At 51.0% G+C, this 140,014-nt stretch overlaps 4 protein-coding genes, 2 non-coding genes and 1 pseudogene across 11 annotated transcripts in view; 4 read left to right on the top strand and 3 right to left on the bottom strand.

Annotated features, from left to right (window-relative positions):
- The window catches only part of SERHL2 (serine hydrolase like 2), a 37,465-nt gene extending 902 nt beyond the window's left edge, over positions 1-36,563 (top strand). For both annotated transcript variants that reach the window (XM_041755564.1, XM_041755565.1), the window contains exons 2-12: positions 61-210; positions 320-433; positions 793-834; positions 1,234-1,253; positions 1,696-1,770; positions 3,401-3,510; positions 4,875-4,954; positions 28,053-28,087; positions 34,129-34,211; positions 35,389-35,482; positions 36,207-36,563. In XM_041755564.1, coding sequence (XP_041611498.1) covers positions 61-210; positions 320-433; positions 793-834; positions 1,234-1,253; positions 1,696-1,770; positions 3,401-3,510; positions 4,875-4,954; positions 28,053-28,087; positions 34,129-34,211; positions 35,389-35,482; positions 36,207-36,320 — 917 coding nt within the window. In that variant the 3' untranslated portion in view covers positions 36,321-36,563. The remainder of the gene's footprint in view (positions 1-60; positions 211-319; positions 434-792; positions 835-1,233; positions 1,254-1,695; positions 1,771-3,400; positions 3,511-4,874; positions 4,955-28,052; positions 28,088-34,128; positions 34,212-35,388; positions 35,483-36,206) is intronic.
- Positions 30,945-31,017, top strand: TRNAQ-CUG. Its single transcript has one exon. It is a non-coding gene; the product is annotated as a tRNA-Gln (tRNA).
- RRP7A (ribosomal RNA processing 7 homolog A) lies at positions 34,892-44,867 on the bottom strand. Of its 4 annotated transcripts, XM_041755561.1 has the most exons (8): positions 44,703-44,867; positions 43,157-43,299; positions 42,667-42,699; positions 39,721-39,846; positions 38,960-39,077; positions 38,597-38,694; positions 38,030-38,228; positions 34,892-36,937 (listed from the first exon to the last, which is right to left on the bottom strand). In XM_041755561.1, exons 1-8 carry the CDS (start codon positions 44,773-44,775, stop codon positions 36,852-36,854), a joined length of 876 nt encoding a protein of 291 aa, XP_041611495.1. In that variant the 5' UTR covers positions 44,776-44,867; the 3' UTR covers positions 34,892-36,851. The 4 variants fall into 4 exon arrangements, with proteins under 4 accessions (XP_041611495.1, XP_041611497.1, XP_041611494.1 ...); XM_041755563.1 differs by lacking the exon at positions 42,667-42,699 and having other exon boundaries at positions 44,703-44,850; XM_041755560.1 differs by lacking the exon at positions 44,703-44,867 and having other exon boundaries at positions 43,157-43,747.
- A 5,038-nt stretch (positions 44,868-49,905) lies between these two features.
- Positions 49,906-72,866, bottom strand: POLDIP3 (DNA polymerase delta interacting protein 3). 2 transcript variants are annotated; one of them, XM_041756536.1, is made up of 9 exons: positions 72,472-72,857; positions 63,271-63,661; positions 62,496-62,582; positions 60,804-60,899; positions 58,828-59,007; positions 58,234-58,311; positions 55,999-56,128; positions 53,157-53,223; positions 49,906-52,219 (listed from the first exon to the last, which is right to left on the bottom strand). In XM_041756536.1, exons 1-9 carry the CDS (start codon positions 72,528-72,530, stop codon positions 52,042-52,044), a joined length of 1,266 nt encoding a protein of 421 aa, XP_041612470.1. In that variant the 5' UTR covers positions 72,531-72,857; the 3' UTR covers positions 49,906-52,041. The 2 variants fall into 2 exon arrangements, with proteins under 2 accessions (XP_041612470.1, XP_041612471.1); XM_041756537.1 differs by lacking the exon at positions 60,804-60,899 and having other exon boundaries at positions 72,472-72,866.
- A 57-nt stretch (positions 72,867-72,923) lies between these two features.
- Positions 72,924-73,073, top strand: LOC121492312. Its single transcript, XR_005988203.1, has one exon. It is a non-coding gene; the product is annotated as a U12 minor spliceosomal RNA (small nuclear RNA).
- Positions 73,074-76,991: 3,918 nt separating this feature from the next.
- On the bottom strand, positions 76,992-106,237 carry LOC121491538 (NADH-cytochrome b5 reductase 3). The gene is made up of 9 exons (XM_041756565.1): positions 106,081-106,237; positions 96,609-96,740; positions 93,642-93,714; positions 93,145-93,251; positions 90,486-90,615; positions 89,914-89,997; positions 89,613-89,698; positions 84,611-84,710; positions 76,992-78,188 (listed from the first exon to the last, which is right to left on the bottom strand). Exons 1-9 carry the CDS (start codon positions 106,099-106,101, stop codon positions 78,016-78,018), a joined length of 906 nt encoding a protein of 301 aa, XP_041612499.1. The 5' UTR covers positions 106,102-106,237; the 3' UTR covers positions 76,992-78,015.
- A 5,650-nt stretch (positions 106,238-111,887) lies between these two features.
- Positions 111,888-112,748, top strand: LOC121490777 (annotated as a pseudogene).
- The last annotated feature ends 27,266 nt before the right edge of the window (positions 112,749-140,014 follow it).

Genomic DNA, 140,014 nt, shown 5'->3' with positions numbered 1-140,014 from the left:
GCACTGATGGGGGCCTCAGAAAGCACCTGCTTGGCGATCGAGGGGGTGGCTGTCTTCCAGGTCTGCTCTCAGAACTGAAGCTGGCTGTGCCCTGGGGTCACATCGCTGCCAAAGCCTGGGGCTCCCAGCAGGGCTCCCCAGTTCTTTGCCTGCACGGCTGGCTGGACAATGCCAACTCCTTTGACAGACTCATCCCTCTTCTTCCAAAAGGTGGGAGTGCAGGGAAGCCAAGGGGCAATGTGACATAGACTGCAGGGGCATGAGGGGTGGGGAGATGGCTCACCTAGACGCCTTCCCTGACCCGCATCTCTTGCCTCAGACTTCCATTATGTTGCCATGGATTTCGGGGGACATGGGCTCTCGTCCCATTACTACCTTGGTGTCCCGTATTGCCAGGAAAACTTTGTGAATGAGATCAGGAGAGTTGTAGCAGGTAAGTCGGAGGCAGTGTGTGTGTGTGTGTGTGCGCGCGCGCACACACACACACTGGGACACCCCCTCTTCTCGTTGGAGTGGGGTGTGGTGGCCAGGAAACAGTGCTGCCTGAGAGTGACCTGGCTCTGGCCCCAGTTTTCCCAGGGATTGAGGTGACTTGGGGAAGGTTGGGAGAAGGCTGCCAAGAGCTCTCATCCTTCTGGGGGCTCCACCCCTTGCAGGGAAGCTAGAACCCCTCCAAGCTAGTTCCCTGAGTGGGGCACCCCAGCTGCTGGGGAGGGATGTCCCGAGCACAGGGACTGTAGGGCAGGGTGGGGGGCAGCCCGGGCCCATCCTGACCTGGCTCTGTGTTTTCAGCCTTGAAGTGGAAGCGTTTTTCCCTCCTGAGTCATAGTTTTGGTGAGTAGAGTTTACACTTTGGCTGGGAGGGGGCCGAGTGGGCTGAGGGGCTGCGAGGGAGGGAGAGGAGGTGGTACACAGTACCCTGCACTTCTGGGCGCTGCCAGAAGACATGAGGGGGTTTGTGGGTGTCCTGGACACTATGCCCTTTGGCCTGAACCACCCCCCTCCAGGGGACATACGGACTCAGAGGTGGTACGACAAGGGAATATGTGACCTTTTGGGTGGCGAGGTCTGATGAAGGGGCCATGTGGCCTTCGGGATGGAATGAAGAGCCCTGCCTTCCCTTGGTGGGAGAGAGCCAGGCCCCTAGCCCGGGGAGGGGCAGCCCCTGTGAGAGAGTCTTGGTAGGATTCGGAGAGCTGGGGAGTACCAGGTCACTACTCTTTTGTCCCCCAGGTGGCATTATCGGCGGAATGGTGAGTAGATGGCTTTGCAGTGTCCACCTCTGGCCATGTCAGGCATTCCTGCAGGTGGGGCCTGAGGTGGGCAGGGGAGAAGGAGGAGTTACCGGGAAGGGAAGTGGCTCCTCCTGTCACAAATTGGAAGTGAGCACTTTATGGCCTAGGGCCAGTTTGCTTTATAGATGGCAGTGATATAATCATTATTGCGGGGACATCAGTGAAACTGGATTCCCGATGGAGTTCAGAGTTTCCACACTCCCCAGAGAATCCTGGAATCCAGCCATCACCAGGGCGTGGACCTTGGTCTGGATGTGGACCTTGGGCAGGGGGGTACCCTGAAGGGACTGAAGATTCTTTTTCTGGCTGCTTGGAAACACCCGTGTCCCCAGGGAAAACCTTGAGTCCTTTTGCCTTCTTCCCCTCCTACTCATTCTTTCCTTTTTGGGTCACATCATAGTTTTCCTGTATCTTCCCCGAGATGGTGGATAAACTGATCTTGCTGGACACATTGCCATTTACCATGGACCCTAAAGTAAGAGTGAGGGCTTTCATGGATGCTGTCGTGGGGGAGACCCATGCGCCTGGCAGTGGGCGGGTACCAGGGAGGTGGGAGGAGGCTGCAGAGGGCAGATATGGGGGCTCAGGGGGCCCCCACAGGGGACAGGGCTGTGCAGCCTGTACCCCTAAGGAGTGGACAGAGGTGGGCAGCCCCGGGGGCCCAACGGTTTGGCACCACCTTTGGCCTAGGGTGTGATCCTGGAGACCCAGAATTGAGTCCCACATCGGGCTCCCTGCTCAGAGCCTGCTTCTCCCTCTGCCTGTCTGTCTGTCTCTCTCTGTCATGAATAAACAAATAAAACCTTTAAAAAAGAAAAAAAGGAGTGGGCAGGGTGAAGGGAAAGCCTTTGTCATCCTTGGAAACCCTATATGTGGCCTGGGACATATAGAATGCCAGGTCTATCACCAAGCAGTAGGGCCTGGGAGAGGGCAGGAACAGTGGATTGAGGGGCTCTGGGGGCACACAGCCCAATGAGGCCGTCCACACTCATGTTCAGTTGTGTGCATTTGTGCTGTGTGCACATTGCACAACAGCACACAGCAGCCCTGGGTGTGGACGGAAGGGAAAGTACTGATCCCTCCCACCACTGCCGATGACAACAAACGAGGCTGTCCCTGCATCTGAGTCCTGGTTCTGCCACTCATCTGCTGAGTGACCCTGGGCAAGTTACTGGGCCTAGCTGAGTCTCCGTTTCCTCACCTGTAAAATGAGGAGGTTAGCCTAAATGACCTTGGAGTTGCCTGCCTGTTGTCACATTCTGTCACTCCATCCCCAGAAGCTCAGCCTCTCGGTTGTGACACAGCTTTGTCACCAGCTTCGGTTGCTTATCTGTAAAATGGCCACAGATGCCAAAAGGGCCTGAGCCGTGCTGTCTTTTTTATCACCACCTGCCCAATCCCAGCACATAGCGCTCAATTCGTGTTGGGTTCATGGGTGGATAGCTTGTGGGTGAATGTGAGGATCCGGTGAGGACCCTGGGACTATTTTCTGTTTCACTCGCGGAGTTAACAAACATGGTGCCCCAGGATCCTCTCCGGGGCCCCTGGGTATTTGGTCCTCCCTGTCCTGCATTCTCAGGGACTTGGCTGGGAGTGTCACTTCCCACTGGTGCTCTGGGTGGCAGACTGTGGACCGGATTGGGCTGTTGTCCGAGTGAGCTGAGTTGGAAATGGGTGCACTCGGAGGGGGTCCAGAAGCCCCCTCTGCAGTCTCCTGTCTGCCACCTGGAGGGATGGCAGGAATTAAAGCAGATAAAGTTGCCAACCCGGGATGCTCTGTGACTTACAGATCTAATACTGAACCTTTGCAAAGCACTTGCAGTTGCCAGAGATTTCCTTTCCCCTCCATCGCCCTCATCCCTCCCAGCTGTCCCGACCACTGGCAGGGCTGGCCCGGAAGTCAGTGAGGCAGACAACTCACTCCCATCCCAGGGATGACTAGCAGGGGCTGATCCTGTGCCGCCCTTCACTGGGTCAGAATGGATCTCGGGTCAGAATGGACCCTGACAGAGGGGCCGCTGACAGCAGAGGGTGGAGGGGGGAGCTGAGCCCCTCTGTCAGCAGCCCAGAGCCCTGCCCACCCAGCAGAACCCACAAATCCCCAGGGAATGGAGAACATGCTGACTTACAGGCGGGGAGCCATAGAGCACATGCTGCAGGCAGAGGCCTTCCAGAAGCCCCGGCAAGTGGTCAAGCCAGAGGAGATGCTGCAGAGGTGAGTGCCAAGGGGGAAGAGGGGGCTGGTGGGAGGGAGTGGTGGGAGGGAGACCTGGGTGCAAGTGCAGGATATGAAGGGAGGAAATCTCTGGGGTACAGAGGCCGCGTCTGTCTCCTCAGCAGGAATCCACCCCGGCCCTGTTGCTCTGTGCTCGCCCGGGTATCGGGCCTCCTGGCACTCACTCTTCAGAGCCTTGCATCCTCCCTGCTCTGTAGCCACACACTTCGTTTACCAAGACCCCTTTCCACACGCTCTGTACCCATCTTCCTCTCCCTATAATCATGCACACGTGTGCATGCACACACAAACACACAGTCCTTCCTTGCACACATTTTCTCTCTGTGGCTCCTATCTGGACCTCTCTGCAGGCACCTTGCTAACTTGCCCACTCCTCCTCCAGCCTCAGCTGACTGCTATTTCCTCTGGGAGCCTGCCCCCCACTCCCCTAGGTGAGCTGCTCCTCCCTGCCCTGTAGATAATTGAAGGTCTGTGGGTGGTGACCATAGGCTGGTTGCCTCTGTATATCTAGCACCTGGAAGTGCTCCCGGTGGTCAGGGACCTACAAATATTTGTTATCTAAGGGAGAGAACGGGATCCCTGGGTGGCTCAGCAGTTTGGCACCTGCCTTTGGCCTGGGGCGTGATCCTAGAGTCCCGGGATCGAGTCCCGCGTAGGGGGAGTCCCTGCATGGAGCCTGCTTCTCCCTCTGCTTGTGTCTCTGCCTCTCTCTCTGTCTCTCATGAATAAATAAATTAAATCTTTTTATTTTATTTTATTATTTTTTATAAGTATTTTTTTAAAATTTATTTATTCAGAGAGAGAGAGAGAGACTGAGAGGCAGAGACACAGGCAGAGGGAGAAGCGGGCTCCATGCAGGGAGCCCGATGCGGGACTCGATCCGGGTCTCCAGGATCAGACCCCGGGCTGCAGGCGGCGCTAAACCGCTGCGCCACCGGGGGTGCCCTATTTTATTTTTTTAAAGATTTTATTTATTTATTCATGAGAGACAGAGAGAGAGAGAGAGGGGCAGAGACATAGGCAGAGAGAGAGAAACAGGCTCCATGCAGGGAGCCCGATGTGGGATTCGATCCGGGATTCCAGGATCACGCCCTGAGCTGAAGGCAGGCACTGAACCACTGAGCCACCCAGGCATCCCTAAATTAAATCTTTTTAAAAATTTTTTGAAAAAATAAAGGAAAGAAAATACACACACACACATATGTGTGCTCACACATGCGTGCGGGAGAGTTGATGGAAACATCCCCCTTGACACATGCCTGTGTCCCTTGTGGGCGGCCCTCCTCTTCTTTCCATCTGGCCTTCTCTGCCCCAGTACCTTCATGTCCCTCTGTCTTCCCCAGATTCCTGAAGAACAACAATCACTTGAATGAGGAGTGTGGGCGACTCCTCCTGCAGAGAGGAACCACGCAGATGGCCACAGGTAGGGACTCACCATCCAAGACCGTTACTTCTTGGCACTGTCCTTACTGAGGAGCGATAACCACTAGGCCCTCTGGCAGCCTGCTCTGGAGCAGACACGGCACTCAGTGCTTGGCAGGGTGTATCTCATGCCATCCTCCTGCTGCCCCATACTTCCCCCGTCCAGAGCTGGAGAAACTGAGGCTCCAGTAGTAGGCCAAGTGACATGTGCCAGGTGAGATAGGCCCGTGGGGAGCGTAGTCCAGTGTCTGGAGAGTAGATGTTGGGGAATGTCGCCGCCATGCTCTGCTGACCCTGTGTGGTGGGTGCCAGTGTCCAAGGCTGGGGTTTGGGGATGTCCTACGGGGCAGCGCAACTTGAAAGAGGTTTTGCAAAATGGGGAAGTAGGGTAGGTGGCACCTGGGCCTTAGGGCAGCATCAGGCCCGTGCTTTCTGCACTTCCTTACCCAGTAATATTCACCCGGGAAAACTACCAAGAGTTTGCTCAGTGCCAGCCCCTAGCAAGGCCACCGCGGGAGCTGGGGTGAGTGAGAGCAGACTCTGCCCCTCTCCTGGGGGGCTGGCACCTCTGGCTGAGGGCGCCGTTCACAAGAGCCCTCCCTGGAAATGACTCCCCAGGGGTTGAGCAAGGAGGAGGCCAGGTCAGGAACATATACTCTAGGAGGCGAAACAGATGATAAACAAATAAACAGACCAAAAACAATAGACATTTTATTATAAGTGTGATAAACGGAGCACCTGGGTGGCTCAGTGGTTGAGCGTCTCATGATCCCGGGGTCCTGGGATCGAGTCCCGCATCGGGCTCCCCGTAGGGAACCTGCCCTCTCCCTCTGCCTGTGTCTCTGGCTGTCTCTGTGTCTCTCATGAATAAATAAATGAAATATATTTTTTAAGTGCAATAAAAATATACAGGGTGTTCTGGAAGAAACCCACAGATGGGGGTCCCAGCAGCAGCTCCCAGGAGGTGGAGTAGAAACCACGGGAGAGAGCTGGGGACGATGGAACCTGCAATAAATCGGGCAGGAACGCCTGGGTTGATTCCTAACTCTGCTAGCTCAAGGTCTTAGGCAAGTCCCTCCTCCCTTTTAGACACCTCCTCCCCATTTTTCTCAGGTGATAAGTAACGTCTTGGGATCTTTGTGCGTATGGTCAGAGAGGATCAAGCGAGGTGGTGAACGCAGCTTCAGTTTATAAAGTACCAGACGAGGCAGGGGTCAACCCCAAGTGCTTGCTGGATCTGAGCAAGTTGTGGAATTAATCGGGCTGCTGGGAGTCAGGCAGCAGGGAGTGGTAGGGGCTGTGGGTCTGGGGGCAGGACAGCCCAGCCAGTGGTTATCACCAGGGACTCAGGCCTCGCATGGCCAGAATTTCCAGTTACTCACGAGAAGCCAGAGACCTCCCGTGTTGCCAACATACCACAAGGTCAAGTGGAATATGCTTAAGGGATGATTTGGCCTCAGGCTGCCAGTCTGTGACTTTTCCTGAAGGGACTCATCTCCGAACCTCACAAATCCGCCACGCAGAGGAGAGGTCGAGGTGGAGGGCCGTGGGCCTGGGCTTCCCAATGTGCCCGCACAGATGGCCCACCCCAAGGGGCCCCGGCACAGAAGTGGGCTAATCCGGAATAAGACACATTCCCAGCTGGGCTGGGGAAGCTGCTTAGGCCAGGCCCGGGTCACATGAGTGGTGAGCCCGGATACCACAGCCGTGGACGAGGAGGGAAGAGGGGAGTGGACAAGGCCCCTCTGCAGCAGTCATGGCCCCTTGGGGCCGGAGGGTAACCTAAAACAAGACAGAGCGGGCTCCCCACACCCACTGGGTAGTGTGACACCTGGAGAGCTGCTGCTCCGGGGTCGTCGTCCTCAGGCCCCAGAGCCCGTGACCATCCCCACACCCCTCTGGAGTAGCAGAGAGCAGGGGCAGCCCCGTCACTCCACTTGATCCTGTAACCGAACTCAAGGTCATGGGCCCGATGCACAGCACAACCCATCACTGAGCCAGAAGGTGTGCAGTAAGGAGAAGGTTTATGTGAGAGGCAGACAGGGGAGGAGGCGAGGAGCTGGGGCAACAGCCCCGAGGTGGACAGCCAGGGTTTAAATGCAAGTGGGAAAGGGTCTGGGTAAAGGGGAGAGGAGCTGTGTGACACAAAACCAGATAAAGCAAGTTACTGGGTCAGGGAGGGCTTGTTTCATTTTGTTGGGCTCTGAGGGGAGGTCAGTGGTCCCGAGCAGTTCTGGCAGGCTTCTTTTTTTTTTTTTTTTTTTTTTATTTTATTTTATTTATTTATTTATTTATTTTTAATATTTTTTATTTTTATTTTTATTTTTTTTTTAATTTTTATTTATTTATGATAGTCACAGAGAGAGAGAGAGAGAGAGAGAGAGAGAGGCAGAGACACAGGCAGAGGGAGAAGCAGGCTCCATGCACTGGGAGCCCGATGTGGGATTCGATCCCGGGTCTCCAGGATCGCGCCCTGGGCCAAAGGCAGGCGCCAAACCGCTGCGCCACCCAGGGATCCCTTTTTTTTTATTTTAAAGATTTTATTTATCTATTCATGAGAGAGAGACATAGAAGGAGAGGCAGAGACACAGGCAGAAGGAGAAGCAGGCTCCCTGCGGGGAACCCGATGTGGGACTCGATCCCAGGACCCTGGGATCATGAGATGCTCAACCACTGAGCCACCCAGGTGGCCCTCTGGTTGGCTTCTTGATGAAACCTTGAGTCTCCAAAAAACATAAATTAACTCTCGGTTATCATGGTGTCAGGCGAGAGTAGTACCCTACAGGAACATGGCGGCCGATAGCATTCCCAGAACAAGCAGGTTTGGGTAAGGAAGCTGCAGCTGCCATGGTTGCCCCGTTAACTCTAGTTACTGTTTTCTGTCCCTACTGTCTTTGATCAGTCCTTGTTCATGAGCAAATCCGCCTGATAACCACTCTGGCTATTTCCTGCTGAAATCGGGCTGAGATTGGGGTGAGCAGAACGGATCCTTTCTGCCCTTAACTGGAAACATTCCTTAGTTCTGGCTTAAAGCCCTACATTCTGCATTACTAGAATTTATGTACTTTTATTTTTCTTTATTTAAGATTTTCTTTATTTTGAGAGAAGGAGAGAGTACAAGCAGGGAGCCCACCATGGGTCCCTATTCCAGGACTTTGAGATCATGACTTGAGCCAAAGGCAGATGCTTAACCAACTGAGCACCCAGGCACCCCTGTACTTTGGGTGATAGCTTTGGTACGTTTTGTACCGCACTTTGTGATTAAGTAGCAAAGAAGGAGAATTAGGAATCTGCAAAGTTCCACATTTGAGTAAATAATCCTAGGAAGATTGACCTAAATCCTTGGAGAATCCTAGAAAATAATCTGGAAAAGCAGTCCAAATCTGAGACTGGCAACTCAGCGATTTGTTGCAACCAAGTAGCCTGTTGTCTTTATTTTGTCAAGTGGAACTTCCACTTCTGAGGAAGGATTAATGTATGTGCCAGCTGATGAATTAGTTAACATACAAATCCTTCCTTGTTCTGCTAAACTATAACCTATAACACTTCTGTTATCTAAAACTATTCTGGCTAAAGAGTCCTAAGTCCTCCTCTTGAGCTGCTATAGTTGAAACAGTTTCGTTAGCAAATAATCCCAAAGATACAGAGAGGTTTCTAATCTTATGTTCATGGGCTGCCACTGCTCACCGGGATAGTAAAGTTCTTCCAAAGAAAGAGCCTGTTCCATCGTCCGGACACCCTGGTAGATAGTCCTGCACTTCTCCCCCGATCATGTCACCATTCAATATGGACTTTTTAGTTCTGGGGAAAAAAAGAGCTGGCCCAATGCTGAACATCCTTGGAATTATAGAGAAAGAAAGAAGGGACTAGGTGGCCTAGTAAATGAGAAACTCCTGTCCACCTCTGTCCCAGCGTTCATAGGCCTGAAGCTCATCAGTTGACCCACAGACAAATATATATCCCATTGGGGCTCAGAGGGATTCTGGACATTTTTGGAAAATTAAGCTTTTTAGTGTGGGAGATCTTGTTTAAAACCTGGTCAAGTCAGGGATCAGTAGAAGGCAGCGTCCACTTGAAATTCATATCACGTGCCTGTGAAGGGGGAGATTCCCTTGAGGTAGGTACTATTTTGTGACCTCCAATCTGTACATAGGCAAGAGGTAGTGTAACCTGAAGACTGATTAGTCCTTCTTTGCTGAACTAAAAAAAGAGACGGTGTTCCAGGAAATGGGTTATGTTAAGCAAACAAGTAGTCAATGTCTGTTATAGAGTGTTCAGTTTTTATGACCATAGGTTCCAGTGCCCTTATGTGAGCCTCCTAAGGTCATTACAGGGGACACTATAGGGGGTGTTAAAAAGAAACAGGGTACACAGAATGCTCCGTTAAGTTTTTTTTGTTGTTGTTTTTTGTTTTTTTAGATTTTATTTATTTATTGACAAGAGATGAGAGAGAGAGGCAGGGACACAGGCAGAGGGAGAAGCAGGCTCCATGCCAGGGAGCCCGATGCGGGACTTGATCTCGGGTCTCCAGGATCACATCCTGGGCCAAAGGCGGCACTAAACTGCTGAGCCACCCAGGCTGCCCCTCCATTAAGTATTTTGACCACGTAGGTTGCCGAGAAGTTGGGCTCCTTGGAGAAATGGATTATGGACATAGCTGTGGAGTCAGCGTGGTCGTGTATGGAGAAGGGCTTCAGGTAACATATCCAGCAATCAGACAAGTTACCTGAAGAAGCTAAAGTTTGTGAAACTCTGACCATGGAATTATCTTTCCAAGTAAAAGAGATTGAGGATTACCGAGCAAAGCGAACAACCCCGAGTAGTTCTAATCATCCCTTAGTGGGATTGTCTCCTGAATAACACCTTGAGGTCCTTCTTTCAGGGGCTTACAAGAACAGCTTAGCAAATTCTTTTTCAGAAAGTGGTCAAGGGAGGTCTGTGCTCTGGGTGTGCCATCATCTAAGCTTTGGGTGATCCCAGGTCTTTGGTGGATTTGGTGTGGGTTTTTTTTTTTTTTTTTTTTTGGTGGCGGGGAGGTCTTCCTTTCTCTAAGGTCAGAATCTCCTCTTCTTCCAAATAGCCCCATGAGCAAGTACCGGGGATGGTTTGTTAATGGGCCACCACAACATAACGAAAGTCCCATGATGTGGTTATGAATGCACACTTTTCCCTTTTGACAGTTTTTTTTTCCCTTAGACCAACATTGTTTCCTCTTAGCTGGAGTTTAACTGTTGTGTTGTAAGAAGTTTGCTCCATATTTCATGAACCAGTCTTAGTCTTTTTTTTTAATAATTTTTTTTTTATTTATTTATGATAGTCACAGAGAGAGAGGCAGAGACACAGGCAGAGGGAGAAGCAGGCTCCATGCACCGGGAGCCCGACGTGGGATTCGATCCCGGGTCTTCAGGATCGCGCCCTGGGTCAAAGGCAGCCGCCAAACCGCTGCACCACCCAGGGATCCCAGTCTTAGTCTTGAAAATAGGCTACTTTAAAAAAAAAATAGGCTACTTCAGTTAAACAGGTGTCTCATTTCAGGAGGCAGGTGGGCGCTCAAAGTTAGCCCTATATTGTGCAAGCAATCAGGTAATTAGTAAGAGGTATTTCTATGGAAACAAAAGAAAAACACAGGTTAATGGCTGGAGCAAATCATAAACCCAGTGTCAGTCCTGAGTGCTGCCAGGGAGAAGATTTCTAGATTTCTAGAAGATTTCTAGATGCTTGAGCATGTTCAGATGGAGTGAGGGCTGACAACTTTTCCCTGACCTGGAGTTTGAATGTCTCTGGCAATGTTTCTGAGTGGTCCCTACAGCAATAGACAGGAAGATTGCTTAAACATGAGCTGTTGTGGCAGTTTCTCTGAAGTTTACCTCAAATCATCAGGCTTCCATCTTCAAGGCTTCATGAAAAAAAAAAAGATGGTTTTAGTTGTCAGTGGTTTCAAGGTGAAGTATGGGAGAAAATGGGAAACTTGGGCAGCCCCAGTGGCGCAGCCTTTGGCGCTGCCTGCAGCCCGGGGTGTGATCCTGGAGACCCAGGATCGAGTCCTATATCGGGCTTCCTGCAGGGAGCCTGCTTCTCCCTCTGCCTGTGTCTCTGCCTCTCTCTTTGCTCTCTCTGAATGAATAAATAAATAAATCTTTAAAAAAAAAAAAAAAGAAAATGGGAAACTTTAGTTCTGAGAGTCATAACCAGATGTTTGAGGAAACCAGAGAATTCAGGATCCACCCCATTTTTATAGGCAAACAACAAATACTGAGAGATAATTCATCAGAACTAGAATCTAGGGGATCCCTGGGTGGCTCAGCTGTTCAGCGCTTACCTTCGGCCCAGGGTGTGATCCTGGAATTTCGGGATCGAGTCCCACATCAGGCTCCTGCATGGAGCCTGCTTCTCCTCTGCCTGTGTCTCTGCCTCTCTCTCTCTGTGTCTCTTATGAATACATAAATAAAATCGTAAAAAAAAATGAACTAGAATCTAACATCCACAAAGGTGTGTTATTGAAACATAATTTTTCTCTCAAATCACCCTTATTTTCATCAAAGATAGCCAAATTGAGACTAATTCGTTTGTAAAATAAGTCCAATTTTAGCAAACTTGGCCTGATTATTTATGTAAGGGCAGAAAGAATAGTGATGGTCCATACAGGTTTCTTAAAAATGTGCTTTGCCGGGGCTTCTCATAAAATTTCAGATTGAACTTCTAGCAGCCTCTGGAGGCTGAGAAGCCCAACCAAATAATTGCCATCAGCTTCACGCCAACACCTATAGATTTGGGTGAATTTCTCTCTTCTGGAGGTCCTTAAAAATAACCTCCAAAATCTGTATTCATTTCCAGGGGCTGCCATTACAAAGCCCCACAGACTGAGTGGCTTAAACATTCGTTGTCTTGCAATTTGGAGCCAGAAACCAAATTGAAGCATTGGCAGCCTCTGCGTATGCCTCTCCCAGCTTCTGGTAGCCCTGGCTGCATGTGGCATTCTCCTTGCCTTTCACAGAGTGTGCAAGGGGAGAGGGTGTGGAAAAGGCAGAGCAGTATGAGATAAGGATGTAGGGCAGAGCTTGCAGTTCGGTCTTATAAATACAGTGGCCTGGGTTGGCCTCATGCAGAAGTGACTTTTGAGCAAAAATGATGCAGGTGAGGGAGATAGTCACACAAATAATCCAGGAAGAAGATGTTCCAGGGGATGGGGAGCTGCTAGGAAAGGCTTTGACGTGTTGGGGAGGAAAAACTCCCCCGCAATCCTCCAAGTTTCTTCCAGCTGGTCTAAGAATTTCTTTTTTAGTTTTATTTATTTATTAGAGAGGCAGAGACAGAGGGAGAAGCCTGATGCGGGACTCAGTCCCAGGACCCCGGGATCACAAAGGTAGTTGCTCAACCGCTGAGCCACCCAGGTGTCCCTGGTTTAAGAATTAAATGGATAGATTAACTGGAGAAAATAACATTTAATTACATACAAGCAGGGATACCACATAAACATGAGAGATTCCAAAGACAGGCAGAATGGGGTATATATGCCATTCTGGACCAAGGAGAAAGGGTAAGGGTGTTAGGCTTCCAAGGGAAGGAAGGCCATTCACAGAAAGAACAGAAAGAGAAAATATTAGGTAAGCAAGTGTTTGCCGGGCCATCTGAAACAGAGACTTCAAGAGGAATTTTAACAGACTTTGCAGAATTCCTCTCTGTCTACTACACCCAGTTCAGAGTATGATGTCATTATGGTGATCGCTCCTTCCTGGGACAGGTCCTCTCTGAATCCTTTGAGGCAGTTACAGGGAAAGTCAAGAAGAAAAACCTCTTGAGTCTTCTGTTTCTTAAAGATAATCAGCCTAAAATAATGCATATGCCAAAGAGATACATTTTGGGGTGACACATGTTGCTCCCCTGCTGAGGCACAAGCTCGATCTGGCTTGTGGGAGAAACCAGGAAGCAGTAAGCCGGGGCGGGGAGAGAGAAGCCAGGCTTAATTTTGTCCCCTTCATAATCCTGGCTTTACTCTTCTGGAAACAAGCTTGAGGTACTGGCCTGAGGGAAGGAGAGCCCAGCACTGGTTGGGGTTCCCTAATGACAAAACACAGTCCCGTGTCAATCCCTGGCCCCCGTGTCCTGCCCACTGTGGGGGATGTTCAACCCCTCATCATAAGCTGGGCTGCCCTGGGGTTGCAGGCATGATTTGTTTTGACTTGTACAGTTCAAACAGATCTTTCACGTGGGATATTTTGAATAGGGTGCTCATATTTAAAATAGAAAGCTTTTGTGTAAAAATGGAGATTTCCAGTTTCTTTTTTTTTTAGTTTTTTTTTTTTTTTTTAAGATTTTATTTATTTACTCATGAGAGACAGAGAGAGAGAGAGGCAGAGACACAGGCAGAGAGAGAAGCAGGCTCCATGCAAGATTTCTAGTTTCTTTCGAAAAGTGAGGAGAGTGGCGCCTGGCTGGCTCAGTCGGTGAAGCATCCGACTCTTGGTTTCTGGCTCAGGTCATGATCTTAGAGTCATGGGATCAAGCCCACAGGGCTGTGGGGCTCCATGCTCAGCCCAGAGTCTGCTTGAGAGTCTTTCTCTCCACTCCCATGCCCCTCCCCCTCCTCTCGAGCTTGCACACTCTTGCACTCCCTCTCAAATAAACAAATTAAAAAAAAAAAATTGAGAAAAGTTGGCAGCATGTGGGCAGTAATAGGTGGCCCTGCACAGGGACTCTGCTGCCAGGGGACATACCCACTGCCCGGCCCCAGCAGGGGAAAGGGGAGGGAGTGGACTGAAAGGGTCTCTGAGTTTCCTCTCCTAACCTTTGAATATCGGGCAGTGGGCACTGGGCTTCCTCTGGGGGCCTCAGAAAGCCCCAGAGTTCGGGCCACCCGGCTGGATGTGTTGACACTCCCAGGCCCCTGGGTGGCAGCGGCCCTGACCCAGCTGCTCCGAGTCAACCACACTGTTTTGTTGTCCCAAGGGTTACTGTTAGGACTCTAACAGGGTTCAGGGCCCCTTTGCAGATGAGGAAACTAAGGCCATAGAGGGAGGGCCCAGAACATTCTGCCCCATTTCATATGTCCCTGCCACAGCTGCTGGCATCCCTCCGTGCAGTACATTCAGCGCATTAACAAATCAGTCCTGTGCCTGGACTCCTGCCCCAGGCTAGCAGTATGCTCAGCTGGGGATACAAGCAGAAGCAGATCCAGCCATGCCCTGTGCTCCTAGGGAGCCTGGGCTCAGAGGACAGGTAACAAGGAAGCTTCCCCACCTGGAGGAGGGGCCCAGGTCAGAGAGGAGTGCTGCATCTGTAGGAGCCCTGCCCTGGAGACTCAAGGTCATGAAGACTGAGCAATAGTGCCCAGCAAGGTGAGAAGAATGAGGTAGCGAGAGTTCCAGACCCAGGAGATAGCATGTGCAGAGGCTCTGCCCACGCAGAGGGGCGCATGTCTAGTCCTGGAACCTGCCGGAAGGCCAGGAGCATTGAGAGAAGGGCAGAGTGGCTCTGCCAGAGGATAGGGGAGTCCGGGAGTGGACAGGGTAGGATCCATCCAATATGCCAAGCAATGGTTGACGGCTGATCTTGGTGTTTATTCCAAGAGCAAAGTGTTAATAACAAAAATTCAGCTGAGTAAATGTGAAGATCTAATTGGCTGTGTTCAATGATTCATGAATTGGCTGCATCCCATCAAGCAAATAGAAAGGAACTCCATCGAGCTGTAGAAAAGGTTTTATTTTTAAAAGATTTTTATTTATTTATTCGTGAGACACACAGAGAGAAAGAGAGGCAGAGACAGGCAGAGGGAGAAGCAGGCTTCCTGCTGGAGCCCGACGTGGAACTTGATCCCGGGACCCCAGGATCACACCCTGAGCCAAAGTCCAACATTCAACTACTGAGCCACCCAGGTGTCCCTGTAGAAAAGATTTTTAAAGTCAGGGAGAGAAAGTGGAGGAAGGAGATTATTTTCAAAGAATGCATTGTTTCAGACGAGGTCGCCCCCTAAGGGGAACAGAAGGGGTCTGTCCGTAAAGTTGCTGTGGGTGACCAGTAAGTACCTGGCCAGGCTGACACTGCAGTTAGGTTTGCCTGACGGGGGCCCTTCACATGTGACTCCATTTTGAATGTGGTTGTCAACGCAAAATGAACAAACTTTTTAGAATTTCTTTTAAAAAGAAGAAGAGGGGTGTCTGGGTGGCTCAGCTGGTGAAGCGTCGGCCTTCAGCTCAGGTCACTCTCTCCCTCTCTCAAATAAATGATTAAAATCTTTTAAAAAATTTTTAAAAGAAGAGAACAAGGTTACAGGTTTCAGAAATATAGGAACAGAACTTAGATTTCAGCTTGAAATATTTTTTAGTTTATTTGCTAATGAAGCAGATGTACAAGGTGTGTATGGGGCAGGAATAGAACCCATGTCTTGAACGTTGGTGACGTCATTCTGACCTTGGTGAAAATTAAAGCCGTAGCTTCCCTAGGAGCCCAGGAGTGGACCCCATAAACATTAAAAAGTTGGAAAGTTCCTTTATCATATCTCATTTTTGCTCAATAATCTTTCCTCCAAAAGCCTTGATGATCAACCCTTACTTTATGTTCCCCAGTCCCGGGGTGACTGGCTTGTGAGCTCTGGGTCCATCATTGCTAGATGTGTGTGTGTGTGTGTGTGTGTGTGTGTGTGTATTTACCTAGAGTTCCTCATTGGGGGAACTTATTATAACGTAAGTGTGGGAAGCTTAACAGTGATATGTGTTCTCTATGAAGTCCAGTTGATGAGCAAACATACTACATGTGCTTGGCTTAGACTGTCTGGTTTTCCATTTGATATAAAATTTATAATAACGACACATGGACAGTGAAATAATTCCAGTAAGTACAATTTCAAGGAACCAGTGTGATGTTGGAATAGACTCAGACAAGAAAAAAATCCAAAGAATCCTTTACAAGTATCTTGATAAAAGGGTAGAGAAATTTGTGATTATTTACGAGGAGAGATGAAGCATGTGCATTGAGTGAACATATGTATAACATATGTCCCATGTGTCTTTGGGGTGGAGCCTTCAGCCCCTGGCATCAGGAGGTTATCTTGGGACAAGGGGATGGGGCTCTGGGCATGCTCCAAGATGGGGTCTTAGGCTGGTTGTCTCCAGACAGGAAGGCAGGGCCTTGCTTTGTTGCCAGGCCAGAACCCTATCAGTTGACCTGGAGTCCAGGCTTCTGCAGAGAGACCACCAGTGAGTTAGAGGGGTCGGGAAAGATGCAGTTACTGATTGCAGGGAGACAGCTGTCCCAAAAACACATTTTAAACTTTTTGCTAGTTTTCACCTCATTAACCCTCTGGGGCATGGTTTTAGCACACTCCCCCCGAGTTATGATCATTCCTCAATCTTGAAGAATTGAAATGATGACCACTTTGGCTACTTTATCTCTTTGGGTGAGGTCGGTTTTAGGTAAAGAACAGTCTTTGCAAATCTTAGCTGTGTCAGGCCTATGTGCAGGCTAAGCAGAAGTTTGTGGGGTTTTTTTGTTTTTTTGTTTTTTTTAAGATTTTATCTATTTATTCATGCAAGACATGGAGAAAGAGGCAGACACATAGGCAGAGGGAGAAGCTGGCTCCCCACAGGGAGCCCGATTCGGGACTTGATCCCAGGACCCCGGGGTCACACCCTGAGCCAAAGGCAGACGCTTAACCACTGAGCCACCCAGGTGCCCCAATAAATGAAATCTTAGTATATGTGCTGCCGAAGCGAGCACAACAATAAATGAAATCTTAAGAAAAAAGGGGAGAGAGACATTTTTATGGAAACAAAAGAAAAACACAGGTTAATGGTCAGGGCAAATTGTATACCTGGTGTTGAGTCCCGAGTGCGCCCCATGAAATTTTTATTATTTATTTATTTATTTTAAAAAGATTTTATTTATTCATGAGAGACACAGATTGAGAGAGAGAGAGAGAGAGGCAGAGACACAGGTAGAGGAAGAAGCAGGCTCCATGCAGGGAGCCTGATGTGGGACTCGATCCCGGGTCTCCAGGATCACGCCCTGGGCCGAAGGCGGGCACTAAACTGCTAAGCCACCCAGGGATTCCCCCCAAGAAATTTTTAAATATCAGGCGTGAAGCATCCTTCAAGGGAGTGGGAGCGGGTAGTGGCAATCTGATGGATTTTTCTAGTCTCCGGTGATCCTTTGGAACGGCCCACAGAGCAGCAGGCACGGAGATTGTCCATCCAGGAGCTGTTTCGGCAGAGCCTCTGAAGTTTAGCTTGGCTTGTCTGGCTTCAGCCTTCGGGGGGGACCTTTAGCGGCCTATCAGGCTGCCGTTTCCCAGAGGCTCTCTCTGTTGGTTCCCTAAAGTCACTCTTAGTGCCTTCAAGCCGTCTGGTCCTGTGAGTCTGTGCATGTCTCTCTCATATACAACAGTCCTGGGAAAGCCTTGGTACTGGAGCCAGTGTCCGCAGGGGTGTCCTTTTACAAGGAGAATGGATTTTTTTTTTTTTTTAAGATTTTATTTATTTATTCATGAGAGATAGAGAAAGAGAGAGGCAGGCCCCATGCAGGGAACCTGAGGTGGGACTCTATCCCGGGTCTTCAGGATCATGCCTTGGGCTGAAGGCAGCTAAACCACTGAGCCACCCCGGCTGCCCTATTCTTTTTTTTTTTTTTAAAGATTTTATATAAGAAGAACGGATTTTTACTTAACGTAAATTACTATAATTGCCATGAAAGAAAGACTTAAATTGCCACAAGGTTTCTGAATTCTGGAAGGTCCAGATGAGGAGAAAAGATAAATGTTTCCATTTGTTTGCAAAGGAATATTTTATCTCATTTTGTCAGTTGTAGATCTTTTAAGACAAAAGCTTTCCTTAAATCTGGAAGAGCAAATATTGGAGAACAAGCAATATTTTCAAATAGGGGTCATAAAAACCGTAATGCCCTTCCTTAATTCATCTAGTCCTTGTTACTCGCTTCTGTTGTTTGAACATAGTTATCCTGTTAGTTTTGGAAATCCTTACTCAATTTACTTTTCCGATCTTAAGGGGATTAGAGACCTATATTGGTCAAGAATCCTTTGCGTGAATCTCCTTAAAGCTGAAACATGTTTTTGGAAGGATATCAGAATTGTGACTGTAGATGACAAATGACTCAAAGTGGATCTGGTTTGGAGAGATTCCGATGAGAGTTCATTACACTGCAGGTAACAAGGAAATTTGGTGATTTCTGTGACACACAACATTTTAAAAATTAACATTTGAAGTGGGGGGCCGGGGTGGCTCAGTTGTTTAAGCGTCTGCCTTCAGTTTGGGTCATGGTCCTGGGGGCCTGAGATCGAGCCCCACATTGGGCTCCCTGCTCAACTGAGAGGCTGCTTCTCCCTCTGCCTCTGCCCCTCCCCGCTGCTCGTGCGCTCCCTCTCTTTCTCTCTCTCATGAATAAATAAATAAAATCATTAAATAAATAAATCTTTGAAACCTTGGTCCCCAGTGAAAACTATGAGTAACAAATTGTGGATTATTGCAGCAGAATTCTTCTTTTTTTTTTTTAAGATTTTGTTTATTTATTCATGAGAGACACACAGAGAAAGAAAGAGGCAGAGGGAGAAGCAGGCTCCAGGCAGGGAGCCCGACGTGGGACTCGATCCCGGGTCTCTAGGATCACACCCTGGCTGAAGGCTGCACTAAACCGCTGAGCCACCCAGGCTGCCCGCACCAGAATTCTTTAGATTGACAAATTGATGAATAGATTCCCTAATTTCTGGAAACATGTGTTTTTTTTTTTCTTTCTAATCATACAACTTTTTTTTTTTAAGATTTTATTTATTTTTTCATGAGAGAGACAGAGAGAGGCAGAGACAGAGAGGCAGAAGGAGAAGCAGGCTCCATGCAGGAAGTCCGATGTGGGACTCAATCCTGGGACTCCGGGATCATGCCCTGAACCAAAGAGACACTGAGCCACCCAGGCGTCCCTAATCATACAACTTTCAATGAAGCATAAAGCAGTTCACTAACAGATCCAAGTAGCCTTAGTTTCTCTGTGATAAGTCAGAAGTAGGTAAACCTTATGTTTAGTAATTCATGTTTTAGTATTTTATTCAGAAAAGACAGATGTGCAATGAATTCAGACCAGTTTATCATTTAACTTTGCACAACTTCAAAGTTTCATGCTACCAAAAATTTTGGAAGCTATTTATTTTTTCTTTAAATATTTTTATTTATTTATTCATGAGAGACAGAGATAGAGAGGCAGAGACACAGGCAGAGGGAGAAACAGGCTCTCTGCAAGGAGCTGGATGCGGGACTCAATCTTGGGACCCCAGGATCATGACCTGAGCCAAAGGCAGAGGCTCAACCGTTGAGCCACCCAGGCGTCCCAAACTTGCTTGTTCTTAATAATTTCCCCTGAAGAGGAGCACTGGGTGGCTCAGTCGGTTAAAGGTCAGACTTGATTTTGGCTCAGGTGATCATCTTAGGGTTGTGAGATGGAGCCAAGCCCTGGGTCATCTGGCTCCGAGCTTGGCGGGGAGTCTGCTTCTCTCTGGCTCCCTCTGCCCCTCCCCTTTTCTCTCTTCGGGACACTCAAGCTCTCTCTCTCTCTCAAATAAATAGGGGGCTGGGGTAACTGGGGGATGGACATTAAGGAGGACACATATATTGATCACTGGATATTATATAAGACTGATGAATCACTAAAAAAATACAAAAATACAAAAAAAAATCAATCAACTTTGGGAAGAGTGATTACCTGTGAATACTTGATGAGACAGACAAAATCAGCCATTAAGTCATCTTTGCTGAGAAATTGCAACAGATAACAGGAGCTTATTTGACCCCTGGTAAACGTTAGTAGAATAAAAAGTTGTATAGTTAGGGTCGATGTCTCTAAAGACGGGCTTACGTTAATTAAACCAACAACCTTGAATTCACTTTAGTATATGTTACACCCGAGTCCACTAAAAAGTTTGTCCCCCACTGTCAGCCTCCCCTGGGGCTCCTGTGGGGACATCTGAAGTGGGTGGTTTAAGTCCGGGGAGCCCTTGGATGTGGGAGGTGCCTCAGTTGGAACCTCATAAGGCGATTGCCCAACAGCTGGGGTGCTCTCTGCACCGTGATGGCGAGGGTGGGAGGAGCAGAAGCACTGGGGTGATGTAGGGGCTGTGCAGGCAGCCCGGGCAGTGCCGGGGGGCAGAGGCCGCAGAGGTGCCGCTGGCAAGGCCAAGGGCAGATTTAAAGTTTTGCACTGACTTTTTCTGTCTCCTGTCTTTTCATTTTGCAAAACAGGCATTTTCTCTGGGTGCTTTCCAGCCTTATGGAGGAAGGGGAGGAGCAGGTGGTGGGTTGGGCGCCGGTGCCGAGCTTGGAGACGAGGGCTGGATATAGGATTTCTAGTGTCTTTCCGTTTGCCTCCTCTTCTCATTATTCTGTTAGGAAAGGACCATCATCAGTTGGGTCCCTTCCTATGAGGCTTTTTTATTATGGATAGAGTAACATTAAAGTCTGGATATAGGAAATGTGGTCTCCCATCCTGTGAACTTGAAAGACAGTTGAGTTCGTTTTTATCTTTTTGAGTCTTAGAATGCCCAGTTTGTTTTTTGTTTGTTTGTTTGTTTTTTAAAGATCTCATGTATTTATTCATGAGAGACACAGAAAGGCAGAGGGAGAAGCATGTTCCCGAAGAAGATCCCAATGCAAGACTCAATCCTGGGAACTCCAGGATCATGCCCTGAGCCAAAGGCAGATGCCAACCGCTGAGCCACCCAGGCACCCCAAGATTTGAGAGAGAGCAGAGCGAGGAGAGAACACACGTGGGGGAGGGGCAGAGGGAGAGGGAGAAGCAGGCTCCCTGCTGAGCAGAACCCTTTATGGGGCTCCATCCCAGGACCCGGGGATCATGACTCCACTGAGCCACCCAGGCCCCCCAAGGATTTGCCTTTAAACTGATTAAACAGAGCTCCTTTACAAATTCGTTTCAGCCGTACCATTTGGAGGTAGAGAAAATGTCTCACGTGTGTAACACACGTTGACCTATATACACGAACGAGGTGCCAATGGGATTTAGCCCTTGTTTCACTAATATTTGTACAGGGGACATTAAAGACCTAAAGACCCATTAAAGATTTCCAGGGCAGCCTGGGTGGCTCAGTGGTTTAACGCCGCCTTCGGCCCAGGGCATGACCCTGTAGACCCAGGATCGAGTCCCACGTTGGGCTCCCTACCTGGAGCCTGCCTCTCCCTCTGCCTGTGTCTCTGCCTCTCTCTCTGTGTCTCTCATGAATAAGTAAATAAAATCTTAAAAAAAAAAAGAAAAAAAGACCCAACTTCCAGGTATCTCCCTTTTATTAAAACAAATCTAATTATAAGACAGCCTCGTGGGACGCATGGGGGGGCTCAGCGGTTGAGCGTCTGCCTTCGGCCCAGTGCATGATCCTGGGGTCCTGGGATCGAGTCCTGCATGGGGTCCCCACAGGGAACCTGCTTCTCCCTCTGCCTGTGTCTCTACCTCTCTCCGTCTCTCGTGAATAAATAAGTAAAATCCTAAAAAAAAAAAAAAGGGCCAGTTTTGTGCCAAGAACCAAAAGCTGCAACAACAAGCAAACCTGTGAAGCCCAGAGCACCCCAGAAGCCGGGGCCCCCCCGACAACCACACCGAGTGGCCTCCTGCTTTCAGCTGCTTAGTGCCCTAACCGGCTTCCTCCCTGTGCACACGGCCCCCATCCGAGCCCCGGGTTATCTTCAGTCCCCCGTTGAGGAAGCACCTGCAGGTGCCTTGGGCCCCCCATCGCCTTGGGCTGCGGGCTAAGGCGTGAGGTCTCAGGTGGTGCAGGTGCTGGGCGAGCAAGGTCGGAGGCCGCCGCACACGCTCCCAGCACCAGCCCATGGGGCCCCCCCCGAGCGCATCCCCGCCTGGCCGACCAGGGTCCCCGAGGAGATGCCGGTCCCTACGGGGCCACCACGGGTCCTCGCTCACCCTAAAGGGCTGTCTGGCCAGAAAGGGGCGAGTGTCCCTTCTCTGTGGAGCTGAGCCATTCCGGCTCTCGGATTTCCAGCCAGAAAACGCACTCGAGCCTTGTCTGAATAACCTCAGTTAGCACAGTACCACGTCCAGGCCACCAGCCCAGCCGAGGTGGCTGCGTCCTAGGCAGCATGACTCGCCACCTTTAGCAGCTCAACCAGTCAGGGCCGCCAAGCCGAATTGAGGAGGCCCAGGGACCAGGGCAGCTCACCAGGTACCTGGGAGCTGCGGGAAGCCGGGGGCCGAGCCGGTGCCCAGATGACCCCGGGTGTTCTCAGGCAGGTGGCTCCCGTACCCCGCGTGCGACGCCAAGAACAGCTGTGGCAAAATAAACAGACTTTTCCCTTTAGGTCACTCGCTAACGAAGTACATCAGAAATGAGAGCCCGTGCTTTGAAGTTTGGGGAAGCCATCCCACCTGGTAAAAGTTAAAGTCGGAGCTTCCCTGAGAGCCCAGGAGCGGGAGCCACGGACATTCCAAGCTGAAAATTCTCTTTATAGATGTTATCTTTTTTAACAAAAGGGAAGCTTTTGCAGGGGGTTTAACTGGAGGATGGGGGGGGCGGGTTACCAACTGATTGGATTTGTATCCCGAGTGGGCCCCCATACTCGCTAGGGTAGGGGTGTCAGGGTGGGTGCTGTTTGGCTGGCTCTTGGCTTTCTGACTGCTATTGGTTGAAGGTTTTTAAGGTCCCACCAGGACTTGGTAGGACGGGAGTGCTGCTGGGGACGCCTGAAAACTCTACATTCCTTTGGGAAGATGCCAATAGAGTTTGGCGTTTGGCTTTCCCCCCACTGGGTGCAGGGAGGGGACTGGCTGGTGGCTGGGCAGCTGTATCCTTATGTCCGAGGGACATCTTCATCTTATTCCTGGGAGCTCTTAGTCTGGGGGGTAAATACCCTCATTTGGTATAAAGAGGGAGGGCTAGTTTCTAGAAAACAGATGTTAGAAGGTAACTATCTACTTTGTCCCGATTTTCCCTCCTTGGCAAGCGCACCGTCAAAGGCGGAGTGCGGGGAGGGGAAGGTCATTCTGGCCACCCTGGGGGCTCAGAGGCAGGAAGGAAGGTGACAGGAAGGTGGCCTCCCGAGTGGGAGCCTGAGAGGCACAGGGGAGAGACCTCGCGGGCGCGCGGAGCAGCACGTGGTGAAGGCGAAGGTCACGATGGTGGTGGGGAGCCCCTGAAGGGTGGCAGGCCCCCAAGGGAGACCCAGCAGAGTCCAGTTCTGGAACCATCTGGAAGGGGGTCTGCAGTTGAGAAGGGAATGAAAGCAGGGGCCCTTGGCGTAAGGGGGGAGAGTGTTTCCCTGCCCTCCTGCAGAGCAGACCCTGGATGTGTGGGTGTTCCTTTCCCAGAGGATGGGGATTCGAAGCTGAAAGTTCCAGGCTTCCAACTACAGTTTGGTCTTCCTGGGTACCAGCCCCATCCTGAAGCTGCCCGGTAGCCTGCTGAGAGCCCCCTCATTAGGACAAGGGATACTCCTGTTACCTAGGAGACTCCAGGGGATTTAGGAGCTCTGTGTCAGGACCTGGGCTCAGGGACCAACTATTAGAACAAAAGTTGCTGCTCCTAGCACCTCCTTCCTTAGGATATCCCACAGGCTTTAGGAGCTCTGGCCAGACTAAAATACATATTTATTATATCACAACAGTCACTGATTGTTGGCTGTGGCAGGAGATTGGGGGGTGGTATCTGGGACTCTGATAGTATTTCCTACATTCAAAAGCATTTTCTTAGGAATTTTAATTTTCACACAACACTTCAGGGTTTCAGAAAATCCCGGTGTCGCTCACAAGTCGCTGGCGGGGCCAGCCTGAGGGGTCCCAGCTGCAGACCCTGCTCCCGGCAAGCCAGGGCCGGTCTCTCCTCCTGCGGGGGCTGAGCGTGGCCTCATCCCTCTGAGCTCCTTTCAGGTGGAGCAGGTTGTTGACAGGATGAAGACACGTCAGTGCAGATCCCCTCCGAGCAGCTGCAGGCACTTGGTGTGGGATCTGCGTCTAATTGAGAAAAGCACTGAGCGCCTCTCTCCTGAGAAACACACTTCTGACCCCCGCAAAGCTCGTTGAACGGAACAGCTTGATAGGGACCCGGAGAAAACAGAACAGCTCGATAGGGACCCGCAGGTACCTTGGGGGTCACCGTATCCCTAAGATGACCCTCTTTTAAGGTTTTTATCACATCCCCCGAGTAGCTGGAGCCCGGTCTGGAGGATGAAGGAGGGCAGTGAGTCCGGGGGCCTGGGGTCATCTGTGCCCAGCGAGGTCAGGGTAGGAGCTGGAGGAACCCAGCGGCCTTGGCCTTGGCTTCATTGGGCCAAGATGATCTACTGGTGTGGCGACCAGAAAATCTTCCAATTACATGGTCCTGCTAAGTATTTAGAATCACAAATGCCGGGCAGCCCCGGTGGCGCAGCAGTTTAGCACTGCCTGCAGCCCGGGGACTGATCCTAGAGGCCAGGTCTATAACTGACCCTCTCAGTGACTGTCATCTCAAAGGACCTGGGATTCCCCATAGGTATCCTAACTACAGAGTGGAAGGAAGGGAGGAAGGCAGGACCCCTGGGTTGTTACTACCTCTATTCCCCAGCTGCCTCCACCCTGCATGGAGCCTGCTTCTCCCTCTGCCTGTGTCCCGGCCTCTCAGTCTCTCTCTCTCTCTCTCTCAATAAATAAATTAAAAATCTTTTAAAAAAATAGAATCACAAATGCCTGATTAAGAACCTCCATCAACAGGAACTGGAGGGTATTATGCTGAGTGAAGTAAGTCAATCGGAGAAGGACAAACATATGTTCTCATTCATTTGGGGAATATAAATAATAGTGAAAGAGAATATAAGGGAAGGGAGAAGAAATGTTTGGGAAATATCAGAAAGGGGGACAGAACATAAAGACTCCTAACTCTGGGAAACGAACTAGGGGTGGTGGAAGGGGAGGAGGGCGGGGGATGGGGGTGAATGGGTGACGGGCACTGAGGGGGGCACTTGATGGGATGAGCACTGGGTGTTATTCTGTATGTTGGCAAGTTGAACACCAATAAAAAATAAATTTATTTTAAAAAAACCTCCATCAACAATTAATTATCTGTATTTGTCATTGAAAAGTTCCGTTATCTCTAATTAGAGGAAGAAACCTCATAATTATAGAAAATAGCTCTCCTTAATGTGCCTGTGACTGTTTCTCTGAAATCCATTTCGTAGTCCAACATGACTTTTCCAGCAGGGAGCCCTAACGCCCCTCCCCAGGGGACACCTCCTAGACCCCCCAAAAATACCTGGTTCCCCCGGAGCTGACCGCGTTTACAGGGGGCTGGCAGAGGCGCCGACCTTGCTGCCATTTGGGTTTTGTGTTTTAATACCACTTCTTTCCAACAGGTGCCACCTGATCTAGTTGAAAACTCATGGTCCTATAAAAAGCTGTGCGTGTCTCCCTGGGTCTGTACCCCTTTGTTGCTCAGCTCACCCCCAGGGTCACCCCCTTTTTAAGTGTGTCCACACCCTCCCCGTGTTTTCTGCAGTGAATATGAACGCGTGGACTGTATGCTCGTATTTCTCTCTTACACTGTGGAGGTCCACAGCCTCCTCGCTCCTGGCACTTAGCACCGATCCTGGAGCTTGGGCCGCATCTTCGTTACAGACGCAGAATGTTCCCGGGGAGGCTGGGGAAGCTGACCTCAGCTGTTCCCTGCAGAGAGACACTCGGCCTTTCCCGTCTCTGCTGTTAGGAGTGAGGCTGGTTTGCAGGAGCGTTAGTGACCTTCGGTCGTGGGCACACATCGAAACCACGCTGAGCTGCGATTTCTCCCCTGCCGAGGGCAGAGGCGCTGGGTGTCCAAGGCACTGCCAGGTGCCCTCCGGGGCAGTCCCTTCGCAGCCCGGCCTGTGATGGATGAGAGGCCTGTGCTTCCAGCTGGCACACGTGCTAGGTGAGAAGTTACAGCCCAGTGTGGTTTTCATTTGAGTTTTCTTTTTACGGTAAAGGTGAATATCTCTTATATGTATTTTTCTGGAAACTGCACATGGCTGCCCTCTTATGCATCGTTCTGGTGGTCTTTCCTCAATTTCTGGGAACTTCATATGTTGGGGAGATTGAGTTGCAAATACATCTCCCCAGAGTGTCATTTGTCTTTTGACTTTGCTTAGAGGTTTTGTTTTTGTTTTTCCTTGCAATGCAGAATTTTCTCCATGTGATTCATATATATGTCTGCCTTCTGGCCTCTGCGTTTTGAGTCATAGCTGAGGGCTCATGTTTGATTCTGATACTGTTTGGGGTTGAGAATTGCCACTTTGGTTATTTATCTTGTGTACCGGTTGAGGTTTGGATCTAATTTTATCTTTTTCCAGATGGCTCCTCAGTTGCCTGACACTATTTTGTCACGAAAGTGTCTTTGCCCTTGGTGACATGGGGGCCTGGCATACCCTGACTGCCGGTCAGTATCTCAGTCTGTCTTTGGACCTTCTGTCTCTCCATGGGTCTGGCCGTCTGTTGCTGACCAGCACTACCTGGCTTAGATTATTGAGGCCCCACAGTGTGTTTTATTTGTTTTTAATTAATTAATTTTTTAAAAGATTTTATTTATTCATGAGAGACACAGAGTGATAGAGAGAGGGGGCCAGAGACACAAGCAGAGGGAGAAGCAGGCTCCACGCAGGGAGCCCTATGCGGGACTCGATCTCGGGTCTCCAGGATCATGCCCTGGGCTGAAGGCAGGTGCTCAGGGGCTGAGCCACCCAGGCTGCCCCCACAGTGTGTTTTAATTCCTTTTATGGCTCTTTTTCAGAGGTTTCCCACTAGCCTTGCTAAAAATTCTGTTGGCCCATCATATGTACATTTAGCTAATGTTATAACACTGGTGATAACAGAAGTACTCCTGTCCCCCAGGCCCCCCCGGCGTAAACAATAGAACAGCACCCATTCCTTTGAACCCCGTGTATCCCCCTCTCTACCACCCAGGGGTAGACATCTACTTACCCACCCACGAGCAATATTTCGAGCACCTACCGCGTGGCAGCCTCTGTTCTCGGTCCTGGGGAACCCAGCCGTGATTGCGACACCGAGCCCCGTGTCCCCTGGGAAGCTGCTTTCTAGCGGAGGAGACAAGTGTGGGTGGAGGGCTTTAGAAAGTGCTAGTGATCAGGAGGGAAGCCCACCAGATGGGGCGGGAGAGGTCCCAGTGAGATGGCTGTGACTTACGCATGTATTTGATTGGGGCTATAACTGGGAGGCCCGGGAGCCTGCTGCGATGGCGACATGGAGCCAAGGCTCATGGGAAGGTGGCGGCAGCTCTGCTTGTTTTTGGTGTCACATTCTTGGGATTTACCCAGTTGACACCTGGGGCTCCAACCCGCAGTTCCCCAAGTGGAGAGGGTCTCCTAATGACCCCCCTGCAGCTCACTTCTCAAGGGGCCCCCCAGATCTGCAATGCTATTTCAGGAATTGCTGGGAATGTGTCCTCTCCGGGTGTGGCCGGGCTGAGCCCCATCAGGACTGTGGCCCCGAACCAAGGCTCGGCCCGCAGGTGGACGGCGGCCCTCCCAACCTGCCAACCTTCTTTTTTCTTCTACACATGATAGCACTGATTCTTAGCTCTTGGGCACTTCCTGGATTTTTTTTTGTTTTAAGATTTTATTTATTTATTCATGAGAGACACAGAAAGAGGCAGACACAGGCAGAGGGAGAAGCAGGCTCCACGCAGGGAGCTCAGTGCCCGATGTAGGACTGGATCCCAGGACTCCAGGATCATGCCCTGACCCGAAGGCAGGTGTTAAACTGCTGAGCCACTGGGGGATCCCCACTTCCTGGGGTTTAAAGATTATGCACCCATCTTAAGGTTCTCGGGGATGACAGCCACTGTGCCAGATAGGGAAAGCATCTGGCACCGTCCTCCTGTGCTGTTCTCTGGGGCTGCCGGGGAGGTGGCCAGGGAGGTGGCCGGAGAGGAGGCCGGGGCGGGGAGGGTGTGTGGGCTGCACCACTCCAGTGGCCAGGTGGCCGTGACCAAGCTGTGCTGCTCTGGCTCAGCCCCAGGAGGACACCAGTCCAGGCTAAAGAAGGGCCCCAGGTCCCCAGGGAAGCCGTGTGGAGTCCCTCACCCTGGCGGGCAGCACTGAGTCCCTGTCTTTTTGCTTCCGTTCCAGGTCTAATGATGAACAGAGACCGGAGGGTTGGTTTGGTGAGTGCTGGCTTCTTTTCTTTGTTACTGCAGTATGGTGGACATAGCATCACGGTTATTTTAAAATCCTCCACAAGTGTCTGGTTCAGTGGCACTAAATACATTTGCAGTATTGTACAACCAGCGTAGCCTCCAGATTTTTCATCGCCCCATGACGTCTCTGTACCCACTGATCACCAGCCCCCCAGCCCCTGCAGCCACCGTTCTGTTTCTCTCTGTGAACTTGGCTGCTCTAGGGAGCTCGTGTAGGTGGACCCACGCGGTACGGGGCTCATGTGTCTGCCTTATTTCACTTCACTACCGTCTCCAAGGCTCATCCATGTCATAGCAGGTGCCCAGGCTGCCCTGCTCTTATGACTGAATAATACTCCTTTAGTGTGGATCTATCCAGCCATCCACTGAGAGACACTCGGGTTGTTTGTACTTTTGGGTTATTATGAAGCCTGCTGTGAACATGGGTGATGAGTATCAGCCCGAGTCCTTGCTTTCAGTTTTTTTGGTGATCCACCGAGGAGTGGAATCACTGGATCATGCAACAATCCTATGTTGAACCTTTTGAGAAACTGCCCAACTGTTTTTGCATCGGTGTCACACCCCCAGCAACGCACGGGGGTTCCAGTTTCCGTGCCTCTGACCAACGCTTGTACTTTTTCTTTTTTTCTTTTTTTTTGGGGGGGGGGGGGGGCGGATGAGGTGGTGTACAGCCTCTTTCCAATCATTGGTCCCTTATGGCAAGGGCTGAGGCCAAGGGAGAGGATCCACTGCCCTGCAGATCCCCGAGGTGAAGATGTCTCCCCAGCAGGGCTGGCAGGGGTCGGGGCTGCACCAGGATGTGCCCTGCACGTTGTGGGGGACAGAGGAACGCCAGCTGGGGGTGCTCCCAGCTCAGCAGCCAACCCCCGTCCTTCCACATGCCTCACGTGTGTGCTCAGGCCATCCTTGCTGCAGCCCCAAAGGAGGGAACTGTTGTCACCCACATTTCATAGGCCAGAAAACAGCCCAATGCCTTGTCCACGGTCAAGCAGCACCATGGGTGGGGGCTTGACACAAAAAACTGAAAAAACAAACCATTACTGACACACAGGTGCCCACAGAGCAAAATATGAATGCAGGGCCCACTGTTGCCACATCGAGGGCTGACTTGCAGCCCCATCTGTGTGTTTTCATGACTGTGTACATAGACACTGACACATTTTAGGGCTCTTGGGATTTGTTGTTTAGGTTTTTACGGAAATGGTTGCAAATGCTTACTTACATGGATTAATGAAAGGCTGTGGGAGTGCAGGGAAGGCACCCGGGCAGCTGGGGGCGGGTGTGGACAGAGGAATTTCCTGGAGGATGTGGGACGCTTGCTGGGATCGACATGGGTAGAAAAGGGACAGACTCTCCAGGTGCCTGCCATCGCCCAGAGGCTGGGAATGCTTAGTGCCCGTGGTGAGATGTTCTTGATGGAGGATATGAAGACCCCAAGGGGAGAGAGAGGCAGCATAAGAGGCCTGAAAGCCAGCAGGCATCCTGGAGCTGTGAGACAGGAGCACTTGCACAAACCCAGCCACAGAGGCTGTGTGACCTTGGACAAGCCACTTGCCCCCTTGTCTTGTGCAGAAATAAAGTGCATTCATTCATTTATTCATCACTCCAGTTGGTTTAATGAACAGCTAGGAGGTGCCAGCCCCTAGGCCCATCTTTGTGGGGTTGCTGTGAAGACTAGCTAAAGTCCATGTGTCAAGTGCCCTAGCACAGACAGGGCTATTGCTTTAGGTGCTCCCAGATGGAGCTCTTTTTTTTTTTTTTTTTTTAAAGATTTTATTTATTTGACAGAGACAGAGAATGCACAAGCAGGGGGAGGGGCAGAGGGAGAGGGAGAAGCAGGCTCCCCGCTGAGCAGGGAGCCCGAGGTGGGCTCAATCCCAGGACCCTGAGATCATGACCTGAGCCAAAGGCAGATGCTTCACTGGCTGAGCCATCCAGGTGCCCTTAGATGGTGCTCTTAATGAGATTGCTCAAGAGGGTAAAATGCTTTTGCACATGTGAGATGCTGTCATTAGAGGTGGGAAGCTCTGGCCTCAACCACTGAGAGCTGTTTCCCAGGCCCAGGTGTGGACATGAGCCCTGGAGCAGGGCATCAACCAAGGGGATGGGAATGTTTGAGTTTTGATTTTGATCTAACTGGGATCTGTTCTCAAGTGAGGTGTGAGGTAGGGATCCATTTTGATTTTCTTTCCAGATCAGTAGCCAGTTGGTCCACTGCCAGTTACTGGGGGGTCCTCCTAACCACCAAGGCTCACTCCTCTGTGGTTTGTCCTCTGTGTGCTGGTCCTCAGGCTGGGAGCTTATTGCCAGATCCTAACCAGTGGGGTCCTTGGCGGCCCCCGTTGGAAAGCTTCCCTCCAGAGAGTGATTCCAGCTGGACTCCTGGCCTGAGCCAGCACCCTCCAGGCAACAGTGCAGGGCCCCGACTTTCACTGTCCCAGAGTGTAGGTTGTGTTGGATACTATTGGGGTCATTTGGAAACACCCCTTCCCTTTCTTAGGACCATGCCTTGTGCAGCACATTGCTGTTGTGCAGTAGGCTGCCCACTGATTGGAAATTCATGTTCGGGATGTAAACTGAATCACAAAAGATAAAAGTTCTAACATGGGTCTGTCTCTGCACTCTCTTTGTTCCATTGATCTTGTTGTCACCATTCAAGCCATACCACTTGTTTTAATTCCTATCTCTCATTAGTTTTGGTAGTTAGAACCAGTGCTCTCTCCTTGTTCTTCTACACATTTTCCTCAGCTTTTCTTGCATATCTTGACTTCCAAATGAAGTTTGGAATGATCAACTTATGTTAAAAACTAAATTGGGATGGGATGCCTGGCTGGCTTAGTTGGTAGAGCATGTGATTCTGGATGTTAGGGTCGTGAGTTCAAACCCCACGTTGGGCATAGCGCTTATTTAAAAATTTATATTGGGATCACTCTGAATTTGTAGCATGCTTTGGGAATTTAATTACTGTAAAATTATGAGTAGGTACCACCTAATTTACAGTAAAGGCATCACCTCAATATAGTGGGTGCCAGGCAATGGGTTATCCATATGGAAAAGTCTGATCCTAGACCCTTGCCTCACACTATACACAAAAATTAATTCAAGATGGATTGTAGGGACGCCTGGGTGGCTCAGCGGTTGGGCGTCTGCCTTTGGCTTCGGTTGTGATCCCAGGTCCTGGGATTATTGAATCCCACATTGGGCTCTCTACAGGGAGCCTGTGTCTCTGCCTCTCTCTGTCTCTCATGAATAATAAATAATAAAATCTAAAAAAAAAAAAAAAAAAGATGGATTGTAAGTCAAAATACCAAAACAGTAAAGGTTCTAATGAACCCTGGGAACAGCTTTATGACCTTGAAGTAGATGATATAGTAGGACCCAGGACGCCAAGATCATGACCTGAGCTGAAGGCAGATGCTTAACTGAGCCACCCAGGCACCCCAAAATAGACAATATAGTTTAAATAGAACACACACATGTGAACCAGTGAAAATACTGATCAGTAGAGCTTTACTAAAATTTAGAATTTCTGTTCCTCAAAAGACATTGAGAATGAAAAGTCAAGCCACAGACTAAAAGAAGATAGTTAAATGTATAAGCCTGCTAAAGGACTCCTATCCAGAATATATAAAGAGCTCCTAGAAATCAGTAAGAGAACCACCTCATTTTTAAAAACAGGCAAAAGATTTTAATAGGCACTTCACAAAAAAGGCTATCCAAGTGGCCAAGCAGCACATGAAAGGTGCTCCTCATCATTAATAATTAGGGCAATGCAAATCAAAATCCCAGTGAGATATTGCTACACCTCCACCAGAGGGGTGTAGAAACTGGTGTCAAAAGTGAAAGGCCTGACAACACCAGTCTTAATGGGGATGTGGTGCCACCAGAATTCTCCACTGCAGGAGGAAGTATAAATTGATGCAACCCTTTTGGAAAATTGTTTGGCAGGAACTGCTAGGCCAAAACATAGGCAAATCATGTGAACGAGCCAGTAATTCCACTCCTAGGTATATACCTGGCAGTAATGAGGGCTGTGTGCACAAAAGACATGTGTGAGGATGATCATAGAGGCTTCATAATAGTCCCAAACTGGAATTTACCCATAATGTCTTTCAACAGTAGAATGCATAAATTGTTATACATTCACACACACTGGAGCAGGAATGAAAAACCAAACACACAGCAAAAGAGCACTCTGTGATTGCATTTACCTGAAGTGCAGAGAGGCAGATGGATGTGTGGGGCTGGCGGTCTGAAGAGTGGTGTCCCTGGAGAAAACCCCAGGAGGGAGCCTTCGAGCTGGGTCCCACGGAGCATCACTAAATGAAAGGCCATCCTGAGCTGACACGTAATCTGGGGACTTTGCCATAAGTTACACTTGAATTAGGAAAGATACAGATCAGGGAATGAAAGTGGACTAGAGATAGGTTAGAGGAGAGGAGGGTAAAAGCACAGAAAAAAGAGAAGAAAGGGCACAGCTAGCAGCCCTTGCTTTTAAAGGCTCTCTTGGAGAAATATCCTTATACTGTGGCTTTGAGGGAACCGCTGAAAAACCCCAGACTTGGTCACATCTGGAGACATGAGCGGAGGTGACATCCCTGTCCCTTCCTTGAGGACCAACGTATAATTGAGTTGAGGGCCCGACTGAGTCCCCAGGCAGAGGACCCGGGTCCTGGGTCCTGGCTGGAGAAGCACATCCGGGGGGAGGCTGCCTGAGCCTAGCACTGGCGCCATCTCCTGTTTGCCGCTGTGCACCTTTAGCCTCTCTGGTCCCCTGGAAAGCCCTATTTCAATCTGCCTATTAGCCCTAGTCCAGGGAGCTCCTCTGGGGGCAGGAGCCACCTCCGTGCTTTTTCCTTAGGCCACGCTCCGCCAGGAGAGGACGGGCAGCATGTCCGGGTCCCCGGTAGATCCTCATTCATTGGGCCTGTGGATGATCTGGAAATGTCTGTTTCTGGAAGAGCACCCAGGGCCATTTTTGCCAAAGGAGCAGGAGAAGGCTGGGAGAAGGTCAGGGAAGGTCAAGGGCAATGTGCTCTCTTGGCTTCCCCCTGTAATGGGGGGGGTGTTTCCATAAGAATTTTAATTTATCACCAATGGTGGAGGAGTATTGGGCATGACCTAACAGTCGGTCCTCATGCGAGGGTTGCTGAATTAATCCACTTAGTGCACGTTTATCGAGTTCCTCCTCTGTCAGGCCTTGAGTTCTGGGACTCCCCAGAAGTGTAATATGAGCCTCATGTAATTCCACTTCTTGCAGTTAGCAATATTAGACTAAAAAGAAATGGAATCAAATTTAGTACTTTTAATTCAGTATACACAAGGTGTAATCAGTATAAAACGTGAGGCATTTGCCATTTTTTTTATACTGTCTTCGAAATCCACTGTGTAGTTTACAGCGCATCTCGATTTGAACTAGCCCCGTTTCAGGCACTCCTAGCCACATGTGGCTGATGGCTACCATGTGGGACAGCGTGGCCCTAGACCCCTGTAGGGTCATCATACAGGGTGGCCTGGGCTCCAACAGAGGCCAGTGGGGGCTGGGAGGACATCAGGGCATACTCACTCCGTACCCCACTTTCTCTTGGAAATGGTCTGTGTGCATAGTGGACTCTTCTTGGCAGAGTCTGGAGCCTGGCCTGGCTGGGCAACCTGGGGATGGTGGGAGGGAGGAGGGGCCACAGTGAATCCTAAAATCTAGGCCCGGAAGCTGCCCAGGTCACATTTCTGCATCTTAGCCTCACAACTACACAGGGATGTAAACCACCCATATCTGGGAATTGCTGTCTGGCTGGGCAGCCATGAGCCCAGAAAGAGGGAGAAGAGATTTGAGGGGGAAAGGCAGGGTCTCTGGCTCATGGGGGTTAGAGAGGCCTCTGGAGGTGACGTGGTTGGGTAATGGACTTGGTCCTGGGGTAGAGGGCCACGGTGGTGCCACATGACCCCTGCTGTCCTGAGGCAGCCCTAGCGCCTTGTGGAGAGAATTCACTCTGGTTTTGTCTCTGCAGGTGGAGTACAGCGTCCCCTTCCTGACCAGGGAGCTGCTGGTGCACTCCATCAAGCAGCTGCAGGCCCAGGTCCTGCTTATCAAGTAAGTGAGCCACGTGCCCAAGAAGAGGCTCAGGCCTCCCCCATGAGGTTTCAGTTCTGGTGGGAGGCCAGGCTGTTCGCCCTACCAAATCCTATAGCTACTCCAGACCCCTGCAGCCCCCGCCGTCCAGCACCCAGCCAGAAGCAATCCTACGGCTTCACCGACCTCCTTTAGTGAGGCTGATCCCTCTCCACTCCGCCGCAGGATGCCCCAGGCAGGAACTGTGACCTCTGGGGACATGGGTCTCTGGTGCTGAGCACAGGGCTTTCAGAAGCACAGACCCATTACAAATCCAGACCACAATGAGGTACACTGCACACCCGCTAGGATGGCTAGACAAAGTCTGAGAACAAGTGTTGGCGAGGATGCAGAGGCCCCAGAACCCTCGCCGTGGGACTGCAAAATGGCACAGCCACTTGGAAAACAGCCTGGCAGCTTCTCCAGCCATTACCATCAGACCCAGCAGTTGTGCCCAGCACAAGTCCACACCACATGAACGTGACCGCGCAGAGTGGCACTGCTCACAGCAGCTCAAAGGTGGAGACCCTCCAAACACCTGTCAGCAGGCAAGCAGAATGTGGTGCATCCACACAGTGGGCTACGTTTTAGCCAGAAGAGGAGCAAACTTCTATGTGCTTCGAGCATGAAGCTTGAGAACATTAGAGAAGGCCAGTCACAAGTCCATGTATTCTACAATTCAATTCACATCCAAGTGCAAGGGGCCAAGTCTATACATTCACTCAGTGGTTGCATTAAGATGGGCAACTACAGAACTACAGGTTTGGTTTGGGGTGTTTTGCTTTCGTGAGGATGACAATGTCCTGGGATTGACTGTAGCTGTTTGCAGGACTCTATCTTAAGTATGTAAAAAACACAGTGGTACATGTTAAAGGGGTGAAACAATCTCAGTAAAGGTGTGAAGAGACAAAGCACGGACCCAAGCCCTGTGCTACTTAGAGGCGGTGGCTGCAGGCAGGTAGGTCTCCCTCTCCCTCCCCACACCTCCCGAGGTGAACCCGCAGCTTGTGGGCCACCATGAGCCCCGAGACGATGCAGGTACCCAACTGTGCAAAAGTCAGAAGCAAGCCCAGGACGGTCTCCTCTTACCCTGGAAGCCAAGGCAGGGGGTAGGCACTGAAAGGAGGCCACAAAGTGAACCGATCCTTTTACTTTACAGAGCAAGCCAAGGCTATTTTAACGTGGAGAGAGATGTCAGTGACAAGAGTGTCATGCTTTTGGTGCTAGACACGCTGAGATCTGTCCTAAAAGAGGTAGGTGCATGAGGCTCAGCCAGGGTGACGTCCAGGAGGGTCCTCACCCACTCCTCGGCTTGCATGTGGACCTCTGGTCTTGCCCCGGGTCTGCTGGGTGTTGTCGGCCCCTGCAGCCCTGGGTTCACATGGAACTCAGCACAGCAAACAGTTTGGTAGTTTCCCAGTATTATTTTCCACACACATTCCCTCATGGCCCAGCTTGGCTAGAGGCCACCCTAGAATTTCTAGGGTGACCAGATGACCAGTCTCCTCAGTGGGGGCTGGGACTCAGACTTTGCCCCTGGGAGAACCTGGCATTTGGTGACCATCACCTGCTGCGAACACCTGACCCCAGGGCTCTGCAGACATCTCAGCATCACCACCAAGGGCAAGCAGTGCCTTCGTGTCTTCCATGGAGGATCAAGTTTGAAAGACTCTGTATTCTTTTTTTAAGCCCTGACAATTCTCAGAACCAGCAGGGCTCTTGACTGCTGGCCCCGTTCCCAGCCTAGCTCTATAACCTCACAACTCAGAATGGCTCAGAAGCCCAGGGTTTGGAGCCCTCCTCCCCCCAGTCAGACTTTTCTCCCTGGCTCTGAGCCAGGCCCCGAGGAGCAGCAGGTCACTGCCCCAGGGGGAACCCTTTGAAACCTCTGTGAGGCAGCAGCCCCGAGAAGGCCCCAGCACAGCAGAGCCCCCTTACCTGGGCTGCACGTGACCAAGTATGCCCTCCCCTCTGCAGCAGTTCCAGTACATGGAAGTCCCGGGCAACCACTACGTGCACCTGAACCAACCCCAGAATGTGGCTGACATCATCAGTGCCTTTCTGCAGAGCAAGGAGAGGCTCCCACACTAGCTGTAGCCTGGACCTGGGGCTTTGGAGGCCTTGTGCCCGTCACTCCCATCTGGATTCCAGGTGTGGTGGGGACACGGGGCAAGATTCTTTTAACATGTTGACCTCACGGGGGAGACACTGCTTGAACTTTGGGGTGTTGTCTGTTTTGTGGCTGATAATCTGCACCAAGCTGGTGGTGGGCACAGGAAGGAGTGGCCAGGTGGCTGCCCAGCTGGATGGAAAATAAATGTTCTTGTATTCTCACTGCTTCTGAGGCTGTTCACTCCCCATCAGGACTTTTCCGCGGAGGGAAGGGAGAAGAGAGTTCAGGAACAGGCTGGGAACACAGACCAGAAGGAAGCGACCGTGGCCTGGGCAGGTGGCTCCCTGTGAGCCAGGCCCTCATGCTGGACCGGCTTCGCCAGCACTGGGCCCCAACCCTGCTGAAGTTCTAGAACCAAGGGAGGACACTGTCCTTCACCCCACCCGTGTGGGCTCAGATTGGAGACGAGTGTTCCAGGCCTCTCCACGGGGCCCCCGGATCAGCTCGGCTCAGTAGGGTCGGAATTTGCGCTGGGCCCGCATCAGTTCAATCTTCTGCTTGTCCTCCTCGAACTTCTTGCGCAGCTGGGCTAGATCTGGGGGAAGGGGAGAATGGGGCCGTCAGTCAGTGTGGCCCCACTGGCCTCTGCTCTAATGTGATCTGGGCCCCTGGGAGACAGACTAGCCTACAGGCCCAGAGGCGGAAGCTCAAGCCAGGGCAGCACTGCCTGAGGTTTGAGAGTAAACTCACCAGAAGAGTGAGCACAGAGCAAACAAGACACCTGTTCTCTTAGTACCCCCACCACACACTCACGACGAAGGCAGGTGGCTATGGGGGTGTGGAGGGCCCCTCTCCTGGCCTCTCCCTGTCAGGAAGTAAAGGGACTCCACCCTCAGGCCACAGATTCAGGTGGCAGCCCCAGTCACCATGTGACCAGGTCAGAGTAATACAGAAGGGGGCACGGGAGCCCATAGGGAGAGTGGATGGAGGCCTGCCGTCGGCGATTCCAGAGAGGAGAGCAGGAGTCAAAGTGCTGACAGAAGGTGCCAGAGTGGGGAGCAGCAGCAAGGCAGGCAGGAGGGTGAGGTGCCTGGGTGGCAGGTCACCATCGCTGCAGAGCCCATGCCCCTGGCGAGGCCCAGGCCAGAGCCAGCACCCTCCCCACAGGCCCGCAGGGAGGCCGCCTGCCCTGCAAACGTGGAGAAATAGGGGCACACACTCACCGTCCTCACAAATTGTGAGGTGGCCACAGGCGATCAGGTCCTTGCCCTAACCCTACACTGCACGCGAGGGTACCTGCCCCACTCCCCACATGTGTACACACTCACTCTCTCATTCACACACACACACCTGGCAGCGGCCCCTCCCTGTCCCCACAGTGAGCTCCGCAGCCTGGCCCTTGCTGGAGGCCAACAGGTTCCAGCACCAACTGCTCAGGGGTCTGCAGGTAGTCCTACACCCCAGGTGTGTCTGAAGCCTCTCCACAACCCAGGGGTGAGCAACAGGGGGACCCTAACTCCAGAGCCTGTCGGAAGCCTGTGCCCCAGGACACCCCCAGGCCCGCCCCTGGGAGCTCTGTGCTCCGGCCGGGGCTGGCAGCAGCAGCAGCAGCCTTGGGCCTCGTGCACAGGTCCCAGGCGCCAGGGGAAGTGGGGCTGAAGCCCCGGGGCTGGGGGTGCTCCCTTACGCTCCATCTTGGTCTCTCGGTGCTGCCAGGCATAAAAGTTGAGCAGCTCCTTGCGGGCACGCTTCTGTCTCTCCTTCTCCAGCACCCGCAGGCTGGCTGCCTCTGTCCGGGGCAGTACAGGCCGCCGACCCCGACGGGTCACCTTCACCCAGCCCTCCTCGTCCGGAACCCCTTCCTCCTCCTTAGCCTTAGCCTCCTCCTGCAAGGAACAGACAGCGTGATAGGCAGACCCTTGGGACCCGCCCTGCAGCCTGGGGTGCTCTCCCCACCCTCCCTCCTGCACCCACAACCACCCTGGGCACCCCTGCCACCTGCTGTGCCCTCTCCCTCCCAGTAGCTAAGCATAGGGGGTGGGGGACACAGAGGTGCCAACACTGCCTTCTCCTCCCTCAGAGGGTTTCCTACAGACCACTTAGAGACTAGATGTCACCCGGCCAGGTGACGAAGGACTCAGCAGGGAACAAGGAAGCCTGAACTCCACAGGGATTGGGACGAGTGGCACTGGCCAGCTGGTCCAGAGCGACACCACAACACTGAGGACACCACCGCCCCCCACGGAAACCCCACCTCAGCTATCCTCTTGTCATATGCCTCCATGAACGTGTCCACTTCGATCCTCAAGGTCTCAGGGTCCGGCACGGAGTCTACGTAGTTGCTGATCCACTCTGAGGGCGGGAAACGAGGCATCCTCAGGCCTGACACTCGGGGCACATCCTGCCCAGCCAGTCGGGACCCCCTTCCACCGGAGGTTCATATGCTGAGGAAGGTTCCAGTGGTGGCAAGCAGGGGTGTCCCCTCTGCCCACCCCGAGCACCGGGCTCAACCTCCCACAGGCCACTCTCAGGGTGAGTGGACCCAGCAGAACTGCCCACAATGCTTCCCCCGCCAACCCGGGGGGGAACCAGGTGCCCGACACTGTGCGGTACTGACTGTGAATGCCACTCTTCACAGGGTGACTCTCTGTCGAGACCACTAAGGGGCCCTTCAGGACTATGGCCGCAGACACCCCACCTGGCTTCTGGAACACCACGTAGGCTACCTGGAAGCCCTAGGGGAAGGAAAGAGGTCAGAATGCCAGGATGTCCCCAGGTCCCTGGCACAAGGGCTCCCACCTGCCCTCAGCCTGACTTGTTGCTGAACCAGGGGACGTGCATTGGGCTGTTCTGGACATGAAGCTAACCGGGAAGTGGTCTGTAATCCTGAGGAGGGACGGCCACCTTCCCAGTTTTCAAACTTCTGCTAAAAGCAACTGAGGGGAGGTGGGACACCAGGACCTCCCTTCCAGTTACAAGGGGGACTCAGTGGGAAGCGAGGTCACCACGTATCACGAGGACACAGCACACAGTAGCCCCCACTGTGCTCCGCCAGGAGGCGTGGGCTTGGGACGGGGAGCCAAGACCCGGCCGTGGGGAAGCAGGTGGGGAGCAAGGGGGCCTCCTGGGCGGCGAGCAACATGGTCGCTGAGCTCTCACCCAGGACGATGGAAAGAGCTGAACAAGAAACTAAAGGATGTGGCAAATCCAGGGAAAGGAGCAGGGGTGCTGCTTACTGGCAGGCATCCTCAACCACACGCAGCAAGGACTGGCCTAGAACTGCCACTCCAACACCACCTCCGCCACACACCCTGGGGACACGGCACCAGCTGCACCCCGCGCCCCCATGCTAGCAGACCGCAGTACTCGGAGGCTTACTGGAACAGGCGTGGGGTCAAAAAACTTCGACTTTGGCTCCTTTGGGCTGTCGCCGAGGTTGGGCTTCTCCTGTAATTCCACAGACTGGACAGCACCGCAGGGGGAGAAGAGGCGGGACAGGCATTCCTGCCGAGGCCCGGCGGGGGAAAGCGCAGTGTAAGGCCTTAGGGGGCCTCCCTCTGGCCAGGTAGCACTGCTAGGGGATCGCGGCCCCCAAAGGTCTGAGTCCAGGTCTGCCCAACTGGGGGGCACGCACACAGGCCTGAACAAGCCACACCCTCCTCCACCCAGTCACCATCCTGCCCTCCCACAGCCCCAGACAACCTTGGGAAGTTTCATATTCCAAACTCTAAGTTAAAAAAAAAAAAAACCTCCAGGGGCACCTGGGTGGCTCTGTCGGTTAGGCGTCTGCCTTCAGCTCAGGTCATGATGTAGCATTCTGGGATCAAGCCCTGCGTCAGAGTCCCTGCTCAGTGGGAAGCCTGCTTCTCCTGCTTGTGCTCACTCTCCCTCTCGCTCTCACTCTCAAATAAATAAAATTGGGGCACCTGGGTGGGGAGTCTGCTTTGCCCTCTCCCTCTGCCTGCCGTTCACCCTGCTTATGCACTCTCTCTCTAATAAATAAAATCTTTTTTAAAATAAATAAATCTTTTAAAAAAACAAAAACAGGGATCCCTGGGTGGCTCAGTGGTTTAGCGCCTGCCTTTGGCCCAGCACGTGATCCTGGAGTCCTGGGATCGAGTCCTGTGTCGGGCTCCCTGCATGGAGCCTGCTTCCCCTACCTGTGTCTCTGCCTCTCTCTCTCTCTGTGTCTGTCATGAATGAATAAATAAAATCTTTGGAAAAAAAAAAAATCACCAAACACACCTCCACTGGCCAGGAGACGTGGAAGGGAGGAGACCTAGTGCATGACAGAATTCAGATATAAGCTTTTTGGCTTTATGACAGGACCCTGCTGGAAGAATGTGCCCAGGATTTATTTGGTTTGTCCCTGACAGAGATTTCTCACGTTGAAAAGGGCATCTTGGGGCTCCTGGGTGGCTCAGACAGTTATGCATCTACCTTCAGCTCAGATCATGATCCCAGGTCCTGGTATCAAATCCCACATCGGGATCCTTGCTCAACGGGGAGCCTGCTTCTCCCTCTGCCTGCTGCTCCCTTTCCTTGTGCACATGTACATTTTCGCTCTCCCTGACAAAATCTTAAAAAAATAAATAAATAAAATAAAACAATGAAAAGGCCATCTTGCTGAACGATATATCTTTCCCTGCCCACTTCTCTAGGTGAATGATCCTCAAACAAAGCAGGATTAGGTTTTTTTGTTTTGTTTTTTGTTTTTGTTTTTGTTTTTTTTAAGAGAGAGGCAGAGACACAGGCAGAGGAAGAAGCAGGCTCTGTGCAGGGAGCCCGATGCAGGACTCAATCCTGGAACTCTCGGATCACACCCTGAGCCAAAGGCAGACATTCAACAGCTGAGCCATCCAGGCATCCCTGAACAGTTTTTCAAAAAAGAACTATTAATTTCTAAAGATTTATTTTTGATAGAGCAAGCAGTAGGGAGGGTCAGAGGCAGAGGGAGAGGGAGAGAATCCTCAAGTGAAATATTAATTTCTAAAGATTCTTTTACAATTAGAGAAAGAAGCATAGGAGAGGGTGTCAGGTTTTACCTTTCCTGAAGTATAATGTGTGTACAGAGAAGGGCTCAGGCCCGAGTCTATAGTTCGCTGCATTTCACAGACTGAACATACTTGTGTACTGAGCACCCAGGAACAGAACAAGCCCTTGCCCAAGAAATCCCTTTGTGGCTCTCCCCTCACGAGGATCACTGCCAGCCTGAGTCCAACCACATGGATTTAACTCCAGTTTTATTTTATTTTATTTATTTATTTATTTATTTTTTATTTTTATTTTTTAAAAGATTTTATTTATTTATTGACACAGAGAGAGTGGCAGAGACACAGGCAGAGGGAGAAGCAGGCTCCATGCAGGGAGCCCGATGTGGGACTTGATCCCAGGTCTCCAGGATCACACCCCAGGCTGCAGGCGGTGCCAAACTGCTGCGCCACTAGGGCTGCCCTATTTTATTTTATTTAAAGGTTTTATTTATTTATTCATGAGAGACACACACACAGAGAGAGGCAGAGACACAGGCAGAGGGAGAAGCAGGCCCCATGCAGGGAGCCCAATGTGGGACTTGACCCCAGGGCTCCAGGATCACACCCTGGGCCAAAGGCGGGCGCTAAACCGCTGAGCCACCCAGGGATCCCTAACTCCAGTTTTAAATGGCCGCTGCAGGGAGGAAAACTTAGTTGGTTGGCTCATAAAATCAAGATACTCCAAATAACCCCAGAAACGTCCTTGCGTATTCTTGTTATGTAACCTAATCCTAGGGCAGCCCGGGTGGCTGAGCGGGCTGTCTCTCATGAATAAATAAAATCTTAACAAAAAAAAAAAAAAAACAAACAAACTATTCATCTAAAATGTAGCAACATCATTAGTTTCTCTTTTGTAAATTTGTGTAATGCAAAACTGTCTTTGTGAAAGAAAGTTAATGTCCGCATAGATTTAGAGATTAATCTTATCTTTTTCTATTTTTTTCCTATGGAGATGTATAACTTTTATAATCAGGGAAAAACAACATGTAATCCAAAGAATCCTGGGTAATAACAAAAAGGTTTGAGCTTCTTAAAACTATACTTTTTATAACACAGCTCTAAAAAGACATTTCCAGGGCACCTGGGTGGTTTAGTCAGTTAAGTGTCTGATTCTTGGTTTTGGCTCAGGTCGTGATCTCAGGATCCTGGGACTGAGCCCTCCATCTGGCTCTACGCTGGGCATGGAGCCTGCTTGAAATTCTCCCTCTACCTCTGCCCCCTACCTTGTGCATGTTCATGCTCTCTTTCTGAAATAAGTAAATCTTTAAAAAGGCATTTCTGGGGCACGTGCCTGGATCCATCGATAGAGCACGTGACTCCTGATCTTGGGGTTGTGAGTTCGAGCCCCATGGAAGGAAGGGAGGGAGGGAGGGAGAGAGGGAGGGAGGAAAAGAAAGAAAAGGAAGGAAGGAAGGAAGGAAGGAAGGAAGGAAGGAAGGAAATAAAAGAAAAAAGAAAAGAAAAGAAAAGAAAAAGAAAAGGAAAAGAAAAGAAAAGAAAAGAAAAGAAAAGAAAAGAAAAGAAAAAAAGAAAAGAAAAAAAGAAAAGAAAAGAAAAGAAAAGAAAAGAAAAGAAAAGAAAGAAAAGAAAAGAAAAGAAAGAAAAGAAAAGAAAATTAAAAAGCCATTTCCTATCATGAAGCAGCCTTCTAGAGGCCCTCCCTTGGGGCTTCAGCTGGGGCTTCCATCTCACCAATAAAGACATGGTGGAGGTCGGTGGGAACCTACCGCTGCCTAGAGCTCCCGGCCAGCCCGAGGTTCCCCCACCAGACATCGGCTCACCTCTGTGCAGTATGGGGGCACATTGAGGACAAAAAGGGTCCGCTTCTGAGGCCAGGAAGACTTGGTGCCTTCTCGAACTTTGTGCTCTCTCACATAGAGGTAATGAGAAGCTTGCTGCTTTTCAGAGAACTTGATGGGGATGGCTGGACAGGAAACGGGGGCAGGAGGGATGGTGTGAAAACCCAGCTCAGGTGTCCCCTTCCAGTCCCATCTGTCCATCCGCTCTTGCCCTAGGCCCATGCGCAGTACGTGCAGGCTGTGACATTGAATGAACAGAGGAACTTCCCACGAGGGGCCCCCACAAAGGAGGGGGAGAGAGTCTAAATGGGTAATTATTACAAATGGGGAACAAAATGAGAGCGGAGTCCAAACCTGCTGCTCCTGGTGTTGATACCCAACTCCTGACATCTGCTGGAGGCCCTGCCAGACCCTGACCACCTTTCACATCTGTCTGCAGAGTCCTTCCCCCACCACCGTGCAGCCCACCACTCGACCGTCTCTAAGTCCAGGCCTCACCCATGCTCACGTTTCCCTTTCCCTGAAACACCAACCTTCTTCCCTCCCCCCCCCCCCCCCCCCCCCCCCCCATTCTTCAGCTTTAGCTTTCCTTCCTGAGAGAGCCTTACGTGCCAAGTTAGATCCACCTGCTCGGTGCCTTGACAAGGTCTCTCATGGTCACCAAGTCTCTATCTGCGTCATCATTTGGACACTGGCTGACAGTCCCATGACACTAGGGGCTGTCTTCTGTTTCTTGCACCACCTTCCTCAGAGCACAGTGGGGGTACAGCTGCAAAGCCTGCGCTCAGGAAGCCCACATGGGAGCAGAAGGCAATGAACAAACAAGCACATGACAAATAGAGAAGAAAGGAGGAAAGAGTGCAGGGTGGTCTTGAGGCAGAGGCCTTTGGACAAGCCATCAGGACAGCCTCTTCGAGGAATTAACAAAGCCACAAGGCAAAGCCTGTGTGAAAACGGGGGGGCGGGGGGGACACAGAGTGCAAAACCCCGAGGATGTAAAGAGCCTGTGGCTTCAGGGGAACAGCAAGAGCTCTCTAGGTCGGCTGAGCCACAACATGTGAGGCAGGCTACGAGTCACGGATTTTGTTTTAGGTGCCAACTTGTAAAACCACTGGAGGGAGTTCAGGGGGTATGAGGGCACGTAGGTACGCGAGAGGCAAAATCTGACTGAAATCCTCCCTTAGAAAGCACGTTCAGGCACCCGGGCGAACCGAGGGAGGGGCAAGCACAAGTCGGGAGGATGCGGACCGCTGGGGGCTGAGAGGGGCCAGGATCGGCAGGAGGTCGGTGGGCCCACCTGCGGGGGGGGACGAGGTGTGAAGGCGGCACGGGCTGGTCCGGGGAAAAGAGTGTGGCCAGAGACGGGCTTACCCCAGGGAAGCGGTGGCCAAAACGGGCCCGACCCGGGAGAGGGCCGCCCGCCGCGAGCAGGTCGCAGCGTCCATGTTGGGGGCCTCGCACCCCACCGCGCGGCCGCTCCCGGGGGGGGTCCCTGAGCCGCCGCCCCGACCCGCGCGCGGCCCCTTACCTGAGTAACCTGGGGGGCTCGGAATCTCCGGCTCCGAGTCGCGCGCCCCACGCTTCCTCCTGCGCGCCGCCATCTTGCCAACCGGAAGCCGCGGGGGCCGCCGGGAGTTGCAGTCCGGCGCCGGGAGCGTGCGCGCGTTTCCATGACGACGGCGCGGCGTGGGGCCCGCCTTCCCGCCCTGGCGCACCTTTGTTTGCGCTGAATAAAGTCGGCGCAGAAACCCGCCAGTAAATGTCGGCGTGGAGGGAGCTGGGCCTTCCATTCTTCCCCAAGTAACGGTGAAGGCCTCGTTGACGTTGACCTTTTAACCACTTCTAAGTGGCGTTACGTATATTCTCATGCTTGTGCAACCTCCTTACCCATCTCCAGAGTTTTTCAGCCTTCCCAACTGAAACTCGGCACCCGTTTCCCCCCTTGCCCCTGGTAAGCATCATTCTACTTCCTGCGTCTATGAATTTGACGACGCAAGGTGCCTCAAATAAACGGAATCATACACTATTTGTGTCTGGCTTATTATCCCACGGTGCACGTTTTCATGGTTCATCCACGGGGTAGCAGGTCTCAGAATTCCCCTTTTAAGGCTGAGTAATATTTCATTGTGGGTGTAGATCACATTTTGCTGATTCACATGTCTGTGGCCATGTGGGTTGCTTCTACTTTTGGCTACTGTGAATAATGTTGCTGTGAATACTTTTTTTTTTTTTTTTTTTTTTAGATTTTATTTATTTACTCATGAGAGACAGAGACATAGGCAGAGAGGGAAGCAGGCTCGCTGCGGGGAGCTCAGTGTGCGATTCTCTCCCAGGACCCCAGGATGATTAGCTGAGCCAAAGGCAGACACTCAAATAACAGCCACCCGGGTGCCCCTGCTGTGAATATTCGACACAACCTTCATGCAGATGTGTTTTTAATCTCTCTTGGATCCATATCTAGGAGAATTTCTTTATTATACAGTAATTACGTTTCACTTTTTGAGAAACTGCCAGACTTTTCCAAAGCTGCCGGATCACTTTCTTTCTTTCTTTCTTTCTTTCTTTCTTTCTTTCTTTCTTTCTTTCTTTCTTTCTTTCTTCTTTCTTTCTTTCTTTCTTTCTTTCTTTCTTTCTTTCTTTCTTCTTTCTTTCTTTCTTTCTTTCTTTCTTTCTTTCTCTTTCTTTCTTTCTTTCTTTTTCTTTCTTCTTTTAGGATTTTATTCATGAGAGACACAGAGAGACAGATATAAACAGAGGGAGAAGCAGGCTCCTGGCAGGAGCTGGTTGTGGGACTCTCCCTGCACCCAGGATCACACCTGGAGCCAAAGGCTGACGCTCAACTGCTGAGCTACCCAGGCATCCCTGCCGCATCACTTTAAAAATCTCACCAGGGATCCCTGGGTGGTGCAGCGGTTTGGCGCCTGCCTTTGGCCCGGGGCGCGATCCTGGAGACCCTGGATGGAATCCCACGTCGGGCTCCCGGTGCATGGAGCCTGCTTCTCCCTCTGCCTGTGTCTCTGCCTCTCTCTCTCTCTCTGTGACTATAATAAATAAATAAAAATTAAAAAAAAAAATCTCACCAGCGAAGTCCCAAATTTTCCATATCCTGTTTTTATGTCTATATTTTGATTACAGCCATCCTAGTGGATGTATAGCGATATATCATTGAGTTGTGATTTGCATTTCCCCCTTCATGAGTGTTGTTGAGCATCTTTTCATGTATTCATTGGCTATTTGAGTGGGTTTTGGTTTTTTGTTTGTTTTTTTGAGAAATGTCTACTCAGTCTTTGCTCATTTTTGGTAGGGGAACTATTTGTATTTTTACTGTTGCATTTTAAGCGTTCATCTCTCCTGGGTGCAATTCCCTCATCAAATATGTGATTTGCAAATATTCTCTCCTGTGGGTTTTCAGTTTCTCAAAGGTACTTTTTTTTTTTTTTTAAGATTGTATTTATTCATGAGAAACACGCAGAGACATAGGCAGAGGGAGAAGCAGGCTTCTTGCAGGGAGCCCGATGCAGAACTTGATCCCAGGACCCCGGGATCACGCCCTGAGCTGAAGGCAGATGCTCAACCCCTGAGCCACCCAGGAGTCCCTTAAATGTACCTTTAAAGCAAAAAAGCTTTTAAATTTTCGATTAAGTTAAATTTATTTTTTTTGAGGGTATCCAGTTGTCTGCACCATTTATTAAAAAGACTATTCTCTCCTCCACTGAATTGTGTTGGCACCTCTGCTGAAAATTAATGGACCAGATATAGGGCTTTAATTTTGGACTCTCCATTCTAATCCATTGGTCTGTGTATCTATCCTTATGCTAGTGCCACACTGTCTTGATTACTGCAGCATTTTAAGTTTTGAAAGCAGAAAGTGTCAGTTTTTCAAATCTCTTCTTTTTTCAATACGGTTTTGGCTATTCAGGGTCCCTTTGAATTCAACAATATTTTGTAGTTCTCAGAATATAAATTTTACACCGATTTTAAGTACACTTATTTAAGTATTAAATGTATCCTATTTTACTCTGATCCTATGCTAAGTTTTCTTTTTTTTTTAAATTTTTTAATTTATTTATGATAGTCACACAAAGAGAGAGAAAGAGAGGCAGAGACACAGGCAGAGGGAGAAGCAGGCTCCATGCACTGGGAGCCCGTCATGGGATTCGATCCCCGGTCTCCAGGATCGCGCCCTGGGCCAAAGGCAGGCGCTAAACCACTGCGCCACCCAGGGATCCCCTGGCCTCATGGTTTCTGATGAGAAACCCGTCACATTTTTTTCCTTATAGGTGACGTGTCATTTTTCTTTTGCCTTTTCAAAGATTTTTATTTATTTATTCACGAGACACAGAGGCACAGGCAGAGGGAGAACAGGCTCTGTGAGGAGCCCGATGTGGGACTCGATCCCAGGACCCCAGGATCACGCCCTGAGCCAAAGGCAGATACTCAACCGCTGAGCCACCCAGGCATCCCTTTTCTTTTGCTTTTAAAATTTTTGTCTAGTTTTCAGAAGTTTGGCTGTGAGGTGTCTTGGTTTTAATTTCTTTGGATTTATTCTTTGGGATCCTCAGAGCTTCCTACAGGTTTAGATCTTTCACCATCTGGTGAGTATATATGGCAATTACTTCAACTACTTTTTCAGCCCTAATTTTTCTTCTCTCCTTCTGGTACTCTGATGATTTTTTAGATTTTAGATTTTTTGTCATAGGCCCCTGAAGTGTTTGTCATTTCCTTTCGGTTCAGATTTGGTAATTTCTATTATTTTCAAGTTCAAGAATTCTTTCTCCTCCATTGTTTCTGTTAATTGCGTGTTTCAGCTCTAAATGATTCCTTATACTTTCTTTGCTGAGACTTTATATTTTTTTCTCAAGTGTGTTCATAATTGTTAACAATTTTATGATTGCTGTAATGTCCTTGCCAAAAAATTCTAACATCTCTCATTTCAGTGTTGTCTTTCTCTCCTCCCACCATTTTTTTTTTCTCCTGGTCTTTTCAGCCTATTTTTTATTGAAACGTGGACATTTTGGGTAACAAAGACTGCATCTTGTTACAGCATACCTCCTGACGGGGATGGCAAGGCACCACTTGATTACTACTAGGTGTGGCTGGAGTTCAGGTTCCTTGCTTGAGGTCTGCTGACACCCAGGGTGGGGCAGGGGGGTGCCTCATTTCTCCTATGGCCCCCACTGACATGGAGTTCTAGCTCACCGCTTGGCCTTCTCAGATGCCACCCCAACAGGAATTTTGGGATACCCCCAGGACAGCTTAGCGAGGATGGAAGCCTAGGCTCCCAACTTGGCTTATGTTGGTCAAGTCAGGGTGGTTTCTTCTGTGGTTTGGCTGGAGTTAGTCTTGCTAAGTTCTTCCTTTTCTGGCCCTTATTTGGGGCTTTGTCTGCCTTTTCAGCAACGTGAAGCAAAAAGAAAACTCAGGGAGCCCAATGTAATTCCTTGGGTCCCGGAGTCTCCGGGTCCCCAGCCAGTCTACCTTCTCTCCACTGTTCAGTCTTAGGTTTTATATAAAATCTCTAGGGTTCTATTTAGTGGATAGGTCTTAAGTACTTCCATTCCACCTTCCCAGAAGAGGAGTTGTTCCACTTACACCATAATAAACAATATGAAAATACAAAATGGTAAAGCCACCGTGGAAACTGGAATAGCAACTCCTCACATTACAAATAGGTATTACCATATGATTTAGCAATTCCTAATCTGAGTATGGACCCCCCCCCCCCCCCAAAATTGAAAACATGGTCTTTTCTTTTTTGAAAGAATCTTAAGCAGAGTCCATGCCCAGCGTGGAGTGTGATTCAGGGCTTGATCCCACAACCCTGAAAGCATGACCTCAACTGAAATGGAAGTCGTATGCTTAACCCATTGAGCTACCCAGGTGCCCCTAAAAGCAGGGTCTTAGATCTGGACACCTGTGTTCACAGCAGCATTATTCACAACAGCTAAAACATGGAAGCAATCTGATTGCCTGTCTACAGAGGGACAAGTAAAATGTGGCATACACATACAATGTAGTATTCAACTTGGAAAAGAAAAATGATATATGTTACATGGAAGAAGCTTAAGGACATGATGCTGAATGAAATAAGCCAGTCAGAAAAAGACAAATATTGTAGGATTCTTCTTCTAGGAGTAATCAAAATCTTAGAAAGTATAATGATGGTTGCCAGGGTCTGGGGGAGGGGAGAATGTGGAGTTGTTGAATGGAAACAGCATTTCAGATCTACAGGATGAAGGGTATGGGGATGGATGGTGGTGAGCTGTACAATGTGACTACTGTCACTGAAGAGCACACTTAAAACACAGTTAAGATGGTAAATTTTATGTGTATTTTACCACATACACAAAAACCATCAACAAATTAATTTTTCTAATGCATAATTGATCTAAGAGATAAGTTTCACCCATGAATCGGACTTCTTCAACCAGGGCAACATTCAGGCTCTCCTGTTCCTCACAAACAGACCTAATTCTATGTTGGAGTGGACCATACTTAATACCCAGTGAGGCAACTGAGGCCCAGAACGTACCAAGTTACTGTGCCAGGTACTTCACAGACATCAATCAATGCTCACATCCTCAGCTGTGGGGACCGGGATTCAGCAAGCCCTGTGAGCAAATGCCCCAAGGTCATAGCTGGTAAGCAGTAAAGCAGAGGCAAATTCCTGTTTTCTAGTGCCGAGTCCTACAAGGCTACTCAGAATCCTTTAAGAAAGAGCAGCTCAAAGGTAGGAATAACAAATATTTATTCAGAAATGGGTAAGTAACATATAGTCTCCTCCATCCCTTCATGTCTCTTCCTCTCCTTTTGAACAAGAGATACACACGAGGAACGTGGAGGGGTGGGAGGTGGAGAGGGACACGAGGATTGGCCCACCACCTTCTCTTCCATTTTCCATGATGACACCCTGTAGAGCAGGGCAGGCAAACAGGCTCCAACCTGCAATGTACCATATGGCTATGCAGAGGACAGGGTCTGGATGGCCAGAGGGTTGCAGCTGGGCTCAGTGAACTCTGTGATAGCCAGAGCAGCCTGGCACGGGGCTGGGGGACGGGGGAGAGGGGAGGGTAAAGCCATGCAGGCAGGAGGATATTCACCATCCCTACTTGAAGCAGAGTCCAAGCAGTGATCCAACTGTCCCTAGTACCTGAAAAAACAGGTCCTACTGCCTTGTGGGTGTTCTTGTGGAAGAAGAAGGGGAAGGTGTAGGAGGAATGTTTTCCGGCTGCTGAGAAGTAAGTTTGCACCCATTCAAAGGGGGAAAAGGGAAAAAGGGAACAAAAGCAGCATTCTTTAAAGAACCAGAAGGTGGAGCACCATCAGGTACTTTCCATGGACTGAGCAACTTTCCAAAGCCTGAGCAACCTCAGACCTTGAGGACTGGGCGGTGTTCAAAGCCTGGGTCCTTCCTGCTTAAACATAACTCTGAAACATGAGTTTCCAGATGTGTCTTCCCTGGACTGGCCTCAAGCAGGCCACAAAAGGCTGTGTCTCAGGTCCCCTCTATTTCCTAGACTTCTGCCTTTCACAGTGCTTGCTGCTGCTTCGGTAGAGATCCCCGAGCCTGCTGCCCAACTCGCTCTGGCTCTGCCAGCCTGGATTCCTTCTGCAGTCCCAACAACGTGGCAGGAGCCTGAGTGCAGTGGAGCCAAGCAGTCTGGTATGCAGGGGCCACCCGTGGTGGCTACAGTTCTGCCCAAACACCTGGAACCATTATGAGGGGAGAGCCTAGCAGCTCACCTGGGAGGTCGGCTCTGCTCTCTCCACTCCCTCCCTACCACCCAGCGCACTCTTCGCACTTTGCTTCCAAGGCAGGGGAAGACCCCTCTGGTCAAGGATGGATGTGTCAGTCAACACTGGGAACAGCACCCCTTGGTGGCAGTTGGATCTGTGCCTCTCTCAGCATTCCTATTGTCCTGTAGGCACGAGGCCAGAAACAAAGAGGAAGTCAACATCTCCCATTCAAATAATCCCACAGGCCCTCAGAGTCACAGAATAGGCAGACCTTTAAAAAAAAAATAAATTCAACTAGCAGAGAGTTGGCATTTGAGGAGCGCCATGCCAGGTGAGAACTGGGAGGGCTGATGGTGCACGCCCCTCCTGGTACTGAGACCCAGAAGGTTGAGAGCTGGGCTAGGGCACAGCAGAACCCAGGGAGAGGGAAACGTGAACGTCTGAGCTGATGGCCCAGGCCCTCTCAGATAACCTGGCAGCCAGGGATGCTCTTCCCAGCAGAGCGGCAGCCCCATGCTGCCCTTGCCACGTGTGCCCAGACCACACTGTCTAGAGCCAGTCGTGGCAAGAGGACAAGAGGGCTGTGGCCTGATCCCCACCCAGGCCACCTGCAATGATCAGGTAGGTGAGCGGCACAGCTCTCACACTGACCTGGCTTCCCCTAGGAGGGCAGGGGCTCCCATTCCCTACTTCGTTTAAAAGTTTAAAAAAAGAGAAAGGGGAGGCAGCTCTTCACCTCCCAGAGAAAAGTGTCCTTCACAGAGGCCCCAGCCCTGCATTCCATGGGGCCCCCAAAAAGCCAGCCAGAGAGCTGAGGGTACCATTTTCCGACAAGAAATCTGCTTGGGGCTGAGATTAGGGGGGAGGGATGCTCTGGGCAACACGAGCCTACCTTGGTGAGGAGGTGGAGGGAGAAGACACAGACTACAGGAAATGTTAACGTACAGAAGAGCACAGGGTAGGACACAAAACAGAGAGGTGGGTCCCGTCCAGTGAGGAAGCTCTCTACCCCTGGCGGCCCTTCCCACGCTCAGGGCCTTCCAGTCCGACGGCCCATTGGTCACAAGCTTTGCTTTAGGAAACAGAGCCACCCTCCTCTGCCCCTGCTTCTGGCTGCCTCACTTCCCTGCTCAAAGTTTGATTTTGAATTCTGTGGGCTGCGTAGTCACAGAGGCCCCTGAAGACTTGAAGAGCGCTTTCAGGATGGTGTCGGGGTCCACTTCGGCAGGAGGGTTAGAGGAGGCAGTGGAGTTCACCCTGCGAGGCAGCTCGCTCTCCTTTTTCACTGAGGGGCTGTCACTCAGCCGTCTGTGGAGAGCAGAGAAGAGTCAAAATCCTTGTCAGTTTTCCCTCAGATGGGGAGGGAACTCACTGTTTACTAAGTTTGTTAGGAAAGTTAGGTGCTGAACAGAATGCTTTCTGTGCTCTGTACTCCTTGATCTCATTACATTCTATAGCAAATCTATCATTTTTGGATTTGCTGATGACAAAATCAAAATGCAGCCTGTTGTGATCTGGGGTTTTAAGAAATGCTGCAGGCCCTTCAGAGACAGTCACTTACACATCAGCGAATTATGTATTTCGAGAAGTCTTGAAGTAAAGAAGTCAACTTTGCTGTTTAGCCCAATGGCTCCCAAACGTATTAGGTCATAAAACCCCTATTTTCCAGAATACAACTTATTCTTGCACCATAGCTTAACAAACTTGTCCAAATCACACAATTCAATATCTGAGGTTCAAATTCTGGCTTTTCTAAATTTCAAACTCAGCCTGCCCCTCCCACCGTGGCAAGTCTAATATCTTCCTGAGGTTTTGTCTCCTTGTCTATAAAATGATGTCCTGCCAATCTACAGTTTATGCATCTCAGCCTCAAAACCCCCCAGTCCTGGGTCAGGCACGTATGCGTAGGCACGTGTCCTAAAACAAGGGCTGGCACTGTGCACCACCTCCATCAGAGCCCATGAGGTGGTTTTCCATTCACTGGGACGGTACACACAGCTGGCTGCTCTCCCACCTCCGTCACAGGACTTTCTACATCATAAAGCTGAGTGTGGGGTCCATCCCCCATGAAAATGACCACCACTCTGTACAAAGTTCAGCAGCCCAATGCCCATCCGCCCACAGCACAGAAGAAACGGAGAGGGAAGCGGTGCTGCAGACACGATCCCTGCAGGATCAAGAGCCAACCACACAGCATAAACCTGGAGAAGAGCTCCGCCCGGTCCCCAGCACCTTCAGGACTTACAGCAGGATGGGCTGGTCTGAGGTGATAACGTTGCCATTCATGTGAAGGTTGCATTTCATTGGTTGCCCTGAAAAACCAACAAGGAAAGGGCTCTGCAAGACGAAAGGACAAGAGCTGCCCACTCCATCACCAAGGATCAACACCCTACTCTGGCAGCTCTGGCTCCACGACGGAAGACAGGGGTGCCAGGCTTTGGGGATCCCAGGGCATGAGGTCCCCACAAAAGAGCACGTGGCAACAGACCTCACTTTGAGCAGGAGGTGAGAGCTGAAGGGAGAACTCTCTCTAAACCCATTTATGAAGTAGTAAAGGAAAATGTTTATGTGGTGAAACTAAGTAAAAAAAAACTTCAAAAGCAAATGTACAGACTTCCACTTTGTCCGTGAAGGATTAACTGCTCCAAAACTGCACTGCTCCTCTACACAGCATGTGAGAAGCACAGCAACCGCAGCACACAAGAGGGAGGGAGAGGGATAGAACCATAGAGGGGAACACTTCTACTACCTCCCTGGAATTAAATTAGTATTTATCTGAAAGAGATTCTGGTAAACTACAACATACACTGTGAACCCTGGAGCAGCCGTTACAGTAGTGACTCAAATCATATAGTGAAAAAAATCTTTCAAGGGCCTAAAATGTCATACTAGAAAATATTCATGTCATGCAAAAAAAAAAAAAAAAAAAAAAAAAGTAAGTGCTACATTACATGGGAATGGATTAAATAATCCAAAAGGCAGAGATGGTCAAACTAGATTAAAGAAAAGATAGATCCAACAATATGCTATCTATAGGAGACACACCTTAGATTCAAAGATATAAAATGGTTGAAAGTAAAAGGATGAAAAAAGATATATCACCCAAACAGCAGCCCTAAGAAAGCTGAAGTAGCTATACTAATATAAAACAAAATACTTTAAAAAAAGTTACATAGAGACAAAGAGGGTCATTATTTTGTTTTATAAGATTTTATTATTTGAGAGAGAGCATGTGTTATGCACACAGGTGAGTAGAGGGGCAAGAGGAAGGAAGAGGGAGAAAGAATCATAAGCCAACTCCACGAAAAGCTCAGAGCCCAATGAACCTGACCCCTGACCTTGAGATCATGTCCTGAGCCAAAACCAAGAGTCAGATGCTTAACTGAGTCACCCAGGGGCCCTGAGAAAGAGTGTCATTTTATAATGATAAAAGGGCCAATCCAGGAAAAAAGCAATTATAAACATACATACAACTAACATATACGTATATAACCATATGCAACTAACATCAGACCCTCAAACACACAAAGCAAAACTCACACAAGTGAAAAAAGTAAACAATCAGTTGATGATTTCAATACTTCGCTTTCAGTAATGGCAAGAAGAGCCAGTCAGAAGACCAACAAGGAAACAGAAAATTCGAACATTATAAACTAGACCTCACAGATACCTACCAGCAGCAAAATACATGTTTTCTTTAAACACTAATGGAAAAGAAGGAAATTTGGCAAATTCACAAAAACATGGAAATTAAACAGTTCTAAATAATCAACAGGTCAAAGAAGAAATCACAAGGGAATTCAGAAAATACTTTGAGATGAATGAAAATAAAGACACAACATACTAAAATTCATGGGATGCAGCTAAAGCACTGCTTAGAGAAAAATGAATAGCTGTAAATGCATAGATCAAAAAGAGGGAAAAGACAACAGAATGAGAAAATACTGGCAAATCAGTTATCTGATAAGAGATGATTTAAGTATAAAGAATTCTTAGGGCAGCCCTGGTGGCCCAATAGTTTAGCGCCACCTTCAGCCCAGGGCGTGATCCTGGGGACCCGGGATCGAGTCCTGCGTAGGGCTCCCTGCATGGAGCCTGCTTCTCCCTCTGCCTGTGTCTCTGCCTCTCTCTCTCTGTCTCTCATGAATAAGTAACTAAAATCTTAAAAAAAAAAATTCTTAAAAATAATTTTTTTTAAACTCAAAAGGTGGGCAAATACTGGGGTGCCTAGGTGGCTCAGTTGGTTAAGTGTCTGCCTTTGGCTTGGGTCGTGATCCCAGGGTTCTGGGATTGAGCCCTGCCTCAGGCTCCCGGCTCAGTGGGGAATCTGTTTCTCCCTCCCCCTCTGTGTGCTCACTCTCCCTAATAAATAAATAAATCTTAAAAAAAAAAAAAAAAAAAAAATGTGGGCAAATAGTCTGAATAGACATTTCTCCAAGATATACAAATGGTGAATATGCACAGGAAAAGATACTCAACATCATTCACCAACAGGGAAATGCAAATCAAAACTCTGTGTTACATTAGTCTCTGCATCTCTAGCACAGGTCCCCGGTCCACAAGTGTACTCAATAAACACTGAAAGAACTAACCAGTGGACAAAAGGGACACAGCAGACAGTTTCTCTCCACAGGCTATCCTGATATAAATAATGTGACTCTGAGCTCAGTAAAATCAGTAGCTTGCTCCCCAGGAGCAGAGCTCACCCAGGTGCTAACAGTTAGACAAGGCTTCAGGCCTTTGAGGAAACTGGCCCAGAAATAATGAGACCAACATCTGGAAGGAGACGGCTAGGACTTCTGGCTTCCCCAGCAACACCTCTAAGAGAACCACCCATGGAGAAATGGTGTTCTCTGCTCGCTAAACTGAAGTCCTAGGACTGGGTGAAAACCCAAGGTCCTGTAAAACCGGCAGCTCAGGGGACTGCACATCTGTGTGTGCTCTTTGTGTAAGGGAAACCCTGGAGGGAGGAATGCATCAGGAGTCCTTCCACTCATCTCAGAGGAAAGCTTGCTCAGAAGGCCTGATGCCGGGTAGTGAGCCGTGGGCAGCGGGAAGGTGAAGTGGCTGGTTTCTCCTTGACTTACCATCCAAACACCTGTTGTTATACTTCTTATATGCAGTAATGGCATCATCCTTCTTCACAAAGACCACCTCTGCTACCCCAGGATGGACCAGCCGAGCCCTTTTGAGGGCTCCACACACACAGAAAAGCTCCTGCAAAGAATAAGATGGGTGAGGGCTGTAGAAGAATCTGGAACCATTATTCTGCCTGCCTGCCATCTACACACTCAGAGAGGGCTCTGGGTAGACTGGTGGCTACACTCCAGCTGAACATGCTCAGCGCCCAGGATTTGGGGAGGTGCCGGTCTGGGCGGTATCCTTGGGACATCCACAGGCCTCTCCAAGTGGGACCAGATGAGGGAGCAAGCTGAGCTGGCAGTAGGACACGGGTCTGGGCTTATAAGCCTTGAAGTCCCTGTGTCCTTCAGCCAGGCACCCCCAAAGTCTTCCTGCTTTGGTACCCACTTTCTCAACAAGGGAAACAGAGAATTTCTCTGCGGCCCCTGTCATGCAAAGGAACGTGTAGCTCATCAAAGGCAGTGGTAAATATGTCATGAGGGAATCTGCAAGTTATTTAACTTCTCTGACCATGAGTTTTCTCTTCTGGGGGAAAAAAAAAGAAAAGGAATGGTTTCACCTTCCTCCCAGGGTTGCTGAAAAGTCATTTTTTAGTGCAGTGCTCTCTGTACATGTGTATGACTATCATCCTCATGTCCCCTGATAACCTCCCTGGCCCTGCCTTGTTTTCCAGGGCAGGAGGTAATGCCAGAGAAGGAAGACAATGAGGAGATGGATCACAAAGGCTGACTAGCAACCCATGCCATTTCTTCATTTGTGACTCCCTTTACCAGGTTGTTATGAGGACAGAATGGTTTCTGAGAAGGTCACTGAAACAATCTGCCAAAACCAAGATATGGAACTAAATATTAAGTGTGATCCCAATTTTATTACTACTGTTCTCTAAACATTATCCACATAGGTAAAGAATGGACGGTGGCTATTACTGGTGTCCACTCTGAATGGTGGTCAGTTCCCACTACTCTGTATTTTCAAAGATCTTGCATACAAATTACCTGCCACATAATAAGTGCTCAATAAACAGTAGCTACTACTACTTTTATAATCAGGAAAAAACTTTGTTTTAATTCTCTATTAATTTGCCAAGTATTAGACAAAGGAGGCTACAATTTCCATTGTGTGTACCATTTCCTGGTGAGCCTGCTTCTCAAAGCTATCACACAGCACTCGTGTTTCATAGTTAAAACCTGAAACGTCAAACTTGGTGGCCATTATGGGCTGTTAAAGAACTTGAAACTCAGTTGAGAGAGAGGCTGGAATGCAGCTGCATTTCTTCTATGATTCAACAGCTCCGAGTTAAAAGGGTATGTAGATTTTTAAACTAAGAGTGTTATTTAAAAAACAAAAAAACAAAAACAAGGTGGAAGAGAAGTCCTGGCTACATCCTTACCAGGCTCAGGGTAAGGGCAGGACAGAACAGACCAGGCCAATCCAGAAGGGCCAATCACCAGATAACACCAATCTGTCTCACTGCTTTTACTTTGGAATCATGAAAACCCCTAGAGGAAGCAGAAGTTCCAAAGACCCACAGGAAAATAAGAACAATGGGGCTGTAAGCCATGGGACTAGAGGATCCCAGTCCAGACCCATCCAGCATAATGCCCTGGCCCTGGCTCAGAAGCTGCAAAGAACAGTTAACACAGCCAGCCTGACTGCTATCTTTTAAAAGACCTGCTTCCAAGGCTGGATCTTGGCTGGTGGCTGGGAACCTGGAATTGGGGAAAGCTCCCACCACCCTAATTGATAAAAGTGGCTCACTGAGTATAAACTGTGCAAATGTGGTTTATGCTGAACACCTGCTTTTCCTCCTGGCAGTCTGGAATGCTGGTATGCATGGGCAAAGGATGCCTACGCGACGGGTTCCTGGTAAAAACCCTGGGCACTGAGTCTGTAACGAGCTCCCTGGTTTCATGCGTCACAGCTCGTTGCTGGGGGAATAAAGTACATTCCGTGTGACTCGATTCAGGAGGAATCCAGAAAGTTGCACCTAGATTCCCCCAGCTTCTGCTCCATAAACCTTTCCCTTTGCTGATTTTGCTGTATCCTGTAATAAGCCTTAGCCCTGACATGACTCTATGAGGAGTCCTGTGAGTCTTAGAGAGTGAACCTGGGGGTGGTCTTGGGGTCCCTTGACACAGAAGTGGTTTGAATCTAAAGTTCTGGCAGGACATAATACTCACCACAATGTCTTCTTCGGTGACTCGAGGGTGCAGATTGTTTACGGTCATCTTGGTGCCTTCCAAGGGGCTGAGGACAGGCTGTCAGAGGAGACAGTTCCCAGAATCAGACAATAGCTGTGGGTTCAGCAGCAGCATGCACTTCCGGCCAGTGACCAGAAGGCCCAGAGAAAAGCCTCCTAGAGAGCCTGTCACAATCATGCCCCACCACTATGCCTCTGAGCCTCTGCATGGAATGCCAATCACATTTCAAGACCCATCCAACTCAGGTGACACTTTCTCCTTAAAGCCTTTCCGGCCTGCCCCGTAGAATCAAATGCTCCTTCCTCAGTACTCCCAGCTGCTCTTCTCTGGGCAGACCTCTGTTCTATCACCAAAACTGCTCTATCTGCAGCTGTTTCCCACAATGGCCCAGAAGCATTTGAGGGCAGGGGTCACTGAGTCTTGGCGCACTCATTTGTAAAATGGCGGTGGCAATGCGCACCTCCCGGAGGTGCTGTGAGAACTCCACACAGAGTACACATGATACACTGCCCACCCAGCACAGGCTGACTCTCAATGGATGCAGTCACTTCCACTCCTTCACATTCATCTCACCTCAGCAGGCGGCAGCTCTTTGGGGGGCTCCTCCTTGTTCACTAGTGTCCGAGACATGCTGGTCAAGGCTTTTGTCCGAACAGAGGAGGGGAGGGCAGGAGCTGTGTAAGCATCATTCTGAACCACTTTGGTGAGAGGGAGGGCCTTGGACATGGAGAACTTGGAACTGCTCAGCCCGGCCTAAACAAAGAGGCGGACAAGAATCTGAAAAGCTAGAGAAGGCAAGAGAGAAGCCCTATGTGGCTGGCAACCGCCACCCCCAAGGCTTCCAAACTCCCCAATTCCATTAGAGATTTGGAGCCAAAAAAGCCACCAGTGACTTCCCCCAAGGAAGAGGCGGGAGGGGAGATATGCAGTCTGCCCAACATGTTTATAGAAGTCACTCTCCAAAAAAAAAAAAAAAAGTCACTCTCCAGTACATGAAGCCCTTCGTGAGAAACTTCCACGCAGGTCTGGCCTGGAGCCACAGGTCTACCCATACCATTTAGATTTTATGAAACCCCTACAATCTGGGACTAATTAGAAGGCCAAAAGCTTAGAGTCAAGTTCATTCTCAGATATGACAGAAGCATATGCTTCTATCACAATGGGCTAATAATCATCAGTTCTGAGCTGGCCAGGCACAAGAACCCACTCTTCAGAAAGGTAGACTCCCAGCTTCTTGGCCATTTCTGCCACACAGAAGCACCATGCACAGCCCTGGCCTTATCAGCTCCCAGACTGTGAAGGACATGCTGGCAGAGACAACACGTGCAGACCAGCAGAAACAGTTCTTCAGGACGCCTGGGTGGCTCAGTGGTTGGGCGCCTGCCTTTGCTCAGGTCGTGATCCCCGGATCCAGGATTGAGTCCCGCATCGGGCTCCCCACGAGAAGCCTGCTTCTCCCTCTGCTTATGTCTCTGCCTCTCCTCTCAATCTGTGTCTCTCATGAATAAATAAATAAATCTTAAAAAAAAAAGAAACAGTTACTCCTTCTCCTGCTGCCCCTAACTGGGGATGTGGTCCCTTGGAGATGTAAACCAGGAAACTCCTTGACGTTAATGTTTCAGAGGCAAAAGATGTCTGAGGCAAAAGTAGCAGGTGGCCTTGCTGACTTAAGACAGAACTTGCCAGGTACTGACTCTGGAGGAAGGAAGGGATGCAGCAGCCAAAGAGGCAGAGTGTGGGGCAGGGGTGATTCACCAGCTTCTCTGAATCAAATGAAATGTCCTCCTCACGCTGGACCCCACATTTCTCAAGCTGCTTTCTGAATATTGACAGCCAGTGGAGTATGACAGATGCGGCCAGGGAGGCAGACGGCATGAGCTGGATTGACTCAGATCCACTATCTGTAAGCTGGGAGATTCTGAGCATATTTCACCCCCCTGTGCCTGCTCCCTCTCCTGAAAAATAGGACTACTGGCCCAGAGCTGCTGACCACGGAGGGAAGGGGAACATGCAGAATTTCCTGCCAGAGAGAAAACAGGATCCCCTCCTCTGGCATCTCCCATTGCCCCTGAAGTGTCTCCAGCAGCAAGTGGAGGCTGCAGCTAGCAGCCTCAGGACACCACAGGCTACCTACAGGCTAGCTGTGGCACCTTGGACATAGCACTGGATGCCCTGGTCTCAGTATTTATAAAACCAGGGATGGGATCCCTGGGTGGCGCAGCGGTTTGGCGCCTGCCTTTGGCCCAGGGCGCGATCCTGGAGACCCGGGATCGAATCCCACGTCGGGTTCCCGGTGCATGGAGCCTGCTTCTCCCTCTGCCTGTGTCTCTGCCTCTCTCCCTCTCTCTCTGTGTGACTATCATAAATAAAGAAAAATTTAAAAAATATAAAAAAAAAAAAACAAAACAGGGATGAGATTAGTGCCAACTCTGAAAATCTCATGAAACAAACGCAGACTTGTGAACTGAAAGGCCGTACTCTCCACCACCTCTCCCATCCACCTGACCAGATACACATGGTGAGTGCAGCAAAAATATAAAATGCCTTACCACGTGGTGGAGAAAGCTGCCTGAGGCTGCAAATTTCATCTGTTTACTAGGAATGGGAGCTACGGAGTCATCATCTTCCTCCAAATCATATACATTCTAAAAGAAAGAGAAAAGGAAAAGCTGGGATGCTTGGGGTAGCTCAGCGGTTGAGCATCTGCCTTTGGCTCAGGGCATGACGCCGGGTCCTGGGATCAAGTCCCGCTCCATGAGAAGAGCCTGCTTCTCTCTCTAGGTCTCTGCTTCTGTGTCTCACATGAATAAAATAAAATCTTAAAAAAAAAAAAAGGAATAACATTAAAAACAAAAAGAAAGCTAATGTGGCCTTAGGCTCTCAAAGGACATTTGGAGCAAGAACAGCAAACTATGTGGAGCTGGTTGGTGAAGGGAGAAGTGGGTGGAGGGAAAGGACCGGGGGACACTGGCCTGGGAGTCAGCCTGACAGGCCGGCTCTCCACCCACAAGGGCCTAACAAAAGTGCTGCAACCTCCAGGTTCATAAGAATTACCTTCCCACAAGTGGGGAACACCTAGAAAAACCTTAAAAGAGGTGTTTACAATCTTGGGTTTAGAAAGTCCATCCTAGGCAGTCTGGCCTACATAAATAAATCCAAACTCTAGAAAGAGCTTTAGCCACAAAGATATTCGCAGGGTTTCTAACAGTGAAAATTATAGGAGAATGGCTTTTAAAAACTGGAACATCAATTCAATGCATTATGCAGTTATTAAAAATGTTTACAGTGAATGTGAATCACAGAAGTGCTTGAGCTATACAGTGAAAACAGAAGGACACAAAATTAGATAATAATACACACACAACTACAAGTAGGCATTAACTCAACAATAATGACACTTAAAAAACCAAAAACCCAGGAAGGAGCCAGGGCAGCATTTCAACAGCAGCTGGCTTTGGAGAGAAGGAGCACAAGAATTCTTTTTTCCTTTTTACTTTCTTGATTTTACAAATGTTCTATATTAAGCACATACTGAGCTTTTCTTTCTTTCTTTCTTTTTTTTTTTTTGGGGGCACATACTATTTTAATAATAAAAAGTAGAAGACTTCCAATTTGCCTCTCTGCCTCTTACATACTCACCTCCTCCCTATTGTAAGAGGTATTTTTTAAAAAAGATTTTATTTATTTATTCATGAGAGACAGAGAGAGAGAGAGACACAGAGAGAGAGAGGCAGACACAGGCAGAAGGAGCAGCAGACCCCACACAGGGAGCCCAATGTGGGACTCAATCCCGGGAACCCAGGATCATGCCCTGGGCCGAAGGCAGGTGCTAAACCGCTGAGCCTCCCCGGTATCCCCAGTATTTTTTTTAAACTCATAAATTGCAGGGGCGCCTGGGTGGCTCAGTAGGTTGTGTCTGACTCTTGCTTTTAGCTCAGAGTCAATGGGCTCCTGTGCTTGGTGGGAGTCTTCTTGAGTTCTCTCTCTCTCACACTCTCTCCCCCTCTGCCCCTACTCCACTCACTCTCTTTGAAATAAATAAATCTTTGAAAAAATAAAAATAAATAAAACTCAGAAATTGCCAAAAACCAAAGGTAGTTCCTCTAATTCTTCACACCAGAAACCTTGGGCTAAGCTCGGTTAATCCGCCCAGCAGAGGTCTCCAGAACCTATGCATGTGTACACCTACACACAGTACACAACACACTCATGCACATGTAGGTGCGTGCTCACTCTCTCACCTGTTTGGCTGGGTGGTTATTGACCACATTGATCCTCATTCCAGCAGGATGGGTGTGGAGTGGTGCCATGGCTTTCTGCTGTGGAACCTAGAAACACACAGAGACCATAATTTTTCCATGGGGTCCACGTCTGTTCTGCAGTAGTAAGGAATCACTGAACTTGAAATACGGTGGCACTCAGTTGTGGTCTGTGGGAAAAGCCCTCCAGAGAGCCTCATGCCCGAAGCAGGAGTCACAGAAAGCCTAATGGTCTTGCTCCATGAGCCTGGCTCAATACATGTTCACAGCTGCTGCTGTTCCTGTTACCAGAGTTGCTATGAAGACGAAATATTGTCTTCATTCCCTCTGGCAGCTGTGCAAGTGGCCAGGGCACTGGATGGGGAGCCAGGTCTGACTAGGCTCCTACCGTGGTACTCCTACTGCACAATGATTCTCATCTCTGAGACCAAGAGTCTTCTTTTATAAAACTGTGGTAATGATCCCAGAGTCACAGTGAGAGAGAAATAAAGTTCTATGTGTTAAGTGCTGGCCGCACAACACACGACCCACAAGTGTTCCATCCTCTCCCCTCTTTTCCCTCCCTCACTAGCTCACTGGAGTCCCCTTTCTTCTCCACAATACTAGATGAAAACCTTGCCTCCCCTCCTCCATATGGTTACTATATAAACCGTTGGGAGAACTGTCATTTTGCCCAAACTCTCCTGGCCCCCACTCCCTGCCTGAATCTGCGGTTGTTGCTGGCTCCCCAGGAATACATGGCAAGAGCCACACTTACCTGGATGGTTTTGGTGAGCTTCAGGGCAGGGGTCACTGTCCCGATGGGTGGGCTCAGGAAGGTGGCTGGGGAACTCCGTTTCAAGCTGATCTTCTCCCGGGCATCGGCCACCTGCCGGGGCTTCTGGGGTGCCGTGACCTGTTGCTTACGGGAGTTTAGCATCTCTCGGGCGTCTTGCACTTTCCCTTTGATCCGGAACCGAGCATCTTTCTGCAAAAGTTTTTCCCGGGCATCCTGGACTCCTAGCTTGAGCCGGGCGTCGGAGAGGCCAATCTTCTGCCGGGCATCAAACCTCTGCTGGAAGGTGGCTGTGCGTGCTGGCTGGCCAAGAAGGCCCTGCTGGATCCCAACACGAGATCGAACACCTCCAACTCCTGGTCTGGCATTGAGACTGCAAGCAAAAAATTGCAATATGAAGTGGATCTGGGTTATCGATGGTAGCCGATCCGAAGGAAGATGAGCCCTTGTAATACTGGGAATGGGGGGCAGGGGAGCTCCTGGAGAAACCAGAAATCAGCTCACTCTCTGAAACAAACTTATATTGCAACTTCTTTCCTAGTTTACGGCTTTTCACTTTGCCTTGCAAATAAAATTAGGAAGAAGGGCCTAGTGGTTTCTATCACTTAGGTAAGATTGTTTTGCTCCCTAGATCAGGCGCTCTGAGATAACATCAGGGACAGTAACCTCCAAATGATGTTAGCCACAAGGGAAAAAAAAAGCATATCTCCCAAATACCCTAACCTTCAATTTCCAAAGCTCTTCCACAGCCATGCTCCCAGTCACCCCCCTCAGTACCCTGTGATGTGGACTCAACAACTTGGAGAGGCAACAATTAATAAAGGGTCCCCAAGCCTGCCCCTGGCAAACCCAGGCCTCCGGTGCCGGCCGATGCCCTCCTGGGCTGGGAGCAGGAGCTAGCTCCATAACAGACTGAAGACACAAAGACTTGGTAGAAAAGAAAAAGAGCCACTGTCCAAACTGTTTCCATTCACAACACTGTGACACCAAATGTGTGGGTGTTTTCCTCACTTCAACCGTTCTTGAACTCTCTAGACACCAACCAGGTGTCCTCCAATTCAGTTCTGACACTACCTACCCAGAGTCAGGGCACAACCCCTAGGTTAGGGGCTCAGTCCCATGAAAATGCCCTCACTTCAGATGCCAGTCCCAAATCCTGGGCTTTTCGCACTTGGACAGACCAGGTAGAGGTGAGGGGACCCACACCCCCACCTCAAGTCTGAGAATTTGCTACAATGGCTCACAGAACACAACAAAAGCAGTTTACTTACTATTATTAATTATAAATGATACAATTCAGAAACAGCCAAATAGAAGAGACACATAAAGTATATGGGAAGGGATGTGGAGTTTCCATGTCCACTTTGGGTGTACCACCCTCCGAGCACACAGACATGTTCACCAACCCAGAAGCTCCCCAAATTCCACTGTGTAGGGATTTTTATGGAGGTTCCATTATGTAGTAAGCAAGGTTGACTGTATCATTGGCCAATGGAGACTAACTCAATCTCCAGCCCCCGCCCCTCCCTAGAGGGGAGTGAGGTAGGGCTCCAAGTTCTAACTAATCATGCCTAGGTCTTTCTGGCAACTAGCCCCCATCCTGTAGCTAGCCAGGGGCCCATCAACCATCACCTCATTAGAACAGAAGGTGCTCCTACTACCCTTGTAACTCAGGAAACTCCCTAGAGTTTTAGGAACTACATGCCAGGAACCAGGGACAAGGCCAAATATGCGTTTATCACACTTAGGAACAAGAACGTCAAATTCAGAAACCGTTAAGATTGGAAATGAACTAAACTCCATTAAACAGGCCCCATTTCCTTGGGGGTTCCTCTACTGGCCATTCAGTGGCTTGTGAGGAAGGCGAAGACGCTTCCAAGTACAACCCTTGAAGTCCTTCCTGGGGTCTGCCAGTGGCTACCTCACTCCACCTGCCCACCGCACCACGAGGCCTCTCTACTTCAGCCACCGTCACCACTACTCAGGCAGCGGGTGCCCTGCCCAGGACTTCCAGCTCCCAAGGCAACATCTCCTCTTTGGGAAACCCTCCCTCTCTGATTCTTTGAGGACAACCCTCCTTTATGCCTAGAACACATCTGCTTGTTTTCTCTTCCCCACTGGACTGGGAGGGGGAGAATGGGGCTCATTCTGTTTCAGGGCCCAGCGCTTTATAAGTGGTGTTGCACCCTGGCTAAGCATTAGAAACTCCTGTGGAATTACTTAAAAACACTAAAAACACAGCTGTCCAGATCCCACCCCACAGCTACCGAATCCAAAAGCTGGGTGAAGGCCTGGGCATCTGCATCTTTGACTCCATCAGTGACCCTGGATTATGGCAGTGTTCACCATCTCCCACCTGGTGTTAGAAGGCAAAACCCCACCAAACAAACAGGTTCCTATACGGTTTCCCACAATTGTGTCCAGCTCTCCTGGGAGGCCTCCTACACAGCAGGCCAGTGAGTGAGTGTTCCTACTGCCTCACCCTTCCCCAACCGACTGGAGGAGACTGCCCAGAGGCTCCTGTGCTGACAGCAGGAGCATACCCAAGGTACCAGCACAGGCAAATGTGACCTCCATCTTATTATCCTTAGACCAGTGGAAACACCTGCTGCCTCCAGTATGCCAGAAAACTGCCCAAGGCAGTGATGCACGTACCATTTTTCTTTGAAAAATGGCAAATTACTTTAGGACTTAAATACTTTCCAGTGGGTCCACACAAGAACCAGGTGGAAGAGAGAGGGAAAGTCAGATTAGGTGAGGGTGAGAGGCCCTGCTTGTTGGTCCCTGTCCTATTTTCTCCTGTAAAGAAAGGAGGGAGGGAAGCAAGGCCAAAAGGAATGGAGTGTTTAGAGAGGCCCCAATCAGGGAGAGAGAAATAGGTGCGTGTGGCAGACAGCACCCGCCCACCCCTGGAGTGTCCGCCCTCAGTTTCATGGTCTAAAAGGCCTTGGCGATGGTGGGGCTATGCTTTGTGGTTGTGCTGAAACCCAGAGCTACTTGAGGGACCCCTGGAATTTATGGAAGGCACACAAACTTCCTAATCAAGTCCTACCCCCCAGGACCCACTGACAGGTGAGGTAATCCCACTGGTTTGTTTTTTTTAATGTTTCCTGCTCCCTACATCTGTTGATGATACCCATCAAAGAAAAGCAACAGGCTATCAGTTCAGACCAGAAGTTACTACTGAAGGCCTCCTACTCATAAAATAGGGAAAGATTTTGATCAACATTTACTGTCCAGATCCAGATGAAACCGGCATTGGCAGAAAGCACTCCAGATAAAACTGTTCATCTACTACGCATGGGACCTCTCTGAAGCCAGAGGCCTTGGGTTGGGAAATCCAGTCACCAAAAAGAGTATGGTGAGAAGCACTCCTGCTGTAAGAGGAAGGCTCTGGGGACGCCACAAACTAGACACCTGTACGGTGGTGAGAAGGCTTAGACCCGGCCCAGTGTGCTCAGGAAGAGGTCATGTGAACGACGCCTACTATAGCCCAGAGCTTGCAGCCTCCTGGCTCTCGCAGCTCTGCTGGGGTGCCTCCTGCCCTCAAGAGCATTCCTTCACTTGTCCCCTACCAGCTTCCACAGCCCGAGGCACCCTCCTTGGGGCAGTGGAGCCCTGGACACAATGCAGCTGAGGCACTTACTGTGCTGAATCAGGAGGATCTGTTTCCAAGCCCACACCTCCTGCAGGACCAGGAGCCTCTTAGGGGTACACCCTGCATCTTCTCGCCTGGGTCAACCCTGTACCAGCCAGATGAAAAAAAGGCTCGAAGAACTTTCTGGTCCTGAGAGCCCACCAAGTGCCAGGGACCCTACAGGGACCCCAGACATTCTCCTTTCACCCTGAGAGAATGAGGTTGTTATTCACAGATGACAGGGTCCTGCTGAAGGTGCACTGGACTTCCCTGAAACTAGTTAGAGCACCAAAAATGAAGCATGAGTCAAAAGTAAAGACCAGAACTTGAGAGGCGCCTGGGTGGCTTAGTTGGTTGAGCATCTGCCTTTGGCTCAGATCGTGATCTCCAGGTCCTGGGATCAAGCCCCACATTGGGCTCCCTGCTCAGTAGGAGCCTGTTTCTCCCTCTCCCTTTGCCCCTGATCCTGCTCATGTGTTGTCTCTGTCTCAAATAAATGATAAAATCTTAAAAAAAAAAAAGACCAGAACTTGAAGAGTTAATGAGGCATACTGTCCCCAGGCTAAGGAAGAGCTTAGGACTCCAGTCACGTCCAGGGCCACAGCACATACTCCAGTAACCAGAGGGTGAGTGCACACACTTGGGATGGCCCAGTGTGCTCAGTAGGGACCCACACACCAGACCACTTGTGTGGCAAGAGAGATCACTGAGATGCCTTGTGCTGGTCTTTTGAATCTCTCTGAACAGTACAACAGGTCCATCTGGGAGAGGGAGGGGACGTGGCTGGGGATGGAGGAGCATGAGTTAAGTTACTTCCCCTCAATTTGTGGCATTCAGTTCCCTGGTTACACCAGTTCTTTCAACTCCTTTCATGAACAGCTTTCGGGGCTTCAGTGTTCAGGCTTTTTATAATCACTGCTCCTCCTCTTGCATGAAAAGACGGCTATTCATCCCAGCAGGCAGCAGTGCTGGGTACAAGGCAGGCATTAGTCATCAGGAATTTTTCAAATAAACACTCCTGCTAGGAGTGGGTCTCCAAAACACAGAGTCCATGGTGTTACCCTCCTGTTCCAAGAACTGCTGAGGGCTTCCTAACAAAGCCCAGCCCCTCAGCAGAGCCTCTGGACTGGCCCCAGTTCCTGCCTGCAGCCTCACCTCCCACTGCACACTATCTGATGTTCCTGAAACACATTCTGCACTTTGGGCCTCAGTAAATGTTTGGGAGAAGGGTGGGGGAGGTTTGGAGTAAGGCTCTGGCTTGCCCCACCCTGCCACACTGAAACAATGTATCCACCCTGGTTCTAGGGCCCTACTAGGTACTCCATGAGGTCCTGGGAAGGGTGCGCTGGGGGTGACAGGGCCAATGTCCCCACTGGAACCTCAGTGCTTTCTGCCACACCCCGACCAGAGCTGGCTCTGGACAGATGTCCAGACCAAAGGATCCAGGCCCATAAAGGGGAACCTTGGTTTATTAGTAGAAGGTGGATTTTGATGCATAGGGTCTCTGGGTTAGAATTGTGTGTGCTGAGGTCACCTTTACATGGAGAAAACACGGTTTAGTTCTGTTATGGAGAATCAATCCTGAATTAGGCGCTTTGCAGACACAGAGAAACAGGATAGCATCCCCTTACCCCCCAAGAAAGTCTTGTGCAAATGTTTTGTTTTAGATCCTTTTTTTTTTTATTATTATTCATGAGAGACACACACAGAGAGAAAGAGGCAGGGACACCAGCAGAGGGAGAAGCAGGCTCCTCACAAGGAGCTCGATGCGGGACTTGATCCCAGGACTCTGGGATCACGCCCTGAGCCGAAGGCAGACAGATGCTCAATTGCTGAGCTACCAGGCATCCCTTAAATCTATTTCTTCCCCTCCATGTTACATAATAACTAATTTTCCTCCCCTTTGTTTTAGGTCTACATTTCTTTTATCTTATTTCAACAAGCAAACAAGCAATAAGTATCAGGACCAGAGCCCTAGCCTGAACTGAAAAGCTGACCGACCTCCTTCTCCACAGCTCCAAGAACTCCCCAGACAGGGCATCTGGGCCAGAGCTGCTCAGGGCAGCACATGCCCAACCTTTCCACTGCAACGGCCTGCCGCCTTTCATGAACATTCTCTAACCAGAAAGTGGCAGTGGACAATTATCTTCTAAGAGCTAAACTAATCAAACCAGGGCGGGCAACTCTGCAAACTTGACCAGCAGCAGTACGCTCATGTTTTAAGGAAAACACCAACAAGAAGAGGCCCGCATTGCAGTTGGTGCCGCGAGCTGTCCAGGGGAGACTCCTCCATAGGTCTTGGGCAACCAAAGTCACCAAAGTCAAGCTGTGCATGGTGAGGGACAGCGCCTCACCATGGCTGAGTGAAGTATCACACAAAACCCTTTCTGTATTTGCAGGTTAATCAGGGAAATCTTTTTTTTTTTTTTAAGACTTTATTACTTATTCATGAGAGACACAGAGAGGGGGCGGGGAGCAGAGACACAGGCAGAGGGAGAAGCAGGCTCCATGCAGGGAGCCGGACGTGGGACTCGATCCTGGGTCTCCAGGATCAGGCCCTGGGCTGAAGGTGGTGCTAAACTGCTGAGCCACCCAGGCTGCCCCAGGGAAATCTTTTGATAAGATTAATTCAGGACCCTGGTAATAATGGTAATGACCCCTTTCTAGGCTTACAAGGTGTGATGAACACAAAACAGAATGGCTGCACTAAAGAACAAGCACATTCCACGACCTGTGGGGAAACACGTTATTTACACTTCCACAGGTTCATTCTTTCCTTTCCTTTTTTTTTTTTTTTTTTTTTTTTAATTCATGAGAGACAGAGAGAAAGGCAGAGACATAGGTAGAGGGGAGACTAATGTGGGACTTGATCCTGGGACCCTGAGCTGAAGGCAGATGCTCAACCACTGAGCCATCCAGGCATCCCTACACTTCTACAGGTTCTTGTGCTATTTCCACTAAGAGGAAGAGTTTTTGGAGATAATCACTGGCTCTACTTAAATTATCAGGCACAAAGTTTTTCCTGGGACCTCCATGCAATGCCATCCCACAGTTCCCAGGAAGGAAGAATTCTTCCAGGAAGCATGTAGGACAATATAGTTACTGAACGAAACGACATTTGTTCACTGCCATTAGCTGAGACCTTTCAGTTCTTGACAGGGATGCCCTAGATGTAGTTCACTGGCTTTGCAAGGTAAAAAAAAACAAAAACAAAACAAAACAAAAAAACAAAAAAAAAGTTTTTAAAAGATTTATTCATTCACAAAAGACACAAAGAGGCACACAGGAAGAGGGAGAAGCAGGCTCCCCATAGGGAGCCTGACTCGGGACTTGATGCCAGGACCCCGGGATCACACCCTGAGCCTAAGGCAGATGCTGAGACACTCAGGTGCCCAAAACTGAAGTTTCTACCAGGTTTAATCCAAATACAGCATGTAGGCCAAACTAGCATGTAGACAGCTCTAGTCTCTGCACAATCCCCCAATCCAATCGTTGTGTAAGAGCAGAGTAATATTCTCACATATTCTTACACAAAACTGGAAAGTTACTTTATTTAAAAGCCTTCGGTAATGATGATTAGAGCTAACATTAATTGAACACTTAAAACCATCAGATACTTTCAAAGTACTTTACATTAGCAATCACCTAATAAATATCTATATCTTATAAATAAGAGATATGGAATGGTTAAGTAACCTAAGATCATGTGGAAAGTGAGAGAAGGGAATCGAAATCTTAGTTTGACTCTAGGGCTTCAACACTAACCTAATGTTCCCCATCGCGGGGGAAGGGTTGGGCTTCTCCTCCTTTAAAGGGAAGATCCACAATAATTGCTATCATTTGCTGAACACTTACTACCTGGTGCAAACTTTATTTATTTATTTTTCTGGTGCAAACTTTAAAATGTACATTTTTATATTTTCATACCTAATCTTCTCAACAACCTGCCAGAAACCATTACTACAAATGAGGAAACGTCCCAGCTCTGAAGTCATCTTGCCAGGGTGGCACAGAACCCAACAACAGGCCCACCAGGGCACCAGGTCGGCCTGGTGGCTCAGTGCCCAGTCATCCCACGGATCCTCACCGAATGCCCAACACCAGACTCTCTGCACACATCAGAGCCAACAAAGTACAGACCCAACAGACAGTACAGACCGTCTACAGTCAGGAACAGAGGGGGGTGACTGCAGAAAGGGCACGTCCTGGGTAGCTGGTTCATTCAGCCACTGTCCATCAAACTGATGAAACTCAGTCTTAGAAGTGGCCAGAGGACCCAGCACCAATTCCACACCAGTTACCAGCGGGAAGACCTAGGAGAGAGCTACTCAGAGAGCAGCTGAGCAAATTAACGGTTCCTGTGTGCCTGTTATGAACCAGAAGCCAGGTGCAGAGCTGGCTGGTGAACTACGCGGTGGCGGCAGGTGCAGTGGATGTGTGCAGGGGGCTGGGGGCGGTGGATGCACTTGTTAGCCAAGGAGAGGATCTACTTTCTAACCACCGCAGGCGGGAGGTATTAACAAGCATCTACTCAGTGAATGACTTTCGATCCGAGAAGACCGTGTCTAACATTTTTACAGGCAGTTTACAAGGACACGTGAACTACTGCACGTATGCTGGAGAACTGCTGGCCGCAGTCCCACTTCAAACAGGTGAGAGCTGGGGCTCATTAAAGGCTGGAAATGACGGACAACGTTTAAGGGTCCGGAGCAACTTCCGGGCACCTCATCGCAAACCATCTCCGCACTCGGAGCCACAACAGTCTTCTCCGACAACCATCAAGAAGCTCTAACCTCCGGGCCCACCTGTTTTTTGTTTTTTTTTTTCTTGCCCAAGCCCGAGGCCAACTCAGCCAGCTCCTAAAAGGCACGCAGCCCCCCAACTTTCAGGGGGACGAACTCTTCGTGGCCTCGGGTTAAGTCCCTCTACCTCTCCCGGCCTCAAGCTCGCCATCTGCAAAATGGACAAATATGGATACGGTACGGGGCCGGTGCGGTTGCGAAAGGGGGCAAAACGGGACGGTGGCTGCACGAAAGCGCTCAGGGGACTTGAACGCCGGCACGAGCGAGGCGGGGGTTAACGCGGGCGGCGGAGCCGGGGAGCGCACGCAGGGCCTGCGAGCTGAGGTCTGGGTCGCAGCCTCGCCGGCAGCAGATCGGCGGAGCCTGAGCGGGTCACTTCCCCGCTAAACTTCGGCCGTCCTAACCCCAAGGCCGCGCGGAGATCGAGGAGCAGCGCGGCGCCCAGGGCCAGCCTCCCCCGCGGACCCGGCGGCCCCGGGAGACCCCGCGAGCCCTCCCCCCGCCCCGGCCCCCCCGACCCCGCCGGCCCCGCCGGCCTCCCCGGAGCGACGGCGCTCCCAGCCAGTGTGGACCGCCCGGCGGCCGGGCCCGCGGAGGCGGCGGGGCCGGGCCAATGAGGAGCGCGGCTGCGGCAGGGGGCGGGCGCACACGGCGCTGCGCTTCGCTCCCGGGCCGCTCCCTCCCCCGCCCCGAGCCCCGCTAGGCCACGGGCCCTGAGCACCGGAGGGAGAAAGGGCCGCTCACCGCCCCTTCGTCGCAGCCCCGCGCTTCCGGATGAGCTCGTCCAGGGAGATGTCCGCCATCTTGCGCCGCCGAGCGAACCGCGAGCAGCTGAGACTCCCCCAGCCCTCGAGCCCGCCCCTTCGGCCGCTACGGAGCAACGAGCCGCTTCCGGCGTCCGGCCGACGAACTCTCGCGACAGCTCAAACCAAGACAAGAACCGGAAGGGGCGGAGAGCTCCCCGTGAGCCTTTGCGACGCCAGCTGCTTATCTGCATACGGGGGGGGTCGGAGTACCTACGGTTCCCGGTTCTCCCCAGACGAAGAAATAAAATGGAGAGTACATAAAAAATTAACTAAGTGAATGAGACGAACTGCGAAGGGACTGGGCTCTTGGTTTAACGGTCGCTCTGCTACTCACCGTAGGGCTAATGAGAAGGGGATTCATTACCCAGCGAGTAACACGTGTAGCTCTTTATGCCTTAAACTTATGAGTAAGGAAAATAACGATTCGGGGTGACGCCCGAATCCTCACTGCTAATGTGAGACGAATTTTTGAGCGGGTAAAGGTCGCCCCTGAGGTGACCCGCCTACTTTGCGGGATGCCTGGGAGCCGCGATCTGCCCGGCCCCCCCCCTACTCTGAAAGAGCAGACGAGCGGCGCGGTGGGCTGGCGGGCTGGGGAGGCCTCCAAGTCTTCCTATCGGGCCGGCGCACCTGCCTTACCGGATCTTTCGCGGTTTCTGGGCATGGGGGGGCTTGTTTTGTTTTTGTATTTTTTTTGTTGCTTTTAAGAGGTTTTGTTTATTCCTGAAAGACAAGAGAGAGGCAGGCACCCCCCGGAGCCCTACGCGGGACTGGATCCCAGGACCCCGGAGATCAGGACCTGAGCCTAGCGAGACGCTCAGCCACGGGGCCCCCCAGGCGTCCCATTTCCGGACATTTTGCAAATTATGGTGCATGAAAATAAAAGTCGCTTTTCACGTCTGGCCCCGTGAGCCTTAGGCCGATGACCTCGCCCAGTTCTCTGAAACTGTCCCCCGTCATTACAAGGGTTAAGGCCAGCCGCTGCTCTGGGTGACAGCCGCAGCTGCCCGTGTGGCTGCTCACTGGCCGGAGCTGCAGGACCGCCTGGGTCCCGTCCCAGCAGCCGCGCTTCCCGGCGGCTTGACTCTCACCGCGCAAATCGTCCCGATCTTCCGGATGATCTAGAAAACCGGGCGAATGACAGGTCGTTGGGAGGAGGAAATAGACGTTACAATCCATGGGTGGAATTGCCTGGTCTGTGATGGCAGCCCCAGGCCCCAGCACTGTAAGCTTGGCGCGAGCTACATGTTTGCTGCATCAATCGATTAAAAAAAAAGGGGAATACACGTAGGGCGCTGTGCCCTGTGAGTTATTCCTATTATTAATTTCTTTTTTTTTTTAATTTTTTTAAAAATTTATTTATGATAGTCACAGAGAGAGAGAGAGAGGCAGAGAGGCAGAGAAGCAGGCTCCATGCACCGGGAACCCGATGTGGGATTCGATCCCGGGTCTCCAGGATCGCGCCCTGGGCCAAAGGCAGGCGCCAAACCGCTGCGCCACCCAGGGATCCCCTATTATTAATTTCTAAGTGCATTGATGCCCGCGGAGTTCATGTACTGTTGACAGGCCGCACCTGGTTAAAGGTCTGGCAGCAGAAGGTGTGCGGGGCCAGAGCTGGCAAAGCCAGCGGGGCTGGGCCGGGCCCCAGACCGAGGAAGGGAGTCGGGGTCCCACCTGCCAAGCGGCGATTGGGTGCTGGCTGGCCCTCCTCAGCCGTCAGACGGGACCGCTAGCCCCTCCCTTCCTCCTTCTCTCCTTCCGTCCCGGAAGTGCAGGGTGGGGGACGACGACACAGGGACCAGCTTGGGCCTCAGCACCCTCCCCTCCCCTGGACCGCCCAGGGCAGGTGCAGAAGAACGTGGAAGGGGCCATGGGACCCCAGGGGTTAAAGCCCTGTCACGCCTTAAATGCAATGTAAAAAAAAAAAAAAAGTGATCTAAAGGTTATTTTTCAAGCTAGTTCAGTGAGGTCATTAGCTGAGGTCAGCTGTCATCGAGGTGACCTTCCCTTGGAGGCATTTCATAAGGTGTAGAGCTTTGTAGGGTGCTGATTGTCTGGAGGACGGGGATATGGAATCTGGTCATGCGAGGGTGGGGACAGGGATGTGTCGATCCTGAGGCAAGGGCCCTCCCCATGCCTGCAACGCTCCCATGTTCCGGGAGGGACGAAGAGCATCACACTCCCAGGCAGGGCTTCCCCCATATCTTGTATGGACACGTAGGACTTTTTGCTCAGGGCGAGCAAACGTGGAATTGCTGGGAATGTACTGGGTCCTGCTTTGTTTGGAAATAGACCAAGGATTGTGCCCTGCCTGGGAAAACCGCATCCCTGTGGGCAGAGACTGGGAGTCAGGCTGCATCTGGGGCTGTGACTGTCCAGGGACCCCTGCCCACCCCCCTTCTGGGGACTTCGGCCACCCTGAAATGTGTATCCTTTTATAAATTCCTTTCCTTTCTTGCTCTAATATGATTGGAGTTTTGTGTTTTTTGTTTGAAGATTTATATATATATAGAGAGAGAGCACAAGAGTTGGGGGGGGGGGCAGAGGGAGGAGACAGAAACACAAGCAGACTGCCCTGAGATGGAGCCAGACACGGATCTCGATCTCATGACCCTGAGATCAGACCTGAGCTGAATCGGGACTTAACTGGCTGAGCCACCCAGGTTCAGGCGCCCCAATTTTTAAAAATTCTATATGCAAGCTCATAATATTACCCGTGAATCCACTTCAGGAGGCTCAAGAGGGTGTTATAAATGTTATTTTAAAAGGGTGTCAGGTCTGAGAGGGTGGCAAGTCATGACCTAGTTCACTCACCTGTTATACAGATGGAGAAACTGAGGCGAGGAGAGAGGGAGGGCCCAGGTCCAATCCATGCCCTTCTCAGCTCCCGGGGACAGCCCCTTGTGAGCTCAGGCAGGTGCGCCTTCAAAGCCCGACACTCAGGCCTGCTTTCCCATCCTCCAGAAGGGGGTCACGATGAGGAGACGGGACCTGAGCGCAGTGTCTGCAGGGTCCCCAGCACACAGTAGGTGTTCAGAAGGGATTCCCAGGCCAAGCCCTTCCCTGCCCACTGAGGAGTCCCAGCCCTATTCCTGATGTGGGCCAGGGCCAGAAAAGACGGGAAGAGAGGAAAGAGGAGAAAGGGGCTCCCTGGCCTGAGGCTGGGCTTCCGGCATTCCTCCCTGCACACTCCCCCATCCTCTCCTCTTCCCTACTCCGCTCCAGTCACACTGGCCTTCACGATGTTCCTACCAGGTCTCTGCCCCAGGGCCTTTGCACTTGCTGGTCACTCTAGAGCACGTCTACTGTGCTTCCTTTCCAGGCTCATTTCCGCTGTCCCCTCAGCCACCTGCGTTCTTCCATCTGTTTCTCAAAGTTAATTCCACAAGCTTGTTCCCAAGGCATCTGTACTTGCTGTTCCATCACCTTGAACACCTACCCCAGCAGAGCCAGCTTCGTTGTCTCTTCAGAGAGAACAGCCCTCACTCCCACGTTGCCTCGTGGCCTGACTTGTCTTGGCATTTACCGTTTCACTCATGACACCGTCTGGCACTTGTCTTTCTCACCAGCACCCCAGGAATAGGGGAGGGCGTGTGGGGGCGGCTGCAGCCAAGTCTCCAGCACTTGGAACAGTGCATGAAGGCACGAGGGAGCTAGGGACCCCTGTGCCGCCTTCCACGGGGAGAGTGGTGCCTGCCTCACCTCATGGCCCAGCTTCCGACCTGAAGGCTAGTAGTCATGGCTGAGCCTCAGGCTCTCCAGCAGAAACCAAGGCCAGTGATTTCTCCCTGGTTTTCAGAGGGGAAAACAATGAGGACATACAGAGCTGGACAACATGGGAGCGGAGAGAGCTTTTCACGCGGTGTGAGTAAGGCTGGGCATCAGGGGGCTGGCACGAGGGGAGGACTCCAGGCTGGACTCCCAGAGCCCATACACCCTGGCTCAACTTTCTGTCTCCAGGACTCTAACCTCAAAAAAATCATCGGAGGGGCACCTGGCTGGCTTCAGTTCAGTAGAGCATGTGACTCTTGAAGGTTGTGAATTCAAGCCCAGCGTTGGCAGGGAGCCTACTTAAAAAAAAAAAAGAAATCATCTGAAAGGAGGATGAAGGCCACCACTGTTTACAAAGTCCACAAACTGGAAGCAGCCTAACTGTCCAAGGGTAGGGGATTTGCTATACAATCAATTATGATCCCTGTGGGCTTCCAGAGAATGTGGGACCCCAGGGGAAAGCCCATCTGATGGAGGAAAAGCAGCAGTCCCATGGTGGGCCATGTGGTTTCATCAGAGGCATTTGCCTGTGGATGTACAGTATTTTTTTCCCCCTGTGCATACTTTTCTGTACAGTCCAAAGCTTACACGATGAACACGAATACACGAAAAGTGAGTGCTGGGGCCCTTCCTGTCTCTTCTCCCACAATGCCACAAGTCACAGAGCCTCAAGGAACCGCAAAAGGGTTAGTATTAGCAAAGTTTTATTTCAATGTTTTTTTTCTGCTCATAAATGATTCTGAAAAAGCCCATATGCAAGAGGCGAACCCACCCTTCTAAAGGCAACATCGAGGTCACTGAGAATGCTGCTCAGACAAAAACTTCCCCTGTGCTGGGGTGTGGGCAGCATGACGGGTGGGTTTGGGACAGAGGAATAAATAAACATCATCTCAGCTCTGCCATCAGCACTGGCGGCCCAGGGCCCCGAGGCGGTCCATCAGACTGCCGGGCTGACGGCGTGGAACTCCCAAAGCCGCCCGGATGCTTAGATGTGCTGGGGAGATGCTGAGGCTTCAGGAAGGCTGAGGAGCCCCCCGAAGAGCCTTCAGCCAGCCCCCTCCTCCTACTCCAGCCTGGGAGAGAGCCCAGCTCTCTGCTGACTGGGCCTGCCTGGGTCCTGGGGTGGGGGCAGACTCTCACCCCCACAGCCCCAGCCAAAGGGACTTTTTGGTGTTACCTGTCATGTAGTGTCAGGTGCTAAGGCCTGGCTGTGGCCCTGAGCAGGTAGTGAGGGGTGGCAGGTGAGGGTCCCAAGGCAGTGGCTGGGGGGGACCCTGCCACCTGCAGCTCTGGGCTGCCTGTACATTTGTGTTTATTTCCAGAGGGTAGTCTGCTTTGGGGGGGGTGGGGGGTGGAGCATGGTGCTTGCAGACTTGGCCTAGTAGTGTATGGGTGGGTGGGGTAGAGGTAGGGAAGGGTCAGGGCCAGGGCCGAGCATCACTGGTAAGAACCAATGAGGGCCAGACAGGTACCGGCCCAGAAGGTGGCTGGCGATGGCCCACCTGTAACAGAACCCTGCTCCCAAAAGGATCCCTCGGGGGCCAGCCCAGCGGGGTAACCAGCCAAGCAACAGGCAGGCCAGGCTGAACCCAGGACCACAGTGGGAGATGTGGGGGAAAGTGATGTTAAAGAGCAGTGGTGGGGAGGAGTGGGTGCGGACAGGGCACAGTGAGTATGCGGGACAGGCGTGCGAGCAGCCAGCGCCTGGCCATCAGAAGGCGAAGCAGCGCTCCTTGGGGTGGCCCACGCGGTCCAGGTTGGGCAGGCAAGCATACTGGATCATGGGCGGGGGTCCACACATCAGTATCAGCGGCTCCTCCTCTGGAGGTGGAAGGTGGTCCCGGATCATCTCTTCATTTACGAAGCCCTGGCTGTAGTCCCAGGCTGCGGGGAAAGACCAAGTGAGTCCAAGTACAGCTGTGTGACTGACCAATGACTGCCCACCTGCCCAAAGCCCCTCCCCCTGATCACCACACTCCGGTGCTGTGACTTTCTCCCTTCTTTCAATGAACACTGAAGAATGAAGAGGCTGATCCAAAGCAAATGCTTGCTCTGATCCCTTGCCCCAGCCTGGCTCACCCAGAACAAAAAAAGCCAGTAATTAACAAAATGGCAATAAGTGCGTAGCTATCAATAATTACTTTAAATGCAAATGGACTAAATTCTCCAATCAAAAGTGGTTGAGTGGATAACAAACAAGACCTTTCTATACTGACACAAAAGCAGGCACATAAACCAATGGAACAGAAGAGAAAGCCCAGAAACAAACCCATGATTATATTATTATTATTTTTTAAAGATTTTATTTATTTATTCATGAGAGACACAGAGAGAGAGAGAGAGAGAGAGAGAGGGGGGCAAAGACACAGGCAGAGGGAGAAGCAGGTTCCATGCAGATAGCCCAACGTCGGACTCGATCCCGGGTCTCCAGGATCAGGCCCTGGGCTGAAGGTGGCACTAAACCATTAAGCCACCGGGGCTGCCCCAAAACCCATGATTATATATGGTCAATTAATCTTCAACAAAGGAGGCAAGAATATCCAATGGGGAAAAAACAGTCTCCTTAACAAATGGTGTTGGGAAAACCAGACAGCTACTGGACCAGGGTGAAACTGGATCACTTTCCTACACCATACACACACATAAAAACCCTCAAAATGGGTTAAGGACCTAAATATGAGATCTGAAAACAGAAATCCTAGATAAGAGCACAGGCCATAATATCTCTGACATCAGCCATAGCAACATTTCTTTAGATATGTCTCCTGAGACAAGAGAAATTAAAGCAAAAATAAACTATTGGGACTACATCAAAATAAAAAGCTTCTGCAAAGCAAAGGAAACCACCAACAAAACTAAAAGACAACCCTACTGAATGGGAGAAGATGTTTGCAAATGATGTATCTGATAAAGGGTTAGTATCCAAAATATATAAAGAACCGATACAACTCAACATCCAAAGTCCAAATAATCCAATTAAAAAATGGACAGGAGACATGAACATTTATCCAAAGACATACAGATGTCCAACACACACATGAAAAGATGCTCCACATCACTCATCATCAGGGAAATGCAAATCAAAACTACAATGAGCTATCACCTCACGCCTGTCATAATGGCTAAAATAAAAAACCCAGGGGCACCTGGGTGGCTTAGTTGGTTGCACATCTCCCTCTGGCCCCTCCTCCCAACATGTGCTCTCTCTCAAATAAATAAATAAAATCTTAAAAAAAAAAAAAAAAGGAAAAATAATAACACAAGAAACAACAGGTGTTGGTGAGGATGTGAAGAAAAAGGAACCCTCGTGCACTGTTGGTAGGAATGCAAACTGCTGCAGCCACTGTGGAAAACAGTATGGAGGTTCCTCAAAAAATTAAAAAGAGAATTATGCTATGATCCAGTAATCACACAACAGGATATTTATGCAGAGAATACAAAAACACTATTCAAAGGAATACATGCACCCCTATGTTTATAGCCACATTATTTATAATAGCCAAATTATGAAAGCAGCCCAAGTGTCCATCAATTGATGAATGAATAAAGAAGATGTCGTATATATATATATATTTTTTTTTGAGTTTTCAGATTATTTTATTTACAAGTAAATGGAGAATGTCTCCTGTGAACACTAAAGAAAGGCAACATAAAGCAGGGTTGCCAGCTCCACAGTGATCAAAATGATGTGTCAAAAAGGATCCTTGCCTCTGTTTTTTTTTTTTTTAACAATGATTTTTGTCATTAAAAAGGGGGGGAAAGTGATTTCATGTTGTTCATGTGAAAGAACTCAAAAAGGACTTTTCAATACTCTACAGTCTCTAGTCAAATGAGTGAGGTGATCAGGATGTCACTTTCATTCAGTGACGGCCTTGCTCCCCAAAAGCAACAGCCTCTGAGCAAATGATTAATACTCGTCAAGGGTATCTGCCCGAGGAATGGAGAGACCCCGATCCTTCAGAGCTTGAACTTTCAGCTTCTCAGCTTCCAGCTTGGTCTGCTGTTCTACCCTTTGTTCTTCTAGGATTTCTTCAATAGACACTTGCTGGAGGGGTGTGTCACTCTCCTTTTCCAAGTCTATTTCTCCTAGTAGGACCACATTTTCTCCTCTGACCACAAAAATCCCTCGAGGAATATCACCGTATTTTTTGCCCACATGAATAGGGGCAAAGGGAGTGTATATGTATATATACATACATACAACGGAATATTACTCAGCCATTAAAAAAGAATGAAATCTTGCCATTTGCAATGACATGGATGTAGCTAGAGACTGTAATGCTAAGTGAAATAAGTCAGAGAAAAACAAATACCACATGATGTCACTCATACATGGAACTTAAGAAACAAAACAAACGGACACAGGAAAAATACCAGACAAACCAGAAAACAGACTCCTTAACTGTGGACAACAAAGAGATGGTAGCCAGAGGGGAGGCGGGTGAGGGGATGGGTGAAACAGGTGACGGGGCTGAAGAGTATACTTGCCATGACGAGCACTGCGTAATGTGTAGCATCGCTGAATCACTTTATTGCACACCTGAAACTTAACAACTGCCTCAACTGCATGTTGACGACACTGGAATTAAAAGAAAGCAAACCAACAAGACCTATCCATAAGTTGCCTACAAGACACCTGAGATGTTTATAAGGGCACACACAGAGTGTGTTGAGATTGAAGAGACAGAAAAAGATACTCTATGCAGATGGAAAGGAAAAGAAGGCTGCAGGAAATAAGAGACAAAGAAGGGCATCACATGAAGGTAAAGAGGTCAGTCCAACAAGGATAGAACGTTGGTCAATATTTACGCACCCAACATAGAAGCACCTGATTATATGAAGCAAATACTAATGGATCTAAAGGGGGAAATAGCAACGCAATAATAGTAAGGGATTTTAACACTCTGCTTTTATCAATGGATAGGTCACCCAGACAGAGAATTGATACAAAAACATTGGCCTCAAGCAACATGTTAGCCCCAATAGACTTCAGACATGTACCATTTACAGAAAGTTCCACCCAAAAGTTCACACACATTCTGCTCAAATGCACACCTCACAGCTGTCAGAATGCCATCATCAGGAAGACAAGAAATGACAAATGCTGGCGTGGACGCGGGGAACAAGGAGCCTTCGTGCGCCGTTGGTGGGAATGTAAGCTGGTGCAGTCACTGCGGAAAACATTACGGATATTCCTCAAAAAATTAAAGATAGGATTACCCTATGATCCAGTAATTTCGCTTTTGGGTATTTATCAGGAGAAAATGAAAACACTAGCTCAAAAAAGATATCTGCACCCCACGTTCACTGCTGCATCGTTTACAACAGCCAAGATATGGAAGCTTCTAAATGTCCAGTGAGGGATATATGGGTAAAGTAGGTGTGCTATAGTCGGGGAGCAAAAATTTCTGTCCCTTCAAAGGCTCTTCTAGCTGGACTAAGAACAAAACGGACATGAGAGATTTATGGGAGAAAATCAAATTTAATAGTGTAAGTACAGGGAATGCAGACAGACACGGACATTCCAAAGGCGGTCAGGCAACAAGAGGTGGATATGTCCTTCTGAGCTAAGGAGAAGGGAGCAGGAGTCTGGGATTTCAGAGGAAAGGAATGGAAAGGAATGCATTTCACAGGGCGATAAGAAGAGCAGATGTTTGCTCTGCGATACAGATGGGTCAGTCTGATAAAATTTAGCTCTGTTAATAACCCTACCCAATTTAGCTGCTTCTGTGTGGATAGGGAAGGAAAAAAGTTTCTCTTGAGCCCCACAGGGTCACAAGTGCCTTCAGCTCAAAATAATCCACAGGCCCAAGTGGCACATTCGGGGGAGGGGAGTGTTCTGAACCCCTTCAAGACAATGGAATATTATTCAACCATAGAAAAGAATGAAACCTTGCCATTTGTAGCAACACGGATGGACCTCAGGGGCATTATGTGAAGTGAAATGAGTCAGACAGGAAGATAAACACTGTATGATCTCACTCATATGTGGAATCTTTAAAGGAAAAAAAAAAAACACCACCACAAAACAGCAAGATCAAAAAAAACCCAAGCTCACAGATACAGAGAATAGGCTGCTGGTTACCAGAAGCAGGGGTCAGGGGAGGGAGGAACAGGTGGAGGAGATTTAAGTCTATATTTAAAAAGTTGCATGGGACTGAGTTGTATTTGCTAGTGTATAAAATGTGCAGGCATATAAAATAGCTCAATTTTACAAGAATTTTTTTTCTAGAAAGTGTGTTTGTCTTTATAGGTGTACTGAAGGGGGCTTCGGGCGGGGGGGGAAACTCGGGTCAGCTGCATTTGCGAGGCAGCCCTGCTTCTTGGTTCCTTCTCTTAGTTCCACGCTAGCCCAGCCGGCCTGTTACCATGATCTTTCTCAGCACCGAGAATTTCAGCTTTTACCTAACACTATAGCAATTCCCCCACTCCTCTTGAACGCTGGGTCAGAGTAATGGTAAAGTGTAAGATGCTAGACCACCCAGCCCAAAGTCCTCCTTGGGTCACTGTTCAGTCTCCAGGAGCCAGTACTCCGGTGGTGGCATCGCCATGTGCCACCACCAGGGGTCAGTACCGGGGCCTCCCCATGGGCCACAGGGACCAGAAGGCTCCCAAGGGTGATGAACCCAGCCCACCACCCTATCGGAAACTGCAACCAGCAGCGAGCAAACTTCCCACCTCTGACTGAGACACAGATTCAGTGGCCCCCTCCAGACGCCCCTGCCCGACTACAGTTGACCCGGGAACAGCACAGGTCCATGCAGAGGTGCAGCTTTTGCCATCAGGACAGTACGGTCCTGTAAATATACTTTCCTTATGATTTTCTTGATAACATTTTCTTCTCTCTAGCCCAGTTTCATTGTAAGAATACAACGTGTAATATACAAAATAGGTGTGTTTAACCGATTCTTGGTACCACTGATAAGGCTCTGGTGGACACCAGGCTCTTAAATTTTTATGGACTCAAAGGTAATATGCAGATTTTTGACTACATGGGGGTGAGGGTCAGTGTCTCTAATCCTGGTGTTGCCCAAGGTCAACTGCACTTTGTTTATCCCTGGTCTCGCTAACCACCTGCTACTCGGCTCTATAACTTGCTAAGAAACCTGTTTCCTGCTCATCTTCTCCCACTGCAACATCAGCTCACAGGGCCAAGCTGACTGCAGGAAAAGCAGAGGGGCCAACAGGAAGCCAAGTTCAGATGGCCTGGCCCAGGCCGGCCAGCCAGTGACACACCTCAGGGCACTGCTGGTGAGGTCTGCAGTCCACCCAGGCCCCAGCCTAGCTCTTGGCCAAGAGGCCCAGGACCTGATTTGGTTGACCCAGAAGGATGGCTCCTTTCACAGGGATGGGCCCAGATGCCCCAGTTCCTGTGATGGGTGTTGCCCCAAGGCCCCATCTGCTCAGTTCTGGGGGAAGTGGACGTGGCATGTTCCCCACACCAGGCTGAGCCCTGGGGGACCCTGGGCCCTGGGGAGGGGAGTAGGCAAAGCAAGGCAAAGCAATGCTGATGCCCACAAGGATGCTTCAAAAATGTTCAGTTTCCAACATTTAGAAGTTTCCAACATTTAGAAGTTTCCTGTGAAGATGCAGGTCCCTGCTCCTCTTGACATGTGGAAGGGCCTGACCGACAGGGCTGCAGTCACATGGAAGGACTGCTCCGCTCCCTACAGTCTCCAGACCCTGGAGCCGAGCATCATCAGTCCCACAGACCACGAAGCCTGAGCTACTGCTTTTCTCAGAGAGCAAATTACGCTTCTACCTGAAGCAGGAGGATGACGCAGAATTTAACTCCCAGAGGGTGGCCTCATCTCAGGTTTTGTGGGCAGCCCTCATTTGTTGCCTCCTACATGACCTTGGCAAACTGGATGGGTAGAATGGGGTTCACTGTATGTCAGCACCGCCCCGCCCCCCCAGGGCTGATGTCTGGGGAGAAAATGGTGTAATGTTCCTTATAGGGTACAAACTGCACAGCGGGAGCAGTTGCGCCCCCACCACCCCCACCCAGAGTGAGCCCCTGGACCAAGGGCAGAAGGCCAGCTCTCTGTCCAGCAGGGGGCAGTGCAGCCAGGGGAAGGCCTTGGGCTCTGGAAGAGGAGGACGGAAGTTCAAGCCTGGGCTCCGGTGGTGTGTTTCTAGCTGTGTGCTGTGGGACGCTTACTTCCCCTCTCTGATCCCTCCTTCACTGTGAAGTGGGTCGCACCATCTCCCTCTCCCAGGCCACCCTGAGCACCCTCGGAGACCATGTAGGTAGAAGGCCCAGCACCCCCACCCAGCCAAGCGCACTCAGCGCCTCCGTCTCTCACCTTCCGGGGCTTTGTCCACTGTGTACCAGAGCTTGAAGCGAGCAGAATGTTCATTCCGCAGTTCCTCCAGCTCGGGCCGCAGCAGGATGTCCTTCTCAGTCTGGGGAGGGGGGGACAGGGCCCAGAGGTCAGGACGGGCTGCCCTTGGAGACACTTGTCGCCCAAATGGCTCATCATCCCGGCCACCGTGGGCCACATGCTTGGCAAAGCTGGCCGGAGAGCAGCCTGGCGGACCGGGCCCAGACGCCCAGGAGCGCACGCCCCTCTTTCCCCATCTCACCTGAGGAGCAGCTCGAAGCTGCAGATGCTCATTACAAAGGGGTCTGCAGACAGTTGCTACCGCAGTGGGGAATGTGTCCCGATAGGACAGGGACTGGAGGAGGCCAACAGCTAAAGACAGGTACAGTCAACTACATAACCAGGAAGACCGGAAAGAAACAGGCCAAAACCTGCACCATGACCGTCCCACTTAAAATAGCAAGTGGTTCCAGTGACAGGTCCCTCATCCCAAGGACAAGCCTCCTTACATTCTGGCATCTCAGGCTGTACATCCTTAAGTCAGGAGATGCAGACAACTGTTGCCCAAACCACACCTGCTCCTTCCACAGCCTCCCCCATGCTGTGGCCTATAGCTCCCCACTCTGCTCCCACCGGCTTCATCCAGCTGGCCCCACGTGGCCCTGTCCTTCAGCCTGGTGTCATTTCGTCCAGGAAGCCTTCCTGGACTCCCCAGGGGCCTCAGCGATCTACTCCTCACCTGGCCCCTCTGTCTCATGTGTCTCCAGGTCACTCAGACAGAAGGAGCTCCTCAGGCCAGTGGGTGGTATGACTGACCCCATGGGACTGTTATAAACTCAGGACCAAAGAACTCTGCTCCCAGGGGCAGGACGGCATCTCGACATGCTCAGCAAAATGGACTAAGGGTGCTAATTGCAGCGAGGATGGGTAGGAAAGGACAGATAATTCGAAGCCACAGCGATTAATATTTTCTGAGTACCTGCTGCATGGAGAGCGTCCTGCGGGCAGAAGGGACTGACCCAGCTCAAGCTGTACTTCTCTCAAGGACCCTGAAGTCCTGGCTCCTCAGTGTTCCCCTCCAGGAAATGGGCTGCAGGCAGGAGGCATGAGCCTCTGCGGGTCCCAGGGAGGAGGATATTGATTGTTTCTCCATTTTTTTCATTCCTTTCTTTTTTTTTAAGTAGGCTCCATGCCCAGCATGAAGCCCAATGTGGGGCTTGAACCCACAACCCCAAGATCAAGACCTGAGTTGAGATCAAGAGCCAGACACTTAACTGACACTTAACCATCCAGATCCCCTCGTTTCTCCCATTTCTAAGTGGGGTAGTGGGCCCTCCTGTCCTGATCAAGGACAGGGCCAAGGCTCAGGCTGGACAAGCTCTGTGTAAAAAATACAAAAATATGGAAGTAAAGAAAAATCCCAATAGTTTTCAGAAATAATGAGGGTTAGAATTGTTTATCTTTTAGACTTTGTTTTCTAGTAAGTACATATACTTTCTTTTTAATAAAAATGGGATCTGGGCACACAGGCCACCTTGCCACCTGCTCTTCTAAGGTAAGAACACGCCATAGCATGTCATCAGCCTCCAAGCACCAACGCTTCCCTTACCAGCTGCCCAGCTTGGGCTGAACAATGGGACCACCTGTTCTCCACTGAAAGGCATTTAAATTGTTTTGCACACCCTCCTTCATAAACAATGTCTCCCTGACCATCACTGCCTTACCAGTTCCTTAGATAAATCTCAGAAAGTGTAAGGCATTCAATACACGTGGGTTTCAGTAATTCACACATCAGCAGCGTGCCCAGTCTTGGGCCAGTGGGTAATGACCATTGAATCTTGGCCAGCCAGATGGATGGAAAGTAAATCTCACGTTTTATTTATTTAAGTATTTATTTTAAAGTTAGTTTGTTTGTTTATTTATTTATTTATTTGTTTATTTATTTTTAAGATTTTATTTATTTATTCATGAGAGACACAGAGAAGAGGCAGAGACACAGGCAGAGGGAGAAGCAGGCTCCATGCAGGGAGCCCGATGTGGGACTCGATCCCGGGTCTCCAGGATCATGCCCTGGGCCGAAGGCAGCGCTTAAACCGCTGAGCCACCCGGGCTGCCCTTATTTGTTTGTTTGTTTTGAAGTAATGTCTACCCCCAATGTGGGGCTCGAACCCACGACCCCAAGATCAAGAGTTGCATGCTCTTCTGACTGAGCTAGCCAGGTGCCTATATATTTTTTAAATTATTTTATTTTTTAAAGATTTTATTTATTTATTTAATATTTTATTTATTCATGACAGACACACAGAGAGAGAGGAAGAGACACAGAGAGAGAAAGAGAGGCGGAGACACAGGCAGAGAGAGAAGTAGGCTCCACGCAGGGAGCCTGATGTGGGATTCCATCCTAAGACCTCGGGATCATAACCTGAGCTGAAGGCAGATGCTCAACCACTGAGCCACCCAGGCGTCCCTTTTTTATTATTTTAAAGAAAGGTAAGTTTTGGGGACTCCTGGGTGGCTGAGTGGCTGAGCGTCTACCTTTGGCTCAGGTCATGATCCTCGGGTCTTGGGAGCCTGCTTCTCCCTCTGCCTATGTCTCTGCCCCACTCTCTATGTCTTTCAAGATAAATAAATAAAATCTTAAGAAAAAAAAATGTAAGTTTGTCGTTGGCTCAAGTTGTATCTTATTAGTCTGAAAATACTTTTTTTTTTAAGATTTTTATTTATTTATTCATGAGAGACACAGAGAGAGAGAGGCAGAGACACAGGCAGAGGGAGAAGCAGGCTCCATGCAGGGAGCCTGACATGGGCCTTGATCCTGGGTCTCCAGGGTCAGGCACTGGGCTGACAGCTGTGCTAAACCGCTGAGCCACCCACGGCTCATGGGGCTGCCCATGAAAAGACTCTTTCTATATTGGTGATGCCATATGGATCTTTCCCCCTGCTATTTATCTACCTTATTTATGGTGTTTTCTCACTTGTAAGCAGCTGGGTTCTCCTCTGGTGTCTTGCTTACACTGCCTATCCTCATTCATTCATTGTATACTCATAAAAATGTTCACCAAGCACCTCTAACCCTTCACTTTCCTACATGTACATTTTAAAACCTAAACCTCACTTTACTGCAAGGCTAAAGTAGGGATCTATTCCCTATTGCTATTTTCCAAATTCATAGCAACGAACCCAACACTCCTTTCATCTCTCCCCTCGGGTATGAGACGACACCCGCACCACCTGTACAGTCTCATATATACTTGGGCCTGTTTCTAGGCTGGTGCTGTTCAGCAGAACTTTCTGCAATGACAGGGGTCATTGAATATTCTAGATCTCTTATCCCATAGAGTCACCACGCACCACAGGTAGCTACAGAACCCATGAAATGTGGCTACTGAGGCCGGGAAAGTGAGTCGTAAATTTTAGTTAACCTTCATTAACTTAAATGTAAAGAGCTACATGTTCTGGCATGTTCCAGCACAGTCTAGCAGCCTAGGCTTTCCATTGTGTCACCCAGAAATGCATCAAGTCCAGTAAGCCCAGCGGTCACGTGTGGCTCAGAAACCACTGCTCCCATCATTGATGCTTTACTGGCACCAACCAGTGGGCTTGATTCTTCCTTGCTATTCTTTCTTCTCAAAACTTTCTTGGTGGTGCATAGACATGCTGTCCTCACATAATACTAACACTTTCTTTGCATTTTTCACTCTCCTGCCATCACGAGTGCACACTGGCACTTCCAAAGGCTGTGCAACTTGCCACACTGCCCCAACCAAATGCAAAAGTGGTATGGAACCCAGCCCGCTTCCATTAAGCCAGACAATACAAAGACTTGCAAACATGTAAAATGAGACAATATTTTCTAAAATACAGTTATTTTTCATAAAATATGCTCTGGCTCAAGTCCTAGTCCCACTCTACTTCCTCTGAGACACTTGTTGGGTGTCTGAGCTCAGAGCTGTAAAGTGAAGCATCCCACCACCCTGGCTAGTGGGCTAACAGGCCTGAGGATCCCCTGTACAGGTGACACCGGGCTGATGGCCTCCAGAGACTAACCCAGCAGCACTAAGTGGCACCACCAGCCTCCCATCCCATCGGACCCCACCCTACCCCACCCCATCCCATTCCATCCCCACCAGCTTGAATTACTGGCTCTTCCCACCCCCCAGGCCTTGTCAAAGCCACCCCAGTTGGCCTCAGGGCAGTTTCCTGCAGCTGTGGGAGTCCAAAGACCTCACAGATGCCTGGGCCAGACGGGGCCTCGGGCAAGCTGACCTGAACCATATCTGAGAGATATGGGGGCCTACGCATGGCCCCCATGCTGTTGGAGGACAGGTGTCTCATCTTGGCTTTCCCCCAAAGGGAAGCTACTTTGCAAAATTCACATATGCAATAAGACATTGAACCTAGAAAGATCCTTGGGATGACCCTGCTTCATCAGCTAATTCCACAGTGAGGGAGCAGAGCCCAGGGAGGGAAAGTGGTTTGTCCAAGGCCACACAACAGGCCAGGGCAGGCAGGCAGCAGGAGTGGGGTGGAGGACATACACTGCGGAGTCGGAGAGACCAATTCCAAACTCTGTCCCTACACCCCCAGCTCTGGGCCTGCAGGCAGCGGTGCTCTCAGCCCCTCCAGCCGCAGGCCAGCCCCATCCCGGCCAGCATTCCTTCACTTCACTGCTGGGTTCCTAACTCTGTGGAGTGAGTGCTGAGATTCTGAGAAAGCAGCCAGGGAGCCAATCCCAGGGGGAGGGAATGCTCCAGGTGCCTTATCCCTCAGCACTTGAAACAGCCCCACTCAGGTCAGACATGGGCTCTAGGCTGAAAAGCCTGACCCCCACCAACCGCAGGAAGGCTGCCTGTGCTCAAGATGCTCAGAGCACCATCACATTTCAGCCACGCAGCCACACAGACCTCCTCAGGGGTGCCTCGCAGGGCCCTGCGCTCCCTCTCTGCAGCAGCCCAGTTTGCATCACTCAGGAACACCCACTGACCTGGTTGGCAAATAGTAGGTGGCACACGGTGGGGTCATGTGGGTCTTTCATGATGGCGCGGATCACCTGCAGCATCGGGGTGATGCCTGCAAAACAGCAGCCCCCACATGCTGAGTGAGCACCTGCTGTATACATACACACACACCTAGTGCCAGGCAGACATGGGGTGACGTGGAGGGGTGGGGCCCAGACAACTGGCCTCCCGTTGCTTATAATCTGTGCCCAATCCCATGCCCTGACCTGACCCTAACCCATGACATCTGCCTGGCAGGGATTCAACAAGGGTCTCGGGTTCGAATACCGGTTCCTCCGGCGATCATGCCGACAGACTTCACTGTCTTGATGATGGGGTTGGACTTCTTGTCTGGACGGATGGCAAACTTTCCTGGGGAGAGAAGGGAGAAGGAGTTGAGGAGACCCCGCTCTCACACATGCCATGCTTGGGGCTGGAGGGCTGGAGCACCTGTCCCTGCTGTGGGGGTCTGAGGGGTGGGTGGCCATCGCACAACCCCAGCCAGTTGGGGGCAGGGAGAGGATGGGATGGTGGCAATACCAGCCAAGAGGAGATGGATGAGCCCTTTGTTCCCACCACAGATGGTTGGGGGGCAGTGGTGAGGCTGGGGAGCCACAGGTGCTCTGGCTCAATGCCTTCACCTGTCTAGTTTCAAACAAAGCTGGTCTGTGGGCAGCCAGTCTGCAACCCTTGTTGCAGGAAGCTGGCCAGCTTCCCTCGTACACAGCCAAGGAAACTGAGGCCCCAGAGGAGACTGCATACCCAACAAAGGTCACCCACCCAGACAGCAGCAGGATCGGGGCCTGCACCCAGCATTCACTGTGCCTGCCGGGGCCTTAGGACGTTCCAACCCAAATCACCTTTGCCCTGGTAGACCAGCAGTCCATTCGGGCCCCGGAACTCAATGGTGTCTCCAATCTTCATGCTTTCCAGGTACTGGGACATCTTCCCTCCAGCAGGAAACTTGGGATGGGTGTCTTTGAAGTAAACCTGCAAGACACACCCACTGTCCTCAGGCCCGGTTCCCAGGGTCATAGGGGTGAGCTCGGGCCGCGGAGGGAAGGAAGCACCTCCTCTTCTGGGGTTCTCTGCGGCCTGTGTGTGGCTCTCCCGTGTGCCCCGTCCACCCATCTAGACTCACCCACCTGCATGCCAGGCCCCCAGGAGTCTGCCTCTCCCTAATGTCCCCTCCGAACACAAAATGTCTGCCCCCTGAACAAGGCAACCAAGCCGAGGGCTTGATGTATTCATGTTCTGCCAAGAACTGTCTCTGTGCCCCTCCCGATGGGAGATTCCCACGCTGCCCGCACAGAAAAGGCTTTGGGAACTGGGCTCAGCCTCGCCCCTCCTGTGCATGTTCAGTTCTTTCCACTTTTAGTGTCATAAAAACAGTGTTCCTGGAGCAATTTTCCTCTCTGTCCTTTGGGACGTCCCCTTTGGAAGAGGAAGTGCTAGGAGAAAGAGATGGGGAGATGGAGGGTAAGCAGCTCACCCTGTCCAGGGCTGGGAGTGGTGGGCCTCAAGGGGCCAGCAGGAGTGAGGGCAGAGAAAGAGTGGCTGGGGAGGGACAGGCAGCCCAAAAGGCCTGGCCTCAAGGGGAAAGAAGAGCTCATCCTGGCTACAGCACAGGGGAAGTGTCAGTGTGGGGGAAGTGCAGGGATGGGGGGTGTGGGGGGCAGAACTACGTGCAGGCCAGGACTCTGACCTCTGTTCAGGGCCAATGGGGAGCAGGGAGGGAGGTCTCTGAGCCAGAAGGGGCCTGGTCTTCCTGAGTTTCCCATCCTCTACTTGAAATCCCCCCAACACCTTCTCCCCATCCGGTTAGTGATTCCAACAAGAACAGATGCTCGAACCTCACCACCTTCCCTTTCCTTCTGGACAAAGCCCCAAACTTTACTGGACCTCCAAGGCACTGCCTGGCACCCCGGCACGCCTCCCCTTCTTGTCCTTTGAAGCTCCTGCTCTTTGGCTGCATGGGTCTTCAAGCCTCCTTCTGACCTCAGGGGCCTTTGCACTGGGAAGGCCCTTTTCCATCCTGTCTGGTCAACGCCTCCTTGGCCTCCATGTCTTACCTCTCTGTCACCTGCCTGGGGGAGCAGCTCCCATCACTCCACCCGCCCCACTCTGTGCCATTCCAGGTACTTAGTCTCAGTGTCGACTCTCCAGGCAAAGACCTGGGCCTAGGCACTCAGTACAATCTTATCTATTGACACCAAGCTAAGGAGGGACCCAGGCCCAGCTCCGTTCCTGCCCTCATGGACCCAGTACCACACCAGGACCCTGCGAGCCCCTGTGAGCCCCCGTGAGCGGGGACCCCACACATTGCAGTTAGGACAGCAAGCCTGGGCCCCAGGAGTGCTGAACTGGGGTGCCCATGCCAGTTTGGGCCTTTACTGGGAGGGTCTCCAACTTCCCACCCCCACTGGCCTGGGGCTGGTTCACATTTGTTGGACATGTAATCTGAGAACGTGGATTGTTGTTGTTGTTTTTTTTTTGAAGATTTTATTTATTCATGAAAGACACACAAAGAGAGAGAGAGAGGGGCAGAGACACAGGCAAAGGGAGAAACAGGACCCATGCCAGGAGCCTGATGTAGGACTCGATCCCAGGACTCCAGTATCACGCCCTGAGCTGAAGGCAGGCGCCAAACCGCTGAGCCACCCAGGGATTCCCAGAGAATGTGGATTGTTCAGTAACACTTGTGCTTCTAATTTTCACAAAAACATACTATGCTATGGTTGTCATTTCTCTTTCCACTCAATGTGATTTTTTTTTTTTTAGAGACAGAGAGAGCATGCGTGCAAGAGAGAGCACATGTGTACAAGGGGGGAGGGGCAAAGGGAGTGACAGAAAGAGAGAATCTCAAGCAGACTCCAGGATCAGCATGGAGCCAGACTTGGGGCTCAATCCCACGACCCTGAGATAGTGACCTAAGCCAATATCAAGAGTCATACAACCAACTGAGGCACCCAGGCACCCAGAGTGATTCTGAAGATCCTTGCTGGTTGTTCTGTGTCCTTCTGATCTAATGGCTGCATCTCCTTCATGTTGTGCACCCACCTCCATCCTGATGCTTCCCAGCTCTCCAGACAATGGTCCTGAGCTCCTCCCACTACTCTTGAGGGGCCTTTGGGCTGTTTCCTAGGGAAACATGCTCAGGAAAGGACCAGCTGGTCCCAGAGGCCATGTGACTGACTGTAATGGAGCAGGGCTCCTGGGGCCATGACCAGGCACCCAGTGTCCTAGGCTTTGCTGGTCCAAGAGCACGAAAGTGAATTCTGCACGAGCTGGTCAACATTACTGGTCTCTCTTATGCAGACGATCTGTCCTTAGTTGAAGACACTCATCCTGAACCCCAGACCCTGCCCTCTGCCAAACCTCCACATTTGGCTTTTGCTGGGAAACTCCAGTTTGCTATTCATTCAGAAACCAGGTGCAAGGGAGCACTGGGCCTTCAGAGAGCGGACTCCAGAGGATGCGGTCGCCCCTGCCAACATGGTTCCGGCCCCAAGACCTCACCTTGATGACCAGGTCCACAAAGCCTTTGTCGTCGTCGCTGGAGACGGGCGTGTAGGGCCGAATGACCAGGTTTCCATCGATCCGAGCTGAGAGGTAGATGTGCTGGCCTGCAGGATGAGGAGGGGTGATTACGGGAGTCCTGACGGGGCCACCGACTATCTCTGCAGGGTCCGCCCAGTCTAGTCAACCACTGCTCTGTGCTCCGCCTTGTCCTCAAAGGCTGGCCTCGCCTGGGCTCCAGTGCCCACTTCCTGCCCCCACAGCGGTTCCCATTCTGTCCCAGCTTCCTGCTGCCACACCTACCTGCTACTTCCTGCTGGTGCCACTGCCAGGGACACCAGGGATTTCCCCTCTCATTCTGATACTCATCCTTGAAGGTCCAGTGTGGCTGTCACCTTGTCCCTGAAGCCTTCCCCACTCTCCCTATTTGAAGTGCAAAGCTCCTACCTCTGACCTAGCACCCCGCTACATTCGGGCAGGGGCAGGGCCGCACTCACCGACTGGGAGGCCCAGGATGTGCTGGGGCGACGGCAGAGCGAAGCGGAACCGCCGGGTGTCATGGTTGATAACCTGCAAAGCAGCCCGAGCTGTTAGATGCCACCCACGGCATGGCGACCCCCAGACCTCAGGGCTCCTCGCATCCCATGTCATTGAGAAGGGATACTGATGCCACATGTGACACACGATCTGCACACACGAGTGTGAGGGCACCGGAGTCAATCACCCACTGCATGTGCCTCCATTCTCACTGGCTCAGGGAAGGGGAATGACCCACCCAGAGCCACACAGCAAAGTGATCAGAGTAGGGAAAGAGGTCAGGATCCCAAAGGGAGACTGCAAGATGGCCCAGAAAATCTTGGGGGCAAGAGGGAGGATCCATCCCTGCCATCAGCTCGGGCAGTGTCCTGGGTAGCAGGAAGACCTTGGGCCCTGGGTTGGCAAACTAGGGGCAGAGCGGACACAAGGCCCACGTGCCCAGGCCTGGGACACAAGAGGGGGGCTCGTGACTACACTAATAGCCCCCCAAGAAATGGGATGGCCATGACTACAGCAAGGCTGCACAGAGCAGGAGGCATGCCAGCCCCACTGCCCAAAAGGTCATGGCCACAGCTAAGACCCCCCAGCCAGGCCTCTACCCTGTGCATGGCCAATGGGTGGGCAGGTGGGGGCCATTTCCCCTCCAGAGTGGGGCAGAGGCTGGTTAAGGGCCAGGCTGGGGCGAGGAGGAAGCCAGACACCTGTTAAGTGGTCTTACACCAAGGCCAGGGAAGGCAAGCCTCCCGCAGTAAGCTGTGGTCTGAGCTGCAAATAGACCCCATGCCCCAGCTCCCTGAAGCCCCTGTGGGGTCTCCCCTGCAGCCGGGTATGCAGGGCCGTTCAGAAGGGCGGCAGCTGTCCAGCACCAGTTCATGTCCACACAAGACTAGGTGATGTGTCAAGGCCCACAGATGGACATAGTGCCGTCAGCTGGAGGGAGGGCAACAGATTTCTCCAAAGGAATAGAGCATCATTCTGAGTGTCCCTGAAGTGCATGAGCAGAGCCAGGTGGCCTATCTCAGAAAGCCAGAGCCCAGCCACCACTTAGGACACAGGGCTTGGCAACCAGCACTCTCTCCGCCCCAGCAGCCCAGGCCTGAAGCTGCCTCCCCCAGAAACCTTGCCCCCAGGCCTCCTGGGAACGGATTCCAGGATTATCAATTAGTCCTGGGGCTCAGGGTCAGAAAATATGCCAGACAATTTTTGGAAGCAGCACAGAAATGAGAGAAGGGCACTGATAATTATTGTGCTGGAAAACACTAATAGGGACAGGGCACAGCAAAAGTTACAGGGGCTAACATCTGTGCAGGGCTTAGCTCAGTGCTGGCGTTCAGGAGGCTGCTGGCCACGATGAGCTGAGCAGTGGACCCCCAGAGCTTCAGGGGGACCCTGAGGGTCAGCAGGTCCAGAAAAGGCAAGCAGTGGGGGCCTCCCTGTGCTCCTGGGGGAGCGTAGCAAAAATATCAAAAAGCAGACCCACCTGCTGACCTCCAAAAGCCACCACTAGGCTACGACGGGGAGGAGGCAGATTTAACTACTAAGACATTTGCCACAGGCTCGATCAAAAGGGCCTGATGGCGGGTCCACTGTGTGACATCCCTGGGAGGAAATACTAGATGGTCATCAAACATAATGAACCAGCTTTGGGGTAGACATGATCAGGTGTCCATGTGGAATGGCTGGGTAAAAAAATCAGGTTAAAAAGAAAGTGAGAGTAGGTATGTATACACAGACCTAAAACTCCACACATCACATGCGTGAATGTGATGCCCAAAAAAGACTCACACTGGCCCACAAATGGGACCCTCTGCACAGGGGCAGCGTGATGGGGGATGCGACACACAGGGTGTTAGTGGTTCACACGCAGAATTTCTATTATGAGCACACATCAATCATAGATTACTTCTGGAATGAAAATGAAAATTTAAAATATATATAAAACGTGGAGAAGATAAAGCCTGGTAAAACCCTCTGGGAAGTGGTGATTTTTTTTTTCTTCTTTTTTTTTTTTCTTATCTGTGGTTTTTGACTTGTCTGTGCCCTCCTAGTATGAAAACAGGCACACGTCTGGAAACAGCCACCCGGAGCCCCGGGACCTGAGACTCTGTGTGGAGTCCAGGGTGGAGCCGGGACCCGGGGCTCAGGGCCTGGTAGGTGACTTTCTCTGCTCCATGACTCAGTTTTCCCTGCCACACCCCTTCCGAGGCAGCTGCCGGTGGCCAGAAATAGCACAAAGGAGGGGCTCTGATGAGGGGGAGTAGGGAGAGCAGCTGTTGGAGGGAGGCAAGGCAAAGGAGAGGATGGTTTTAAATCATGATCCGATGTTTGAAAAGGAAAAGGATCCGATGGGGAGGGCAGGAATAGGCCTTCCAGAAGGGCAGCAGGAGAGATGTGGAAGATACCTGGGTCCGACAAACACCTGGCTCTGAGTAGATGACTGTGGCGGTGGGGACGAGTCATTAGCTTGAAGAAAAGGTGCTGGGATGGGAAACACCCAGGATCAAGGTGGGGGTAGGTCTGAGTTTTGGTTCTACCCCTAACCCACAGTGTGATGTCCAATGCCCCCCTGGTGCTCTCTTGCCCTCTGTTTTCCCATCTGTTAAATGGGTGCTTCGACCCAAAAGTCCTGAGGGGTCCCTCTTGTTCTGGCCTTCTGTGGGATAGAGTGTGGTTTGGAGAACAGGCTCTGTGGTCAGAGATCTGGGCTTGAGACCCTGTGGCCGCTTACTGGGAACCTTAGAAAGGGACATTGCTTCAATTTCCCCATCTCTAAGGTAGACAGACAACACGACCTACATCAGAGGGGGGGGGCCCATGCCCTGAGCACACAGTAGGTGACAGGAAATGCTGTGATGCAGCCAGGGAGGGAGGGGGAGGAGCCCCCATGGGCTCAGACCCTGCAGGCCCCCACAGTGTCCGGCACTCACCTCCTTGTCGATGAGCCGCAGTGGGTACTTGATGTCCGGGCTCTCAAGGGTGATGGCCGGGGTCGAGCGCTGGAACAGCTTCATGAGCAGGTTATAGAGGAACCAGACTGGGGAGAGGACCACGTGGCCCAACTGAAATGACAGGGACAGACCCATGAGGTCAGTGTCAGCACGGGGAGCAGCCTGCCACCTGCCTTTCCCGCGAACACACCAGTTGGTTCACACCTCCAGGCCCCTGGTCGCGCCATCCCCTCTGCCAGGAGCACCCCCTCCTCACAATCTTCATCCAGGGAACCAACCCCAGCATCCATTTTGGTGCCGGCTGGGAGAAGTCACAAAAATCAGGCACATGAAACCTATCACTGTATTTCTAACATAAGGAAAGGCTCTATTTCCCAAAGGAACCAGGACAAAGAAAGCTACATAACTAACTGAGCACGTAACCCTTTTCACTTTGGCTGCTGGGAAGCTCAGAGTAAAGTTCACAAGTAATTGTGCTTAGTCTTGAGCACTGTGTATCTGTGCTCCCTCTCTCCTTCCCCCCCTTTTAGTCAATTTAACCTGGTCCTGTTAAGTGATGTCAAGTGCCAGCTCGATTTAGACAAACTCCTGAGCCCTGGAGTTCTGCCTTCAGAAGCGAGGGACAGTTGAGGCAGTGAACTGGGCAGTGGGGAGCTCTGTTCCTTGTTGGCTGTATGATCCTGGGTTAAGTCCCTTCCCTCTCTGAACTGATCTGGACCAGGTAATCTGCAAGGTCCCCTGAAACTCGGAGAGTCTGCTGCTCAGCACCATGATGAGCCCCACGCAGGGGCTAATCTCATGAAACTCTCAGAGGGTTGTCATCACCACTTTACAGATGAGCAACAGCTCAGAAAGCTTCAGCAACTTGCCCACAGTCACACAGCTGGCAGGTGGGGAGCTGCCATTTTTTTTTTTAAGATTTTATTTATTTATTTGAGAGAGAATGAGTGAGCGAGAGAGCATGAGCCAGGGGAGAGGCAGAGAAGTAGACTTTCCACTGAGCAAGCAGCACGACTCAGGACTCGATCCCAGGACCTTGGGATCATGACCTGAGCTGAAGGCAGATGCTTATCCGGCTGAGCCACCAGGTGTCCTGAGAGCTGCAGTTTGAACCTGAGTCTACTTGCTTCCCCAATAACACTCTTAAACATCTGGCCCACACTCACCCTGCTGCGTGACCTTGAGAGGCTCCTCCTTGTCAGCCCCCTGCCCCCTACATCTCAACCTCGCAAAGATCCTAAGAGGTGGCTTAGAGTTTTATTTTTAATTTTTTTAAGTAGACTTCCCCACCCCCCAAGATTATTTATTTATTCTAGAGAGTGAGAAAGAGAGAACAGGAGTATGGGGTGGAGGGGCAGAGTGGGAGGAGAAAAAATTCCAAGGAGACTCTGTGCTGAGCATGGAGCCCCACGCAGGCTCGATCCCACAACCCCAAGATCTTGATCTGAGCTGAAACCAAGAGTTGGATTCTCAACCAACTGTGCCATCCAGGCTCCAGTTTAGATTTTTAAAAAACAGAAAACCCAACTCCCATGGCCAGATAGCTCACTGCTCAGGATATTTGAAGAGAACACCCTTGCAAAGGAAGACAACTGGTCACTTGTCCTTTCTAGCTGTGTTTGTCCTTTGGCAAATCACTTAGCCTCTCTGAGCTGTTTCTCCATCTGTGAAATGGGATCTTTTCATCTGCTTCTAACCTTGAGGAAACAGGGAGGCCCATTCTCCAGGATAACTGGCCAAGACTCCTCAAAAATGTCAATGGCACAAGAAATAAAGTAAGATCAGAGAACTGGTCCAGATTAAAGGAAGCTGTGGTTGGTTGAGTGGTGGCTCCCAAAAGATATATCCACCCAGATCCTGGGAATGTGACCTTGCTTGGAAAAAGGGTCTTTGTAAAGATGCAACCAAACCAAGAATCTTCAGAGGAGATCACCTGGAATTATCCTGGCGGGCCCTAAGCCCCGTGACAAATGTCCTGTAAGAGAAAGAAGACTCAGAGGCTACATGAAGACAGAGACAAAGACTGGAGTGAGTGGCCACAAGCCAAGGAAGCTAAAAATTGTTGACAGCCACCAGAAGCAGGAAGAGGCAAGAAGGGCCCTCCCCGAGACTTCAGAGAGCATGGCCCTGCCAACACATTAATTTCAGACTTCTGGCCTCCAGAACTGTGAGAGAATAATGTCTGCTGTTTTATGCTTGTTTGTGGTGACTTTTATAGTCCTGGGAAACCAATAGAGAGGCCAAAGAGACAGCACCGGAATGTGATGCGTGGCTCTGGATTAAATCCTGGGCCAGAAATAAAATAGTTAGAAAGGGCAATATATATATATTTTTAAGATTTATTTAATATTTGAGAGAGAGACAGAGAGAGAGGGCACCAGGCAAGGGGCAGAAGGAGAGGGAGGTATCTCCAGCAGACTCCCTGCTGAGCAAGGAGCCTGACCCTTGGGGGCTCAGTCTCACGACGCCGAGACCGTGACCTGAGCCAAAATCGAGAGATGGATGCTCAACTGACTGAGCCAGCCAGGTGCCCCTATAAAGGGCAATAGTGAGACAACTGGTGAAATCTGAATTAAGGCTCATGGATTAGATAAGAACATTGCATCAATGTTACTTTCTTTTTTATTTTATTTTATTTTATTTATTTATTCATGAGAGACCACGAGAGAGAGAGAGGCAGACACATAGGTAGAGAGAGAAGCAGGCTCTATGCAGGAAGCCTGATGTGGGACTTGATCCCAGGACTCCAGGATCATGCCCTGAGCCAAAGGCAGACGCTCAATCGCTGAGCCACCCAGGCGCCCCTCAATGTTACTTTCTTGACTTGATCACTGCTCTGTAATTAGGCAACAGAATGTCCTTGTGTAGGAGATACACACTAAAGTATTTAAGGGCAAAGGGGCATCGTAGCTGTAACTTATTCTCAAATAGTTAAAAGATACACACACACACACACACCATAAAGCAAATATAGTGAATGTTAACACCAGGTCCATCTGGGTAAAAAGTATACAAGAGTTCTTCATATATGATTGCAACTTTACTGTAAGTTTGAAGTTATTTCAGAAAAAAAAAAAAAGTGGGGGTGGGGTAGGGAGGAGCTCACACACTGGTGGTCCAGAGGCTGAGATCCAAAGTCCACACAAAACACTGCTTCTCCAGAAAGCTGTCTCACATTTTGTTCTCCATCCAACCATCAGTAGTACACCTCCCCGACTCTAGTTCTCTCAGCAAATGATCATGAGTTCACCTTATCGTAATCCTACAAGTTCCTCTTTTTGTCTTGGCTGCCAGGAAGCTCAGAACCAAGCTCTTGGCTTGCATGGAGGCCTCTCTGCTTCCTCTGTGGGCTTCTTGAGGTAGTGTGTTCTGCAGAGCATTGACCTGGAAGTGGCCCCTGCTCTATTCAGGGCTGGGTGAGAAGACCCTTACCTCTCAAGGCCCACCCGCTGCTCCCTGGCTTCCCATAAGCCTTGCCGGGATTCCTGCACTTTCTCTCAACCCAGGTAGGGTGCCCTGGCTGAGTACCCGAGGCCTCTCTGAAGCCTCAGTGTTCTCATCTGCACAAGAGAGATAAGACCTACTGCTCTGCCCCGGGGGAGCCCAGATGCGAGGTGAGACGGGGTGCCCAGATCACAGAAGAACATGGGTGCACACACAGGGGCTTTTCCTGCTTCCCTCAGTGGGCCTCTACCACCGGGGAGATGGGATACCCAGGTGAAGGAGGGGCAGAGCACAGAGATCCCAGGGCAGGCCTGGCCGCTGTTCCCCAAACCGGCCCTGCCGCTTCCTTGTCGTGGCTATGGCTACGGGCCCTTTGTTGGGCTCAGAACAATGTGCCTCTCTCCCAGGCAGGGCCTCCAGGCCTGTTTTAGAGCTCTGCTCTGTGACTAAGGGATCTGAAGGAAAGGCCCCCCGGGAGCCTGCCAGGGCTCCCCTCTCCAGCCCCACCCATCACACAGCCAGGGCGGGGCGGGGCCGCTGCCCATTTATCCAGCACCCACCGTATCCCAGGGGCCACTCAGTGTTTCCCCTACCCTGGGTCCCGTTAAAGGGCCTGGTTGGCAGCCCTGGGCTCAGGGCTCGGGAGGCCCAGGTCTGAAACCCCAGCTCAGGATCTCAGGACAAATTCTCAGCCTCTCCAGGCCCCGGCCTTCCTCCAGTGCAAGAGGATGATTCCAGCCAGGGCTGGGGGGACAGACAGGAAGATGGGAAAGGCCACACACACAGCAGATATGGCCAACGTTTCCAAGCTGGCACTGCTCCGAGAATGGGATGTGAGCAACCTGGGGTGATCCTCATTTCGACCTCGGGCCACAGGTGCTGTGATTATTATCACAAGCTTACAGATGAGGAAACAGACCCAGAGAAGGTCTGTATCTTGCCCCAAGTCACACCAAAGCAATCCACAGAAGGCCACACTCACAAGGGATATTACTGTCCCTGTTTCTCAGATAATTGACTCACATATGATCCTACAGGAAGTCTGAGTGAAGCCAACACCCAGGCCCAGGCCTGTTTAGCTCTTCCTAAGCCACCTCCCAGGACAGGTGCCCTCGCTGTGCCCCAGCCACAGAGCCCAAGGCCCAAATCCCACTCACTCCAACGCTCCGATATCCTGCCTCCCACAATGAGGCCCCAACTGCCAGACCAGCAGGGCGCCCACTCTGTCCTCAAACACTCACGACGGCTGCCTACTGCCCACATTCAAGGCCCCTCCCACATGGCTACAACTCTGGCCAAGTGTCTTTCTTGCCCCTGGCCTTTGCATCCTCTTCTTTCTGCCCCAAATGCCCTTCTTCTTCCCTTATCCAAACAGGAACTGCTATTCAACCTTCAGAGCCCAGTTCAAATGTCAGATCTTCCTTGGCTGGCCCCTCCCTGGCTAATCAGGCCTTCAACAGAATTCCGCAGCCCCTGCTCCCCTCAGCAAACTCCATGGGGTGAGGAGATTCTGCAGATGCTCTGCTACGGGCCCCTCCGTGTCAATCAGAGAAGCCATATCCATTGGGAACGCTGTTTAGGGAGAAAGTGGAGTTACACTTGCAGGAAATCACCATAGTAGGGAGTCCTGGAGATGAACTGACACAATGGTCAGAACCAGTTGGGAGTCGTGTTTGGTGCTCCCTGGAGTTTTATTTTTCCCCAGCGCAGCTGTTTAAGTGCAGAGCCAAGTTTAGTTAATAATGTAAGACCCCTGGCCTGCAGCTCCTAGCATAATTGGCAAAGAACCTTCCCCTGCTTCACTGCCCCACAGCCGTGGGAGACAGGACGACTGCATTCTTCATTTGACAAATGAGGAAACTGAGGCCCAGGGTGGAGCCTGGGCTTGGGTTCCCTATTTGCTGTCACTTCTCTCTCACCTGCCCCACGCCCGCCAACACTGACTATGAAAAAGATTCATAAGTCGACAGCTCTGAGGGCAAGTCCTGAACATGGGCTGCAGCCCTCCTACAGACCTTCCAGATGCCCGGTACCAGCCTCGGGTACCCTGGATGCCAGCCTTGGTTCAAATGCCTGGGCCAACGCCCACGTGTGGTCACAGCTGACACAAAACGGCAGACCCTAGAGCAGAAGCCCCAGAAGGGTGGGGGCATCTGTGTCTCATCACCACTGCACCCCCAGGGCTCAGAGCAGAGACACTCAGTAAATATTTGTGGGTAAGTTTGTGAAGGGAAAACAACCCCCATCCCCCCAGGTCTCTCTCTGGCTCTTTTTATTTTGTCTGGAAGTTTCAGGAACCAGGGCAAGAGGCCAGATCCCTCCCAGGCAAGCACAGGGCACCAGCTTACCCTGTTCATTCTAAAAACCCACAGCCCTCCACAGAGCACAGGCCAAGGTGGTTAGGGTTCTAGCTTCGATCCTGTTAGGCACACCCACCTTCCAGAGGTATGGTAGGCTCAGTGCCATGGCCGGAAGGAGCTGCTCACGTGGGCAGTTGATAAATGTCAGCCTTCCTTCCAGTCTCCACTCCCAATAACTGGGCTCCAGAGCAACCTACAGCTGCTTTGCTCATAATTATCTCACATAATCCTGAAGCCTGGGAGACGGGAGCTATTACCGCTCCCATTCCAGGTGAAGAAGCACAGGCCCGGGTGACAGACCTGGCCCAAGGGCCAGGATTTGAACCCAGGCACCTGGCTCCAGTCCACACACTGAGTCACCATACAAGACTGCCTCTCCGTGCCCGCGGGCACCGTGTGGCCAAGAGAGAAGCAGAGGTGGACTTTGCATACGTACAAATTCCTATCTGGGGAGGCAGCTGTGGGCAGTTAGTCCTTCAGGCCATAAACCCCAGTGAGCACACCTACCAGGGCTCGTGCTGGATTTGGGGGACGCAAGCCAGGGGACTCTGCCCCTGAGAAGCTCAAGCGGTGAGGAAGACAAGACACAGTCAGAGGAAAGGGTATAGTGGAAAGGTAAAGGCTTCATCTCCAGAAAACTGAAGCCTTTACCAGATTCACAGAGGGCAGGGATGCTCCGTTCCCACGCCTTGGGGGTGGAGGAACTCTGCACCCCACTCCCAGCCCACAGCACCACTCCCATCCCTGCACGCAGTGGGCAGAGTAAACAGCAAGCAGAAGGCTGAGGCCAATGCCCCACCCCAGCTCCTCCTCAGCCAACCTGCCTCGTACACACACGCTCATATACACGCACGTACGTATATACACAAAACCATGTCACCACAGCCACTCGGGGGTCTAGGATAGAGCTGCCTTCCAGGCCTTGACCTGATGCCCCCCAGGCCATGCTCTGCCCACCGGGGAACCCACCACCTGCCTTTCCTCACCTCTGCTAACAGAACGGGGAGAGGGAATGGGGTCAGCCGGAGTCCCAGGATGTCTCCAGGGAGCCCCCAGCCCCCCCCCACCATTGCCTAGGGGCCCTGCTACCCCACAGAGGGCACCCAGCCCTACTGCTCACCCTTCCCTGTAATTCCCTACTGGGACCGTGGCCTCCACTCCACCCAGGTTAGATCTGAGTGGGCAGGCTTACCCTCTCCAGGTGCCAGCTCCCTGTGTGGAAGCTTACCTGCCTGTCGCCCACCAGCTATCCTGCTGGAATCTGAATGTCCCCCTCCTTCCTGGTCCCCTTCTCAGGAAGTGGAAGGAAGTGGGAGGGAGTGGAGGAAGTTCTGCAGCTGGTGGGGGGGGGGGGGGGCTCCTGGCTCAGAACTGTGGGGGAGGGGAACCCAGGAGGAGGGGCAGGTGCACAGCAGAGCTGCTCTCAGCAGAGGACATGCAGCCCTGCTTTCCTGGGCCAGGGGTGAGGGCCACAGACTAGGCACAGAGCTGCTGGGGGTGGGTGGGGGTGGCGGGGTAGTGGCAAGCCTGGGACTCTACCTGTAGTGGTGACCTGTCAGGGCCCACTGAGCACTCACGGCTGTGCTGGGGGCAGGGGAGCCACAGTCCCAGATGGCAGGCCAATCCCTCAATGTTCCCCCCAGGGGGCTGGCAGACTGGAATGCCAAGCCCTCAGCTGGTGCCCCCTGGAGTATTATGGGAGGAGGCCTCCTGCAGAGCCTGCACATCCCAGATAAGACGTCTGGTGCCCAGAGCCCAGGGCCCGAGCCAGCCTCCCGCAGACCTTGTGGAGCCTGTGCACCAGGAGGCCTAGCTAGGGTCTGCTGTGGGCATTTTGGACCAATGGGGATCCCAGCAGGGCACACAAGGAAGGGGCAATTTCTGCCCATCTCTTGGACAGAGGCGGCCTTAGAGTTGGTGAGTCTCTCCTGACTCCCAGACAGGGCTCTGCCCCTCACAAGGGGGTTACCAGGGGGTCTTGGCTGTTCGGCAAAAATGTATGGAGTGGCCACGTGCTGGGGACGCAGTGACAAATGAAGGTGAGAAGCATTGAGGGAAAACAGAGCAGGGGATCCCTGGGTGGCTCAGCAGTTTAGCGCCTGCCTTCGGCCAGGGCATGATGTTGAAGTCCCGGGATCGAGTCCCACGTTGGGCTCCCTGCATGGAGCCTGCTTCTCCCTTTGTCTGTATCTCTGCCTCTCTCTCTCTCTCATGGAGCCTGTTTCTCCCTCTGCCTGTGTCTCTGCCTCTCTCTATCATGAATAAATAAAATCCTTAAAAAAAGAAAACAGAGCAGGGGTGAGGGTCAGTGGGTTGTGTGATGAAGGGGCATGAGATCGTTACTCTGAAGCTCCGTAATGCCCACAGGTTCGCCCTGGGCAAGGCTGCTCCTTGATCTGAATGCCCCCCTGCCCCCAGTCCTGGGCTGGGCCACAATTTCATGAGCAAATACCCAGACCAAGAGGCCTTTTGCCTCATAGTGAGGAGGAGCCTCACAGAGCCAGAGGGAGGAGGCCGGTGCCCTCCAAGTCCCAGGCGCCCGGGGTGGAGGTAGCGGCGGGGACAAGTGGCTCTGGGCCTGATCCTCAGCGCCAGCCCTGTGGCCTGCTCCCCGTGCCCAGCCAGCCCCAGGGACCAGAGGATGCATGGGGGGTGGGAGGCTGCCTTCTGGCTACACCACCTCGTGGACGAGGTGCAGAGGTGCACAGCCCCCAGCCCAGCCACTGGGGCCTTTGAGAAACCCAGGAGAGGAGGCAGGCTGTGGGGAGGGACCGAGGCCCTGGGCTCACCCAAAAGTGACAGCAGGGTGGTAGACTTTGGAGGCCCAGTTTTACGCCCTGCCAGGCACGGGCAGGTGGCCAAATGTGTGTTGCACTTCTGCATCTGTGAAATGGGGCTCACAAGTCTGCCAGCTTTGTAGGGTTCATGGGAGAGCCAGAGCCCAGGCGGGGCAGGAGACAGGGTGCAGCACTGTCACTGTGGCTGGAGGTGCCACAAACCCTGCCCTCCGGCCACATCACCTACACACTCCACCCCCTCCCGCCTCGCGTGCTCTCACACCCGGCCTCTCCCAACACCTGTGCACTCACACACACCGGGCCTGGGGCTCACACTGCATGCCACACCCACTTCCTAGAGTCACACTTGGCCACACACATGCGCTCTCAAACTCATGCACACTCACGCCTCACACCCGGGTCACTTCATACACTCCATCAGCCGCAGAGGCGTGTTCACACTCCCGTGCACTCTGCACACGCACACGTCACACCGCGTCCGGTCGTGTCACCTACTCCCACTCGGCACACACGTGCGCTCCACATTCACGCACACCCTCGGCCTCGCCCTCCAACTTTCCCCGCCGCGCCCTCTCCCACCCGCACCGCACCCGCACCCGCACGGGCTCCGGCGCGGCCCGCTCCTCCCTCCGCTGGGCGGGACCGCGCGGGACACCGGCGGGGGGATGCGGGCGGGCGGGGCGCCCAGTGCCCTCGGCTCGGTGCCCGCCCCAGGCCCCCGCCGCCCGCACCCCCCCCCCCACCGCGAGGACTGGGTCCCGGTGACGGAGGGGCGGGGGGCGGCGAGCCAGGCGTCCGCGAGGCAGGGGCAGGGGGGCCGCGTGGGGTCTCCGCGCCCCTCCCGCCTACCGTGCTCAGCTGGGCCCCCATGGTGGCGCCGCGCTTGCTCCTCCGCCGCCGCCGCCGAGACCGCCGGGCCGCCGCGCCCAGGCCCCGCCCCCCGGCGCGTCACCCGAGGAGGGGGCGGGGCGAGCGCACGCGGCGGCCCCGCCCCTCACGCCGCCGCGGGGAGGGGGCGGCGGGACCCCGCGACCGGCACGTGGCGGCTCCCCGCGGCGCGCGCCTGGGCTCCGGCGGGGGACGGGCCGGGGGCGGGCGGAGGGCCTGCTCCGGGCCCCGTTAGTCACGGGGGGGGCGCCCCCGCTCGGTGGGATGCGGAACAGAAAACCCGGAAACCACCGGCCACGCCCGGCCTGCACTCCGGCGGCTGCGCCCGGCCGCGGTGCTGGCTCCACCCGCCTTCGCGTTCCCCGCGCTGCTAGCTCCGCGGTCCTAGGACCTCGCGCCTAGGACCAGCGCCTCCGGGCGCTGCCCCCACCTGCCTCTGGGCCAGCCCGGCTTACTGCTGCAAGGCCTGCCCGCCCCCGCCCCCGCGGGCTTCCTGGCGCTTCCCTGGAACTGAGGGCACCCCACCCTGTTCCATGGGGTCCCTCCGCATCCCAGGGCACTGTAGGCTCCTTGAGGCGAGACTTTGTTGTTGTTGTTTAAGATTTGTTTATTTGAGAGAGAGAGCCTGAGTGGGAGGAGGTGCAGAGGAGAGGGAGAGAATCCTCACGCGGTCTCCCCACTGAGCATCTAGCCGGATGGGGCTCAATCCCAGGGCCCTGAGGTCATGATATGAACCGAAATGGAGAGTCTACTTAACCGACTGAGCCACCCAGTTGCCCCGGACTCTGCTTTGAAGTCCCCTGCATGCCTGGAGCCTAGCATATAGTGGTTGCTCAATAAATACTTGTCAAATAAATAAGTAAATAATAAATAAATAAATACTTGTCAAATGAATGCATTTAGCAGCTAGTACCTCCTCTGTTGTAGGCCCATGCCGGCCGGAGGGAGGCTCTCTGGCTTGGCCTCCTGGAATGGTCTTGGACCTGGATGTGAGCTCCTGGTAGTCTGACTGGTCCGACTGCCAGGTGACACATTCCTGCCATGTGATGCTGGCCAGGCAGAGAAGGACTGGGCCTTCCAGGCAGAAGGAACTGGGCAGAACATGGAGGTAGAAATCAGTTAGGTATGGTTTCAGTTTTACGGATCACAATTTTCTTCTTTTTTTTTTTCTTCTGTAATCTCCATGCCCAACCAGAGACTCAAACTCATGACCCCGAGATCAAGAGTTGCATGCTCTACTGACTGAGCTAGCCAAGTGCCCCTTATTGATCACAGTTTTATTAATTTTTTTAAAGATTTATTTATTCATGAGAGACACAGACTAAGAGAGAGAGGCAGAGACATAGGCAGAGGGAGAAGCAGGCTCCTTGCAGGGAGCCTGATGTGGGACTCGATCCCAGATCCTGGGATCACGAACGGAACCAAAGGCAGGCATCCAATCGCTGAGCCACCCAGGCGTCCCTGATCACAGTTTTAATGTTACAAAGGAAGTAATCAAATCGGAAAGCTTGACTTCAAGTAACTTCCCACTGGTAGGTGCTTCTTAGGACAAGAGCCCTTGTCCACAGGCATCTTCCACTGAGGCCCTAGGAGAAGAAGATCACCCTTGACCTCCTCATTTTCCCCAGTCACTATTGGTTTTATTCGTGTTCTTTATTTTTTTTTAAATATTTTTAAAATTTATTCATGAGAGACACACACACAGAGAGAGAGAGAGGCAGAGACACAGGGAGAGGGAGAAACAGGCTCCATGCAGGTAGCCCGACATGGGACTCTATCCTGGGTCTCCAGGATCACCCCCGGGCTGAAGGCGCGCTAAACCGCTAAGCCACCCAGGCTGCCCTTCTTCGTGTTCTTTAATCATGATGATTATCACAAATGTGGACATGTGATGTTGGGAGTTTGTTCTCCTTATGAAATTTGGAGGTGACTAACTTGGCTTTCTCCTTTTGATTATAGGCCATGATCCTCACAGGATCCTCATAGGCCATGAAGAATTCCCACACAGGGCTTTTCCTCAAAAGATTCATCCCTTAAATGGCATTAAATAAACAAAAAGTTAAATATCATTTAGATTAAGGCTATAAACGCTAGTCTAGCAAACAATCTTACACAATCAGAATTAAGATGGAATCTATTTTTCAGCCTTATATTATTATTTAAATTATTAGAAGCATTTGTTTTTTTTTTTTTTTTTAAGATTTTATTTATTTATTCATGAGAAACACAGAGAGAGAGAGAGAGGCAGAGACACAGGCAGAGGGAGAGCAGGCCCCATGCAGGGAGCTCAACGTGGGACTTGATCCCGGGTCTCCAGGATCACGCCCTGGGCTGAAGGCAGGCGCTAAACCGCTGAGCCACTCGGGGATCCCTATTAGAAGCATTTGTAGACTCAAAGAGGAAATAGCTTTCCTCCTAAGGTTATCACATTATTACTGCCTCTTTTTTTTTTCCAGAGATTTTATTTATTTATTTGAAGAGAGAGCAGAAGTAGGGAAAGGGAGAAGCGAACTCCCCACTGAGGAGGGAGCCTGTTATGGGGCTCCATCCCAGGACCCTGAGGTCATGACCTGAGCCAAAAGCAGACGCTTCACCCACTGAATCACCCTATTACTCCCTTTCTTAAGATCGTATTGACAACAACAACAACAAAAGATCATATTAACTATACACTTCTCTCTTTATCTGTTTGAATCTCTTCATTTTTTTCTGTATATAAAATTAACATTGTTAATAATCCACATAAATTGTTGAAGCATTTTGCCCTCACTGTAATAAATCCTGTCTGTGTTAACACCTCAACCCACTAACACACTTCAGTATGTAAAGCACAAAAGGAAATTTCACTCCTAGTTACATCTGGAAGTTCCCCTAGAAAGTGACTCACCTCCCAGGCCTGGCTTCACACGGTGTTGGCTCCTGCTTGGCTGTGTGACAGTCCCTTGCCACACATGACCTCAGGGAGGCCAGATCTGGTGTACAAGCAGACAAAAATTGAAGCTGAAGCCAAAACTGGAGGCACATTTTGTCTGCTTGGGGCACCCAGATGGTCAGGACATTTGATTATAAGCTCTGGATGGTGCCAACTGCAGTATCATGAGACCCCTTGCATCCACATCATCCAACTAGCTTGGTATCCAGGCCCAGCAGTCGTGTCCTCTGGCTGCCCCCAGCCCTGAAAAGGGACTGGTCCTGGTGCATTTATTTTGCCCAGTTATTGATCTGGGCCTCAACTCCCCACAGAGTTCCTTCCTGGGGTTTGGATCTGCTTGCAATGGCTAAGTGAGGCCCCCGGCCTGCTGCTATACACTATTAGCACTGTAGTGCTAATACACTATTACAATTCCTATCCTCTTTCCTCTGAGCTCCTCTCTCCCCTCCTGTCTGATCCTGTGTGCATCTTGGGAGGTGGGATGTCTCTAAGGGAGTGGTAGGCAGTGCAGGTTGAGGGAGTTGTGGCTCTGTTTCTCTGGAGAGGGAGGGATAGATTTCTACCCAGACTCCGTGGGAATTGCTTACCTCTGCAGCAGGACTATAGGGTGGCCACAGTGTGGGGGAGCAGAGAGAAAAGCTAGGATAACATTGATTAGGTGGCCCCCTCCTGTTCTTGAGACACAAACCAAGCGGGTAAGTTTAGCTGCCATTCACTGTGTGACAGGCTCAGGCCTTCCCCTTTCAGGGTCCTCCTCTGAGAAAGGATGGCTGCAGGTGTGGGACAGGGCACTGGGTCTTCAAGACTGCTTCTACTTCTGATATTTTATCTCTGAGTACCCTCAGACTTGGAAAAATACCCAAGGTTCAGAGAAATTGTAAGAATAGTACAATGAGGGGTGCCTGGGTGGCTCAGTCGTTTGAGAGTCCAACTCTTGATTTCTGCTCAGGTCATGATCTCAGAGTAAGCCCCGAGGTGGGCTCCCCACTCAGCAAGGAGTCTGCTTGGGATTCTCTCTCTCCCTCTCCCTTTGCCGCTCCCTCTGCTTGTGCTCTAGAAATAAATAAATAAATAAGTAAATAAATAAATAAATAAATCTATCTTTACCAAAAAAAGAATAGTACAATGGACGATCAGATTCACCAGCTGTTATCGTTTGACCTCTTTCTCTTTCTCTCCCCCTTCTTTGCTCTCTGTTTTCTTTTGCTGAATCATGGACAGTTAGTTGCAGATATGTGACCCTTCGTCTCTAAATACTTCACCACATTTGTCCTAAGAATAAGGCCATTCTTTTCTATATCACTGTTAAATGATCAAATTCAGGAAATTTAACACCCATACAACACTGGTACCTAGTCCCCAGTCCACATTCCACTTGCTCCAGCTGCCCCTGTGATGTCGTCTCCAGCTATTATTTTTTCTGGCTCAGGTTCTAATCCCAGGTTAAACATGGAGTTTACTTGGCAGGTCTCTTGAGTCCCCTCTAGATCAGAGGGCAGGCGACCAGACTGTTTTCCTGTTGTTACCTGCCAGGTCTATCTACAATAAGGTACTAAGTGAATGTCCTAATCCCCCACATTGGCTTTAGCATTTGTTGATGCTCCTTGGATGAATCAGTTCTCATTAAGGTGGTTTAACTGGTTTACAAAGTGCTTTGGGGAAAGAAAAAAAAACAACAAAAACCTTTGTCCTAATCATTCCTGAAGGTCCTTTAGGGAGCCAAAGAACAGAAACTACCCCACAAGCCCATTTGCCTTCTGGGCATGGCCTGTTAGCTGAGAATCCCCTACTCTACTCAGGTGTTTGATCCATGAGAGAGGCTGAGAGGGTAGAGGAACTATTAGTTTCATTTTATTTTATTTTTAAGATTTTATTTATTCGTGAGAGCGAGAGAGAGGCAGACATAGGGAGAGGGAGAAGCAGGCTCCCTGAGGGGAGCCCGATGCAGGACTCAATCCCAGGACCCCGGGATCAGGACCTGAGCAAAGGCAGACGCTCAACCACTGAACCACCCGGATACCTCTAGTTTCATTTTATAGAAGAGGAAATTGAAGGCCAAAATGAGGAGAGATGTGGGCAGCAGTGGAGCAGCTCCTCCCAAGGAATTTCTGGGCTCCAACCCCTTCCATGGACCAGGGTAGGAGTTTGGAAAGGAGGCTTTCAAGCAGCCTGCTGGGCAGAGTTTCAGGGTCCAGATTGGGGCTCTCTAATCCTTGACAGACCCCCTCGCCCCTATAAACTGTGTAGGACCTAGGTTGCCAGATTTGGCAAATAAAAATATAAGGTGCTCAAATTAAATTTGAATTTCAGCTTAATGATGAATAATTTTTTTAGTATAAGTATGTCCCAAATAAAGCACTTAAACAGATTTAAGAACTAAAACCTCATGATGTTGGGACACCTGGGTGGCTCAGCGGTTGAACGTCTGCGTTCAGCTCAGTTAGTGATCCCGGGGTCTTGGGACTGAGTCCTGCACCGGCTCCCTGCAGGGAGACTGCTTCTCCCTCTGCCTGTGTCTCTGCCTCTCTGTGTGTGTCTCTCAGGAATAAATAAAGCTTTAAAATAAATAAATAAAGCCTCATGATGTCTGGGATGTTTGGACTGACACAAGAGTCGCCAATTAAGATATAGGACACCCAGTTTAATTTTTAATTTCAGAACCGCAGAAAGAAAACTCCAAATCTAGAAAGAAGCAGTTGGTCCCTGGCTTCATTCGAGTAGCCAAGATGCTCTAAAGCCAAAGCACGAGTCCTCTCTCCGGACCGAGCTGGCCTACGTGGCCATTTAGCTGGTTTTCTACATCAGCTCATGAAGATTTTCCTGATCAACTTTCTCCATGGCTTGTATTGAAGATGTCCTTGGTGGGCACGCCCCTTCACCCCGTGGAGTAGTTGCAAATGAGTGTGGGATCCGGGAGCCGCACCCCAACGACGTGTCTCTCCAGTGTTCCAGTTCCATGCGAAAGAGGATGTGGAGCCTTGGGGCCCCCATCGTGTCTGACCCGGAGTGAGAGAGCAACTGGAGCGCCCCTCCGAGACCACAGGAGCCTGCATTCCTGAGCTCTCAAACACCCCTATGGGCCACCACCTGGTGCTGCGGAAGAGTCCCTAGCTTCAGCAGAAGTAAATAGCTCAGAGGGGCTGGCAGGCTGGAGGCTTAGGGGACAGGATTCTATTAATGTGTCCCAGGAATTCTCTGGCACCCCTCACTATCATCACTGATGATAGAGGGGGCAGGGGGCAGCAGTGGGGGCACCGAGAGAGATGGCAATAATGCAAAGTTACACATGGCTTTGCCACGAGGTCAGGGGTTCTTTGCACCCAGGGGTCCACAAGTAAGAGGCCCCCCACATATCTCCACAATTAGATCAGGGGTAATGATGGAGCTGCCTCTAGGAAATTCAAGAATGGCCAGCAAGGAAAGGTTGGCTCATGTTTCTTTCCCACTGGGAGGCCTGCGGCACCCCGTGGAGAATTGGCCAAGGTCTCTCCCTTTGTCTTCCAGTACTTCCGGTTTACCTTCTCGCCCTATTGCTCATTGCTTTATGCCTCCTCGACCTCTGAGTTTCAGTCCATTTCTTGCTATGCCTATTGCTTTCGCTCCACTCCCAATATTTTGTCCTCCGTTACCTTATTTTGCCAATTTTCCTCCCTGGGGTATGCCAGCTTCTGCACCCTCAAACAGAGAGAACAACTGATGACAATAAATGGAGGGGAAAAAAGGGTTGGGGGAAAAGGTGAACATTACTCATTTATGTTTTTATATTTGAAACCCCCTACCCTCTTACACTTTGTTTAGCACTAATGTGCCTTACATGATTGAAGATTTAATAAAAATGCTAAAGTTTGAAAAAAAATGTTTAATTTCAGGGAACCAATGAAAAGATTTTAAACTTGGATGCCAGGAATTAAAACATGCATGGCAGGGGTTATCAGATGCAAGAAATGAGGCAGGTGAAGTTGGTCGGGACTTGAATGCCGAGATGAGCTGCCCTTTGGAGAGCAGATGACAGCCTTGGAGGAAGGGACTTAAGTTTGGAGAGCCATTGCCAGACAGTTCTAGAAATCTCCCCCTGGAGGCGCCTGGGTGGCTCAGTTGGTAGAGCAAGCAATTCTTGATCTCAGGGGTCATGAGTTCAAGCCCTACGTTGGGCGTAGAGTTTACTTAAAGATTAAAAAATAAGTAAATAAATAAATAAAGCTCCCTCTGGCCCTCGGGTGGTGGTGAGAATGAGCAGAAATGAGCAAGGCTGAAGGTCAAAGACCAATCCAGGGGCAGTTGCAGCGGCCACTGATATGCCAGGAGGTTCAGGCCAATGGCCAGGGGTGAAAGAGCATTCAGGAGGCAGGACTTATGGGGCTTGTGGCCCACCAGATCAGGAAGGTAGGCAGGAGGCTTCAGGCCTGGCATGGGAGGGGGTCTGGGGGGCTGCAGGAGGGAGCAGCAAAGGCCCGAGAGGCAATGGGGTCCAGCATCTGGAGTTCAGAAGGGGCCAGGCCCAAGAAGGGAGAGTGGCCCTGGGGCAGGGAAGGAAAGACACAGGGCTAGGGTGGAATGGGGAGCTGTATCTGGGGGGCATCCCTGCCCATATGACCTCCTCCAGCTCCTTCTTGCCCTCTGAGGAGCTAGTTGGACTGCCTGCCCCGGGAAGGGAGGGGGGGCGTCTCCCAGCTCCTGGAGTGGGGAAGCCCAAACCTGCCAGACCACCTTTCTACCCCCATCCTTAGCTGAGTGTCTGGAGAGGCCCTGAAATGATTTGTTGAGAGCTAATATATTAATCTCCTCGGGCATTTGCAATATGAAGAGAGAAGTTGTTGGGAAGTGGGGGGAGCAGCGGGGAAGGGGTGGCTTCCCAGCCAGAGACTGAAGCCCTAATTGTGGAATCTAGGCACCTGCTCGGGAGCTTTGATGGGGAGGGGACACTGGGACAGGAGGTCAGCTCCGGGGTCACCAAGGCTGTTCTGCTGAGGCCTCTTTGCAAGCCAAGCAGCCTGCTCTGGCACAATCTTCATGTGTGCAACAGGGAAGGTGATGACACAGCAACTGGTGTGGTGTGTCCTGTATGTGGTAAGCACAGGAGGAGTATTTGAAGACAGTCCCGGCCCAGGGGGTGGTCCAAAACCCATATGCCAGTGGAACAGGGTGGGCGAAGGAGCCCTGGGACAGCCGAGCTTGAGAGCAAGTCACCCCTTACCCAGGGCATCCTGTCCCCGTCTTAGAGAGGAGAGGTGTGGCTCAGAGAGGGAAGAACCTTGCCTGAGATCACATGTCCTGCAGCTGATGGGGGTTTGGGCTGGAGTTTGAACCCAGGTATTTGCTTCTGAAATTCTGTTCTCCTCATGGCCTCCTGGCCCTGGAATTAAGCATCTATTTTTTTCCTCTTCCTTGTTGCCCTGGGCTGCCCTATAGTGAATGGCAGGGACTAACTTCAGGGTGGAGGACTCTGTGTCACTGCCACCGCCCCCCCCCCCCCCCCAAATACTGCCTTCTCTAGAACAGAGATATTCAAATCTTGGCTCTTTCCATGTGACCTTAGGCAAATAACTCCCTTTTCTGGGCCTATTTCCTTTCCTATAAAATACAAGATCTTCTAGAATTTAGATAGACTCTTGACAGAACAAAGGTTGCAGACTGCTGGCCAAAGGATGGCATCCAGCCCACAGAAGAATCCGTTCTGAGTTTTGGCTTCATTTGAATTAATTGTCAACCCAAGATTTCTGGCTGCTTGTGACAAATCCCAGGCTCTCACTGTAATCAGCTCACATTCTGGAGGCCCTTCAGGTAAGGGATTTGCAACCTCTGGTGAAGCGGGTTCTAAGATCCTCCCGAGGTGCCCACACAGGATGTAATTCTCCTACAGTTTGCTCCCTGGGAAGCAGGAGACCAGAGTTCTAGGCTTGGCTCTGCCCCAACCAGCTGCCCGATCTTGGACAGCCACCATTCCTCTCTGGGCCATATCTGCACACAGGGACCATCACACATCTCTCAGAGGCTGTGTTGCGGATTAAACGAGATGCCAGATGCATACCTGCATCGCAAAGCTGGATCTGTGGACAGGCAGAAAAGAGACCTAGAAGCACGATTACCTGCATGTCTATGGCACGCCGAGAGCCAGGGTGGGACCTGAGAGATGAATGTGGCTCAGTCCCCAGAGACACACATAAGCAACAAGCTGGAAACAGTGGGGAGGAACCCCAGCTCGGGGTGAAATCAAGGGAGACCTCGTGAAGGAGATGACATCTGGCCTGCCACAGCCAGATTCACTTATTCATTCCTCGTATCTTTACCAAGCACCTACTATGTTCCAGGCATCATTGTTGGTGCTGAGTTTCCAACAGTGAGCAAGAGAAAAATGCCTTTGGAGACCTGACATTCTAGTGGGGGAAAACAGAATACACCAGAAACAAATAGACATAGAATGTCAGGTGGAAAAGGAAAGGCAGAGTAGGGCCAGGAAAGAGGTAGTAGTGGGTGTACCTATTTTATGTAGGGGTCAGCGAGGTCTTCCTGAGGTGATGACATTGAAGCAGAAACTGGAAGGAAGTTAGCAAGCAAGCCCTGTGGATAATTGGGGAAAGAGCACTCCAGGCAGTAAGAACAGCCAGTAGAAAGGTCCTGAGGCAGAAGTGTCTTTAGGAAGCAGTAAGAATGTTGGTTTATTTCATTTCTATGATGCTAGCTAGCTTCGATCACTTGGCTTAGCCATGTCTGCCAGGCTTTTCCCTTTGCCAGTTTCTTTCTCTCTTTCCATTTATTTATTTTTCTTTAAAGATCATTTATTTATTTATTCCTGAGAGACACACAGAGAGAGGCAGAGACACAGGCAGAGGGAGAAGCAGCCTCCCCATAGGGAGCCAGATATGGGACTCGATCCCGGGACCCCAGGATCACGCCCTGAGCCAAAGACGTCAGACACCCAACCACTGAGCCACCCAGGTGCCCCCTCTCTTTCTATTTACCAAGCCATCTATGGATGACCCTTTGATACTGTGATTACCTGATTTGACTTAATCCTCATTGCAGCCCTCTGGCAGTTTTAAGACATGTCTGTAAATTCTTGACATCCTGTCCATTGAAAGATGGGGGCCTGGGTCCCCTCTCCTTGAATCTGGATGATTTCTTGACCAATAGAATACGGCCGAGGTGACACTCTATCGTTGGCGGTGGGCGCGGTGGTGGTGGCGGTGGTGCCACCATGCTAGCAGCCCGCAGAGAAGCCCCCGTGGAGATGAAGCGAGACCTCCGACCCTCAGCTCAGCACCAACGTGCTAGCCATGCGAGTATGCCATCTGGGAAGCAGGTCCTCTTGCCCCCCATTGAGCAGAGCTGAGCCACCCCCCTGCAAGCCCTGTTCTAATTTCAAATAAGTGAGAAAACTTGCTGTTTTACACCACTGCATTTCAGAGGGGTTGGTTACACAATAATAGTTAACTGGAACAAACCCCATGAAGACAGTCTCCCCATTTGATAGGTGAGAAGCAGAGGCACAGAAGGTTGAGATAGTTCACCCAAGGTCTGCTAGTCAGTTAGTGGGAGAACTGGCACTGGTGTTCAGCCTCTTAATGTTGTATTTTGGTGATCAGCAGTTCTCAATTTTAATGCGGTCCGTTTAGCAATCTTTTCCTATGGTGAATATGTTTTGTGCAGATAGACTGTTTTGGATTTTTTTTTCCATCTATGACTACATAATAACCTCTTTGGATGTTAAACACATGACGATGTGTAACAGCCGCCTGGTGCTCCGTCATGTGGAGGGCAGTCATTTATTTGACAAGCTCCATTTACGGGTGTTTAGTTCTTTCCTAGTTTTTCACCACTTCGGACGAAACTGTGGGGAACACCCTTGCTTATACATCCTTGCATTGTCCCAATTATTTCCTAAAGATACATGCTTAGACACGCAAGCGCCTGGGCAAAGAGAGAGCAAAGTTCAGAGCTTCCTAGTAATGTAGCCAAACTGTCAGTGGGCATCCATGTGAGCCGGTAGGAGTTTTCTAGCACGGCAGTGACAAATCACGACAGGATGGCTGCCTTCCCTAAACAGAAAGATAGTCTTTCCCAATTCAGGGAGCCAGAAATCTGAAATCAAGTGTGGTTCTCTCTGGAGACCCTAAGAAAGAAGTTTCTACGCCTCTCATGGTTGCCTGCCATCCTTGGTGTTTCTTGGCTCATGGCAACATCAGTCCAGTCTTTGCCTCCACTTTCACACAGTCTGTGTCCTCTCTTCTTATAAGGACACCAGCCATTTGAATCAGGGCCCACCCTAAATCCAGGATGATTTCATCCTGAAATCTTTAAATAATTACATCTGCAAAGATCTATTTCCAAATAAAGTCACTGTCCAAGGTTCCAAATGGACCTATCTTTTTGGATGACATGATTCAACCCCTGATAGGGCCATTCCTTATTCTCTCCTTGGCATAGCCCAGTTGTTGACGGCAGACAGGATACTCCCAGCTCGAGTCCCAGCTGTGAGCACCCCCAGGCTCACACAGATCTGGGTGGATCTGTCCCAACCCAGCCGGATGGCACAAGCCTGGCTGAAGGCTATTTGTGTAGGAGTGAGAGCCGTTTGGGAGGGGAGCTACCCTTTGGGAGCAGGAGCTGGGCACCTGGGCATGACAACCTCCACCCTTCCGGAGCACTTTCCAGCACTTGTTCAGGCACTGCTGTGGGTGCCATAAGCGGTGAGCTGTACCCCAAAGCAAAGTTAGCCAGTGAGAGAGGAGGCAATTCTGAGTCCATCCGAGCCACCCCTGGGCCATGTGCTATGGAAGGCCATCCTGCTGTAACACATGTGACAACACTGGGCCCCAGCAAGCTAGGGCTGACACTTGCAGCCTCGATCATCATGGAAAGTCAGTGTCGGACCTTCCGCAGAAAGGAGGTAAACCATACTCAGGCTCCCCTGCTGGACACGCGGGCAGGCTACAGGCACCCCTGTGGGAGGCACCGAGGGTCTCAGAAGGTGTAGGACCCAGATTGAGGTCTTCCTGGGTGCCAGGGGCTGTTATAACTCGGTCCCCACAGTAAGCCAGTGTGGGCTCCACTTGGGGAAACTGAGGTCCTGCGCTATTTAGCAACACACCCAAAGTAACACAGCTGGCGAGCGCCGGGGTGGCGGGGGTGGGGGGGGGCTTCAGGGTCCAGGCCCTCAGCGCGTGTGATGCGGCCCCGCCCCACAGAATCCTGACTCAAACCAGCCAAACAGGAAGGACTCTCCTACAGGCCCCCTGAGTGGCTCCCCAAGTCAAAGAGGCGGTGTCTTCCCACACAGGTGAGCCTCCAGCTCCCCAGCGGGGCTGGTCCTAGGGAAGAATTCCTAGGAAGGACCCAGAGCGGGCGTCTGTCCATCTTTGGGCACTGGAACTATGATTGGTCCAGTTTGGGTCCGGTCCCGCCCCCTAGCCAATCATTCTCGGGAGGGGCGGGGTCAGGCGGGGGTGGGCGGTACCTCCCGCTGGAAACACCCGGCTGGTGAGAGGCGCGCGCAGGAGGGTCCCCAGGGGTCAGGTCGGCGGGCCTGTGACCACGGGGCAGGGGAAGTGAGCTGGCTGCCACCCGCTGGGGTCACCGCTGGTCCGGGCGTCGGGCAGACCCCCATGCCTGACCGGCCGTGTGACCCGGGCACTGAGAGGATGGGAGGGTGCTCTGGGAACCTCGGAAGGCTGCGGGCTTTGATGCAGAGGAAGAAGCCCGGCGCCACCGGTGCCAGGCGTTTTGTCTTTGCGGAGAGATAGCACCGGAGACGTTGATCTGGGCTCTGCTTTCTCTCTGGTTTCCCCTGTGTCTTCCTCCTTCCCTTTCCCGGTGCTCACCGTCCCGGGGAAGGGCGGGGCCGAAAGCCAGCAGCCTGTCTGGAGTAGGGAGCTCAGCATGGACAGAGCTCCGTGAGAACGCGCAGGGGGATAAAGGCTCCCGGTCCGGGGGCGTCTGGGTGCCTCCGTGGTTGAGCGTCTGCGCGGGCTCAGGGCGTGATCCCCGAGTCCTGGGGTGGAGAGTCCTGCATCAGGCTTCCTGATCCCGGAGTCCTGGGATCGAGTCCTGCATCAGGCTTCCTGATCCCGGAGTCCTGGGATCGAGTCCTGCATCAGGCTTCCAGCAGGGAGCCTGCTTCTCCCTCTGCCTGTGTCTCGGTCTCTCTCTGTGTCTCTCATGAATGAATGAATAAATAAATAAATATTTTTTTAAAAAAAAATAAGGCTCCCAGTCCTTATTTTACCTTTTTCCAGGTAGACCCAGGACTGGGGCAAGTGGCAGGAGGCCAAGGGAGGTGTGGAGATGACCTGCTCCCAGCCCCCATGACTGCTGGCCCATAGGATGCTTTGTGTGTTAGAGAGAGGTGCCCCCTCTGGGAGATGCCCCTACTCTACCCCACGCTGGGATCCAGAGCTTGGTGGGAGGTCATACTGGGTGTCAGGCTGAGTTTCCACTTCCACCTTTGCTTGGTTCTTGCATGACAGGATGAGATGTTTCTTTCTCTCTCTTTTTTTTTTTAAGAGATGCGGTGGGAATTGTAGTTGCCGCAAGCCTTCCTGCCACCACATGCCCATAAGATAAACCAGCAGATAAGTTGCACGTGTGAGCTGGTGACCTCTGCTCAGTTTTTATTTATTTATTTATTTTTATTTATTTATGATAGTCATACAGAGAGAGAGAGGCAGAGACATAGGCAGAGGGAGAAGCAGGCTCCATGCACCAGGATGTGGGATTCGATCCCGGGTCTCCAGGATCGCGCCCTGGGCCAAAGGCAGGCGCCAAACCGCTGCGCCACCCAGGGATCCCAGGATGAGATGTTTCTAACTGCATCTGCTTCCCTAGTGGTCCAGCCACAATGCCAGAGAACAGACTTGGGTAGTCTCCCTAGAAAAGCCCATGGGTCTCCCTCTGCCTGTGCTCTGCCTCTCTCTCTGTGTCTTCCATGAATAAATAAATAAAATCTTTAGAAAAAAAAAAGGGGGACCCCTGGATGGCTCAGTAGTTGAGTGACTGCCTTTGGCTCAGGTCATGATCCCGGAGTCCCAGGATCGCGTCCCACATCAGGTTTTCTGCATGGAGCCTGCTTCTCCCTCTGCCTGTGTCTCTGCCTCTCTGCCTTTCATGAATAAATAAATAAAGTCTTTAGAAAAAAAAAAAAGAAAAGAAAAGTGCATGGGCCCTATAGGGATGAGGAGGCAGCGAGGAGTTTCAGCCAGCTTATGCTGTTTTGTGAAGACAGGCATTCTAGCAAAAACTAGTGGGCCAGCCCCCTGCCCTTGATCCCACCCCCTGCCACGCCCGGCCCGGAAACTCCTGAGACTCCAGAGCTGAGCTTGTTTCCTACCCGTCTGGCAGAATGAGGGCTTAGACACAGAAACTGCCTTTGAGAAAACAGAAGTCAGAGTTTCTTGTCCAACTGTGTGCATGGAATGAGGTTCATATCCAGTACACACCAGTGACCTCACTTTATCCTCACATCAACTGATGAGGCAGGAAAGCCTGTCGCCATCTCACTGATGGGGACAGACTCAGAGAGGTCCAGGGTTCTGCCCGGAGTCACACAGCCCCACAGCAGTGGCTCCAGGTAGCACCTGGTCACTAATGCAATCTCTCCATCTCTGCTTCTGTCCTCTCCCTCCTTCACTCATCTAACAATTTTACTGAGCACCAAGTATACCCCTCACCCCTGTGAGATACAAGGGTGCACAGCGGGGAACAGGCCAGGACCCCCTCAAGGTGCTGCTGAAAAGCTCCCTGTTGACTAGCCCTGTGACCTGGAGCTTGGCCGCTCTGAGGCTCAGTGTCCTCATCTGTAAAATGGAGACAATCTGGTGTGCACCTCATGGACTTCTTGGAAAGATCCAGTCAGATCATCTGTACTCTGGGAGGAAGCCTCTGTTCACCACCTCACTTGAGCAGTTCTGCTCACCTCCTTGGGGCATCTACATAAGTTATCTGGAATCCTCCTGCCTGGGAGATTTGTCCCCTCTCCCTTGTTTATTTATTTAGTCAATCATCTATTTCTATCAATATGGACTCATGGCTATATATATATATATATATATTTAAAGATTTTAGGGATCCCTGGGTGGCGCAGCGGTTTAGCGCCTGCCTTTGGCCGGGGGCGTGATCCTGGAGACCCGGGATCGAATCCCACATCGGGCTCCCGGTGCATGGAGCCTGCTTCTCCCTCCATCTGTGTCTCTGCCTCTCTCTCTCTCTCTCTCTGTGACTATCATAAATAAATAAAAAAAAAAGATTTTATTTATTTATTCAGATAGACAGAGAGGGAGGCAGAAACCCAGGCAGAGGGAGAAGTAGGCTCCCCGCGGGGAACCCAGGACCCCGCGATCACGACCTGAGCCAAAGGCAGACACTCAACCACTGAGCCACCCAGGCATCCCTCATGGCTATATTTGGGTCTTGTCTTGTCTTTTCTTTTCTTTCTTTTCTTTTTTCTTTTCTTTTCTTTTCTTTTCTTCTTTTCTTTTTTTCCTTCTTTCACTCAGATCGTTTCGGCTTTGGCCATTGGTAATTTTTGTTGGCCCGTGCCCCTTCAGCACACAGCATGTGTATGTTTAAGCGTGTCTGTAGTTCCTGGCACTACGAGGTGATCCAGGCTCATCTTGTACAGATCCTGTTTTAGTCCCAGAATCAGCCATTTCTCCAAGGAGCTTCCATTCCTTTTTACCAGAGAATGGCATAGAAACCAAGGTCTGGGAGCACCTGGGTGGCTCAGTCCATGAAGTGTCTGCTTGGGGTCCTGGGATCCAGCCCCATGTCAGGCTCCCTGCTCAGCGGAGAGCCTGCTTCTCCCTCTCCCTCTGCCCCTCCCCCCTGCTCATGTTCTCTCTGTCTCTCCCTCCCTCTCTCTCTCTTTCAAATCAATAAAATCTAAAAAAAAAAAAAAAAAAGAAAAAGAAACCAAGGTCTGGCCTGGCTAAACACATTTCATTGTATGGACGTATGCTTTATTCATTCATTCATCTGTTTATGGATGTTTAGGTTGTCTGCCCTTGTTGGCTATCATGTTTAATGCTGCTATGCACATCTGTGTGCAAATTTTTGTGTGGATATATGTCCTCATTCCTCTCGGGGAATATACCTATAAGTGGAATTACTGGACCTTGGGGTAATTCTGTGTTTACCTTATTAAGGAACCACCAAACTGTTTTTCAAAGTGGCTACACCATTTCCCATTCTGGTTTTTTAAATTTTATTTATTTATTTATTTATTTATTTATTTATTATTTATTTATTTATTTATTTTAAGAGATTTTATTTATTCATGGGGGAGAGAGAGAGAGAGAGAGAGAGAGAGAGAGAGAGAGGCAGAGGGAGAAGCAGGCTCAATGCAGGGAGCCTGATGTGGGACTCGATCCTGGGACTCCAAGACCACGCCCTGGGCTAAAGGCAGATGCTCATCCACTGAGCCACCCAGGAATCCCCTCATTTTCCATTCTGACCGACAATGTTGGAGGGCTCCAACTGCTCCACATCCTTGGTGGCACTTGTCATCGCTGGTCTTTCTGGTTGCAGCCATCTAGTGGCTGTGAGATGGTATCTCAGTGTGCTTTTGATTTGCCTTTGCCTAATGATTAGTGATGTTGAGCCTCTTTTCATGGGCTTGTTGACCATTTGCATATCTTCTTCGAAGAAATGTCTCTTCAGACCCTATGCCCACTATTAATTGGGTTGTTTGTCTTGATTCCTGCTTCTGGGCGACCCCCCTTCAACTTGGGGCCTGAGGGGTGTCCCTCTCTTACTTCACCCAAGTCCCAGCCTTGATAGAAAGAAAAGAATGGGGCTCCATGAAACTCAATAATGGGGCAGGTACCCCATCAATCCCCAGAGATGTTCAGTGACCAGGTGCAGGATGAAAATGGGGCAAAAGGATAAAGGGCCACCACTCTGGGTGGGTGGAGGGGTCCTGGTGTGTGAGGAGGGGAGGGGACCAGTGAGTGTGCTGTCACAACTATTGGACACCAGGAGTGGAGACCACTGGGGACACGTGCTTATGTACAAGGCCTGGGGGATGCAGGGCAGGTGCCATCCCCGTTTGGCTATGAAGAGGTTTCCAGAGTCCCTACAGGTGACAAAAAACACAGGTAGAGTCTGCTCCCCTCACTGGTGCCCCATCTCTCCATGCCCACAGGGTGCCCGGAGTGGCAATCTGGCCTCTCTCAAGGTCACCCCCACTTGACTGAGAGAGATACAGATTGTTTGTTTTCAAACCAGTTTGTGCCTGTTTTACCCTGGAGATTGTAACCCCTAGTGTAATTGTTATGTAAGCTGTTGAAACTTGAGGGCAAAACAGAAAAAGTATAGTGGTTTCTGTGAGAATGAACTCGAATCCGGCAGAAAAGTGTGATAGAAGCCAGTTGCTTAAGCTGTTTCTGCAAACGAGGTGAATGGGCTGGCTCCTCAGTACAGGGAGGAAGTCCTCAAAATCTGGAAGGGCCCTGGGTGCACATGGTCTCGCTCCACTTTGGGGGCCACGCCTGTAAGTCACAAATGCTGCTTGATGGGAGTGGGTTACGTGAGAAGCGCGATCCCACCTCCAGCAGCAGCCCCAGGCTCAGAAGGGTCTGGGTCCTCACCAACAGATTCCGAGGGGATGTCCCCTCACACATGTCTAAGCAAACTGTTGAAGGCACACAGGTGCCACTTGCTGCTCAGGGCTCTCTAATTCAGCGAACTGCCTCAGTAACTGACCGTCCATGGTCTGTCCATGCTCCTAATTGTGGAGGTCACAGAGCTGACTACATGACGGCATCCTGTGCTCCAGGTACATTATGAGGACACAGAGATCCCATATGAAGGAGAGGAGGGAAGCACAGTGAGGTCCCAGGACCTACACAGCAGCCCTATGTGGGATATGGGCAGGGTTAACAGCTCTGTTCCCTGAGGCTCACAGGAAGGCATGAGTCACCCCAGAGCTGGCTGTGAACTTGCAATGTGGGCCTTTTTCCATGCTTCTCGCTATGGCACCAACAAGGAACATCATGGAACAAGAAATGATTGAGAGAGAGAGAGAGAGAGAGAGAGAGAGAGAGAGAGAATCCTGAGGGTGGATTCCCAAGGAGTCAGCCTTCAGGATTCAGGAGGATTCAGATTCTCATCATACTGGAAGCTATGCAAAGGAAAAAACACAGGTCCCAGTGTCAGATGGACTTGGGTTCAAGGTCCAGACCCTCCACCCACCCACTGGCTCTGTGACCTTAGGTGCATCACTCAGCTGGAGTCTGTTTCCCCATTTGCAGTGCAGAGAGGATGACGTGCCACATACCACGTCTGTGGGTTGGACTCCCTCCTCTGTGAGGGGGGACCTCCCAGGGTCGTGTTAAGAAGGACATGGACCTGGGACCTGGGTGGCTCAGCAGTTGAGCGTCTGCCTTTGGCTCAGGGCGTGATCCCGGGGTCCTGGGATCGAGTCCTACATCAAGCTCACTGCAGGGAGCCTGCTTCTCCCTCTGCCTGTGTCTCTCTGCCTCTCTGTCTCTCATGAATAAATAAAAATAAAATCTTAAAAAAAAGAAGGCATTCTGAGAGGTCTGTTCCATCTGAGTCTTACCTCTTCTGTGATGTCCTTGAATTGATTCACTGTTTTCCTTGGGAAAAAAAACAAAAACAAAAACAAAAACAAAAAACCCTTGTGTCATCCCAAGTAGAGAGCAAGTATCACTTACCAGAAATAGAAAATAACCATAAAGATAAGCACAATGGAAATAATGTGATTAAATTCTAGCTGGATACTGTTGCCCAGAGCCCTGCGGCGGGTAGGGGTGGAGTGGGGTGGGTGCTATTCTTTCCTTGATGAAAAGGGCGCCCCACCAGAGCCATAAAGGCCATCCACTGAACCGAGGCTTTCTCTCCACATAATTAGGAGGCTGGAAAGAGACTTGAAAAGGCAGGAACTTTCTCACCATGGACGAGAACTAATTAACATGAGTTAATGCCATGTCCACATAGTGCTAAATGACCCCAGCCCCAGTGGGACACCTGCACACCAAGGGGAGTGGCAAAGAGCTTGCTCAGTGAACCCGGAAGTGCCTCGCACAGAATGGTGTTGGGCTTGTGCCCGAAGGCCTCCACGCCCCTCAGTGGCAACCCTGGGCAGGCCACCCACACAAGTGACCATCCGTGTGAAATAGGGCCTGGCTTCTCTGGGTTCTTGGTCCGCTTTTTGGAGTCTGGTTAGCAGAAAGCCAAGTCCCACAGTCCACTTCCAGTCCTGGGAATGGCAGGAGCGGAGGACCCAACCACTGATCTCCAGGTGGCCTGTCCCCCAGAGGCCCTGTCCTGTCTGGACACACACCCCTACCCACAAGGGGACCTTGTACTATCTGTGCACTCAGCACACTGTACAGAGGAGGTCTTCATGGGCCTGCTCTCGAGGAGCTGAAGGTCTGGGCGTCTCAGGTTCAGAAACAGGTGGTCATAGATTTGGAGATGGGGGAGCACTACGGAGAAGGGAAGGCCGAACATCTCCTGTGAGCCTTGGAGCGGCCCCCATGAGCTCACAGCCACCTCGTCCTGCCTGAACCCTGGCTTTAGAGCGAAGTTGAAGAAGAAAAAGGAGGATTTCTGGAGATGGAAGAGGTGTAGGGACATGGCCAAGGGCCCAGCTGGCCAGGTGAGAGGCCTGCAAGGTAGGGGAACCAGATGCCCAGGCCCTGATGGAGGCCGGAAGTGCCATCTTGAGCAGCATAGGTCTGGCCTCCCACACTCAGGACGGGACGGTGAGCCAAAGAGGACACCTGCAGGTTTGTCCAGGCTGCTGGGTGGGTGAGGAGGAGCTGCAGGTGAGCAGGCAGGGGGAGGGAATGGTGGGGCCCTCCGAGATGGGGAGGAGAGCTCGGCCAAGCTCAGGCCCCAGCCTTGCTATCCAGCGCCCCCAGGTGGACAATTTGAGAGTGGTCGACAACCGAAGACCACAGAAGGAGAAAGGAACCTGGTGTGGCCCTTCCTTCCCAGGAGGGGACAAGTCACCACTTGGAGCAGCAACCTCAAGCAAACCCATTTGAATCTGGCTCCCGCTGCTCACTTGCTCTGGGATCTCAGGCAGGCCCAGAGGTCTGAATTCTCAGTTTTGTCATATGCAAAATGGGGCTCAGTCCCAGGAGGCCCTCCTCAACCCCCACGCCACTTGTTTGCACTGGCGTGGCCAACAAGTGACAGGGTCACCTTGCACAGGCCTCAGAAAGTCTGCAGGAAGCTGAAATGCTGACGTTGCAGTCTGATTGACCTCTCTGCCCCCCTGCCCTCCCACCCCCCAACAACCCTGGGTAAGCTGTTGGTTCCTCCCTCAGCCTCACTCCTCATCTATAAAATGGTCTGTAAAGCATTCAACACCGAGAGGATGCTGTGTACTTCCAGGTAGGAGGACTCTGAGGATTTGATTACAGTAAGTTAAAGTTAAATGAGAGAATGCAGGCAAGATGTGCGGCCTGTGGCAGAGTCTCAGTGATAAATGCTGGTCCCATTGGGGCTCTGAGACATCTCCTGGCTCAGCTGTTCCAGCTGGGGGCCAGAGAGGCCCCCACCTGGAGGGGGTACCCAGAGAAGACAGCAGAGTGGGCCAGCTGCCTGCCTGGTGCATAGGCCCAGAGCCCTGCGAGCCTTTCTCACTGGGCTCTGTGCCCCAGTCAGCACACACAGGCACGGGCCTGCCTGTCCAGGTCACACAGCAAAGCAAGGGGCAGGGTCCTGGGATGGCCAGGGTGAACCCTTCATCTGAGCCCAGACACCTGCCGAACCTGCCCTCAGTATGCCTGCTTTAAATCCACCTCCCTGAAACCATGCCTCTGCCCGGAGGCAGCCACATGCTCCTTCCTCTTTTCTCAGGCCTGTTGGAAAACTCTTTCTTCTACCTTCTGTGACCCGGGACTTCTCCATACCTCCTGCTCAGCCTAGGCCTGTCTCCAGAGGGTTGAACCTGTGTTCATGGGTGAGATGTGGATGGCTGCTGACCTGGGCCTGTATCTCCTTCAGGAGAGTTGGGGTGTGGGGGCCACAGAGGCTATGTGGACAGTGGGTAAGGCCTGGCAGGGGACCAGGGGTGCAGGGTGGTGACCCAGGAGCTTTGAGATCACCAGCATTCAGAACAGGCAGCCTTGGGAGGCAGGGATAAAGAGCATGGGCTCAGAGAAAGAGACACCAGCTCTGCCACCTGCCCCTTGTGTGACCCTAGGCCAGTGACTTGACCTCTCTGAGCCTTGTTTGCTGAATTGTAGAGAATCCCATCTTTCACCAAATGAATTGACTGTAGGAGAAACACCAAATAAGTATCTCAATAGATGCTAAGGAGGTATTTAATAAAATCCAACATCCATTCCTAGTTTTAGAAAAATACTTTATTAAAATAGGAATAGATTTTATGCTTCCATGTGATAAAATATGTATAAATATATGACACCAAAAGCCAGCATTCTATTCTCTAGAATAGAAACATGAGATGCATTCCCATTAACTTCTGGAACGAAGCAAGGACTTCATGTCACCACTCTTTAGTGCTGCTCTGGGGGAACTAAGCCATGCAATTAGGACACATAAATAAGTGGGTAACTGTTGGAAGTGCAGAGGCCAAATTCCACACTGTTTTTAGATTGTTAGAAAAGCTAAAAGTGTCAATCGAAAAAAAAATTACTGTTTAAAAACCAAGTGCAACTAGTCTAGGTGATATACTCGTCATTATGCATTTGTCCAAATCCACAGAATGTACAAGAGGGAAGCCTAATGGACTCTGGGTGACAATGATGTGTCCGTGTAGGCTCATCAGTTGTAACAAATGTCCCATTTTGGTGGGGAATGTTGATAATGGGGAATCTGTACATGTGTTGGGGCTGGGGATGTGTGGGAAATCTCTATTATCTTCTGCTTCATTTTGCTGTGAACCTAAAACTGCTCCAAAAATAAAGGCTATTAAAATAAAAAACAGGGCAGCCCAGGTGGCTCACTGGTTTAGCGTCACCTTCAGCCCAGGGTGTGATCCTGGAGACCTGGAATCGAGTCCTGCATCAGGTTTCCTGCATGGAGCCTGTTTCTCCCTCTGCCTGTGTCCCTGCCTCTCTCTCTCTCTGTGTCTCTCATGAATAAATAAATAAAATCTCAAAAAAAAAAAAACAAAAACAAAAAACAATTGCCTATATATAGACATAAATATATACTAATTGGTTTGAATATGTATCTGAAGAAAAGACTTGATTCCTAATAGCATTTAAGAAAAAACAGTAAAATACCAGGAAATAAATTTAGTAAGGATTGTATAAGTTCTACTTGAAGAAAAGGAGCACAAAGGGAAGATCTGAGTCCAAGCTTTATTCTTGGAGAAAAACCTAACATCATTAAAATGTCTGGTTTTTTTTCTAAATTACTTATGCATTTAATGAAATCTGAACAGGATATTTTAAAAATTAATTAAATGATTCATCTAGAAGAGTAAACGTGTGAAAATAGCTAGGAAAAATTCTGGAAAGGAAGCATTGAGGAAGGACTGACTCCATTAGCTATTAAAACATGTAATGCTTGTTATTATAATTATCTAAGTTAATTGAGCAATTAATATGTTCCAGGCCCTATTCCAAGGGTTTTGTAAATACTTAAACCATTTAATCTTCATTCTAACACTTGAGGTAGTAAGTATTAGGGTTTTAGGAGCTCAATACATGTACCCTTTTTGCCCTACCCAGATTCAAACCCACTGAGAGAAAAACAGAGACATCAGGGACATATCCTTCTTACTGCTAGAGCTGGATTAGGAGATTAGACAGTGAGGCATAGGTGGTGGCAACAATGAGTTTGTTCTTTTTTTTTTTTTTTTTTTAAAGCAAGCTCTATGCCCAATGTGGGGTTTGAATTCACAACCCCCGAGATCAAGAGTCACATGCTCCACCAAGTGAGCCATCCAGGTACCCCAACAACAAGCTTCTTAAAGCAGAACTCTATCAAGAGAGATCCCTGGGTGGCTCAGCGGTTTAGCGCCTGCCTTTGGCCCAGGGTGCGATCCTGGAGTCCCGGGATTGAGTCCCACGTCGGGCTCTCGGCATGGAGCCTGCTTCTCCCTCTGCCTGTGTCTCTGCCTCTCTCTCTATCATAAATAAATAAATAAATAAATAAATAAATAAATAAATAAATAACTCTTAAAAAAAAAAAAAGAACTCTATCAAGAGAGTGAAAATATGTCAGGACTGGGGGAAAATAGTTGCAAAATGTATTTCTAATAAAGAACTTGTATCCTAAATACACAAAGAACTCCCATAACTCAACAGTAAGAAAAAAAAAACAGTACGAAAACAAATAAATAACCCAATTTATTTTTTTATTTTTTAAAAATATTTTATTTATTTATTCATGAGGGACAGAGAGAGAGGCAGAGACACAGGCAGAGGGAGAAGCAGACTCCATGCAGGGAGCCCGACGCGGGACTCGATCCAGGGACTCCGGGATCACGCCCTGGACCAAAGGCAGACGCTCATCCGCTGAACCACCCAGGCACCCCAATAACCCAATTTAAAAATGGGCAAAAGATCTAAACAGAAGCCTCAGCAAAAAGGATACACAGATTGGCAAATAAGCATCAGGAAAGATGACCGAGATCATATGTGCTAGTCAATTGCAAATTAAAACAGCAGTGAGATGCCACACACGACTATTAAAATCAAAACAGCCCAAATTTAAAAAAATGAAAATAAGGAAGCCCAAATGTTGGCAAGCACGTGTAACAATAGGAACTCTCATTGCTGGTGGAAACACAACAGTACAGCCGCTTTGGGAGACAGGTTGGCAGTTTCTCACAAAGTGAAATATAATCTTATCATATGATCCAGCAATCACACTCCTTGATATTCACCCATCTGATCTGAAAACTTATTGTCCACACAAAAACCTGCATGTTAATGTTTGTAGCAGATTTATTCATAATTGCCCCAAATGGAAAGCACCGAAGATGTCCTTCAGTGGACAAATAGATAATGCAATGCATATCCATACAATGGAATATTATTCAGTGCTAAAAAAAATGTAACTATTAACTCATGAAAAGGCATGGACTAACTCTGAATGCATATTGCTGAGTCAAAGAGGCCGGTCTGAAAAGGCTACAGATGTATGATTCCAACTACAGGACATTCTGGCAAAGGCAACACTATAGAGACAATGCAGAGCTCAGTGGTTGCCTGGAGTCTGGGGGAGTGGGAAGGAGGATGAACATGTGGAGTAGGGTGGGTTTTTAGGACAGTGTCCTGTATGACACTGTAATGGCGGATACAGGACATTATGCATTTATCCAAACCCACAGAACTGTGCACCATAGACTGTGGACCCTAATGTAAATTGTGGACTTTATTTATTTAAAAAAAATTTTATTTACTTATTTGACAAAGAGAGAGGGAGCACAGGCAGGGGAGGTTCAGAGGGAGAGGGAGAGGCAGACTCCTCACTGAGCAAGGAACCCCATGCGGAGCTGGATCCCAGGACCCTGGGATGGTGACCTGAGTAGAAGGTAGATGCTTCACCGACTGAGCCACCCAAGTGCCCCGATTATGGCCTTTAGTTAATAACCGTGTATGGGTCAATATTGGTTCATCCATTATAACAAATGTATCACCCCAATGTAAAATGTTAATAATAGGGGAGCAACGAAAAAATAGAGGAGCAATGGGCAAGGAAGGGGGGTAAATGGGGAATTCTACTATCTACTGAATTTTTTTTAAATCTGCTCCAAAAATATACAGTCTATTAACTAAGAAAGAAGAAGAAAAGGAAAACGAACACAGAGAGGGACAGACTTTTCCCCAGCACAAGCAGCTGGAAAAGCCATGGATTCCCCCATATAGCAGTGGGAGGAGCTCTCTGGGGATGGGGCGGGGGTGCAGAGGGGTGGGTACTGGTGGTGTGTCCAGTTTCTCATCCTAACTTACCAATGACCTGGGCCTCTCTTCTTCTCTGGAGCCAGAGATCTAAGTGTTGGGGAAAATACCTTCCAGGTGAGGAGGGTTCAGAACACGTTACCCCAAGATATTCCGCTTTGGCATATTGGTTATCTTGAGCTGAAGGCACTTGAGAAGCAGAGGTTGCAGCAAGGGCTCTCTGCCTTCTCCCTTTCTGCCTACAAGCTGGCCATAACATTCCCTACACTTGATCTTTGCCAAAAGGCCGAGAAGCGATGCCATATTTCCTAAGAGAAAGACGCCCTCTGTACCTTTCTTGTCACCAGAGACCGGGTTGATGCCAAATCAGATGTGTACAAACAAATCCGCTAAAACAACCCATCTCTTCCAAGAGTTTCCCGAATACTCCCTAGTCACGGTTCCATGAACTCTGTGCCCCAGCCACGCCCCTTTGTCTTGACACATCCCTACAAGGTACCTCATTCTTTATGCAAAAAAGGTATATAGGCTTTGGGGCCCAATGGGTTTTTTGGATTTTCATTTTTCTTCTAAAGATTCCTATGTACACATAGAAATATGCCATAAATCTATATGCTTCTCTCCTGTTAACCTGTCTCATGTCAGCTAATTCTCAGGCCAGCCTCAGAACCAGGAGAGTACACGAAGTTGGTAGCAAGTTTCCCCTTTGCAGGGAAACAAAAGGGGAGCCAGGGAAGGGCAGAGGCTTCCAACCCCACAAAAAGTTCTCTTACTGTCCCTATATGGGGAAAACTGGTTCTGTCCAATGCAGAACAGACACCAGTGGAGCATTTGAGAGTCCGCGACAAAGGTGGCATTTCTTTTCTTTTCTAAGATTTAATTTATTTATTAGAGATATATAGAGAGAGACAGGCAGAGGGAGAAGCAGACTCCATGCAGGGAGCCTGACGTGGGACTCAATCCCGGGTCTCCAGGATCATGCCCTGGGCTGAAGGCAGAGCTAAACCGCTGAGCCACCTGGGCTGCCCAAAGGTGGCATTTCAAATGAGGAAGGGAGAATTGAATTACTCAGGAAGTGGGGTTGGGAGAGCCTGCCGAGAATCACCCCAGCCTGTCATTGGACCTAAAAGTCCACCATCACAGCCACTCACACTGGGTTCTGGAGAGGTCACACCAGCCCTTTATCAACCCTCCCCTTACAGCGGTGCTAGCTTTCCCACCTTTGCTACCCCAGGGCTTGGCCAGGGAGGGGCCTGGCTCAGAAGGTGGGGATCACCTTGGGATTCTGGGAAGCAGGGGAATAGACCTCTGCCCTGCAGCTGACCTGAGCAGCAAGTGGGATTTGGGAGGAAAGGCTTGAGGGTCCATGGCCCCCAGTCTTGGATGATGGGGACCGGCACCGGCAAACCTGGTCCTGAACCGGGTGGAGTGAGCAAAGGGTGAACCACACAGACAGTGTCTGCGTGTGCGCACAATGCCCGCGTAGGGGAGTGTGCGTGTTGTGCACACATGTGAGTGGCGTGTCTGCAGGTGTGCGGTGGGCTGAGTGTGTGCCCTCGGCACGTGCGTGTGTGTCCACGGTGTGCGCGGCCTCTCTGGCGTGGGGGCGGTGATCCGAGAAGGAAAGGTCCCCTTGCCCCGGGGTGGGTTCGGATCTGCCAGAGGACGTGGGCTCCCGGGACCGCTCCCTGCCTTCGCCCCCGGATGGTCCTGGGGGAGGCGCATGCTCTTCACAGACTCCCCACCGGTCCTCCCAGGCCGCGAGGAAGCTGGGGGGGGGGGGCGGAGCAGGGCCAGGGACACCCGGCCTGGAGGTCTGGGGAGGCCGCCCCGCCTGAGGTCAGCTGTGGGGGCGCGCAGAGCCGCGGTACGCACCCTGCGGGCACTCCCCGGCCACCAGGGGGCGCCCCGGGCCAGGGCCAGGCTCCTGCGCCGCGTGCCGGCCTGCGGTCCCGTTCATCCAAGTAACAACCTTGGGGGGCCGCGGTGTCTGCATGTGTGTATCTGCGTGTGCATCTCCGCTGGGTGCGTGTGCGGGTGTCCGCCGCTCCGGAGACGTCCCCGGTCCTTCGGCGTCGGCTCCCTCTACAGACCCCGGGGCGGAGGGGAGAGGCCGCGGCCCCGAGGGCGCGGGGGAAGCCGGAGGGCGGAGCTGCGCTCTGCCCGGGCAGGGGTGGACGGCCCGGGGGCGCGGGGGGCCTGCGCGGGGAGGCCTGGGAGGACGAGCAGGGGTTCGGTGGGTGCAGAGTGTTCCCGCCGCGAGGGCGCGGCTCCGACAAAGAGCCGGAGGTGGGAGAGCGGGCGGGCGGCCCTGCGCAGAGCCCCGCGCCCAGCCGGCGCCCTCAGACCCCCGCACCCCCACCCCCACCCCGGGAGGCTGCGGGGCGCCCTCTGGAGCCTCGGGCCGCCTTGTCCCCCGCGCAGCCTCCGGGCGGCAGCACGCGGCAGCCAGCGCTCCCGGTGAAATTCCCCTCCGTCCGGCCCAGCTCCTTCCCGGGCCATCCCTCCTCGGGCTCACACCCCGCCGCACCCCGCACTTCTAGCCCTGCTCCCTAGTTCTCCAGCGCCCCGAGGCCTCCAGGCCTGGGTGGGATGAAGCGCAGGAACCGAGGCCGGCAGGCATCCGCGGGTAGGGGCGCAGGTCCCATCCCCGAGGCGTCCCCACCTGATGGGTTCAAGGAGGTCCTGGTGGTCAGTGCTCAGGACGGAGCCGGACACAAAGAAGGTGCTTAATAAACACTAGTGGCTTTGTAATAGCTGTCTCCCCCCAAACCTCCCAGAGGTGCCAGTGAACTCCTCCAAATTTCACACTCTGGAACTTTCTCCCCTTTCCACTTACCTTCTTCCAAAACAGACTGTGCTTCCTCCAGGACACGCCCCATCTCCTTCCATCCGGTGGGGCACAGGTGCTGAGCGGAGGGAGAGGGGGGTGGGGAGTGCCTGAGCCAACCTTTCCCAGGGCACTTCCTGCTGGGCCTGAGCAGAGCAGATGCAGCTGGAGCAAGCAGCTCCAGGTGGCCTATCCTCCTGGGCAGTGGTGATGCGGGCCACCTGGACCCGCTTGGAAATCCTGCAGAATTCCAAAGAAGGGAACGTTACCCAGGGCAGAGGTGAGGCCTGGACCAGAGGGGTCTGGGCCTGCCTGGGCCTGGCTTTGACACTGACTTTGACCTTGAGCCCATGACTTAGCTCCCTGAGCCTGTTTCCTAGTCTATAAAACGAGAATAATTATACCCATTCTGTGTCTGGCAAGCTTTTTAATGCCTCGGAGCTTCAATGTTCTCATCTATAAAATGGAACTAATTATAGCCTTTCCTGTCTGCCTCAAGGGTTTGCAATTAAATCCATCCATCCATCCGTCAAATAATAAGGCAAGGAGGGTACTTGTCTTATGCTATATGTGGTACTGTGCACACACCCTTACACATCCATGCCTCTCGACCATACCTCTCGGGAGGTAGACGACTGTATTACGACCATTCCACAGATGAAAAGACAGGCCACTGACTCGCTTCCCCAGCATCACGCAGCTGAGTGGGATCCAAACTGGGCAGTCTGGCCGGGCAGGCATCTCTCTAGACACAATCCACCGCATCAGGGGCTGCTTGTTGTACGGTAGCCCACCATATATAGTGGTTGAGTGAATGACACTGCAAAAGTGCCCTTTGGAGAGAGGGGTCTGGCCCAGCTGTTCTGGCTCACTTAAGTCAGACTCGGGTCTGGGGTCCACACCCCAGCCTGCTTATTGACACAGATGAGCATTGTGGGTTTTTGCACTGTAACAAGCAAAGGATGGGATTTGCCACGTATTTTCATCCCCATCTGAGATCTGGGATTTTATGGGTCCCTTGGGTGGTCACAGGGTGGGATCTTTGGAAGAAAGCTCAGGACTCCTTGGTGTGGCTGAAGGAGCATGAGTTCTATCCTCAGAGAGATAGGAGTTCAAATCTTGACTGTGTGACCACCTCTCTGAGGCCTCAGTAGTCTCATCTCTAAAATGAGAGTCTTTCTTACAACTTAGCAAGGTGGTTCTGTGACTTAAACAAGAAAATTAGGTGAGAAATCCTGCAAAGTGAACAGGAACCATGACCCAGACCATTTTCTCAGGGGAACCATGCTTTGGCTATTGAGGCAGGACCAGGAAAAAAAAATCAGCTTTGCCTGGGAAATATCTTCTTGGTAGCTTCCTGTCATCTCAGCTTCCTGCGGACCTGGCCTGCTTGTCACTGGGGTCACTTACTCTGCTTAATTAGGCTTTTCGTGGAAACAGATTGTTTGCAGGTAAAGAACTTGTCAAATCTGACACAGGATGCTAGCAGGACAGAGGTCCCACACCACATTTGTTCAAAGATTCATGCAGGGGATCCCTGGGTGGCTCAGCGGTTTAGCACCTGCCTTTGGCCCTGGAGTCCCGGGATCGAGTCCTATGTTGGGCTCCCGGCATGGAGCCTGCTTCTCCCTCCTCCTGTGTCTCTGCCTCTCTCTCTCTCTGTCTCATAAATAAATAAATCTTAAAAAAAAAAAAAAGATTCATGCAGATAAGCACCGTGCCAAGCTCTGTCCTGGGCACACAGACAGCTAAGGTTTTTGTTTTTGTGGTTTTTTTTTTTTTTTAACACAGAAAAGAGATTACTTTTATTACAAAAGAAACCAACCCCATGGTTAAAAAAAATGAAACCACATTATAGTTTACATGTTTGAAACTAACAAGTCCTGGCTCTGGTCTATTTCCTCTTAATTCTGCTCAAAACCTGAACAGTTGCTTTCTGAACTGCTCAATCCTCTTGTATTTTATGACAGGCAGCTGCAAGAGGACAGCTGGCATTTTCAACATTCTGCTCGGACAGCCCTTTTACCAGATCTGCACATTCCTTACACACCTTTTCTATATTCTACGTCAGCACAGGTAACAGTTGGGCTAAGTATTGTGGCATGAAGACTAACGGTAAAGCCAATGTCGTGTCCCCAGTTAACTTCAGGTGAAATCAGAAGATCCTTAGGGGTGCCTGGGTGGCTCAGTTGGTTAAGCGGCTGCCTTCAGCTCAGGTCATGATCCCAGGGTCCTGGGGTTGAGCTCCTGCTCGGAGGGGAGTCTGCTTCTCTCTCTCCCCCTGCCTCTCCCTCTGCTCATGCTCTCTCTCTCAAATAAACTAACAACTAACTAACTAACTAACTAACTAACTAACTAACTAACTAACTAAAAGAAAGAAAGAAAAAGAAGATCCTCAAATGGCTGAATGGCAAGTGCCCTAACCCCACCTCCCAACCCCGCCCCTGCGGATGGATAAGGCCCCCAGCTAAACAATCCTCCTTATAACGCATGGACCCGGTACGAATTCCCACTTATTCCTGGCTGGGGTGGATTTTGGTTCTCTGGCAGCTGTCAAGTTACCTAGACAAGCCCATCACATCCTCCCAGGGAAGCAGGGGCACCCTGCCCTCTAGATACTACGAAGCCTGCCTCGCGCCGCCCCTGGTTGTTCACGCCGTCCCCGAGTGGCCCTGCATGGCCCGTGATGACTCATATGCCACCGTCCATCTCATGTATCTGGTGTTGGGTGTCATGTTTCCAGCCATTCCCAGAATCCCCCCTGCCTCACCAACGAGACGCCCAGGAGAACGTGAAAACCAGTGTCTGCTGTTAGCTAACTTGGGTTACAGACCGGGGTCCTATTGTCATCAGCCTTCTCCGTGTTCTTCCAGGTTTGACAAACCGTGTCCTCCCGGCCCTTCCTACCGTCTGCTCTGCAGACCAATGCCTCACGTTTAAGATGTTTGTGTCAACAGCATCCTACTTCTGCACATCAGATGGCCCTCTGGTCATTCATTGGTGCATGACAAACCATCCTCAAATTTAGTAGATGGTTGGAGCAAAGATCATCTATTTGCTCACAAATAGCTTGCGATGTTGTGGGGTCAGCAGGATCACGTCTCAGCTTCCCTTGGCATCAACTGGGAGAGCCGACCGCCTGGACAATCCACTTCCCTGGTGGTTCCCTCCAACGCCTACCGCATGTGGGCCTGTCCCTGCAGCTGCCTGGGCTTCCTCACAGGGTGGCGGCATGGCATCTGGGCTCCGCGAGGGAGGATGCGGAAGCTGCCTGTTCTCCTCAGGGCCAGGCCCAGAGCCGCACACCCTTACTCCTGCCAGCGAGCCAGGCCCAGCCCAGACTCAAGGAGTTAGATAGGACCTTGATAGGACAAGTGGCATGTGTGCCCTGAGAGGGGAGAGACTCTTCAGAGCCATCTTTGGAGACCAGCTACCACACCCCTGCTTTTACATAGGAGGGCAGTGAGACTCTGTGGTGGGTTTGACGGCTGAAGGGGCAAGTGACAATGAAATTCCTTGAAATTCCAATGAAATTCAAGCTTTTCCTATGTGCCCAGTCCTGTTCCAGACGTCCCCATGCGCAATGTCACCACAGACCTATGAAGCAGGAACTATTGTTATCCCATTTTACAGATGAGGAAACAGAGTCCCTAGCAAGTAAATAACTTGCCCAAATCTGGACAGCTTATAGGAAGAGGGCCCAGCGTCACACCTGAGCAGTCAAATCAGAGTCAAGCTCCAGAGCCCATCCAAAAAACACTATATTTTTATCTTGGGACACGGTTTTGGCATTAACAATAAAGTGGAACTATGCCCAAGATGCTAGCAAGTTCCAAATAAAACCAATTTTGACATTCTTCATGCTTTAGTATGGTACATTCTGGAAAATTTTCCCATAGAATGGTCTGTATTTTCCCATGGGTACCCACTGTGGCAGAAATGACCAGTTTCTCCCAAATAACTGGTTTTTTGTCTTATATAGCAATAGATTTTTTGGTTGGGCACCTGGCACCCCATCTAACAACTGCTTTTCCCAGCTCCTCTTGCAAGTAAGGGGAGTAAGGTCTAGCCAGTGGGATGAGAGCAGATGTGATGGGAAGTTGAGACTGTGGGCTGAGCATGGGTGCAATGGCAGGAGTTGGAGTAGTTGCTTTGGACCATGAGATGAAAGCTGAGTGTGGAGGGACAGGGACAGAGCAAGGTAGCAGGAGCCTGGGTGTTTGGGTGACTTTGAGGATCAGCTAAATCCTTGAGCCTTGACTGCCCACCTTTGGCTTCTTACCTGAGAGAGAAATAAAATTCTACCTTCTTTAAGCCATTGTTCATTTCGGTGTTTTTGTTTCTGCCTCTGGAATTGTATCATAACTTGCAGGCTGTCTTCAAACAGAAAGGTAAGTATGTGTCTCGAGATGTAGCAGCTGGGCCTGCAGCTCTCTGGCCCCTTGGGGTCCTGAAATCCTGTGGCTTTGTGATGGGATGAAGATTTCGAGTAGTTCCTAGGCTCTGGACGGGATGCTAACCTTTTCCTCCTTTTCATCATGTGAACTATTTTCCCTCCACCTTTGGCCTTGTGCAATTTGAATGCAGGGTTGGACTACCTTTAAAGCCCAGTGGAGGGGCGCCTGGACATCTGCCTTTGGCTCAGGTCGTGATCCTGGGGTCCTGGGATTGAGTCCTGCGTCAGGCTCCCTGCGAGGAGCCTGCCTCTCCCTCTGCCTGTGTCTCTGCCTCTCTCTCTCTGTCTCTCATGAATAAATAAATAAAATCTTAAAAAAAAAAAAAAAAAGCCCAATGGAAAGTAAGAAGCTGTTTAAGATGAATTTTCCTTTCAGTCTCTTTGGAAAGTTGGGACAGTTTATGATCATTTTGCAATGTCTGGGAATCATTTTGTGAAATGCTGTGTGTGTTTTCCTTTTATTCTGATAAAAATTTAAAGAAAAAGCTTTGTTTCCCCATCATGGCTAGATGTGGAGTTTCCTGGTGAAGAAATATTCAGTTGATTTGGCCTCTCTGGGCATGTGGGGACTTCCCTGGGATGGGGAACAGGATGGGGAGGCTCAGAAGTTGGGGGAGACCAAAACAGAACTGAGAGGGAGGAGAGGTTGCCAGGGACAGGGCCTGGAGCCCCGGCCATGGCGAGGCTCAGTCAGAACCACAGATGGAGGAGAGGGTGACAGAGCGGCATCTGTGAGGACAGTGGCCTGAGGGCCGAGAGCCAGGTAGCTGGTTCCAGGGGCACAGCCCTATGCCCGGGGCCTCTCTCAGATGGCGCGTTCCTGTCCAAGGGGCTGTGCCTGGCATGTCTTGCCAGAGGAGTCAGGAGTCAGGCTGGCCAAACACAGAAGTAGAAATTGGCTAACGGCCAACATCAAAATCACATTGACCACAAATGGCTCATCTTGACTTAGAAGATGCTTCGAGATCTTGCAAAGTGGGGGTCAATACAGTCCTTTCTTCAGGGGCGCATAGGCGGCTCAGTCAGTTGAGTGTCTGAAACCTTGATCTCAGCTCTGGTCTCGATCTTGGGGGCTTGAGTTCAGGCCTCGTGTTGGTTCCATGCTGGGCATGGGGCCTATTTTTTTTTTTTAAGATTTGTTTATTTATTTATTTATGATAGACATAGAGAGAGAGAGAGAGAGAAGCAGAGATACAGGAGGAGGAAGAAGCAGGCTCCATGCCGGGAGCCCAATGCAGGACTCAATCCCGGGACCCCAGGATCACACCCTGGGCCGAAGGCAGGCGCTTAAACCGCTGAGCCACCCCAGGCTGCCCATCATTTTTATTTTATTTCGAATACTATCTCATTGCTTGATGTTGGGGCAACAAGTTCATCACTCATCAGTTCCTGCTGTTTCCTCCAGGCACTGGTAAGATGACCTCTTCTGGAGTCTCTTAGCTTGGAGGGGGATCCCACCTTTTGAAGTCTCTTAGCTTGGAGGTGGGGGGGTCCCACCTCGGTTGGGCCTTTAGACCAAGCTGGAGTCAAATCTGCCTGCTGCATTGCCCAGGAGAGCATGGCTGTGGGGACTTCCTCCACCACTAGAGGGGACCCTCCAAGGGTGGGGTGCACCTTCATTAAGCTGCTGCCTCTGAGATGCCCTGCCCACCCCCCCAATAGCTGGTCCAGCAGAAGAATGCAGGGCCCCAAGTTCTGTCTGCAGGTGGGAGGCAAGACCTGCAAGATGGGGATCTTGTGTCCCCTATCTAGCACATAGGCGGTGAATCACAGACCGACTTGTGCCATAATCATGATCAGGAATCACGGCCACACCAAATGATGGCTCA

Source organism: Vulpes lagopus, chromosome 5 (genome assembly GCF_018345385.1).
Source record: "Vulpes lagopus strain Blue_001 chromosome 5, ASM1834538v1, whole genome shotgun sequence".
NCBI lineage: Eukaryota > Metazoa > Chordata > Mammalia > Carnivora > Canidae > Vulpes > Vulpes lagopus.
The sequence above is the reverse complement of the archived record's forward strand: the minus strand, read 5'-3'. Positions and strand labels throughout refer to the sequence as shown.

What these genes read in the sequence shown, in the direction of transcription:
- RRP7A (XM_041755560.1), bottom strand. Translation starts at nt 43,564, where the DNA reads ATGTCAGGAGTTGGGTATCAACACCAGGAGCAGCAGGTTTGGACTCCG. An exon ending in TGCTCTATCGATGGATCCAG is followed by an intron (nt 39,847 to 42,666) that starts GCACGTGCCCCA and finishes GGGCCTCGGCAG; the next exon opens with GAATGCCTGTCCCGCCTCTT. An exon ending in TTGACCCCACGCCTGTTCCA is followed by an intron (nt 39,078 to 39,720) that starts GTAAGCCTCCGA and finishes TCCTTCCCCTAG; the next exon opens with GGCTTCCAGGTAGCCTACGT.
- LOC121491538 (XM_041756565.1), bottom strand. Translation starts at nt 106,101, where the DNA reads ATGGGGGCCCAGCTGAGCACG. An exon ending in TGCGGCTCATCGACAAGGAG is followed by an intron (nt 93,715 to 96,608) that starts GTGAGTGCCGGA and finishes GCTGCTTTGCAG; the next exon opens with GTTATCAACCATGACACCCG. An exon ending in CATGATCGCCGGAGGAACCG is followed by an intron (nt 89,699 to 89,913) that starts GTATTCGAACCC and finishes GCTGTTTTGCAG; the next exon opens with GCATCACCCCGATGCTGCAG.
- POLDIP3 (XM_041756536.1), bottom strand. Translation starts at nt 72,530, where the DNA reads ATGGCGGACATCTCCCTGGACGAGCTCATCCGGAAGCGCGGGGCTGCG. An exon ending in AGCTCACCAAAACCATCCAG is followed by an intron (nt 62,583 to 63,270) that starts GTAAGTGTGGCT and finishes GTGTGTTTCTAG; the next exon opens with GTTCCACAGCAGAAAGCCAT. An exon ending in ATAACCACCCAGCCAAACAG is followed by an intron (nt 60,900 to 62,495) that starts GTGAGAGAGTGA and finishes TCTTTCTTTTAG; the next exon opens with AATGTATATGATTTGGAGGA.